The 144,179-nt window shown below is 41.3% G+C and overlaps 5 protein-coding genes across 10 annotated transcripts; 3 read left to right on the top strand and 2 right to left on the bottom strand.

The window, feature by feature from the left end:
• Window positions 1-26,309: 26,309 nt before the first annotated feature.
• ube2l3b (ubiquitin-conjugating enzyme E2L 3b) lies at window positions 26,310-33,067 on the top strand. Its single transcript, XM_038703749.1, has 4 exons — window positions 26,310-26,400; window positions 29,380-29,475; window positions 29,555-29,741; window positions 31,578-33,067. The coding sequence occupies exons 1-4, from the start codon at window positions 26,374-26,376 to the stop codon at window positions 31,730-31,732; spliced, it is 465 nt and encodes a 154-aa protein (XP_038559677.1). The 5' UTR covers window positions 26,310-26,373; the 3' UTR covers window positions 31,733-33,067.
• A 31,101-nt stretch (window positions 33,068-64,168) lies between these two features.
• ydjc (YdjC chitooligosaccharide deacetylase homolog) lies at window positions 64,169-74,170 on the bottom strand. Of its 4 annotated transcripts, none has more exons than XM_038704213.1 (6): window positions 73,845-74,169; window positions 70,879-71,054; window positions 70,028-70,187; window positions 69,085-69,184; window positions 67,001-67,178; window positions 64,169-64,587 (listed from the first exon to the last, which is right to left on the bottom strand). In XM_038704213.1, the coding sequence occupies exons 1-6, from the start codon at window positions 73,845-73,847 to the stop codon at window positions 64,257-64,259; spliced, it is 948 nt and encodes a 315-aa protein (XP_038560141.1). In that variant the 5' UTR covers window positions 73,848-74,169; the 3' UTR covers window positions 64,169-64,256. The 4 variants fall into 4 exon arrangements, with proteins under 4 accessions (XP_038560141.1, XP_038560143.1, XP_038560142.1 ...); XM_038704215.1 differs by lacking the exon at window positions 73,845-74,169 and adding an exon at window positions 73,407-73,614; XM_038704214.1 differs by lacking the exon at window positions 73,845-74,169 and adding an exon at window positions 73,281-73,418.
• A 2,850-nt stretch (window positions 74,171-77,020) lies between these two features.
• Window positions 77,021-82,516, bottom strand: ak6 (adenylate kinase 6). Its single transcript, XM_038703136.1, has 6 exons — window positions 82,382-82,516; window positions 82,218-82,290; window positions 80,727-80,819; window positions 80,529-80,587; window positions 78,495-78,640; window positions 77,021-77,490 (listed from the first exon to the last, which is right to left on the bottom strand). The coding sequence occupies exons 2-6, from the start codon at window positions 82,252-82,254 to the stop codon at window positions 77,301-77,303; spliced, it is 525 nt and encodes a 174-aa protein (XP_038559064.1). The 5' UTR covers window positions 82,255-82,290; window positions 82,382-82,516; the 3' UTR covers window positions 77,021-77,300.
• Window positions 82,517-82,546: 30 nt separating this feature from the next.
• On the top strand, window positions 82,547-97,631 carry rad17 (RAD17 checkpoint clamp loader component). 2 transcript variants are annotated; one of them, XM_038703132.1, is made up of 17 exons: window positions 82,547-82,692; window positions 83,078-83,173; window positions 83,381-83,611; window positions 84,274-84,348; window positions 85,093-85,231; window positions 85,571-85,707; window positions 87,485-87,537; window positions 87,885-88,010; window positions 89,945-90,014; window positions 90,098-90,209; window positions 90,846-91,034; window positions 93,160-93,254; window positions 93,356-93,502; window positions 93,978-94,106; window positions 94,399-94,519; window positions 96,170-96,227; window positions 96,791-97,631. In XM_038703132.1, exons 2-17 carry the CDS (start codon window positions 83,132-83,134, stop codon window positions 96,975-96,977), a joined length of 1,911 nt encoding a protein of 636 aa, XP_038559060.1. In that variant the 5' UTR covers window positions 82,547-82,692; window positions 83,078-83,131; the 3' UTR covers window positions 96,978-97,631. The 2 variants fall into 2 exon arrangements, with proteins under 2 accessions (XP_038559060.1, XP_038559061.1); XM_038703133.1 differs by lacking the exon at window positions 96,170-96,227 and having other exon boundaries at window positions 96,791-96,926.
• A 111-nt stretch (window positions 97,632-97,742) lies between these two features.
• Window positions 97,743-116,710, top strand: ccdc125 (coiled-coil domain containing 125). Of its 2 annotated transcripts, none has more exons than XM_038703135.1 (12): window positions 97,743-98,253; window positions 100,592-100,838; window positions 105,102-105,160; window positions 105,250-105,336; window positions 106,247-106,324; window positions 107,136-107,221; window positions 107,304-107,386; window positions 107,685-107,797; window positions 108,272-108,376; window positions 109,285-109,435; window positions 109,739-109,857; window positions 115,545-116,710. In XM_038703135.1, exons 2-12 carry the CDS (start codon window positions 100,592-100,594, stop codon window positions 115,959-115,961), a joined length of 1,545 nt encoding a protein of 514 aa, XP_038559063.1. In that variant the 5' UTR covers window positions 97,743-98,253; the 3' UTR covers window positions 115,962-116,710. The 2 variants fall into 2 exon arrangements, with proteins under 2 accessions (XP_038559063.1, XP_038559062.1); XM_038703134.1 differs by having other exon boundaries at window positions 105,099-105,160.
• Window positions 116,711-144,179: the final 27,469 nt, after the last annotated feature.

Genomic DNA, 144,179 nt, shown 5'->3' with positions numbered 1-144,179 from the left:
TTTAAGATGAATTCCACATTAGAGTGTTCAAAAAACTCTGGGCACTGTTTCTACCAGTTGGTAAATCAGGTAAAGGGGTTGACAAGTATTTGAAATGTTCTATCAAAAGCAAGATAAGGGTCTATAAGTTGCAATTCTTGTTTTAACCAAGGCCACAGTGTGCATACGTAACACATTCCTTACATAATACAAGGCTAAGAGCACCATGATTTTCAATACAAATAACAAAATATAGAACAGATGTAATACAAATAAGTTTGTTACACATTACAGAACCATAGGAATTGGGTAGTGATAGCGTAATGGATAAGACACATGCCTTTGGTGTGAGAGACCTGGGTTCAATTCCCACTGTGACCCATCCACCATTGTGTCCCTGAGCAAGACACTTAGTTACCCCTAGTTACCCCTAGTTGCTCCAGAGTCGTGCAACCTCTGACATATATGGCAATTGTAAGTCGCTTTGGATAAAAGCGTCAGATAAATGTAAAGGAATCACTTAAGACATATTAACAATGCTATGGCATTTATGAGATTTCAGGACAATTCATGACATTTTAATATTGTTTAGGCCTACATCTACACCAGTAAAACACAACAAACACATTAATGCAGTGATAATATTAATCCTGTTGCATGGTTGTTGCACAAACTGCTCAAAAGTAAGGTTTTGAATACAGGATTTTAACATGTAGTGGACTATTTTCTCTGAAATATTACTACTTTTACTTAAGTATACTCTGTGGGCAGCAACCTGACAACTGAAGAGATCTTCATGCTCACCCGAAACATTGGATCCGTTGATGAACTTGAGTCAGATAAGTTCGACGAAAATGATGAGGAGAGTTGTTTTCAATATTTGTCTGCTTACATGTCTAGCAACTACCTATTGATGTTAGAAGATGAGGGTATTTCATGGTTACTGGACCTTAAAGGTAAAATAGATCAAATTATTAAAAATCATAGTAAGACTCCAGTGACTCCAGTGCTGGTTAACACTGAGCTGCTAGTACTAATTCTGGGTCCACGCTAACTGAAGTGAGTAGTGTAAACACTGACACACAGGGGACACACACACAAGCTAGTAACACCGCTGATAATGCTGACACCCATGAGTTTGATGTGAAGAGGTTACTGTCTAGTTATGAGGAGCTTCACAACAAACTCCTCCAGTTGAATGTTCCACTTACCACACACAGTACAAATAAGCACCTGTTTAGTCCGAGGGACTGTGTCCAGCCCAGCAGAAAAAAAATAGTCCACTCACCTTCATACTTACCACACTCCAATGTAGAGAAAATGTCGACTCACACCAGTAGGCTATTCGCTGATAACCAACCTCACTACTACTACCCATTGCAGAACAGCCCACCTATGCAGGTGAAACTATGATAGCCCTAAAAGAACTTCCACTTCTACAGCGTAGGGAATTTAAAATACATGGAGGGCAGATAGGGGATACTGCATCAGATATGAGCTATAACAGCATCTATAAACAAACAGACGAGGGACTGAGAGAGAGAGACACACACATAGTGAGATTATCAGAGGAGTTCTGCACATAATTAAACCTTCAGAAATTCAGGGATATGCTGACTAACAAAGAAGAAATGACACATGTCACAGAGCTGAAAAGTTTCCTCCAATCTCATCTTGGTGAAAAGAGTAGCACAGAGCTATTTCAAGAACTAATGTGTGCGAGGCAACATGAATATGAGACACCCAAGTAGTTCTTATACAGGATGATTGGGCTAAAGCAGAAGATAGCATTCACATCCAGACAAAGCAACTCTGTGGTTAAGTATGACACATCCACAGTACAATGTGTGTTCTCCCATGTGTGAACACCATCTACCAAAGGCTGTGTGAGAAACATGAAGATGTGCGACGAGAACTAAAACCTCCTGTCTGACCCTACCTTGTCTGATGAGTCATTACTAAGACAAGTAATTAAGACGACCAGTGAAGAAAGTGAAAGGAAGCGCAGACTAGGTCGCAGCTCCGTCCGTAAAGTGATTCAGGCTCACAGCACTCAAGCAGAACCTGAAAATCTAGACAAAGGCAATAAAAATGCTGAAACTGACTGTAAAGACATGACAATTCAAAGACTAACTGCAGGTGGAGGCTTTAACCCAGACCACAGACTCGTTGAAACAAGAAAGGACACTATTTCAAGTGCCTGAACAGCCATACTCACCTGTGTGTAAATACCCCAGCGACAAAGCTAGAGCACAGAGGAAGCAATGGCCCTATGGATGCCCTCAGTGTGTAGAGCAGGGTCTGCCTAACTGTAGCCACTGTTTCGCTTGTGGAGGAGAAGGTCACCGTGCTGTGGGTTGCCTGAAAAAGTCAAAACAGCTGGGAAACGGGCATCGGTCATGGCAGAGGGACAACATTGTGACCGCATGCAAGAGAAAGAACCACTACAGTGATGTTCTGGAGTCCAAGTCGACGTTGGTGAGGGGCTAATGGAGATCCGTCAGGCTGACAGGCCCTATGTTGAGGTGCCTATAGGGAACCACACAGAGCAGGACGTGATATTACCTAGCAGACCAGTTATAGGAAGTATCGAGTCTGTCGAGAAAATAATTGAAGTAGACAAGTCAGAGTGTCAGAGGAAACATCAAGCTCCAGTACATGGTGTTGACTCTCCACTCACCCCTAAGTAAAAAAATGGCATCTCACCTACAATGTGGCACAATCCTGTTGATATAAGCCACCTAAACGAGGAACAACAGAAGAAGGTGAAACAAATGCTGTATGAAGAGTCTCAAGCTTTTGCTCAGGATGATGATGACATAGGATGCATCCCCAGTCTCCAAATGAGCATCAACCTCAAGCACAATATATCTGTCCAGCGGATCTATACATCTGTTCCGAAGCCACTCTACAAGGAGGTCAAGGAATATGTCCAGGATCTGGCCGCTAAGGGATGGATTGTAAAGTCAAAATCACCATTTGCTGCTCCAGTGGTCTGTGTTAGAAAAAAAGATGGAACACTCAGACTGTGTATTGACTACAGACTACTCAATCAAAAGACTGTGCCCCTACCTCGCATTTAAGACCTAATAGACACTCTTGGAAGTCACAGCTGGTTCACCATTTTAGACCAAGGAAAGGCCTACCACGAGCGCTACATTTCTGAGGGGTCTCGTCACTGGGGCCTATATGAATGGGTGAGGATACCATTTGGCCTAGCTAATGCTCCTGCTGCTTTTCAGAGAAGCATGGAGGAAATGCTTGACAACCTGCGGGATGAATGCTGTATTCCCTACTTAGATGTCCTTTGTTATGGAAAGTCCTTTGAAGATCACATTGAGGGGGTAAGATGGGTCCTGAGAGCTCTACAGCGGCATGATGTGAAGCTCAGACCAACAAAATGTGAGCTGTTTAAACAAGAAGTGAGATATGTTGGGAGGCTGGTCTCTGTAGAAGGAGTGAGGATCGACCCAAAGGACCTGGATGCTGTACTAGCCCTGCGGGAGAAGACGCCCAATACGGTGGGAGATGTTAGAAAACTACTGGGATTCCTCAATTATTACAGAACATACATCCAAGACTTTTCCCGCATCGCCAAACCCATCTATGAATTACTGCAGATAAAAAGAAGTCCAACAGAAAAACTACCAGGGAGACTGAAGTGAGGTGTGCAGCTGTCATCAAGAGCCCCAGTCCAGTGGACGGTGGAACACCAGAGCATCCTCTACAAGCTCACTGATACCCTGACCAACCCACCTGTACTAGCATACCCCGACTTTGACCTGCCCTTTGTAGTACACACTGATGCCTCAGAGCAAGGGCTAGGTGCTGTGCTGTACCAGCGACAAAACGGAAGACTAAGAGTCATCGACTATGGTTCTCGGACTTTGTCTCCTGCTGAAAAGAACTACAGGTTTCATTCTGGCAAACTCGAGTTCTTTGCTTTGAAGTGGGCTGTCTGTGAGAATTTCAGGGACTATCTGTTTTATGCATCCCACTTCACAGTCTAAACAGACAATAACCCGTTAACGTACATCATGAGCACAGCCAAACTGAATGCTGTTGGTCACAGATTGGTAGGTGAACTTGCACACTTCAGGTTTGACAACAGGTATATACCAGGAAAAAACAATGTTGATGCAGACACTCTCTCTCGTCTACCACTGGACAGGTATATATGGCGGAATGCACCCAAGAATTGTCCAAAGAAACTGTCTGTGCAATGTGGGAAGGTAGTCAGGCCGCAAAGAACCAAGATATTGCTTACGTGGCAGTTCTTAATCTGACACAAGATCCAAAACCACATGTGATGGGGCCACTGCCCACTATTGACCATGATGAGCTGGTCAAAGCCCAGAGAGAAGACCCAGCAACCGGGGCACTAATAAAACTGAAGGAAACAAAAGGAGTCTTGTCAAATGAAGACAGACAAGGAGCAAATGATCCCCTGCGTAAACTCATACATGAATGGGGTAAACTCAACATGAGGAACGAACTGTTGTACAGACAGACCACACAATGAAAACAACTTGTCCTACCAACAAAGTACCAGGCTGTGGCTTTAATGCACCTCCATGATGACATGGGTCATGTAGGAACGGAGAGAGTCCTTATCTTGGTAAGAGATAGATTCTACTGGCCCTTTATGAAAAGACACATCGAAGTATATGTCACCAGAAGATGCTGTTGTATCAAGAAAAAGAAACCAGTCACCCATATCAGAGCACCAATGGGAAGTATCACCAGCACTTTGCCACTGGAACATGTCTCCATTGACTACATGCACTTAGAGACTAGCAAGGGTGGTTACGAATACATCTTGGTTGTCATAGACCATTTCACCAGATTTGCCCAAGCTTATCCAACTAGAAACAAGTCTGGACGAACAGATGCTGAAAGAATCTTCAATGACTTCATTCCTCGCTTCGGATACCCAGCAAAGTTACACCATGACCAGGGCAGAGAGTTTGAAAACGAACTGTTCAAAACAGTACAACAACTAACCGCAGTAAGCCACTCCAGGACAACATCCTCACCATCCTCAGGGTAATCCAGCAGAACGGCTAAATCGAACCCTGCTTCAGATGCTGAGAACTCTAGAAGAAAAAGAGAAAGGTAATTGGAAAGAAAACTTACCTCAGATCGTGCATGCATATAATTGCACCAAACATGAAGCTACAGGCTTTTCACCATACTACTTAAAGTGAATGAGAGAAGCCTATCGAGTGGCCTCTGAAAATAGTCAACAATCCAGTGCAAGAGGCAAGAAATATTATGATCGTCACCTGAAAGGGGTTGTCCTTCAGCCTGGTGATAGGGTCTTGGTCCGGAACCTGGGTGAGAGGGGAGGTCCAGGGAAGTTAAAGTCTTACTGGGAACAAACAGTGTATGTTGTTCGAGAACAAGTGAACGATTGTCCCGTCTACAAGGTGTCCCCAGAGACTGGTGAGTACGGACTCTTCACAGAAATCTCCTGCACGTTGTCAGTGACCTACCTGTTGACCCACCCCCATAGAAAACACCACACCAGCTAGGGAGAGTAGAAGGCAACGCAGACATGTAAAAACACAAAACCAGAGGGAGCTTTCCCAGAACAGTGATTCGACGGACACAGACGAGGAAACTCCAGGAATACAGTACTGGTTTAGAGTGCCGAGACAAACAGAGACTGAACCGGGAATTGTGAAATGTTCCTCTCAGCCTGAGGAAAATGCAGCTCACTTTCCAATTTCAGAGGGGCCCAAGTAGCCCAGACTCATCTTACCTGCAAGGTTGCCTAGAGTAGCCCGACCTATGCGAGAGAACAGACGAGAAAACCACAGTGTTAACACACATGAAAGAAAACAAAGACAAGATGATCCACAAGTACAAAGCAACAAGGAGTAATTTCCTGTAGACCAAGCACAGTTTGAAGAGTATGAGCCTGAGGGAACAAGACCCAGCACAGATGAAGATAATGTACCTGTAGCAACTGTTGTAGTTGACACACATAATGAGCTGGTCAGGAGGTCCACACGAAACAGAAGGCCCACACAGCTTCTGACATATTAGTCCTTAGGTCAGCTCACATACCAAACACACAGCTCTGTAAACCCTGTTGGGGCACAGCCAATGCCTGTTTGGGGAATGCAGCCATGCCCCATGCCACAACAGGAAAGTTATCCCACATTTTACCAAGGACTTTACCAGGTACCTCAGCAGCCACTGATGTACCAGGCAATGCCGTACACTACGGTAGTGCCTTATTCTGTTCCTGTAAACCTACACTGAAGGACAAAAACAAACACTTACCTGATCTTGTCTAGACAAACACTAGAATCAAATTGGTTGAAAACAACTCAAGGTTTTTATGATAATGGTTGAATATGATTTTTGAGATGTCGGGAGCCATTTTATTTTTGTCCAGGAGCATGTGACGCACACAAAATCTATGGTCACATTTTATTTTTGGTTTAATTTAACAAATATCTTTTGTTTTGTAACACTGTATAAATTTGATGTTGAGTCACCAAAGTCCTCCAGTGTTTTAGCATTACAAAAATGTACTCCACTAAGACAGTAGGGGACAGCAGCTTTCCCACTGCAGGTTGGCGACTGCTTTGATGACTGCCATTCTGGTAAGACCGTCAAGACCAACAGCAGCAAGTTTCCAATGTTGTTCATTTCTCCTGTTTTACAAGTCAGTGAGAAACAAGTCAGTCACAAAAATGATAATTAGGCATAGTATATCATTATCTCTTGTGTTTAAGTTGTTTTTCGTATTCACTGTGTTATTTGATTATCAGAATCAGAATCAGAATCAGCTTTATTGCCAGGTATGTGTACACATACGAGGAATTTGACTCAGGATTGTACATTGCTCACGATGTGCTTACTTATACCATAATAAAATAATAATACAATAAAATCAGACACAAACTACAGAGTAGACAACACTAATATACACACTATGAACAAAACAATATAGACATATTGACAGGTACACATACACATACCTGTATATCATATCCACCTTCAACATGTACATAATGAGAATAGTTTACTCCTGCATCCTTTGCACTCTGATTACTGCACTATTTGTCAATATGTCTATATTGTTTTGTTCATAGTGTGTATATTAGTGTTGTAAGTGTGTTATAAGTTACTTACACTCTGCTATGTGGATGGCCGTTAAGAATGGCAGTAACGGTAAAACAAACAAAAATGTTAGATAGCACTCCCGCTGCTTAGTCAATGTAAATGTCCACCGTTATTGTTAACAGCTCCTGGGCATTTTCTGAGTTTTATATTCAGTGTTTTATTTGTATTTTGTTTATAAAAATAGGTTTTGTGTTGCTTAAAGGTCATCCATATTTATTAAATGTCATTATCTTGCCTGGAACGTTGTAAACCGTTGGTAATTTCAGGAAAGCAATGTCTTTTTATTGTAATAAATGGTTTATTTAGCCTGATAATATAAAAAAAAGGATTTACATTCCCTGTCAGTATGTTAAAGGTTTACATTCCCTGATAATATAGGAAAGGTTTCTTTTCCTATTAATACGTGATAGGTTCACATTCACCTTCTATGGGTCGAACAAGGTATGATAAGTGGATTATTTATCATATTCGTGTATGAAACTGTGTTTTTTTTTTGATAGATACATGTTGTTAACTTATTGTAATTTAGTAACTTAGCTGGAAAATGAGTGACTTGAAAAAAAGACTTGATCGACTTAAATAACTGCATTTATTTAAATAAATTCTGGTAAGACCATCAAGACCAACGGCAGCAAGTTTCCAGTGTTTTATTATCTGTCCACACGCCCTGCGCCTGGGGCGTGTAACACATGGTGTTTTCTTAAAAATCCCCACCACTGTTCAATCCTTTGGTTATGATTACTTGAGCCAGTGATGTAGCATCTCTCAGAAAACTCGTCTTCATGGTTACCTCTTAAAAATATCTGCATCTGCTCCACTGAACAGTTCTCTGTACCCAGGTATGACCTGATACGCAGCCCCATTAATACAGATTCCATATGGTTTTAGTTTGTCATATGAATCGACATGCCACATGAAGTTGGGACCTGGGTTTCTGCAGAGACATCGTCTTAGACAATTCCGTAGCCTCAGCTGTACTCCTCGCGGATCTAGGATTTACAGCAGGTACCTGATAGTTCTTTGGGACACCACCAAGCCAGCCTGGGTGCATTTCAGATACATTAATTTATAGCAATGAAACATCCCGTACTGATTTAATTGTTCCTGCAGGTAGAGAGCGACTTCCAGTAGGTCAGAGTGGGCTTTTCGCCCAAGGACTTAAGATACCTTCGCAATGCTGACATACTAATATTAATGCCATCCACATTAAGTAACCTCAATATTTCCCAGTGTCTCATACCTAAGAAGAAATAAAAGCATATCAAATGGCAGTCATTGTCCACTTTTCATGTTGGTCAGCAATGACTGTCCTTAACTTTTCTCAGAATTACAAGATTTTTTCTTATAATAACGAAACCCGATCTCATAATTATGACATCTTATCATAATTTTGACATCGTTTCTCGTAATTATGACATCTTATCTCGTAATTATGACATCCTTTCTCATAATTACAAGATCCTGATCTCATAATTATGAGATAAGGCTTCCAATTTTTTTTCTTTGGTGAATGCAATGTGCTTCCGTAAAATACAACCAGACGTGACTGCTTTTACAGTCAGCCAGAGTCAGTATTCAATCGCGGGAAATGTAAAGGGCTGCAGCGGCAGAGCCGTAGCGCAAGACTTTGACAGGCGGAAGGAAAAGTAGTTCCTATGAACAGAGTATAATTAGACCATCCTGGTGACAGTAAGATACTTATGATAAAACACACTCACTCGATACTTTAGGATTGATCCGCACATCACTACTGTTGAAATCTTACACAGTCTATGATTAACACTCAGTTAAAAACCAGGGTAATTTCCCGGACGGCTCCAGAGGGGACAGGCCACCAAAACCTGGGGCTGTCCCCAGCAAACGGGGACGTCTGGTCACCCTAACTTAAACACCTTTATAATGTTACAGTCTGTGGTAAACACAAACACTCCCCCGGTGCGCCAATCTCCCAGTACAGGCAGAGTAAGCTAATTTGACCAGTGGTTGCACAGCTAACTGAGCTAATAACAGCAGCTAGTTAGCTGTTAACTAACTTCAGCAACAAGTAATCTGTCCATCAGGAAACTCTATGAATCACAGAGTTGAGGCAGAGCAGCAGGGGTACATTAGAGAGAAAACTAGAAAAATATTTTCTCCATATGTCTAATATTTCTCCATCACATATGATCCAGTTTCACCAGAATCAGTGAAGAAAGTTGTGTTTTTGTACAGTAATCATTGGAGCCGGTCCCAGAAACACTATGCTTCAGCAGCTTCATATTGTTTTCTTTGGATGCTAAATTAATAAAACATGTGCAGAATGAGTAATCAAAATTGTAATCATATCTTATAAAAACATTTAAACAGGGATTTTGGGAATGGGAGATTTTCTTATTCTCTAAAAATACACTGAGCAGAAAACTCATCATTGATACTTGCCTATTTGGCATTGAAGTAATCCAAAAGTAACTAAAACTAATCAGATTACATTACATTAGTAATTGTACCAGATTACATTTTTAAAGTAACCCCCCCAACCCTGCTAGTAAATTACTTGTAACTAATAAATAAGTACTAGTAGCATTTAAATAGCGACTAAGGAATAAATGCCCTTTCATGCATGAATTATGACAGCCTCTGTCAGGATGTGTTTTTATTGCTCTGTAGGCATGAAAAATAAAAATAGAATTTAATTTTTTTAAACACACATTTTTCAAGGAGTTTCTTACACGTCCACACGTAAGGTGGACGGCGTGCGTGTAAGGTTTTAACTGAAGAAATATTTATTTAACAAACCAGTAAATAAAATGGTGATTGATTTTTAATGCTGTTAAACTAATGTGGTCACATATTTTAACATATTCTAATACTGTCTGTTGCAATGCAAAAATGCTGAACCTCACTTCTGACTCCTGAGCCTCTCTCTTTCTCAGCATCCTCAGCTCCACTAACACTGCTGCTAGCATTTGGGAATTCTCCTATTACTGGCAGCCATTCATCATCACTGCCACTACTATTATCCTTACTTGATCCTGATGGAATTGGCTGCACTGTCCTGAATGCCTTTTGTATTACTTGCTGCAACATAGTAAATGTTACTCACATAATGGAACTAATCTGCACAAAATGTGTAACATAAATCCATTGATTTACATCCAAAACTAGCTCCTCTCCTGTGGAACCAGGTTCCAGTTTGGGTTCAGGAGGCAGACACCATCTCCACATTTAAGAGTAGGCTTAAGACTTTCCTCTTTGATAAAGCTTATAGTTAGGGCTGGCTCAGGTAGTCCTGAACCATCCCTTAGTTATGCTGCTATAGGCCTAGACTGCCGGGGGATTTCCCATGATGCACTGAGCTCCTCTCTCCTCTACTTTCTCTCCCTCTGTATGCAACCTCATCCCATTATTGCATGTTACTAACACAACTTCTCCCCTTTCTGGTAGTCTTGTGCTTTCTCGTCTCTCTCCTCTCTCCTATCACTTCCTGCAGGTTTTCTGGCTCTGGAGCTGTGGAGTCTGGATCTGTGGCTGCGGGTCACCTGCTGCCCCCGTGTTCCTGCTCGACACCCTCTGCTGCAACGACTATTGTTGCTAGTCTTATTGTTATTATTGTTATTATAATCATTAACATTACGATGGTTACCATTAACACTATTACAAATATCTGTACCATTTTTCATTTAGTCTATAGCAACATCACCTTCACTGTGTGTACCTCTGTGTGTATATTGTGTAGGCTGCTCTCTCCCTCTCTCTCTCTCTCCTTACATCTCTCTCTCTCTCTCTCTCTCTCTCTCTCTCTCTCTCTCTCTCACCCCAACCGGTCGAGGCAGATGGCCGCCCACCCTGAGCCATGGTTCTGCTCGAGGTTTCTGCCTCTTAAAAGGAAGTTTTTCCTTGCCTCTGTCTCCTAGTGCTGCTCTTGGTGGGAACTGTTGGGCTTCTGTAAATAGCATCACAGAGTACGGTCTAGACCTGCTCTTTTATGAAAAGCGCTGTGAGATAACTGTTGTTGTGATTTGGCGCTATATAAATAAAATTGAATTGAATTGAATTGAAAACAGTTAGTGCACATGAAGTATTTTCAAGAAAAACAAAGTCTCAGTAATAGTTGACTGTTGCTGAAATATAGCCAGCGATGCATAATGTCCAATTTAGTGGACAGATTATTCGTAATTTCCTCCCAACATAAAATCAATACTTGGAAAGTTTAACAATTGTATTACTCCTTAGTTGTTACTAGATGTTACCAAATTTTATTTACCTGCAGGGGTCTCCTATAATTGGAGGAATTGCAAGATTTACCTGAGCTGAAGAGTGTTTAAAGAAGTTTGTATTTTAGTCTTTTCAATGTTTTCTTGCTTTTATCTTGTATTGTTTTTGTATTATTGTCTTTTGGGTATTATTGTCTTTACACTTGTTAAAGCAACTTGTTTTTGAAACGTGCTCTATAAATAAAGATTATTATTATTATTATTCCAATCAGCCATCTTGGTTTTGATGAATTTAAGTTGCACTTACAACGGCTTGCCAGAGGTTGGCAGTGTATGGTGTGACACACTAGTGTCCACTGTAGTGGCTGATGTGCAATTAGACAGTGTTGGGCAAGCTACTTGGAAAATGTAGTGACCTAAGCTACAAGCTACTCTACATTAAATGAAGCTTCAGTACACAGAGGCTACCCCCCAGTGAAATGTAGCATGCTAAGGTCGCATATACACACACACACACACACACACACACACACACACACACACACACACACACACACACACAGTAAAGGCCTAGTTTATATTGAACTAACTTCATTCCACAGTAGCAGCAGAAGTGTGTGTGAGAGCTAAATCACACACACAGAAACTCTCCTTTAGTGCCATATCATTGCAGCTAAATGTATTTCCTCATGCAACAAACGGAGAACCATTGTTGTTTGTATAAAGTAACTTAATTATCACATTATTAATTACTTGTATATTTTATATTGTTTATATAAGTGAATTTTTGCTCTGGCAACACTGCAACCTAAACCCTCATGGCAATGGGAGAGAGAGAGAGAGAGAGAGATATCTCTCATCTCATGGAAACAAGTTTCTGCCACTACATATCAAAGTTTCCTCCGAGAGGTGTCCAGGCTGGACCCTGATCCTTCGTACAAGAGGTGTTACAATAACCATCACAATAGAGAGTAAAGTCAGTCGCGCGTCTTTATTCCACTGCATCTTTATTCCACTGCATCTTTATTCCACTGCATCTCCTGACACAAAACCACAGTTAAATTTTCAGCCTGACTGTAGGTTTTGTTGAAACAGCAGCTGATGGTAGCAGAGAAGCATGCTCCCTGTCAGAATATTTACCATAAAGGCTCGAATATGAGTGCACTCCAGATTTAGCTGCAGCTAGCTGACCATAGTTCATACAAACAACGGCTCACATCCCGCAGTTCTGGATCCGTGCATGTTGCCAACTGAAAACACTGTAGGTCAGAGGGGCTACACGAAAAAGAAGAAAAACATGGCTGGAAGTACTGTGTTCAATTAGGCCCCATCCACACTACTAAGTTTTCGAATTAAAACGGAGACCTTTTGCTACATCTGCACTTCCCGTCCAGACTAAAACAGCGAAAACAAAGGGGGAAATTCAGAAAGGCTGAGAACCCCGTTTTGTGTTTTGAAACTCCGGAGGGGTTTTAGTGAAGACGGGCAAAAACAGAGGACTTTAGAAACGATGACGCAGACGCTCACACTCGGCTCTCTGATTGGGTCTTATAAGTCATGCAAAGCAGAAACACGATGCTGCTGACAGAGTTGTTGACATGGTATTTTTATTAAAATATTCTGTACTGTGCAAATAACACTTATCTGCCTACACTTGTACTGTACATGTCACCGTTCACTTTGCAACGACTCCCTGTCTGTTTTCTGCCACCACAGTCCCGTGTTACATTCAGTAACAGTCCCAGCTCGTTCGTGGTGCATGCAAAAAAAAAAGGTCTGATTCTTTGTCAGCATTTATTTATTTATATATCTTTCGCCAAATCTTCTGTAACTAGGAAGAGACCATCTGCTTCATGTTTCTACTGGCACGCGCATACCCAGTGTACCTGAACGGCCACTAGCCATGCGTTTTAATATAGACAGAGATCATCAATATATTAATAACCAGTGTCTCTATTCAACACAGACCAGAAAATTTTTGTGTAATCCCTGGCTAGAAAACTTGGCTCTCTTATGGCTAAATTAGTACACCCAGATCAGACAGGGTTTATCACAGACACTCGTTTCACAAAGTCAGGCGCCTACTCAACATTTTGTTTTCTCCTAGAAACCCCAAGGAGGACTTGTTGATCTTGAGCTTAGATGCAGAGAAGGCGTTTGACTGCATGGCATGACCAGAGGCGGATTGGGCATATGCCAGAGGGCCGGACCATTTGTTTTGGGGTGGGCCAATAATAATATCAGTTTCCCACACATAGGCTTTACTTGAGCAGGTCACTCACCTACATTAATGGCCGCCCAAGAATATTTAGTGACCCATTTAAGCATTTTGCAGAGAAATGCTGAGAGAGATTCTATCTATTATGTTATAAGACTCAGACACTAATACTGCTACTACACTACTGATGTGAAATTATGACACAGAGTTCTTATCAACAGATTATATAATTATAATAACCTTACAACACATTAGTTCAAGTCTACAAAACTACTTTTACATTTGTAACCTTTTAAGTCTTATTTATTGATGTTTTCATGAATGCAAGACAAGAGTTTAATTTGTTAAACTATTGCTTGTGCATTAGAAATACTTTGTTATAAAAATTGATGAGACTAATTATACATATAATAAAATCACATTCTTTCATCATCAGTTTCCTATGTTAATTGTAAATAGTGTGATCTAAGCTCAACAATATATTATAGTATAGCTGTAAATGGAAATATTAAGACGGTATTTATAGGCTAACATTTTGCATATGTGTTAGTAGAAAGTAAAAAATGAAAGGTTGCTGTTGTATACTGTTTTATTTTGACATTTCTTAAAGAGACAAATGTCATATTGACTGAGAAGTTACTCTGCTGTGAAAAACAAAGAATTATCTGCACACGGAATAGTTTTGAAGCCCTGTAGGTGGTGTAATTTATTGCGACCTCGGAGAAGGTCTTGTGTGGCTTACATTGTATAGAATGCAAAAGTGCATTCAATCAGCTCTGAGACCTCAGAGTTTGCAAAGTCACAATAAATACCACTTAGTGGGATTCATAATTACTCAGTGCAGATCCTTCTTTGTTTAAGCACTTACCCACAGGATGGTTTGGATATTCTGTGTTTAAACTAGACTTATATCAGAGCAGCAAACAAGGCGCTCTACAGGAACTTCAGGCTCTGTTACTGGGTGTATGGCTCCTTATTTATCTTAAAGTATAAGGTAGAAAGTAAAAATACTCCTACACACACAGAAATACACTGCATAATTACTTTTCAACATTTCATGTGAAACATGTTTGGGAGTATTTTCACTTTTTAACTTATACTAGACTGATGTTCTTTAGCAAGAGTTCAGCTTTAATGTTTCATGTTTTATCTGTGATATATGATTAGCTTTTCAGTAAGTAATAAATATATATTTAGAATTTACAACAATGTGAACCATAAACAATTTTTTTTAAATGAAACTATAACACAAATATGGACAATATTTAAAAAAGTAAACAGAAGGAGAGAATGTCTTTCCACGTCTGTCCACCCCATCAGCACAATGAGGACTCCCAGGTCTCTGCAGCTCTTGGCACCACGTGGGACATCTGATCCACAGTGTGACTCTGGGAGGAAAATGTGTAATAAATTCTTCAGGTGATAAAAAATATAAAGTAAACAATACAGATTAACGTAACGTGATTTCATTCAAAAAGTGAATCTTTGATATATTCTAGATTCATTACACAAAGTGAAGTATTTCAAACCCTTTTGGTTTTCATCTTTATCATTACGGTTTACAGCTCATGGAAATAAAAACCCCTGTATCTTAAAATGTTAAAACAATTTTAGAATAAATAGATTTCTGTATTATACATTATATAAAAATGTCAACTGGAGAAGAGCTCTCTAATCAGCTAATTAACTCAAAACACCTGCAAAGGTTTCTGAAGCCTTTAATCTCTCAGTCTGGTTCTGGTGCTCACAATGAACTTTTCCATGGTATATGTGGGAGAAAATGGAACAAGGGAAACGTCTTTAAATGTTTTTGTGTTGTCCTTTTAAAGGGGCTGTATGTAAGTTTTTGATTTTATTAAATCAAATTTTCATTGCCTTATTGTCAGTGGGCTCAAAACTCACTCAGAAATGAAGCACACGTCTGTTTTCTCCGTTGCTTGCATCAGCCACTATTCTGCTTTTAATGTGAGGTCTCCGGGTCAGATTCAGCCCTGTGCGCTCTCCCGAGCCTCTCTCTGACTACAGCAACAACACGGCAGCTCACTACATGCAGTCCATTAACACCATAAAACAACCGGCTCACAGCAAAACACAGGCTCCACGTAAGGATACAAAACAACAACAAAGGTTTAAGTGCTGAAGCCCATCAGACCAAACAGGTTCAGATGATGTTGAGTAAGAACTCAGGTACACAGCTTCTCCACCTCTCAGTCGCTGTAACTAACATGACCCCCATAATATACAACCCAGAGGAAGAGCCATCCACTGACACTACAGTAAAGTTACTTACTGCAGTCTAACTGTAATAAAGTGTGACACAGTCTCGTTATAATATTCAGTCCAGCTCACTGCCCGTTTCATTATCATCCAGTACATGTAGCTGTGCTGACATTGCTGAGCCTGCGGAGAAAGATTCACAGATAGTAAAGATAGTTACTGAAAGCAGCATACGAGCTAACAATGTAGTACATAGGCTAAATGCAGTAAATGTACCATGATCATGTAACGAGCATGGATTAGTTCAACCTGCAACTGATAAAACTATTACTGTAACGTTGCAGTGGGAGTTTACCTGAGTTTCCAGTTCTGTCTGTTCTCCCTGTCTGTTCTATAGCCACTGTCATTCTGCCTTTTTTCCGGGAGGATTGTGCCGATATGTGGCCCGCTGGAAACTCCATAATGGCCTTTTAAGACAATTTGCTGTCAAATGTCCAGTTGCCAAGACCAGTAACGTTATTTATATAGACTCTATAGATTTATATTTATTTATTTATATGATTACATGATGGCACCACAGACGGCAGCCTCTGGATTATGCTCCGTAGTGCTTGTTGTGTTTTTGTTTATTAACGCTGTTTTCTGCCGTCTGGTAACATTTACCAGAGAAGAGCTCTTAAATATTGGACTTCTGGACCTCTGTTTCACCGAATCCTGGCTCACCGAGCACATCCCGGACAGCGCACTTCATCTACCGGGATTTAATCTTATCCACACGGATCGCGAAAGGGAGCTCACGAGAAAAACAAGGGGAGGCGGACTCTGTTTCTATAAATATAAAGGTTGGTGCACAGATATCACAGGCCTGTGTTAGTGAGGCATTACTACACCTGGCCGACCAGATAACTAATGTGGAGAAAAAACATCCTCCCTGCTCATTGTTCTTGGGGACTTCAACAGAGCAAACCTCAGCCACGAACTCCCAAAGTACAGACAGCATATTAAGTGTCCCACAAGGGACACTAACACACTGGACCACTGAAAAGCTAAATAACAGCTTTGCAGCCAACGATCCTGCGTCGGTGTGGAGAGGCCTGTGGACACTCACTAACTACAGGAGACCATCCCCCAACACTGCTGGTACTCAACAACTGGCAGACAAGCTGAATGGCTTTTAATGTAGGTTTAAAAAGCCCTCAGTCACACCTCTCCCCCGCTCCAACTCCATCTTCAAACAGTCACCTTCCCCCTCTGACACACTGCCATCCCTACTCTCTGACCCCTCACCTGCACTCAAGATCTGTGAAGAGGACGTGAGCCACCTCTTCCAAAGGCAGAAGATCAGGAAGGCTCCTGGTCCAGATGGTGTGTCTCCATCCTGCCTGAAAATCTGTGCAGACCAGCTGGCCCCCATCTTCACTCAGATCTTCAATAGATCACTGGAGCTGTGTGAAGTTCCCTCCTGCTTCAAACGCTCCACAGTCATCCGGTCCCAAAAAAAACCCCTCCATCTCTGGACTAAATGACTACAGGCCCGTCGCCCTGACATCTGTAGTCATGAAGTCCTTTGAAAGACTGGTGTTGGCCCACCTGAAGGACATTAGGGCCCTTGCTGGACCCCCTGCAGTTTGCCTACAGGGCTAACAGGTCAGTGGATGATGCTGTCAACTTGGGTCTGCATCACATCCTGCAACACCTCGACTCTCCAGGGACATATGCAAGGATGCTGTTTGTGGACTTCAGCTCGGCGTTAAATACCATCATCCCGGACATCCTCAGCACCAAACTCACCCAGCTCACTGTGCCAGCCTCCACCTGTCAGTGGATCACAGACTTCCTGATGTTTTTCGAGTTAAATAGCTTCCATCATGTAACTAAGGACGTCCACATAAACGGGTTAATTGATTTGCATCAAATTGTTTGTTTGAGATGTAAACGTTAACATAATTAAAAACTGATTCATAGTTAACTGTTAACGTGGTCTCAACAAAATCTAACGTTAGTGTTGCAAAACACGTTACCACATTTATATATTAAAAAGCATTTAAAACCTTGTTAAGTATAATGTCAATAACAGAGTTGTGAGTTATTTTAATATTTTCAGGTGTCTTACCTTGACTGTGAGCTGGTAACAACCATAAACTGGTAAATACACGGCCACAGGTTCCAACCTCCACCACACAGCAGTGTAGCATATAGCATTAGCTCCTTAGCTTGAGCTAACTCAGTCATGTCGAGCTAGGCGGGAGTGGTTTCAGCAACACGGCACCTCAGCTCCACCCACGCCTCTTTGCCCATTTTAGGTTATCCAGGAGTGACGCGCTGCCAATTTTGAGCTTCGAAACGGTTCTTCAGGAGGCAGGCAAGATGGCAGACTGAGTGGACGGCCTGAGCTCGTGCTTAAAAGTGTTAAATACGGAATAGTCCCCCTCACAGAAGTGATAGGATATTTGTCAGAATTCCAAGTAAAGTGAAGGAAAAAGTTTAGAGTGATGAATGTAATGAAATGACGGCAAAGACCAATGCTAACCAAAACTCTAAGGTACCAGAAGCGCTGTTACAACAAGCCATGGAAACAACGAACGCCGGGCCGGATAAAAGACACTTCGACGAGCTGGAGGACCCTCAGGTTAACTCATTAACGGACAAATTTCCCGGCTCGGAAATGGGTGAGGCCAAACGAGGGACCTTTAGGGTTGGCAGTTCTGGCTGCAATAAACACTTTGGGCACCAGATTTGACAAACAGGAAACACAGGTGGAACTTATTAATGCTCAGATAAGAGAGAACAGCACAATGACAGGTAGCCTTGCTAAAGCTCTGGAGTTCAATGCAGCAGAACTCAAAGAATGCAAGAGTAACGTTTCGACCTTGGAAGAGAAAGTGGCTGCGCAGGAAAAAGAAAACTCAGATCTCAAAAAAAGAACGGGGGAGCATGAAAGGTACAGCAGAAGGTGGAACCTCAGGATAAAAGGCATTAAAGAAACGATGAATGAAAACACAAGAGAGGAAGGGATCACTCTATTTAAGAAGGTAGCACAGAAGATGGAGGAGATAGTAGACACGGCTCATCGGGTCAGGAGAAAGGAGGAGAAGAGAACACGCCAGGTCATTGTGCAGTTTGTGAAACGTCAACACCGAGATGAGATCTGGAGAATGATGAAGGAGTCGAAAATGTGCAGGGAGCTGGATGTTCGCTTCACTAAAGATTTAACCAGGGCAGACAGACAGGCGAGAGAAGCGCTCTTGCCTCAGACACGAGGCGAGGAAGGCTGGGAAGAAGGCTTATTTTAGAGGTCCCTTTGGATTCATCAACTGGCAGAAGATTTAGTGTGAATCATCCTACAGGTGTGTTGAAGAGAAGGTATTATGCTTTTTGGCTTTTTCCCTCTCCTTTAATGAGTTGTATATCTTTTTGTGCATGTAATATGTTTGCGAAGTGAAAAAGCCCAAAGTCCAGCCCAAAGGGAGTTCCCATCTCCCACAGAAAACTCTGCTCTGAACTCTGAAAACAGCTCGTTTGTAGTCCAGCCACTTCCCTTTGATCCCTGTGACGACACAGGGATGAAAGCAAATTGCACCTTATATAACGTTCGCTAAGCGGCTACTCCGACCCGCCCTCAAAAACACCAGTGGAAAAACACTGAGCTGCGGCACAAACCTCTCCCCTCCCTTCCAAACACTAGCTACCCTCCAGGCAGTCAGTGCACAGGGAGTTGTTCCTGTGATGTAGAGACAGAGCTCAGTTAAAACTTTATGGATGAAAGATACTTTTGTTACAGATTAATAACTCACCACTCTGAAACTTGAAATTGAAATTGAAACTCTCGCTCCAGTCCATGTTACTAAGCCGGTCGGCAACATGTATAGCTGAACCGAAGCTGTTTACCGGCTTCTCACTGACCCGCCCTTCTCTGCTTCTGATTGGCTAGTAGTCCTTAACTAGGAACTGATGTGTCACTCCATAGCTAAAATGAAGCCTTCAACACAGGGTGAAAAGAGGAGCTGCAGCAATTTGCAGTATGACAAAAAATATGGTGTTTTTTGAAAATGAAACCATGTAAACCTGTTCTGGTACAACCCCTAAATAAGACTATGAACCTGAAAATGAGCATAATACCACCTCTTTAAAGACTTTGGAAAATGACAGAGGGGGAAAGACATTTTCGTTTCTTGACAGTGGAGCTCGCACTTAAAGAGGTTGGTTTGGCTATTCCTAGTTCATCACAAAGAGTTGTGTGTTAACAGTCAAAAATTTGTTGTGGGTTATTTTTTCTTTAGTTTATATGTTTTTGTTAAAGTCAAAACTTTCTTTCTTATCTTTAAATGCAAGAGGTCTAATGTAAACCACAAGGCAATTTTGTTGTTTTGTAAAGGACTTAAAGCAACTTGCATATTGTTGCAATAGACTCATTCGAACCAGTGATGAGACGAGATATTTTTTCCCAATGGTAGTACTAGATCTGGGGACATGGCAATTTGTCTCAGGGGATTCCCTGGTGAGGTAGTAACATTCAAAGTTGATAAAGACAGTCACTGGATTGTTATGGTAGTGAATTTAGAGGGGTTGTTTGCAATTTTGATTAATATCTATGGATATAAGAGTAATGTTCAAAACAGAATATTATTGGGAATTCGTACTGAAATTATTGCTGATTATAAGAAAATGTATGGTATAAGGTTTACTTTGATAGGTGAAGATTTTAATATGGCACCAGACGATAGATGGCCTTCTATTCATACCAATCACCACAGCAACATTGCATTGAAGTAATTCTTAAATGGAAATTCACTTATTGATATTTGGAGAGGGAAAAACCCATATAGGAGAGAATTCTCGTGGATAAAACCTAATGGGAGATCAAGGTCTAGACTAGATCTGTGGTTGGTGACTCCAGAAGTAACAAATGCTGTGAGAGATGTTTCAATATTTGCTGCTCCCTTAACAAAAATTATTGGAAGTTTAATGCAGACCTGTTAAATGATGAAGCATATGTTGAAGAAGTGATGGCATTATGGAAAAGTAAGAGTGATGTGGAGATAGATCCATATTGTAGAAAATGGGAGTATCTGGATGATATGGAAAATGGATAGAACAGGAGGAAAGGAATACCTCATTTTTTTGGACTTGAAAGGAGGAGACAGGAGAGAAATAAAATAAATGTCTCGATGGTGAATAATACAGAATGCTCTGACACAAAAGCAATTTCTGAAGAAATATATAAATTCTTTTCAAAATTATACTCTTCATCCTATAAAGAGCAACATTCATTGTCATTTCTTGAAAGAATTAAGTAATATATTCCTCAAATTGAGACAGATTTTAAAGAAAGATGTGACTGTGATTAATATGAAGAAGTTGGATTTAGCTTTAAAGCAAATGTCAATAGGCAAATCTCCGGGTAAGATGGTTTAAACTCAAACTTTTATAAATTTTTTTGGGAAGATTTATTATTTAGTTCCCTAAAAGAATGTATTGAAAATAATAATTTAATGACGACCATGAAACATGGTATCACTTTGTTACCAAAAGTGGTATCACTTTGTTACCAAAAAATATCTCTTGTCCAAAGGACAATTTATTAAATGTGGATTACAAATTATTTACACTTTGCTTCAATTTTCAATCTATTTTTGCTAATCGGTTGAAAGAGGGCATGGGACAGATAATTAGTGAAACTCAGTCAGGGTTTTTTAAAGACAGATCTATACACAACAACATTAGGCTGGTTCTTGATGTACTAGATTACAAGGACAAGAAGACAATGGTTTCATATCGTTTTTAGAATTTTACAAAGCCTTTGTATGAAAACTTTAGAGCATTTTGGTTTGGGCTCAAAATTTATTAAAGTAGTTAATATGATGTATAAAGATATCAATAGTTTGCTTTCTCTCCCGCAAGGAACGTCTAGAAGATTTGAGGTTAAACGAGGGATTCGGCAGGGTTGTCCTTTCTCCCCTTTATTATTTATTGTAGTTGCAGACTTATCTATGATATAGAGCCTTTACACGTGCTAGGTAATTATCTATGTATAACTCCCGCTGGCAATTGAGAAGATGAAGAGGTTCTCTACAGCGTCTGGGTTACAAGTAAAATTTAAAGAAATGTGAACTAATGGCTATACATGCACAGCCTCTAATGGATATGTATGGTATTCCAGTTAAAATGGAAGTGAAATATTTAGGGGTGGTTATAACAAGAAGGGAAAACCAGAGAAGAACAAAATATTGAGGTTGGTATAAAGATAGGTAAATCTATACTTAATTCTTGGTTACAGAGGGATTTATCTATTTTTGGAAGGGTTTTGATTACTTGAATCGTCATCTAGAGTTATGTACAGTGGATAGAAAAAGTCTACACACCCCTGTTAAAATGCCAGGTTCTTATGATGTAAAATAATGAGACAAAGATAAATCATGTCAGAACTTTTTCCACCTTTAATGTGACCTATAATGTGTACAATTCAGTAGAAAAACAAACTGAAATCTTCGACGGGGAAAAATGAAAAATAAAAACCTTACAATAACCTGGTTGCATAAGTGTGCACACCCTCTTATAACTGGGGATATGGCTGTGTTCAGAATCAACCAATCACATTCAAACTCAGGTTAACTAGAAGTCATTACATCCCTGCCATCATTTAAGACTCTGATTAATCACAAATAAAGCTCAGCTGTTCTAGTAGGATTTTCCTGATATTTTCTTAGTTGCATCTCTGAGCAAAAGCCAAAAACAAAAGAATTTCCAAAGCATTAGATATACCATGGAACACAGTGAAGACTGTCATCATCAAGTGGAGAAAATATGGCACAACTGTGACTTTACCAAGAACTGGACGTCCCCACAAATTGATGAAAAGACGAAAAGAAAAGTGGTCAGGGAGGCTTCCAAGAGGCCTACAGCAACATTAAAGGGACTGCAGGAATTTCTGGCAAGTACTGGCTGTGTAGTACATGTGACAACTATCTCCCGTATTCTTCATATGAATGGGCTATAGGGTATGGTGGCAAGACGGAAGCCTCCAAGCACGGCTAAAGTTTGCAAAAACAAACATCAAGTCCCCCAAAAGCATGTGGGAAAATGTGTTATGGTCTGATGAAACCAAGGTAGAACTTTTTGGCCATAATTCCAAAAGGTATGTTTGGCACAAAAACAACACTGCACATAACCCAAGGAACAGCATACCCACAGTGAAGCATGGTGGTGGCAGCATCATGCTTTGGGGCTGTCTTTCTTCAGCTGGAACCGGGGCCTTAGTCAGGGTGCAGGGAATTAAACAGTTCCAAATACCAGGCAATTTTGACACAAAAACTTCAGGCGTCAGTTAGAAAGCTGAAGATGAAGAGGAAGTTCACCTTTCAGCACGACAACGACCCAAAGCACACATCCAAATCCACAAAAGCACGGCTTCACCAGAAGAAGATTAATGTTTTGGAATGGCCCAGCCAGAGCCCAGACCTGAATCCAATTGAATATCTGTAGGGTGATCTGAAGAGGGCTGTGCACAGGCAATGTCCTCGCAATCTGACAGATTTGGAGCGCTTTTGCAAAGAAGAGTGGGCAAATATTGCCACGTCAAGATGTGCCATGCTAACAGACTCCTACCCAAAAAGACTGACTGCTGAAATAAAATCAAAAGGTACTTTTGGTACAACAAAGCATTAGTCTAAGGGTGTGCACACTTATGCAACCAGGTTATTTGAGGGGTTTTATTTTTCATTTTTCCCCCTCAAAGATTTCAATTTGTTTTTCAATTGAATTGTTCACATTATAGGTCACATTAAAGGTGGAAAAAGTTCTGACATGATTTATCTTTGTCTCATTATTTTACATCATAACAACCTGGCATTTTAACAGGGGTGTGTAGACTTTTTCTATCCACTGTACACTGCGTTTTCTCTAGCCATCCCTGATAATTTAATTAAATCAATGAATCAAGGCTATGAATAGAGTGATAAAACTTAAATGGTTACAGAAATTCATACAAAATGGTGATGGCTTCTGGTTTAATATTCCTTCTAAAATATTTGATAAATGTGGGGGGATTGATTTTTTTTATTAAGATGTGATTTCTGTGTTGCTAAACTTCCTGTTAAGCTGTATAAATTTCATGAGCAGGTCGTCCTTTATTGGAAAATGATTTATAAGCACAACTTCACTCCACATGGTAGTCCTTTGTGGAATAATAGGTGTATCTTGGTTAAAGGAAAATCTTTATGTCAATGTGAATGGGTGGAGACAGGTGTCTGTTCTATTTTACATTTGATGGATTCAAGTGGGACGTTTTTGGAGTACAATGTATTCATTGAGCCTTGCGATGGACTGGCGTCCTGTCCAGGGTGTACCCAGCCTTTCGCCCGATGTCAGCTGGGATTGGCTCCAGCCCCCTGCGACCCTGTACGCAGGATAGGATGGATGGATGGATGGATGGATGGATGTATTCATTGACACATATAATGTGATGTGTACAAAGAATCAGTTTTCCAGGATTATTTGGGAAATTCCACAGGCAACAGTGAACTTGGTTAGAGGCATGCTGTCTTATGAGGTAGTTGTACCACGGATGCCGTCACTTTATATAGGTTAACTGGACTTTAAGGAGAGAATATAGGCAAACAAAATTATAATTTGGGTTTCGGTTCAAAAGTGGATATCTGAAAAGGACTCTCAAGCACTAGTGTTAGAGTTTTGTGATATTAGATTTGGAGTTATATTGAAGGTTAAAAAAAGAGACCTCATGTATAACAGTTTAATTATTTTGGCTAAGCAGTTTATACATAAGTGTAGATTTATGAAGGTAAAACCTCTGTTTTTGTTTTTTATGAAGGAGTTAATTCTTTATAAGAAAGCTTTGAAAGGTATAAAAACAAGAAAAGCCTTGGATATTTTCAAAATGATACACATTTTGATTAATGATTAGACCTCTGTGTTATTTTGTGTTATTTTATGTTTTATTTATTTATTTTGTCTTCTGAAATTTTATTTTTGGTTGGGTATGTATGTAGTGTTATGTGTGTGTTTAAATTGTTTTGATATTGTAGGTATTTATTGTTAATATGAATTTGTAACTGCCTGATTTTGATTGTTTAATAATGGTTCAGAATGCTATGGGTGACGTCACAGACACTACGTCCATTTTTATATACAGTCTATGGGTACACCCTGGACAGGTTGCCAGTCCATCCCAGGGCCACACACAACCAGTCACACTCACACTCACACCTAAGGACAAGTTTAGAATCACCAATCAACCTAGCCTGCATGTCTTTGGATGGTGGGAGGAAGCCGGAGCACCTGGAGAGAACCCATGCAGACACAGGGAGAACATGCAAACTCCACACAGAAAGGCCTGGAACACTTCCAACTTCATTAAAAGGCAGAGTGAATGCAGTTAAGATGATCAGTCTCCCACAATTGTTACACCTCTTTCAGAACTTACCTATATTCCTTTCTAAAATGACTTTAAAAATTTGGATTCTATAATTCTCCTATTCATCTGGAACTATAAATCGCATTGCATTAGAAAAGGTCATCTTTGCAAATGCAAAGAGGGTGGGGTTTTGGGCTTGATGAGACAACTGTGTTTGCCAACTGGCTAGATATAGAGCGGGGGCACTGTTTACCCTACACCCTTGACGCCATCGTAATGTATCCCACTTGTCTCAAGAAATCATGATTTAACTATAATCCTACTATTCATAGTACTATTCAGATTTGGAGGCAAATAACAAAACAATTTAAGAGACATAGACTAGTTATGTTTCCTGAACTGTGAACTCCATGGTGTGTAGGCTACTTGTTTGTTGATGTTTTGTTATATGTGATGGCTCATTTGGCCCTAACCCCCTAACCCTAACCCTTTTGTCTCACTGTTAACTTCTGGAAAGAGGCAGGATATCCATTACAGGAACTCTATACTATCTTGACTATGCTTGTCAGCATAGTTGCTGTCAGAGGTAACCGAGAAAGGTGGCGAATTGGTAAATTTTTACGTGTGTTACAATCAATTCACAAATAGGCAATTAAAAAAGATTAATATCACAACAAAACTACATATAGCCCCTTTAAGTGTTGCATGGAAGCATTCAAGGCAATTCATATAGTGTAATTCAAAGTAGTAAATTCACTGACAAAGCACTGAGATATGGAATCAACTTGTGTAATATTTACAATTATCCTAGTGATTATTTCGCTGACAAATCTATAACCCTTGCCTTGCCCCTAAATTAAAAAAGAAGGAAAAGACCAAAGCCATAACATCAGCCTCACCAACTTTTTATTCACGTTAGGAAGTCTGAACATTTATATTAGCAGGTTATGTCAAATCCTGTTTAAATAAAAATATATATAGGCTATGCTGTTTAACATACTTTAAGAAGCATACTTTAATTAACACATAGCCTAAACCAGCCTAGGAAGTAGCCTAGGATTAAAATCATCCCGTTATAAAAGAGGTTTAAGTTTTCTTCTTTACCGGGGCCCTATACATAGGAAAATTAATGATTTCCCTGACATTTCGATTTAGATCTAGTTAACGGGTAGACGGGTAATCCTCAACCCCAGGACCAGATCAGAGCAGACCCATATTCATCGCGCTGTGCATTCTGGGAACACAGTAGTTTCAAGATGGCGGCGAGCAGGAGGCTGGCCAAGGTAAATCTCCCTTTCTCGTTATTTTCATATAATTTGTAATGTGTAAACACGCATTGGCGGCTAGTGGACGCATTCTTTGTTCACCTAAAGTCATAAGACAATGTTGTTGTTGTGTGAAGACACATTTAGTGGTTGTTTTTATGCTGTAAACGTAATAAAAAGCGAGAGGTCACCAGTGGCCACCTAACGTTAGCCGACCAAATATTACCGTAGGCAGCAAAGCACCGGCAAATGAACGTTAGGCCAGAGAGTCGAGAATCAGCCTTCCGATGACGACAAAGGGGCTGACGTTTCGTTGACTAGCCAGCGTTTGCTTCCATGCAGCTATTAGTTGGATGGCCGAGGGAGCTAATTTAGACGTGACCAACACCGGGAGAGAATTTCCACGGCGTACGGCGTTTGCCAAAGCGCTAACTTGCTAGCCTCAGCCCTTAGCTGCGTTTCAGCTAGCTAGCCAGCAAGCGTCAGCTAAAGTCCCGGTTAGCCAGGTTTCGGAGATCGTCATTAAGGGATGGGTGGGGAGGAACTTGGTGTAAATCCATAACAAATATGTCTCATTGCTGTTACGTGAAAGCAATAAAACGGTTTAAATGTCTACTAGTCAGTGTTCTTTTAAAAGTTATGATAGCACATTAACGTTACGCAAGGTCTGTGTTATCTGATTAAACGTGATTAACGTAGTCAGGTTGTGTCTCTTCCCCTGTTCCAGCCAAATGGCCATGCTAGTAAATTAGCCAGTTATTACTCGAATCTCTTTATGACGGAGTTACGTTGTCTGTCTGAAAAACAATAAGCAGAAAAACTGAAGCATCAACATGCACATGTATCATGCGGTTTTGAACAGATCTCAACTCAGATTTTCAGTGTATGAGCTCTTTAGATTGTAGACTACAGTCACTAGCTGCCATTCGCGGAACGAGGAAGTGTTTATGTGAAAGTAAAAGTAATGAGAAATGTCACTGCTGTTAGCCCATAAAAAGTTATGATTTAATTTATTAACAGCCCTCTTTCGTTTTCAGTTCGGTGGTCTGACATTGCATAAAAAAAGTATAAATGGACTAAGTAAAGTTTCATGTACTTGTATGTGTATGTATCGGTGTGCCTATTTTAATGCTGTTGGGATCTTAACAACAAGATGTGCAAGTCATTGAGCCTTTGTACATGAGCTAGTTTGAAGCAGAAAATAAACACAACAATATTTTGCTTTATGGCCTGAAAAGGGTGTGTACTGATTATTCCCTAGCCCGTCAGAGGCTTCCTCAGCACACTAAAATGATTAACCCAACTGTCAGGCTGGAAGTTTGCTAAACAATAACACAATCCTCTTCTCACAATGTAATTAATCCATGTTGATTTTCACCAAGCTTTAGAAATCAACCTGATGAGACTGTTGTATGTTTTGTTTAATTCTACATGCTATTAGAAGTAACTAGTATTTAACTATTATACTCGGTATATAAAATGTGTAGGGAGTGATATTGTTTCTGATTCTGCTTATCTATTTCAGACATTATAGAGAGAATCACAAAGTCTGTTCACATTAACTTGCTTCACAGTTTAATGGCAGCAACATGTTGAATTTTTTTTTTGATATTTCAAATTGTATACGTCCCGTTCATCTAAAATGCATGTTTTATGTTTTCTTTTTTTGTTTGTTTTCTTATGCCAATTACTAGTGTTAGTTTGGACACCAAATTTACCTCTGGGGCCACAGAAAATGAAAGCTTGAGCTTACCCAAAACTAGTCTGACCGGCTGTGAGATGTGGCTGTTGGGTAGATTTGTTTGATCAAAGACGCTAACAAAGAAGCACATAAAATAAGCACAGACAGGTTGGACCACTGTTTTTAAACTATCTGAACTGTTATGACTGAAAATTACAACAGCAATAAACACCTTTCTATCCAGTTGCCAGCAGCAGTCTACCTGGAAGTGACCGTTATTGTTAGCTAGGCTTGGGTGATCTTCTCTGTTTTCATATCGTCTGATCATGGCTACTTGAGATCACTGATTGGCGATCTGATCGCAGTACATTGTTTTCCACTGAATTACTGTTATTTATTTTAATTATCAGCGTGCTAACCTCGACAAGCCAGCTGTATTCTAGGCAGATAGATTAACTTCTCATAGTTAACTTCAATGCATTAGTTTTTCTATAACGTTATAAACACGACTGTAGAGAGTGAGCAAGCAAGCGGAGGTGCTGAGTGAATCGATGCCACTCGCGCAGCTCCATATTAAATAGTATATAGTATCTGGCGGTCAGCGTTGATATTGTGGCGTGTTGTGTTTCCAAACCAATCGCTGATCATCCCTTTAATTATCGGTAGGCGATCCAATCGGAACAAGCCTGTTGTTAGTGCAGTGTCACTGTGATGCAGTTTATTATGTGGCTCTGATTTGTGGGCTCATTATTTACAAGAAGAAAGAACAACTTTATACTGAGCAGACTGAGACTGCATGAAAAGCCAGTTGCTGTAAATGAATAAACATCTTCAGCCATGTTTAATTAGCATTCTTTGCCCCATTTTCTTCCAAAATAGAAGGCACGATTCTGAACACTGCGTCTACTTGTGACACAGGGAAGAGTGTAGACAGACACATACAAGGTTAACACAGTCACCTCAGTTTCACTCCCTGTTGTGCAATACACCCTGACAAACCACTAAAAGTCACTAGTGCAGCACAAATGATAGGAAGTCTTACCGGCTTCCTACCTGCAAGCAGAATTGTTGCAAGGCAAGCTGGAGGCAGCACTCTCAGCAACTGGACCAGGGATGTGGGAGGCCTGGCCTGCTCTGTGAGACAGTGCCCTGAGATACTGTCTGTTAGAAATACATAGAAGTGAGTAACCAGGAAGGTGCAGTAAGAACTTAAGGAATCAGGAACTCAAAATCAAAAGCAATGAAGCATTTTCTAAAACAGCAGTAAACATTTATGTTTCATTTGTATAATAAACACTGTCTGCTTGTTCTGTCAGGAACTCGATGAGATCCGCAAGTCTGGAATGAAAAACTTCCGAAACATTCAGGTTGAGGAATCAAACCTATTGTCATGGCAAGGGCTCATTGTTCCTGTAAGTAGCTGTTCCTGCTCCACTGCTCTGCCATCTGTTGGCCTGAACTTCCCTCACTAACCTCTGTGCTCACTTCCAGGACAACCCACCTTATGACAAAGGTGCGTTCAGGATCGAAATCATTTTCCCCACCGAGTACCCTTTCAAGCCTCCCAAGATCACATTCAAGACAAAGATCTATCACCCCAACATTGACGAGAAAGGCCAGGTGTGCTTACCTGTGATCAGCGCAGAGAACTGGAAGCCAGCCACCAAAACTGACCAAGGTGGGTGCCCTTGTTACACAGGGCCTCTGGAGGCCAGCTGACACTCCAGAGCGACTGTTTGCTCTAATCTTGCATTACTACGTGGCCATGACTAAAGACTACTACCTTACTTTATGGCATAAAGCCATTTTGTCAACAAGCTATGCCAAACTTAGCTAATGTGTTGTTATAAAATCCTTACCTAAGTACATATGACATTAACACAATCAGGACTTAAATCAGGAAATATCTGAACAGTTATACTCTCTGAATACTGACAAAGCACATACGCACACATACACACAGACCGGTGTTTCTCCTATGATGGAGTTGTAGCAGTGGAGGTGAAGCGAAATAATTTTGTGCGCGTGGTGCACCCTTCTGTATGTCTGAAGATAAAACAGTTATACAATATGTGTCCGCAGTAGTGCTGTGGTGTTCATGAGCATCATAACGGCCAGGAGACCCTGTTAATATGACAGCGAATCATTGTAGATGTGATTGTTCATGTTGCATTTTGTGTCTGTTTACAGCTTTTGATATTTATCTGTAGAAATGAACATGAGAAAACTATCTCCCTTAATTGCCAAGCATTTTATTTGTACAATAAAAACCAAAAGAAACGTCTCCTCATTAGCTTAAAAGGGGCTAGTTTGCATCCGTAACAGCCAGTCTGAAAACTGAAAAATAGTTAACTAACTATTAGGATGTACAGAACAGAAGCTCCACTCGCATTCACCTTTACTTTCTGAAGTGCACCGCTGCTCCTGAATGAATATAGGGGAAACACTGCGTGCGCGCACACACACACACACACACACACACTATAAAGCCACTGCTTAGTAGCTACAGCAGAAAGTATGTTACAATAAAAACAAGATAGAAGTGGTCAAAGCCATGACAGGGTCTTCAAAATACAAATATGAAGATTGTGTCTCCAGAAAGTCAAGAGGACAAGGTGGCCTGTGTGTCATGGGTTTATTCCACTGAGAAGGTATTGTAGGAATATTACACGGTGCTTGGAATATTTTCTACTCGAACTGAAAGGTAGAGAGAGGGGGGGAGGACACAGTGAAGCTAAACAGAGGCAGAAATGGAAATGAAAACATTACTGATCCAGCTCGGGCTCAGACTATAGCAGTTTGAAAACCTGAACCCATTTTGAAATCAGGAAACTTCTCAGATTCATGCACGCACTACAGGATTTGAAAATAATTATGCACCTCAGTGGTGCAGTGAAATTTGACAAAGCTGTTCCACTGTGATGAGGTGCATGAGACGGCTGGCAGAGGGACCCCAGCAGCACCGTCTCCGGACACCATCTGCATGGGCCGTTCATCTCATGAAGCACGCAGCCAGATTCTCTCTTCTAGGATATTTTACAGAGTTTACATTTTCAGCGTAACAGGCGGTACACCTGCCTGATTACCCACTGTAATTATGATGTGCTTGTTTATCCTGGAGCTGATTTTCATGGCTGAGATATACATTCCTTCTGTGTAGTTCCTTGCATGGCCGATGTCCCACCTATGAGTAGTTGTGATTGGACAGACTGCTCGGTAAAGCTCACCACGTTTCTGACAAAGCGTTGTAGCTAGGAGGCTTCACAGCTCTGACTGCAGACTCTTTCTTCATGATGCATCAGTGTCATGTCTGCTTTTTGACAGTGAAGGAAAACCACAGCAGCTCTTTGTTGTAACTTGCTAAATATTGTCAGTACTGTAAGCTGCAGGCACACATGATTCACTGGTCACATGGTCCTTTTATTAGCTGCTGCTCTTTGTGCCAGCACATGCTGCTTGTTAGGAAAGCATTGTCATGTCTAACAGCATCTCTTTGGCTGTGTGTATCTTGCAGTAATTCAGTCCCTCATTGCGCTGGTGAATGACCCCCAGCCGGAGCACCCCCTGAGGGCAGACCTAGCAGAAGAATACTCAAAGGACCGTAAAAAATTCTTGAAGAACGCTGAAGAGTTTACAAAGAAACACGGCGAAAAGCGGCCAATGGACTGATCAGCTGACGAGCGTGTAGCCCTCTCTCTCTATCTCCCTCTGCTCCTATCTTACCTGCCCGACCAAATGCCTCCCTTCTGTCCCCCACACTCCTCATCACCTCCTTCGCTCACTCTGCTCCGCCCTCCTCCCCCCTACCAGTCCTCCCTGCAGCCCAGGAGCCGCCCTGCTGAAGCCAGGCAGCGGCAGCTACTGCCTCAGCCTCCTTCCCCATCCAGGACTCTCTGTGGATCAGACAGCTTCCTCCTCCTCCTTCTCAGCCATAAATCTCCAGACCATTTCTAACTTTCTACTCTTTTCTTAATGTGAAAACTGGGGAAAGAAATACTAAGGGAACATAATGTTCAGATGCAGAGTTAGATGGAAATACTCAGTAATGTGTTCATTTTCTGTTGGCATTTCCTCTATATAAACTCCTGTGTAAAATAGATCTCACTTAGACATGATTTTTCCTAAGTATTTTATTTTTTGCAGAGCAGAAAAACTGATTGATTACTCATTTTGTCTTTTGCCCCATCGTCAATACTTTTTTAAGCTAAAACACAAATGTGATGGACAGAAGAGAAGCTGTAGCTGAGACTGGGAGGTGATGGCTGAGATGTTTCTGCTTCTAGACTTGCACTGTGCTCACTGTCCTTCCCCACAGTCTGTAACCCACTGAGCAGAAACAAACTATGGCAGGCCATACATGAATTGAATTTTTGTTGCTGAAAATGCTAAACAAGATTCGTGAGTGTTAAAAACACTCCAGACATGCAGTTATCATCAGCAGGCCCTGAAAGACCAATTGAACAGCACTATCTCTCACATGTTCTATGATGGGTTTTCTCAACACTCTGACCATGCTGTAAACACTGTTCTGCATTGTGATTCTCTTTTTCTTATTAATAATACTTGGCTTTCTCCACTTTGAATTGTTTTGATCTGGATCTGATATATAAAATTGGTAATGTGGGAAGAACCTGTTTTGTTCATTTGAAACTTCCACACACGTCTCCTCTCCCACTGTCGGGCACCTCAGTGAATGCACCTGCCATACTAGAAAAAGCCTTCACCACACTGAGACATACTCCGGCGGCAGATGGACTGTCCGCTGCCCAGCTGGGCGGGCGGGTGGGGGGGCGGCTGGAGAAGGGCAGCCGGAAGGAAGCTCAGCTCCTGGAGATGGTCCCAGAAACGAGCACCTTGAAGCAGCTAAGAGAGGGCTGGCTGTCCGGGGATGTGTCAGGACATGGAGAGGGACTGCAGTGGCCAAAAAGCACCATGTAACAGCTGTTTGATCTGGTCCCAATATTGTTTCATAATAAAGATGGCTAACCATTTGGCCTCACTGTCTGCCTGCTAGTCAAGTGGATGTTGCACGCATTTGGCTTTTGAAGAGTAGATTGAGGCCAGAACCAATCCAAACCCAGCAATTTGGTGGAAAACAGCTTTAAGTGAATTACAAACTGTTACATAGTTAGGGTTTTGTTTAGGTCAGTCTGAACTAAAAGTATAGTAGCTGTAGGATAACTAAACTAATGCATTGAAGGCAACTGAGGATTATGGATGACTATTTGCAGTGCTAGAAAAAGTATTCAGTTCCTTAAATTAAAGTAGCAATGTAAAATACACCATTGCTGGTACAAGTCCTGTATTCAAAATGTTGTTCAAGTAAAAGTACAGAAGTATTTTAAGAAAAATGTACTTTGATAAGATTGACTTTCTTTGAGTCCCTCTGAGTTTTATATTGTTGGATAGTTAATAAGAAGATGCGATTGACGATTGGCGGTTAATTGAATCTGATCTACATTCTTTATATTCTCCCTGTAAAAAGTAACATGTAAAGTTCAACTACCTCAGATCTATCCTTTCAAAAATGTACTACAAATAAAAAGATGTGTTACAATGCTGGCTAGTCCAGTTGCAACATTTAATGCAAAATCTGAATCACAGCGGAAGGATCCTCTATTTAAGTTAAAGGATTTTCACCACAAGTAAAAATACTCCAATGAATTTAGAGTATCAAAAGTTAAATGATATACCTTAAAATTTCAATTTAAAGAGTTCTATACACTTGTCCTTGTACTCGCCCGGTGTTGCTACATGTTTTGACAAATAAAGGCAGGTGTGTATATGTATGTATGTATATATATATATATATATATATATATATATATATATACCCTTATTTAAACAGGAAAAGTCCCATTGAGACGCAGTCTCTATTAGAAGCCTGGTATCATTTTTACGGAAGTTCTCTGGATGTATCCACAGGTTTCCTACATCCCATGATGCTTTGCATCGAAAGTGGGAGTGACTTCCGGTTCCAAGTAAACAAGCGGGACGTGTCACTCGTTCATTCAAAACATCGATCTAAACTTGCTAACGACGTGGGAAAAACCTCAACGAGCTGAAAAAGGGTGAAATAGCAGTGCCTTTACTTTCCGCAGTAGATGGTTGGGAACATGAACGTATATTAGCATTTGTAGCTATTTTGTTGATTCAGTGGCATGTGATGGTAACGCAATGAGCAATTTGAAAATCTCAGAAGCTTATCAGTATCTATACTGTGATAAAGTCGGATGGGTGTTATGTAAGGATGTCGGAAACGACCTTTTTTATCAAAAAGCAGACATTGAGCCCAGCCAGAGCCTACATGTATGACATCATAAGGCTTGGATGCTAGCATCAGTGACAGGTGAAGTACAGACAGCTGGTTGCTCAGCATTGCAGGACCAGGAAGCTCTTGTAGTCATGCAGCAGCACTTTTGTGGAAGGTCAGTAAAGTAAGGACAATTAAGGGCACAAAAATTGTTTATTGTATTGTGATATTACTAATAAATGTACTAAACTGAAATGTGTTCTGTATGTCATTCACATTCTGCATATGTTGTTTTACATTAGCCTTCATTATCTAGCCTAGAGTGATGGATGACAAAATTTAATTTCATTCAATTAAAGTTGAGAATGCAGTCAGGCAGGGTAAGACAGCAAAATCATCAGTAGCGTGTAAAAAGTAGAATTTCTGCAGCTGTTGCAAGTTTGTGCATCTGTGTAGTTTAATGGAATGTCACCTTCAATGTCCTCACTTGATGTCCAGATGACCAGCTTGCAGCTCTGTAGGCCCAGTCATCATGGAAGAAACATTTTTCTATTCACTTGAATACTGAAACAATTTCAGAGTAACTTGCTAACAACGTGTAGCATGTGCATACTGAAACCTCTTAAAGCCCACCAGGTCGCCTGCTTACCCACCAAGAGCTAGTTCTAAGCTGCTTAGATTGCACATAGAAATATAACTTCTGCCAGTGTTGGGCAAATTACTCTGAAATTGTAAAAACTTAGTAGTTACTTACTACTCCTTTAAAAAAGTAATAATATTCTTTACCTGTTACTAGGTGATAAAAGTAACTAGTTCCGGTAATCATTACGTTACTATATTACTAAACATATAATATTTCTTAACGCCACCCACTTAAAAAAAAAAAATTCTATTCAATTCAATTAAATTTTATTTATATAGCGCCAAATCACAACAACAGTTATCTCAGCGCTTTTCATCAAAGAGCAGGTCTAGACCGTACTCTGTGATGTTATTTACAGAAGCCCAACAATTCCCTGTACACACAGAGGTACAGACAGTAAAGGTGATGTTGCTATAGACTAAATGAAAAATGGTACAGATATTTATAGTAGTGTTAATGATAACAATCGTAATGTTAATGATTATACTAACAATAATAACAATAGGACTAGTAACAATAGTTGTTGTAGCAGAGGGTGTCGAGCAGGAACACGGGGGCAGCAGGTGACCCGCAACCACAGATCCAGACTCCACAGCTCCAGAGACAGAAACACCTGCAGGAAGTGATAGGAGGAGAGAGGAGAGGGACGAGAAAGCACAAGACTACCGGAAAGGGGAGAAGTCGAGTTAGTAACATGCAATAATGGGATGAGGTTGCATACAGAGGGAGAGGAAGTAGAGGAGAGAGGAGCTCAGTGCATCATAGGAAATCCCCCGGCAGTCTAGGCCTATAGCAGCATAACTAAGGGATGGTTCAGGACTCACCTGAGCTACTATGAGCTCTTTAAGATAAGATGGCTCTTTAAGATAAGATGGTGCCTGACCATTAAGAGCTTTGTAGGTAAGAAGAATGATTTTAAATTCTATTCTGGATTTTACAGGAAGCCAATGCAGAGAAGCTAAGACAGGAGAAATATGATCTCTTTTCCTGGTTCCTGTCAGAACACGTGCTGCAGCAATCTGGATCATTTGAAGAGTCTTAATGGACTTTTTCGAGCAGCCTGATAATAAGGAATTGCAGTAATCCAGCCTAGAAGTAACAAATGCATGGACTAGTTTTTCTGCATCATTTTTAGACAGGATGTTCCTGATTTTCGCAATATTACGCAGGAGAAAAAAGGCGGTCCTTGAAATTTGCTTAATTTGAGACTTAAACGACATGTCCTGAAGATAACTCAGTGGTGCTGGAGGCCAGGGCGATGCCATCAAGGGAAACTATATCTTTAGATAATGCGTCACGGAGGTGCTTAGGCCCCAGAACAATAACGTCAGTTTTATCTGAGTTTAACATTAGAAAATTACAGGTCATCCAGGTTTTAACATCCTGAAGGCACATTTGAAGTTTAGCTAACTGATGAGTTTCATCTGGCTTGATCGATAGATATAAGTGAGTATCATCTGCATAACAATGAAAGCTTATGGAGTGTTTCCTGATAATAGTGCCTAAAGGAAGCATAAATATGAACAGGATTGGTCCGAGGACAGATCCTTGAGGAACTCCATGATTAACTTTGGCATGCATGGAGGACTCATCATTAACATGTACAAACTGAAATCGATCTGATAAATAGGACTTAAACCAGCTTAGATTGGTTCCTTTAATGCCAATGAAATGTTCCAGTCTCTGCAATAGGATCTGATTGTCAGTGGTATCAAATGCAGCACTAAGATCTAATAAAACCAGTACAGAGACAAGTCCTTTGTCTGATGCAATAAGGAGGTCGTTAGTAATTTTCACCAGTGCTGTCTCTGTGCTATGATGAGCTCTAAATCCTGACTGAAAATCCTCAAATAAACTATTGCTCTGTAGAAAGTCAAACAGCTGTTTAGCAACTGCTTTCTCCAGAACCTTAGAGAGAAATGGAAGGTTAGATATAGGTCTATAGTTGGCTAAAACATCTGGATCAAGTTTGGGCTTTTTCAGAAGAGGTTTAATTATAGCTACTTTAAAGTACTGTGATCATATCTAGTCGGGATGGGGTTTAAGAGGCAGGTTGATGGTTTAGATGAAGAAATTATTGAAGTTAGTTGGTAAAGATTGAGGGAAGCAAAACAGTCTAAACATATATCTGGTTTTACAGCTGTTTCTAAGGTTCCTGAGTTTAGAGATTGTGTTGGTGCCAGTTGAGGGCATGTCTTGGTGAATTTTGTTTCTAATAGTTATAATTTTATCATTAAAGAAGCTCATGAAGTCGTAACTACTGAGAGCTATGGGAATACTTGGCTCAATAGAGCTGTGACTCTCTGTCAGCCTGGCTACAGTGCTGAAAAGAAACCTGGGGTTGTTCCTATTTTCCTCTATTAATGACGAGTAGTACGCTGCTCTGGCATTACGGAGGGCCTTCCTATAAGTTTTAAGACTATCTTGCCAAATTAAACGAGAATTTTCCACTTTGGTGGAACGCCAGTTCCTCTCAAGTTTCCGCGATATTTGCTTTAATTTGCGAGTTTCAGTATTATACCATGGAGCTAACCGTCTTTGTTTTAGTATTTTCTTTTTTAGAGGGGCTACAGAGTCGAGTGTCATTCGCAGCGAGCCTGCAGCACTATCAACAAGATGATCGATTTGGGAGGGACTGAAATTAGCATAGGAGTCCTCCGTTACTTTGTGACTAGATAATGAATTTAGAGCTGATGGAATCGCATCCTTAAATTTAGCTACAGCAGTAGATCAGCAATACAAACTCAAAAGTTATCAAACAGTGGTCGGACAAAGAGGGATTCTGTGGGAACACTATTAAATGTTCAATTTCAATACCATACACCAAAACAGTAACTAGTACTTTTACAAAATGTAAAACGTTGCTTAACGGCGCTCTCTCCCGAAGCATCAGCGGCACTAGCTGAGTTACGTGTTACTGCCCAACGCTGGTGGTTAGATCGGTTAGATTCTCCACAATTCAATCACAATTCAGTTCATTTCATGGAAACTATTTACAGATTTACCGGTATGGTAAACAAGAGGAGGAAAAAACACAGCATTATTTATACTTGTTGAAATAAACAATTTGATAGTTGCCGGTTTCCCACCTTTGCTGAGCGAGTTTAGTGTGAAAGGACAAACTGTTGGAGCTTTGTCACGGCGCTGCCACTGTCTATCACTGCACTCCCTGGAGAAATATTGTCTATTTGTTGGGAAAAAGTGATCTCAGAAAGAAGCAGACAGTTGCATTGTGCATTTGAAGGTTTTATTCAGGCTCAAACTGACATGAAAAAAATAAAGACAGAAGCTACTGATCACAGAGTAAAAGTGAACCACCGCATTATTATTGACTATTGAGAAAGAGGACAACGATATTAAGGATCAACACTGTTCCTGTACAGCTGGGTAGGTCTCTGTTCACTATTACAATCATTAAAAAGCAGAACAGTACTGCTGTTTAACGTTACATTCAGTAGTAAGTAGCTAGCGTTAGCCAGAGCCCTGTAAAGAGAGAGTCGTGTCAGCAGGGGTCCAAAATGCTTGACCGTCACTTGGTTCATGGAGACCGCAGATAGTTTCCGGAAGTCCTAGGCGGGCAATTGAAAATGAGCGAGAGAAACGACAAAACGGCGATTTTAAGCGATGTTTGGTAATTTATACAATAAATGCGTTGATTTACAATATTTGCACAGCACACTGACACGTGTATGTAGTTACATTACTATTTTTTAAAAGGAGGACATATAGTTTTGACAATAACAGCTACAATCACCTACCTTGTAGACATTTTTTAGGCCAACCTTACATTGGAAAGTGTGTTCCTCTTGAAAACATGTTTAAAATTCAGATCAGATTTACCTTTCTGACATTCCTTTTAGTGATCCCACGGTACCAGGGTTAATTGATCTTCATGACTAATGTAATCTTTATGACTTCAGATAGAACAAACAGGTGACTATCAATGATTGTCATGTATTCATTCAATAAACTCAGAAATCAGCATGTTAAGTGGTTTGTCTCTCTGAACTGTCTTACAATAGTCTACAGCACGGTTTATTGTGCTGTGTGGAGATGCTGCTGCAGTCGTTCAGAAAGGAGTATGAATGTTTGGTTTCCCAGATGACATGGAGAGGAGGCAAAAATGGTTGACTCAGGTCAACAGGAGCAACTTTACCATCACTAAAACAAAAAATATGTGAGGTACTTTTTCCACAAAGAAAGAACACATCACTGGCTAAATGTTTGGCTTATTAAAAACATTACTGCAGATCATCTTCAGGCTCCACTGAACTCCCTTTGATTTTTGTGCTGAGAGGAAGAACAAGAGGAAAAGGGTTAGACAAACCTACACATCTGTAAAGATTCATCCAGGCCAAGAAAAGTTGAATCGGGAGCAACTGGACAACGCCCTCAATTCAACCTTTCTTGTAAAAGGCTACAGGTTTGATTGAGAATGTTATGTATTGTTAACTTTTGGAACTTCATTAACAGCTTTTGCTGCTGATGTTGGCATCAGTTACTAGATAGTTTGTTAGTTAGTGAAAGCTTTTATTTTTTCAAACAGTTGTCACACACAGGAACTTTGATGATGATGTGGTATCCCCCCCAAATAAATAAATAACATTTTGAAATCATATTTTAAAATAAATTAATAAGCTGCCCCTGTTTATGTAGCTTGCTGCTAACTTTATCCATTGCTAGTATCATAATTTGTTTGTTAATTTGTTTTAGGTTTAGAAAGTGAATAAGTCGTACTTCTCCTTTCAACCTTTCTGGGTAGCAACTGTAACCACGGGCGTAAATCTCATCTTACAGTTGGGGGAAACAATGAACATAAAATTTAGTTAAAGCTAAATTTTTGAAAGGGACACAAATAATCCAGCCAAAATTGTACTTCTATTGGATACGTGCACACAGAAGGAAGTCTTACCACTATTATTAGTGTAACATGGAGGCAGTGATGTTACCAAATTGCCATGATTTTTTGTACTTACTCTTTTCTCTGTCTTTTTATCTGGCCAACAACACTCAGCAATAGTTGTTTAAACATACTTTAGGTTCACCATCCTAATTATCTGACATCCTCCACATAGTATTTTAGGTTTCGTCTGGGACAGAGGACGTCTCTTGCAGCTGCAGCTGATCTGCCACTTATCATACTGAGTAAAACCCAACACAACGGTAGATCTACAGTATTAACCTAATATCAGTTCACACACAGGCTTATCGCCATGTTAGTTGCAGTAAGAGATGTACTGATTGCATTTTCCTGGCTGTTTACAATGACCGATTATTTAAAGGTCTGACCTGCTGATTCCGATACTTTCTGTTTAAGAATTATAACTGACAGCATACATAAACATCTTTGTAACTTTTCTTAGTCATTTTTATTAGGATCACCATCAGCACCAGCACAAACATTGGCTATTCTCACTGGGGTTCATTCAGTTGTATGGTCATAATGAAACATTGATTATTAGATAACATTTGCATTTTCATTTTTGCAAAAAAGCTACAAATAAAATCCAGCAAAAAAATTATTTTAATTGAAAAAATACAAGAATACATTACCCTATATCTAGCATTTTATTTTTAATCTCACTATTTTTATTCTACTTAATTATCCACCTTATTTTAGCATTTACTCACAAACTACAGTAATCAGATCACCTTGCTTTTCCCTTCAGACACACCTAAACCTCTATCTCTGCCTGTATCTATCTGCTCTGACTTTGTCAGCAGTTTTCTAAAAGACAACTTGCATGTGGTATTTTTTCACCTGCGATTCTGTTTTCACAGCAGCAGGTGAGCTCCGTGTGGAGGAGGCTTTTCACTAAACCCCATTCTCAGAACCAAATGCTCAATGGCCTAAATCCATTTGTCGAATCAATCACTCTTTTGGCAAAACCTTAAACAAGTTCAGGTAGTTAAGACACTTTTGGCAAATCGTCGACGTCAGTATTATGCAAATATGAAAATCAACGTCACTACATGATGAGTAAGTCCAAGAATGCACGCTCCTGAATAAAACTGTAAACAGAACCCTGGTAAAAGACATTAGTTGTACATGTGAGTAAAGCATTAGCTAGAAACTTTAAGATGCAGAGACATTGACCGCAGTTCAGAATGAGTGTTGCCAGGATCCGGTGATTAAAATGGCGGATGCCGATTAAAACAATAGCTGGTTAAATTAAAAGGTTGTCCGGTACTTTGTGTGATCAATATGCATTTTAGAGATTTATGTTTGTATTACATTTTGAGAAGTAACTACAGCTGTGTTGAGAGAATAGTTACCGCAACAAGTGCCTTATGCGGCCCGAGAGCTAATAGTTACATGTGTTGATAAGCTAATGCTAATCGTGGTTAGCATGCTAATGTTACAGAGTCCATGTTATTTTGGCGCTATCTCACACGCTGGCACTGATTCAAAAATGTGTTTATGGTGACGGTTGCAAGAGTTCACTCAATATTTACTGTTATCACTGTTGATTTTCATTTATTTCTTTGAGTACATTGAAGACATGAATTGCAGTGACTGAAGCTTATGGTATTCATAGGTAATGTTAGTTTATGCATAATTCATTAGGGTGTAAAAAGATGTAGTTAAAAGGACGAGAGAATTTCATGCTTGGGTACATACTGGAACAATGTTACATAAATGTCCATGTGTTGAATGTGTATATTGAGGTTGCCCTTTGTTTGCCTGTCTAAAACCTGAAAGTAGAGTTATGCTACAGCTTAAATTACTTGTAGTTTTTGGTAAGGGAGAGAATTGTGCTTGAGCAACAACAACCGTGATATCAAGGAGAAAACACACGTGAAAGGAACAGTCAGATGATACAGGAATTTGTGTGCAGGGTATTTTCTGAGTTATCTATGTCATTTAAATGTTTATTAAGATGTTGTATTTGGTTATGGTGTAAACAGTAAGGTAGTGAGTATAGAGCAGTGAAATAGAATGAGATGTCAGTACGTGATGAGTAAGTCCAAGAAAGCAGGCTACAGAGAGCGCTCCTGATTAAAACTGTATTTTCATATTTCCAACAGAAATTTAATGCGTTGCACCAGAGTGGGCGTCACATCATTCCTACGTGTCATGTGTATATACGTGTATCACGTGTAACAGACTCATGGAAAAACACATCTGTTATTATAGTTTGTTGTCATAATTACTTGTATAGGTGCACGTCAGGCTAGGGTAGGGGGCTACGCAGAGGCTACACCGTCAGTTCGACGCAGAAGTATAAATTGCACTTTACAAGTGCCCCAGGAACAGCGTTTGACCATATCTTGGAAAAATACAGCAATAAAGCTAGAAAACGACCCCTTTCGCATACGAGTCAATGGACTGCAGCCACGAAAGTGTCGGACCTCAGTTAGAGCGAGTCATACTCACCTTATTTTCCACGACAACCATAGACAGTATAGGCTATTAGTGGATAAAGCCAGCCCACGGATTTGAATGGAGAGCAGTGGAGCCAGTTTTGGGCTGCGGTCGAAAAGTCAAAAAAAATCTCCTTTCCTAACCACTTTTCCTTAGCCTCGATGGAAAACGTCATGAGGTAAGGAAAGATGTGAAGTAGAATTCAAAAGGAATTAGGAAAAGATGATCCGACTGCGAATGTTACTGACGTGGCCTGTCGAGGTGAAACTACAATGTTCTGAAGATGGACTGCAAAAAGCACATCTAAAACACGTCCAGTGCGTTCTTAACATGTTGTTTTATACATCTAAGTGGACAATATGGCATGCCAAAAAGACATATAGGGACACCAAATAGCCTAATCGAATGGAATGCTTGCTCACTCACCCTCCTGCCCAGCCATATTTATCAACATGAAAGTGTAGGCCTATGTAAATAATACATTAATTTATGCAAGATAGGCATATGCTAGGCCCATAAGTCTGCATGTTATTCTTTAGTTTCAGACATGTTGAAAAAAAACATTCATATCCATTTTCTAGTGTCATGTTGAATATATTATCTGTCTGTTAACCTATGCATATAGCTTAAGAACCATGACAACAGAGACAGAGCTTGCAAATCAGCCTTGGCTAGAAACCCTATATGCACATTTGTTTCATGTTATCGTAACCTGCTACAATGTGTTTTTCTTGCATTGTCCCTAACAAACAAACAAACAAATAAATATATCAGTAAACAACTTGGAAGTTCTTAAGGCAGATATGGGCTGTGGATGTGTGAAAAAATAATTGATTTCCCAAAGATAATTAGGCTACTACCAGATATTGCACACAGTGACTGGCCAATAACCCAACTCACCAGCTTAGTATATGTCCCGATGAGGCCCCCTTCAGTTACTGACCTATAAAAGGGCTGCTGGGGAGTAGTAGAGTTAGACAGCAAAACGGGAGCTACGGAGCTTGCTGTTGCTGTGTGGCTCACCTTTCAGCAAAACCGACAATCAATCCAAAGGAGGAGGGTACGGCTACGGAGGCTCATGGAGTTGTGCTCAAAATGGTAAGAGGATGCTAAAATGGGTTTTCAACATAGATCAGAGGGCATGCTTAAAATTAACATATCATCAAAGCACAACTGAAATAGCTCCAGCATATGTAATGTGTTCCCTATACAGGTATTATTTATTTCCAACACAACGACAATGTTTCAGGTTTAAAAAATGAAAACAAGACAGGACAAAATCAGCACACTATTGATGTATTTTCGATTAATTTTGTGGTTTACAGGAAAGGAGCCAAATATATGCCACCCCCAACGTCTACAGTCCTATCCAAAAGTATTGGAACAGTAAGGCTAATTCCTTTGTTTTTGTTGTTCACTGAAAACATTTGGGTTTAAGATCAAAGGATGAGTATGAGACAAGAGTTCAGAATTTCAGCTTTCATTTCCTGGTATTCACATCTAGATGTGTTAAACAACTCAGGACAAACCACCCTTTGTTTAAACACACCCATTTTTCAAGTGAGCAAAACTATTGGAACATGTGACTGACAGATGTTTCTTGTTGCCCAGGTGTTGTCTTTTAGGGTGATTGTCCAAACATTAAATAGCTCTGCATGACTAGTCTAAGTTTTCATCTTTGGTTCAAACCATTAAAGACTGCATTTCCTGTTCAAGAGGATAAACCAACATGAAGACCAGAGAGTTGTCTATGGGAGAAAAGCAAGCCACTGTCAAGCTGACAAAAGAAGGACAATCGACCAGAGCCATTGGACAAACATTGGGCAAAGCAAGCACAACAATGTGGAACGTCCTGAAAAAGAAGAAACACATCAGGAAGTGACATCACCAACGACCTCCACAGTGCAGGGTGAAGGTATCACAATCCGCTGTTGGAAGAAGTTGGAAGAAATCTAGAGGCCACACCACAAGATGCAAACCACTCATCAGCAGCAAGAATCGGAAGGCCAGATTGAAATTTGCAAAGAAGTACAGAGATGAGCTGCAAAAGTTCTGGAACACAATCTGATGGACTGATGAGACCAAGATTAATCTCTAGCAAAGTGATGGAAAGGCCAAAGTGTGGAGAAAGAAAGGAACTGCTTATGATCTGAAGCATCCAAGCTCATCTGTGAAGCATGCTGGAGGTCATGTCATGGCTCGGGCGTCATGGCTGCTTCTGGAACAGGCTCATTAATATTTATCGATGATGTAACTGATGATGGTAGCATTAATTCAGAAGTGGACAGAAACATTTTGTCTGCAAGTTTACAGAGAAATGCATTGAAACTAATGGGGAGGAAGTTTATCATGCAGCAGGACAATGAGCCAAAGCACACTGCCAACAAAACAAAGGACTGCATCAGGGGGAAAAGTGGAACAAGTCAATCAGCTGACCTTAACCCAATAGAGCTGCATTCACCTCCTTAAGAGGAGACTGAAGGGAGAAACACCCCGAAACAAACAAGAACTGGAAGAAGCTGCAGTAAAATCCTGGAATAGCATCACAAATGAAGAATGCAACAGTTTGGTGATGTTGATGGGTCGCAGGCTTGAGGCAGTTATTGCAAGCAAGGGTTCTGCCACCAAATATTAAATGTTATTTACTTATTTAGATTATTTGTTCCATTAATTTTTGCTCACCTAAGAATGCTGTGGTCTAATACAAACAGTGATATGTCCTAAATTGTTGAAATTCTGAACTCTTGTCTCATACTCATCTTTTTGACCCAAATGTCTTCAGTGAACAACAAAAACAAAGGAATCTGCCTTACTGTTCCAATACTTGGACTGTACGTCCCAATGGTGCAAATCGATTTAGATCCATCCAAAGACCTCTCCTTTGACTACTGGCTGTCTAGGGCATCTATTGAGTCACTTAAAGCCCTTCTGAGGGAGAGGACCCATGGCTGGGGACTGTCTTACAGTTTTGTCTCCCGGGTCTTTGATGTGCCAAAGACAACCGTATTTGATTTTGTTCATCGCATCTCTGACACAATGCTATCCCTGTTAAATAAAGTGGTCCACTTCCCCACACTGGCACAGTGTGCTGAAGTTGGGAAAGGCCAACAGCCCAGCTTTCAGCCACTGTGGGAGCCATCGATGGGTGCCGGCTAGATTCCTACTTTCATCTGTGCTCATTCTAGCTTGCATGGTGTATTTCACATGAGCAGGTTGGTTATTTTGCATTCGGGGAAGGAACATACAATATGGTGCATGTACAGAAATCTTGTGTTTGAGGTGACACCTCTGAAAAGGGGATCCTGATATGTATTGCTATTGGCCATCTTATATGAGGTGGGGAAATGAGGTTAGGCAGTGATCAGGGACAGCTCTGACAGGTGGGCTAGGTTTTTATTTGTGTATTTAAGCAATGTGTTGTTGAAAACTATTCCTTTCATTCAGTAACTGAAAAGGCTTGGATTTCAGTCCCTACAAGAGTAATATTAATAGCTTGCATATGGATTTCAATTATTGTTGACATCAAAACATATGCATATTACCAAGTTACATAGAGAGAAAAGGCTTAGCCAATGGTAACTTACATGGAAATCCTTTATCTGTCATTGTCGTTTTTCATCGTTTGAGTTTGAGAACTGCGTTTCTTTAATGCCGCAATGAATTATGGGACAGCATTATCTCCTTTCCTTTCGTAAAGGATAGTCCGGTGTACCCTATGCTAAAAGGGATAAGAAAGGAAGCACTGAGGCTCCTTTCCTTAGCTTTTAGAGAATTCAACCAGCTCTTGTCATGGCTGCCACTGAAATACTTCAGGGTCTTTTCACTCAGTAAGGAAAAAAGACTTTTTGACCGCAGCCCAGGTCCTATGAAAGACTACTACAGGGCTACATCCTGTTGGCACCAGTGTCTACTGCACATGATTGCACAGCATAAGCGTGGTTTAATGACATAGAGCAATGGCAGATGAGAAGAGCATGTAAGGTAAGAGTAATGGGCTTCGGTGGGCAGCTAGCTAGCCAGCCAGCTAGCTGGCAGTATCAAAGTAAACAAGGCTTCTACAAATGCAGTTCTGGTCCTAGGATTGCGGTCCTGAAACTGCAGCCTCCGGTACTGCAGCTACATACTACTCTGTTTTACAGAGCCTGCATTGGTGGTGAATTGTGTGGACTTTGGACAGCCAAGTATCCCAGAATGCATTTTGCGGTCTCACAACCATAAGTTATAATACTGCTGTTATTGTGTCACAGAATGCAGTTTTAGGATTTTTTTAATGCAGAAATGTAGTTGTTTAAATTCCAAATATGTATATATAATGTATGTAATGAAATATAAATTTGAGATGTGAGGTCCCGCCTGCTAACAGGTCCGGCTGTAATCAAGTCCGCTGCTGTTCCAATTGCTGAATGACTGACTGCGTGCTTCTGTTCATGGGAGTTTGTGCTTCTGAGCCGAACTTGCCAAGTCCGAGCTTTAAAGTACAGAAGTCCGAACTTGGTGAACACGGCATTGAGAAACAGCTTCTGGTAGCTGCATGGCTGCACAAACAAAAGTCTTTTGGCTCAGTGTGTTTGTCTGACTCATCATCACTGTTTAATCCGCCCACCTACAAGGCTCACCTGCCAAACACCAACAGAGAGTCACCAAAAAGTTTTTTTCGATTTGCCTACAGTTTATTATTTAATGCTGCGTTCCATGCAGCTCCGAGCTTGGAAATTTCCAACCTCCAACTAGAAAAAGTACCGTGGAACGCCACTTGAAGTCGGATTTCCTACTTGTGAACTTGGAGTAAAAATATGCACCCCGACTTCACGAGTAGCAGCTGAATTACGTCACACAACAATGGCAGTGGCCATGGAAAAACATATTGTAAATGGTAAACCATAAATTAAAAGTCAACAAAGTATATTTGCATGTATTTAAATTAAAATCATACATACGATCATATAGTAAAACCTGTTCTGCATGTAAAATGATGTAGAAACATGTTGCTAGCTAGTTGGTTACAATAAGGAATCTCATAAAGTCATCTTCTCTGTATAAAAGTATCGTTAAAAACGGCAAAACATTTGAAAACATTAGGAAGTATAACCTACAACATTGACTGACTCGTGAGGATTACCAACTGATGTAGCTAGACGGGTACACACTAATAACGTATAGGCTATTCATGTCAGTTGTTTGCATTTAAACAGCCGTCCTTTTAATTAACACCAAAGGCACTGCTGAGGGTGTACACTTTGTCATGGTCAGCCATGTTTTTCGTTCACGTTCGGCATCATGCACCACCATGCAGCTGGAACACTTTGAGGTTGGAAGTTGGATATTTCAACTTGAAAATTTCCCAGTTCCAAGCAGTCCTCGAAAATGGCATAACCAATACGATTACATTGCTAAGTCGCAGGTTTTTGACATCATTTTTGGGCCTCCATGCGGACTTTGGTCGGCTTTACTGTTCTATCTCTGGCTTAGCCCTTTGACAAAAACAAGGGTGACGCCATTGCGTTCATTTTGTCATCATACTTCCGGTTGAGCGGGACCAAAAGCTGCGTTTCGACTTAACAAGTCCCCAGATCTCTTTTCAAGAAACTAAAAGTATCCTTCAGTCCATTGTTGTGTACGTTTTCACCATGGTCTAAAGACCTGCGAAGATTAGGCAAATTAACCAGCTGACAAAGGCCGTAGGCCTATACTGTGTACAAAACAAAGCGCAGGCATTATTATTTGTAAAAACTATCCAAAATTTATAAAAGAACATCAGATTTGATTGGAATATAATTAAAATCTATAGGCTATGCTTGACCATTAAAAACTGTTTAAAAATTTAAATTTATAACACCCTGGATAAAGCCATCAAGTTTTTACATTCTGGCGGCTATTTCCGAGCAACACATTTAATGCCGATGTACTGTCTCAGGCTGACATTGATGAGATTTAGTTGGCTATCTGACTATTGATTGTGATTTATTGGTTTGCAAATAACAGTGGAAAAGAGGAGCAGTTGTAGAAAAACACCCGACATGCTCAATTTAAAGAGGTGGTATTCTGCTCATTTTCAGGTTCAAAATCTTATTTAGGGGTTGTACCAGAACAGATTTACATGGTTTAATTTTCAAAAAACACCATATTTTTCTCATACTGCACATTGCTGCAGCTCCTCTTTTCACCCTGTGTGTTGTACGCTCCTTGAGCTACAGAGTGATGCATCTTACTTGTACAAAATCTTTGTTGGGAGTTGCATATGCGCAGTTCCCAGGTAAGGACTACTAGCCAATCAATTCAATTCAATTAAATTTTATTTATATAGCGCCAAATCACAACAACAGTTATCTCACAGCGCTTTTCATAAAAGAGCAGGTCTAGACCGTACTCTGTGATGATATTTACAGAAGCCCAACAGTTCCCACCAAGAGCAGCACTAGGAGACAGAGGCAAGGAAAAACTTCCTTTTAAGAGGCAGAAACCTCGAGCAGAACCATGGCTCAGGGTGGGCGGCCATCGGCCTCGACCGCTTGGGGGTGAAGGAGAGAGAGGGGGAGAGGGAGAGAGAGAGGGCAGGAGAGGAACAGAGAGAAAAAGAGAGGGATGGAAGGAGAGAGAGGGGAGGGAGGCAGCCTACACAATATACACACAGAGGTACAGACAGTAAAGGTGATCTTGCTATAGACTAAATGAAAAAATGGTACAGATATTTATAGTAGTGGTAACGGTAACACCACAAGTAACCCTGCATTCTGGGAGCGCAGTGCTCTGGTGGGGTAGTAAGGTACTATGAGCTCTTTAAGATAAGATGGTGGCTGACCATTAAGAGCTTTGTAGGTAAGAAGAATGATTTTAAATTCTATTCTGGATTTTACTGGAAGCCAATGCAAAGAAGCTAAAACAGGAGAAATATGATCTCTTTTCCTGGTTCCTGTCAGAACACGTGCTGCAGCATTCTGGATCAGCTGAAGACTCTTAACGGACTTTTTCAAGCAGCCTGATAATAAAGAATTGCAGTAATCCAGCCTAGAAGTAACAAATGCATGGACTAGTTTTTCTGCATCATTTTTAGACAGGATGTTCCTGATTTTCGCAATATTACGTAGGTGAAAAAAGGCGGTCCTTGAAATTTGCGACATGTCCTGATCAAAGATAACTCCAAGATTCCTCACAGTGGTGCTGGAGGCCAGGGCGTTCCCATCAAGGGAAACTATATCTTTAGATAATGCGTCACGGAGGTGCTTAGGCCCCAGAACAATAACTTCAGTTTTATCTGAGTTTAACATTAGAAAATTACAGGTCATCCAGGTTTTAACATCCTGAAGGCACATTTGAAGTTTAGCTAACTGATGAGTTTCATCTGGTTTGATCGATAGATATAACTGAGTATCATCTGCATAACAATGAAAGCTTATGGAATGTTTCCTGATAATATTGCCTAAAGGAAGCATATATAAAGTGAACAGGATTGGTCCGAGGACAGATCCTTGAGGAACTCCATGAGTAACTTTGGCATGCATGGAGGACTCATCATTAACATGTACAAACTGAAATCGATCTGATAAATAGGACTTAAACCAGCTTAGAGCGGTTCCTTTAATGCCAATGAAATGTTCCAGTCTCTGCAATAGGATCTGATGGTCAATGGTATCAAATGCAGCACTAAGATCTAATAAAACCAGTACAGAGACAAGTCCTTAGTCTGATGCAATAAGGAGGTCATTAGTAATTTTCACCAGTGTTGTCTCTGTGCTATGATGAGCTCTAAATCCTGACTGAAAATCCTCAAATAAACTATTGCTCTGTAGAAAGTCAGACAGCTGTTTAGCAACTGCTTTCTCCAGAACCTTAGAGAGAAATGGAAGGTTAGATATAGGTCTATAGGTGGCTAAAACATCCGGATCAAGTTTGGGCTTTTTCAGAAGAGGTTTAATTATAGCTACTTTAAAGTACTGTGGTACATAGCCTGTTGATAGAGATAGATTGATCATATCTAGTATAGAAGTGCTGACTAAGGGTAAAACATCTTTAAGCAACTTAGTCGGGATGGGGTCTAAGAAGCAGGTTGATGGTTTAGATGAAGAAATTATTGAAGTTAGTTGGTAAAGATTGAGGGAAGCAAAACAGTCTAAACATATATCTGGTTCTACAGCTGTTTCTAAGGTTCCTGAGTTTAGAGATAAGTTGGTGCCAGTTGAGGGCAGGTCTTGGTGAATTTTGTTTCTAATAGTTAGAATTTTATTATTAAAGAAGCTCATGAAGTCGTAACTACTGAGAGCTATGGGAATACTTGGCTCAATAGAGCTGTGACTCTCTGTCAGCCTGGCTACAGTGCTGAAAAGAAACCTGGAGTTGTTCCTATTTTCCTCTATTAATGACGAGTAGTACGCTGCTCTGGCATTACGGAGGGCCTTCCTATAAGTTTTAAGACTATCTTGCCAATTCCTCTCAAGTTTCCGTGATATTTGCTTTAATTTGCGAGTTTCAGTATTATACCATGGAGCTAACCGTCTTTGTTTTATTATTATCTTTTTTAGAGGGGCTACAGAGTCGAGTGTCATTCGCAGCGAGCCTGCAGCACTATCAACAAGATGAGCGATTTGGGAGGGACTGAAACTAGCATAGGAGTCCTCCGTTACTTTGTGACTTGATAATGAATTTAGAGCTGATGGAATCGCATCCTTAAATTTAGCTATAGCACTATCAGACAGACATCTTGTATAGAAATTTTTGCCCAATGGCGTGTAGATCAGCAATACAAACTCAAAAGTTATCAAACAGTGGTCGGACAAAGAGGGATTCTGTGGGAACACCATTAAATGTTCAATTTCAATACCATACACCAAACAAGGTCGAGGGTGTGGTTAAAACAGTGAGTCGGTTCATGAACACTCTGAGAGAAGCCAATGGAATCTAACAGAGAGATAAACGCAGTACTGTCAGTAAGCTGTCATTCTCAACGTCCACATGAATATTAAAATCCCCTACAATAATAACTTTGTCCGTTTTAAGGACTAAAGTTGACAAAAACTCTGCAAATTCAGATAAGAATTCAGAGTACGGACCAGGTGCTCGGTACACTATAACGAAGAGAATTGGTTGCATTGAGTTTCAACTTGGGTGCAAAAGACTAAGAACAAGACTTTCAAATGAGTTATAGTTTAGTTTAGGTTTAGAGCTGATTAGTAGGCTAGAGTCGAAGATAGCTGCAACTCCACCTCCTCGGCCTGTGCCTCGAGGAATGTGAGTATTAATATGACTGAGGGGTGGATTCATTTAGGCTAACATATTCTCCATCACCCAGCCAGGTTTCAGTAAGACAAAATAAATCAATATCATAATCTGATATTAGTTCATTTACTAGTACACCTTTAGAGGAGAGAGATCTGATGTTTAAGAGTCCACATTTAACTCTCCTATTCGTTTGCACTATTGCTCTTGTGGTTTTAATTTTTATGAGGTTTTTATGCACAGCTCCTCTTCTGTTTACCTTTGATTTAAATAATTTTGATGGTCGGGGGGCAGACACCGTCACTATAGGATTTTAAGTAACTCCTGAAATGGAGGAGCAGAGAAGTGTGTTAGACTGCGACTCTGCGTAGGGTTTTGGGTGGGTAACTGCTGAAATAGAAAGGCAGAGAAGTGTGTTAGACTGCAACTCTGCCTCCTGGTCTCAATCAGAAGCAGAGAAGGGGGGTCGTAAGAAACAAGGTAGTGTGATCCAAATCAAAGCCGCTTCAGACTGTGACCGTAACCTAACAGATGGTATAAGTTACTCTCAAGTCCACAACCACACAACATCATTGTTCCACATCTTACCAGAAACCACTACAAAAATCACCATATTTCAACTCAATTTTACATAAAAATCGGCCAAACAATTTGAATGTTTGCTCAGTAGCTTTCAAATAACGGGTGTAACATTAGCATTCTAGCTATAACTTTAGCTGTGTTAGCCAACGTTTACAACAACTCTGCACTTGAACAGTCTGTGAAGTTACATTGCCGTGTTTATTTAAAATATAATTCACAACCAATAAAGCATACTTACAGGTTGTGATTGTGAATTTCCAGAGTTGCATCATCTTTTAGGACTAAACGTTGAACTGTGTTCTGACGATCTAACGTTATGCTGACTTGCCGAAAAATGCTACCATAGCGCAAATCGATAGACTGGACTCTACTCGGCCCTGCTCCGTTTTCCATTGCAGATAGTACCCAGAGATAGTACGTAGCTTGTCGTCATAGCGACGCCACACACAACTGCTGCGACGTAATGTTCAATGCGACACACACACCAGCGATCTACACAGCTTTCTCTTTTTTAAGTTAAAACGTTTCTCATTCCTCAGAATGTAAAGACAGATAAGCGGTATGAAAACCTTCAAGCTGTGTTTTCCTCTGCCGTTGTTGCTGCAGCGGTCTGTGTGACGGCGGGAGCAGAGGGCTCTGTGAGCGGGCGGCTGGCCGGCCTCACGCGCTCCTCCCGCGGGTTGGCACAGGCTTCCCCCGCAGCCACTTGCGGAGCTCCTCAACTCTGAAAATATTCATGCACATTTTTGTTCCGCCATCACTTCTCGTAAAACTGTCAATATTTGAAATCTACACAGCTGAATTCTCACCTCAAAACTTCTCAGAAGTGGATTTAGTGATGAAATTCTATAAGAAACCTGTGAAATATAAAACTTTCTGTTGCTGGCCTCTGTCTGGTGCAGCAATGATGATGCAGTGAATAGTGAATATTCTCTCTGACCAATCAGCAGTCTGTCTGTTTTCACGTTACATTTTAGTATCCCTCAGCTCGCTTGGAACCTCGACGGAGGTGAAATGATACGAAAAAAAGTACCTGGAGGCAGGTACAGGTACAACATTTCTACAATGGAAAACCAAACAAAGGACAAAGCCAAAGGACCTCCGCTCAGACTAGCTTGGTTTGAGGGCGTGTCTGACTAGCAGCTTAAGCTAGCTGCTAGGTGTAGAAGAATATCATATTTTCCCTTGACAAAATATATGTAACAATAAATCAGAAACGCAGAAATTTGCTTGAATATCCTTCACAGTATTTTTTATATATCATTGCATATAGTAACTGACTTGAAATATAAAACGTTAAAACAAAAACTAATTCCTGAAATGTCAGTGCTGCAGTACAGTTTTCTCACTTGTTTCCACAGTAACACTGGTACTTGAGACACAATGATCTCAAACTGTAATTAATGTACCAACCCCCGGAACAAAGTCTGCTAAAATTTCCTGCTTTACACTCAGATTGCTGTTCTAAACCACACTTAGTTCAAAACACTACACAGTTCTCCACACACATAGACGTAAGCCATGTAAACATAAAATGTACGTAAATATTCTGCTAAGATTTTCTATATATTTCAGTCTGGTTACTTCAGAAATGCAGGACATTTGCCATCACATTTGTTTTGAATGTGTTTTGGACAAAGTGTATTGTGGCAAAATGTGCTGCATATATACAGTGTTTTGCAGGTGGTGAAGTAGTAATGAGAAAAGAGTTCATAGATTTTGGAGAAAGTGGTCATTGAATGCATTTTGTGTGAAAGCAATGAAAAATGATTCACAGTTTGGTCCACATACACTTCTGTTTCGCTGACTGTGTGAAGAGTTTTGACAGTGTGACTTCAGTTTTGACCAGTGCAGGTTAGATTCAGTAATAATAATAATTATATACCATAAAACTTAAATGAATAGCTCAGACTTTTATTTATTTCAGTCACTGAACTCATCCGGCCTATGTTTTGGTCAGGCCAAAAGAAGCAACAACAGCCCTGTGCACTGAGCATGGGAAAAAAAAGGTTACATGCTTATATATACTGTATTTTCTTTTTAGTTTGTGTCTTTTTTTAATTTCTTTTTATTGCTTATTATTTATAATATGTGTATTATTAATAGGATGTTGAACAACCTGGTGGAGCTGCTGCCCACGCGACCCGACGCCAGATAAGCGGTTTAAGATGAAGATAAGAGAAGACTTTTTGCTTTGGCAACATGTTAGAACTAACAGAGTGAAAAAACGTTGAATTTCCCCTTGTGGGATTAATAAAGTATATCTTCTTCTTCTAAGACTCATGCAAATAAACCAACTGAATTGTAACTTAGTAACTAGTACATTTATTCATCTATTGTAATTTAGTGCAGTGTTGAGGTATCTTCACTTAATTTGAATAATCCTATTTGATGCTACTTTATACTTCCATTCCACTACAACTGGGGGGATTCAAATACAAAATATAAAACCTATGAGCTTATAAAATGTGGTGCATAGTTTTAAAATATTCCACTCTAAAAATCAAATTCATATTGACAAACCACAACATTGAAAAGGCCCCAAAAGCCCCACGCTCACGAGACGGGTATGGCTGCAGCCTGGAGCCTCCCGTCTCATGCCCTCCCGCCTGGTGCCTTCTGCTAGTTTCTACATATCAAAATAAAAGCTTGCGTCTTGTTCCCTATTTCTACCTTGTTCTTTGGTGTTAATGATAGTGCTATTATAATGCTATTCCAGCAATCTGGTAGAAAGATTGTTTTAAACGTAGTTTCAAGTGTCGCGAATTCGCGAATTATGTTACACACTCCTGTACAGTAGATGGCGGTATGCACCTAAACGTTGTTTGCTATCCGGTCTTAATCAAGAGAAGAAGCAGCAGCAGCAGCAGATGGAAAAAGTGTCAGAGTCACGGGTGAGTTCATTCATGCAATCAATAAAAAACGTATAAACTCTTAAATTACGATTTTTGGCCATAGATATACTTTGCAGATTTCTGCGTGTTATTGTTGTGTCCCTGACGTTAACGTATTTGATGAAACCTGCAATGACTTTAACACTTTAAACTGCAATAGCGTTTATATTAGACGTTTGTTAGCGAATATTAGCTCAACACTAACTTACCTATAGCTATTTATGAGAGAGAATTTAGTGGTTTCTTTCTTTGATTTTACCTAAGGAACACATCAGTGTCTTTTTTTTAAATAACACATGCATAGGGCACAGCCTACTGTGCTGAGCAAGTCACTTGTTGCTAACAAAAAAGACTGTCTGAAACAAAAACAAATCTAAACACTGTATGAGAGCAGATCAAGAGTATGATTTTGTTCTGTTTTTCTTATAAACACAGGGTACGTTGGAAGAGGTGAGCTGCAGGGGATATCTTCTGAAGATCCCCTCCCTGCAGCAATTTCTGCCAATGTGCGGGACCACAGTGATAATGAAGAACAAAATAATAAACATGTTATACTCTCTCCAAGACTCTTTTTAAAATTTATATATTCTATATTGTTTCCACACTACATAGGGATGTCGCTGCAAATACAATTGCTTATTCTATTCTATTCTATCTGCGTGTGTGTGTCAATGTATCGTTGGGTTGGCACATACACAGGATAAGCAGCAGTGGCAGGCAGATGTCCACAGAATTATCACAGAATTATATTTGTATAGCGGAATAAGGATAATGTCGTGTAAAAATTCAAGACTTGGGCCAGATAAGAAAGCTTGAACTTTTACCAACATTTTTATTATCAACAAAAACAGACACCAATTAGAATACAAAAGTTCCACCGGAGTGTGAGATTGGTGCAAAATAGAGCCCCATTCTGTTACCAGAACAGAGACCCGAGTCGACATGAAAACCATGTAACAACTTTCACCTCCTTTTGGACCTCCTTTTATAGCTCTGTTTCTTGGCTTCACATCATCTCTTGGCTCTCTTTCCTACTGCACCTGAATCTGGGAAAGTCCAAGATTTTCACGTGCCTAAGCATTTGGTGGGAAAGTCCCTGACTGCCTGCTCCTCCTCTCTGTGTCTTTTGCATGCACTCCGCTTGATCATGCCATTTCTTCCATAACCTGACTTTGTGGAATAAACTGGTGTTGTTTGTGCTCTGTGCTAGAAACAGGACATTCTTACTGTGATGGACTATATTGATGTCTGTTTTGTAATACAATTTTCAGAAATTCTATATTTTCCTTTGCAGGTGTTTTTGATGCTGCTTTGCTATCCCACTGTGCTTGCTCACTCACACACAGTGCTACTGCTGAGCCTGGGCAGTTAGATACAGAAAGAAGCACACACTCAGAGCTATAGAGTTTTAACACTGTGATCCTAACTTTACACTATGAAATAACACTTTAAATGATGACAATGTAGACCACCATTGCTCTAGTAATTAATGATAAAAATTTAGGCTATAATGCTGCAAAATAATTCACAACAATAACAAGTATACTCTTTTTTTTATTTCAGGCTTATTTGACAGGGACAATGCACATAAATAATCAACACATTCTCATCTCAATGCGTTATAACTGATGCTTTCAGACAGCGTGACAAAGCAACTCAATATAGCTCTGCTTGGCACGGGATATACAGCCCCAGGACAAGACCAGTTATGTTATGCCATGTTCCGACAGCTGCCAGTAGGGTCAATTAAGCTAGTGTTAAGACTGTTCAATAAAATATTGAAGGATGGAATAATACTGAGAAGTTGGAAAAGGGCAGTTATAGTACCGTTTAGCAAACCTGGTAAAGACCCAACCAATCCTGGTAATTATAGACCCATAGCTCTGACATCTCACTTATGCAAATAGATGGAGAGGATAATAGTTCGTAGGTTATCACATGTAATGGAACAGAGAGGACTACTGAGTAATATACAAAATGGATTTCGGAAAGGGCGCTCCACAACAGATGCTCTCGTTAGAGTAAGTAATGAGGTAGAAACGGCACTGAAAATGAAACAGCTGATAATAATAGTGTATTTTGACATTGGCATATGATACTATGTGGAGGGAAGGACTACTTATTAAACTAATTAGAATGGGGTTTGAAGGAAGGATTTATAACTGGATACTAGACTTTTTAACAGATAGGAGTAAAGGTCAGATCAGAAATTTCTACAGAGTTTAAGGTAAATAATGGCATTCCCCTGGGGAGCGCAATTAGCCCTATATTATTCAACATTATGATTAATGATATATTTTCAGATTTAGATGGACACATCAAATCAGCGTTATATGCAGATGATGGGGCCATATGGATGAGAGGAAAAAATGTAAATGCTCCGTACTTGTATAGCGCCTTTCTAGTCTTTTCGACCACTCAAAGCGCTTTTACACTACATCTGCATTCACCAGTCACACACTGAGCCTAAGTGCTCAAACAGAAACTAACATTCACACACATTCATACACTGGCGGAACAGCCGCCAGGGGCAATTCGGGGTTCAGTATCTTTCCCAAGGACACTTCGACACGCAACCGCCGATTGAACTGCCGACCTTCCGATTAACGGCCAACCTGCTCTACCTCCTGAGCCACAGCCGCCCAAATATGAAATGAGACATATGTGTTAGAGAACATTAGGAAAGCAATAGGGAAAGTAGAGAAGTGGTCATTCAAGTGGGGATTTAAAATATCAACAAGCAAATCCTGTTATATGGTGTTCACAAACAAGCGTAAGTGTCATGTAGAAAAGCTTTTTCTATATCAGCAGCCAATGGAAAAAGTAAATGAATTTAAGTATTTGGGATTGTGGTTTGATAGTAAGTACACATGGAAAACACACATAAAGCAATTGTCTGATACTGTAACAGCAGTGGATAGGAATTTCCCCAGTCCAGCGGGATTTAAAACAATCTTTCTGCCGGATTGCTGGAGTACCATATAATAATGACCACAAAATGGATCTTTAGTTAATCTAACGTCTGTATTTATCTTATAGACGGACATATTTTTATTCATTAGCATCAAAGTCTGCATTTATCTTACTGACAGATATTTTATTAAGTATTTTATTCATTTGCATGATTGCCATAACTATTCAGTTCAAAAACACCAAAGTATGAGGAAGACAGAACGAACCAGGCACCATGCGGGAGGGCATGAGATGGGAGGCTCCAGGCTGCAGCCATACAGCCTTGACGCTCACTGCACGTCAATCAGTTTTGGTAATTTGATTAATTACACACATTTGCATTATTAGCTAATTATGGGGCCAGTGTCAAAATCTAGTTTCAAGAGCTCTGTTATTTTAGTTAACATCATGCTCACATGACATGAACAAAGCTGTGTTTTACTTTTTGGTGTACTAGGACTTTTTCTTGCCTCCCGCCACTTCTCCCATGCTGGCGTTCTCTGCCCTCTCCATATCAGGTTATCTAGGCGCTACATAGTGTTGTAGTCAAGACTACCCAAACCGAGACCAAGTCAAGACCAAGACCAGAGTTTAACGAGGCAGAGACAAGACCAAGACTTTTACGGGCTAAGACCGAATCAAGACCAAGACCGGTTCTCCACATTACATGACACACAATAAAATGTGGAACAAGATCATAGGTACTCAAAGTGAAGATCCACATTCCCATTGAAACACCAACATACAAACACGAAGAGCTGAAATCAACGTAAGCACCTTTATTCAACACTCTTTTTGCATGCTGACCATCGCGGGGAGGCGGTACAGTGGTTAACGGGAACAACACATTTTTAATTAGGGTTATTGGTTGCAATCAAAGTAGAGAGCTGCATTGGGATTGGGATCCCGCGCCACCCAACACAAATCGCGCGGGAGCGGGCGGTTAAAAAATCCTGCGGTCCCGCAGTAGCGCTGATAAGATGGAGTCAACAAACAAAGTTGAAAAGAAGATAAAAGTGAGTGTCTGCGGCTGCTTCTGAGGATGTACTGCACAGGCCTGATTCTAACTGGCGACTTTGGGTACGGGAGGCGGACACGCTGACGAGGAGGCTAAACCCCACGGGTACTAGCGGTCGCCAGTGCGTCTCTTAATGTGTCAGGGAGTGAAGTTTACTCACTGCACGGCCTCGCTGGCTTCCATCACACGGGCTCATACAAGACCAATGCAAGAATGTCTGAAATTTGGAAACTTCTCAGTTTTTAATGACAAAAATAAATACAGTGATTTATGTCGGTTATTCTGAACGTTGAGCATAGCCCAAACATTTGTGTCCTTTTTTTACTCTGCATGTCACAATGTTTGCGGGTGCAGGCAGGAGCAGATACAAATGTTGCGGGAAAATCAGCGGGATCAAGAAAACAGTCCCTCGCAGGTCTCTAGATTGAGCCACAGCCTTATCATGCTGTGGGAGGCGGAGCTTCATGCTGTAACTACCCTCACATTACTTTGCTCCTGGTGATAAAGTCCCCAAAGTGGCAGCAGATTGGCGTTGCTCCAGAAGTCTATTCTCAGTGCAAAAACATTGCACTGCCTCATTTGAAAGGACCTCCCACCAAAACACCACAGAGATTTTCAAGGTTAGGACCACCAGACTGGCAAGGCTGCGCGAACTGGTTGTTGATACATATCAATGTTTAGCCATCTTCATTCAGCTGTATGTCTTACTACCCCCCTGGAAATGTTTCTTGGAACTGTGCACAACACTGACAGCCACTAGAAACTGGAGTCAAATCCCTTGTGTGCACACACATGGCTAATAATGCTCTTTTCTTTAGTTACATATACTTGCAACATCCCTGCTGTGATTCCTTGTCATACATCACACCCATAGACTATATGTAAAAACCGTCTGTCTCCCATTTCCTTTCTGCCTCTCCACTATAACTGGTTTGGCTTTATTAGGGCAAAAAAAGTAAAACTTACAAGACACAGAACAAAAACATCCTGCATGTGTTTTGAACATTATCACAGCGTTACAATACATCAGTCTACTGCACACAAACTTCTCCAGTGCATACTACAGCAAAGAATGTGAACCAACATGGGTTCCACCACAGGAAACAGGTGTCAGGCTGGCAGGAGATTAGGGTACATTAGGGTACATAAAACATTAAACAAGACACATTCCACCAGGATGGATGCAGCACATTTCTTCAGAACAGCAGAGCTCCATCATGTTCTGTCCTGTCGTTTCTCGCTCCTTGGATTGGACATCAGCCTATTTTCAATTAGAAAGAGAAAGTGAGGCTTTCCCACTCTTGAGTTGATGATTATACTAACTGGATCTAATATGGCCCACCTGGACATTAAAGATAGAGGAAGATGTTGCATTCGGTATTGGTGATTGTGCTATGAAGCTGTGTTTATGTTGCTTTCAGATTCCAGAAAGAGAAACATCGGAGATCACTTTGACATCATTTATTAGTTCACTGTTGGATCTGCAAGCTGTCCAGTTGTGATTGTTGTCACTTCAAATATTGCAAGGCAAAAAAGTTTCTACAGAATACCCAGACAACTGCTATAAATATTACAACCCTACAGTACTGTTACAGGTGATTCACAACACATTACCACATAACAGACACACTGATTAGTGCTCAAGTAGCACTAATCAGTGCTACGCAGACCTGAGATCATTGGAAGTCATCCCTCCACCCTCTTACATAAAGACCACAAAGACTATGGCTTTATTTGCCCACCCTCCACTATTTTACACTGTGCAGAGTTTTTCTAGGATTGAAAACTAGCCCACCCCAGATTGCTGTGTGGTCATTTAATGAAACAGATGTACATGTGGAACATGTAAGCAAATCTGAAATAATGAAATTCTTACAACTATGACTAAAGACAGAGCCTCAGGATCTGATAAGAAAGGCAAACTAAAGGTGATTACAGCAATAACATTCATTCATCAGCAATAACAAGACTGCACTCACCAAGTTGAAGCTGAGATCTGGGAGCAAACTCACATCTAAACCACTTTCCGAAATGTTGTCCAAGAAAACTGTGCGCACAACTTCAGCAAGTCAACGTTAAAGCAGGAGGCGGGTCATTTTACTGTTCACTGTACTGTCTGTGAAGATTCTCAGTCATCCAGGGTGAGTTCAAATCAAGAGAAACTTGTTGAAGATAGAATTTGCTTCTTGGATGAGATGCTTCCAACACCCGATTCCAGTGGCCCTTTTTGAACCCACCTTTGGATCCTGCTGGTTGGTTTCCAAATTGTCTGATCGTTGCACCTTCAGTGATCTTTAGTAATGTCACCGTATTCTCTGATCTCTTGGGGAGTACAGTCTATAATGCTGGCCAACCCAAGTTATATGACCATGTGCAATAAAGGGCAGCAGCCCATATGGCTTACATAAACATTTCTGACAAATTTAACAAACACGTCTCCACACACTTTAAAGGAAACTTCCCAAGGAGAACATAACGTTCCAGTCTGTAGCTTCCTGTATATTTTATTTTATTTTATTTACTTAATAAATGCAAGGCTCTAGAGAGCTGAACCCTCTGATGCCACTTCCTGACTAGCCTCCTTAACTCAGTACAATCTCACTGAAGATTTCTTCATCCTTTTTTCTGAAAACATGTTCTGGTTTTAAATCCTTCGTGAGGCGAATGCTTTATTAGTTAGCATTCAAACAGCTACAGCTTTCATAAAGTTGTAACAGCGTGGCAGTGCACTGCTGTCTATAAAATAGATAGAAGTGTACTATAGTTTCAGTCCTGTGTGGTCTCAAGAGAAACTCCATTCTCACAGCCCTGTTGAGCTGGTAACCTGTGAATGCCTAGGGTTTATGGGAAATTTTGTTTATTAAAGGCTGCCAAAAACTGAAAATTGAAATAAACATCAATATTACAAGTTGTTTTACGAAAATGTTCCCATCCTTTTTTAGACCCACAACACATACTGTTCATCAGTTCATATGTTGTAGGGATTGTGTTACAGTCATTTGTGTTTATTACTAACGTGACTATAAGCGATGGAGTTTTCCTCTCTACAGTATCTCACAAAAGTGAGTACACCCCTCACATTGTTGTAAATATCTGATTCTATCTTCTCATGTGACTGAAGAAATGACACTGCTCCGATGTAAAGTAGTGAGCGTACAGCTTGTATAAGAGTGTAAAGTAGTGAGCGTACAGCTTGTATAACACTCACTACTTTACGCTGTTATACAAGCTGTACACTCACTACTTTACGCTGTTATACAAGCTGTACACTCACTACTTTACGCTGTTATACAAGCTGTACGCTCACTACTTTACGCTGTTATACAAGCTGTACGCTCACTACTTTACGCTGTTATACAAGCTGTACGCTCACTACTTTACACTGTTATACAAGCTGTACGCTCACTACTTTACACTGTTATACAAGTTGTACCCTCACTACTTTAAACTGTTATACAAGTTGTACCCTCACTACTTTACGCTGTTATACAAGCTGTACCCTCACTACTTTACAAGTTGTACCCTCACTACTTTACGCTGTTATACAAGCTGCACCCTCACTACTTTACGCTGTTATACAAGCTGCACCCTCACTACTTTACACTGTTATACAAGCTGCACGCTCACTACTTTACAAGTTGTACCCTCACTACTTTACGCTGTTATACAAGCTGCACCCTCACTACTTTACGCTGTTATACAAGCTGTACACTCACTACTTTACACTGTTATACAAGCTGCACCCTCACTACTTTACACTGTTATACAAGCTGCACCCTCACTACTTTACGCTGTTATACAAGCTGCACCCTCACTACTTTACGCTGTTATACAAGCTGCACCCTCACTACTTTACGCTGTTATACAAGCTGCACCCTCACTACTTTACGCTGTTATACAAGCTGTACGCTCACTACCTTACGCTGTTATACAAGCTGCACCCTCACTACTTTACGCTGTTATACAAGCTGCACCCTCACTACTTTACGCTGTTATACAAGCTGCACCCTCACTACTTTACGCTGTTATACAAGCTGTACGCTCACTACCTTACGCTGTTATACAAGCTGCACCCTCACTACTTTACGCTGTTATACAAGCTGTACCCTCACTACTTTACGCTGTTATACAAGCTGCACCCTCACTACTTTACGCTGTTATACAAGCTGCACCCTCACTACTTTACGCTGTTATACAAGCTGTACGCTCACTACCTTACGCTGTTATACAAGCTGCACCCTCACTACTTTACGCTGTTATACAAGCTGCACCCTCACTACTTTACGCTGTTATACAAGCTGTACCCTCACTACTTTACGCTGTTATACAAGCTGTACGCTCACTACTTTACGCTGTTATACAAGTTGTACCCTCACTACTTTACGCTGTTATACACGCTGTACGCTCACTACTTTACGCTGTTATACAAGTTGTACGCTCACTACTTTACGCTGTTATACAAGCTGTACGCTCACTACTTTACGCTGTTATACAAGTTGTACGCTCACTACTTTACGCTGTTATACAAGCTGTACGCTCACTACTTTACACTGTTATACAAGCTGTACGCTCACTACTTTACGCTGTTATACAAGCTGTACGCTCACTACTTTAAGCTGTTATACAAGCTGTACGCTCACTACTTTAAGCTGTTATACAAGCTGTACGCTCACTACTTTACACTGTTATACAAGCTGCACGCTCACTACTTTACGCTGTTATACAAGCTGTACGCTCACTACTTTAAGCTGTTATACAAGTTGTACGCTCACTACTTTACGCTGTTATACAAGTTGTACGCTCACTACTTTACGCTGTTATACAAGTTTTACGCTCACTACTTTACGCTGTTATACAAGTTGTACGCTCACTACTTTACGCTGTTATACAAGTTGTACGCTCACTACTTTATGCTGTTATACAAGTTGTACGCTCACTACTTTACACTGTTATACAAGCTGTACGCTCACTACTTTAAGCTGTTATACAAGTTGTACGCTCACTACTTTACACTGTTATACAAGCTGTACGCTCACTACTTTAACCTGTTATACAAGTTGTACGCTCACTACTTTACGCTGTTATACAAGTTGTACGCTCACTACTTTACACTGTTATACAAGCTGTACGCTCACTACTTTACACTGTTATACAAGCTGTACGCTCACTACTTTACATTGGAGCAGTGTCATTTCTTCAGTCACATGAGAAGATAGAATCAGATATTTACAACAATGTGAGGGGTGCACTTTTGTGACATACATGTGTGTCATGTTCAGAGATCTTTGAAGGCACAGAGCTGCACTCTCTCCTGGCTGTAGAGGGCCAGCAGGGACGGGTCTCTGAGTACGCTCAGCTCATGCTGTCTGTCAGCTGACTTGGAGAAGTCATCGGGGCCGTCTCCACAGCCTCCTTCTTGGGGGTGACTGGGGTAACCCGGGTGGACCATGAGCTCTACCGTGACCGCAGGCGGATTAGAGTCTGATGCACTGCTGGAGGTAGTCCCTGAAGGCCCCGCAGCCAAGGCATGGCTGAGGGCCCTCTGAATGTTAGGGACGGACATGTTCTGGCCCATGGTGGTCAGTCCCAGGTATATGTCTGGCCACCTGTGGACATGGAAAAGGTTTAATCCCTGACTAGTGTTTGTCATAGACCATGACAGACTCTACAGCAGCTGCCGTTTCATAAATCACACACCAACATAACAAAAAGGTTTAGATCCGGTACACACCAAACTAATCAAACAGCGGTCGTCTTATGTGCATGTGTTACCTTGCACAGACTTTACTCGGTTAAAAAACAATTCGCGGTGGAAATTTTACAAGTACGCAGCAGGTAAAGCAGCAGTGAACACAGGGTGCAGGTGTTGGTTTCGGTTGTTTGACAGGCTGCGTTATTAACAAGCCTACTTTGCGGCTCACCTGCTGCTGTGATAACGGATCACGGGTGGGAAAAAACGGAAAAAAGACGGGTTCGTTGTCTTTTAAGTGACTTTATAAAACGTAGCCTACTGCTGATGGAGAAAGTGGAGTGGAAGGGCGAGACAGAGAGGCAGGGCACGCCGGTGTTTTTACCTGAGGTGTAGGTCTCTCGTGTGTGGGGAGAAGAGAATTCCGAGTAGGTGCGAAGCATATTTATAATATTACTATGCCTGTGGTGATTAAAACCTGCTTTCACATGGCAGTATTATGTGAAAAACATCCCAGCCTAAAACACGCTGACAAAGGAGGTCAGAGAACAGCAAACAGAGGGCATAATCTGAAAAGCTAAAACCACCTGCGTCGGTCTGGAGAGGCACATCATCACCAGCTAAAGGAGACAGCAGACGAGCTGAATGTGCTTTACTGTAAGTCTGATTAGTCAGTTTCTACCCAAAGGCCACCAGTTAACATCAGTCAGACAGTGTCAGGAACAATTCCTGTGCAACATCCAGTGTTGGGCAGTACTATAATAATATTACTTACTCCTCGCTCGCTCTTTCTCTCTCTCCTGAACACCGCTGCACAAACCTGCCCAAAGTTAGAATAATTTTTTAAGGAAGTAACTAGTAATATATTACAATTTCTGAGTAACACTGGTAACGACCCTGTAACACAAACATCCACTCAGGCCCCATCCACACTGCTATGTTTGAAACGAACACGATCTCCATCCACAGAAGCGTTTTAGCTGCGTATCAGAGTTGATCTTTGTCTACATTAAAACGAATGAAAACGCACATCTAGTGGCCGTACACGTAAACTGGGCATGTGTGTGCCAGTGTAAACGTGAAGCAGGTGGTCTCTTCCGTAGTACTACAGACGAAGAATCAGATCAGATTTTTAAAAAAATTTTTTTGCATGGACCAATAACGAGCTGGGACTGTTATGAATGTAAAACGGGAAAACAGACCGGGAGTCGCCACAAAGTGAACGGCGACATGGACAGTACAAGTGTAGGCAGATAAGTGTTATTTTCACGGTACAGAATATTTTAATAAAAATACCATGTCAAAAACTCTGTCAGCAGCATCGTGTTTCTGCTTTGCATGACTTATAAGAACATATCTGAAATGTGTGTGTGCATACTAAATGTGTCTTTGGGAGTGATGCTGACAGACAATATTACCCCACAATGCAATTCACACTACTTCTGAATAATTTTTCTTCTGCTTTTTGCATTTACACATGTAGATATACAGAACTCTATGTAGGTTTAGACAAGGAATCACATGAGAAGAACTTTAACATGGGATTAAAAAGATGGCCACAATGTAAATAAGAACAATGACAAAATAAAGGACACAAAAGTAATTACATAAATGTGTGCTGATTGCCACACTGTCACTGTTGGCCCATTTATACTCCTATGTAGGTGTATGTGCGTAGCTACGCCATAGCCATTCATTTACTTGTGTGTAGGTGTGTCCGTCATTCTACAATTACACCCCCAAACGCTAGTCGTCAGTAGCACCACAGCGTCCACTGTGTTGACTTTACCGGCCGAGCAGGCTAACTTCCAGTTTAGCCCTCATTTTGCTCGGGTTGTGACGGTCAAATATGTAGATCCACCGTCTTACAGCCGCTGTTTTGGCCAATAGTAAAAGTTACTTCAAAGCACGGGTACTTCCTGTCGGGTCAGAAGCACTGCGAGGCTACCCAGCCGACCAATCACAAAGCTTACGGTCCACGTCGCCTAGACGTGTAGTTACATTTTTGAGGAGGTGCACGTCAGGCTACGGCGTAGGTGACGCCGTAGGGTAGGGGGCTACGCAGAGGCTACGGCGTCGATTTGACGAAGAAGTATAAATTGCACCTAAGCTGGAAAAAACACAACCAGTGAGATTAGCTATCAACAAAAAACAGGTTTAAGATTCTGTCCTCATTTTGTTCATCGACCTCAGCTGGCTCTACAAAACATTGTGTATGCTAGTCTGAGGTATGTTTGAGGTGCCACTTCATTAGATTAACATACAGAGACTCCTCTAAATCTTATTTCAGACTACTGACACCAAAAGATGAATCACACGCACTGACAGACCTGATTCCATAGCGTGCGAAGACAGGGATGGAGTCCAGAGCGTCCTTCTCCACCTGTGTGTAGAAGCTTTGGAGGTGTGCTGGCAGCCACGGGCAGTCATGTAGACCTGGCTCCACTGGAACACGAGTATATGGAATCCTGAGATCAGACAGGACCTGTGCAAACACCTCACGTACCTCTGCAACACATCGTACAACAACATCAATACTCTCACCCCACCTGTCTTTTGAGCCCAGGCTTGTATTGGTTAATAGACATTACTTCATCGAAAACTATGAATGCAAAACTAGTAGTAAATTTGAACGTGTGCACAGTACATGGTGTTGTTTTCCAACAATATAGTGAATTTTGAACAGTAACATTTTACACAAGTTGATCACAAACTCCTTTTTATGCAGCTAGCATACATTACTCAGGAGGTAGAGCAGGTAATCCACTAATCAGAAGGTATTTGGACAAGATGCTGAACCCCAAATTGTGTGTGTGAATGTATTAGTTTCAATGAATGAGCACGGTAGGTAAATAGTATTCCAGCTGTTGCTTGCAACAAGGCTAAGAAGCCTTTTACTTGATGACAGAGGCCAACTCTAGCAGGTGGTGTTTGTATTTTGCACAATACACTTAATATAATGGGAGTGTTTGGTGGAGGCCCCTGTGCGTGGGATCTTCAACTCCCACCTCCGGCAGAATTTCTTGCACATCCCAGGGGAGGCACAGCTCTCTGCCATCCTTTGCATGGCTTCATATCCCACAGGCAGCATTTCAAAAGCAGAGCATTTTTGCCTGCCTGATTTTGCTGACTTGTTTTATTGATTTGGTAATAAGTCCTTCATTTTTGTGCTTCTACCATGGGTAAGAGTCTGCACAGGATGTTTTATATATATTTTATTATTTCTGTCTGACTTCCTGCTTGGTTCATCTGCTCTGTTCAGCTTTACTTCTTGTATTCTCTGCAGAGCAGAGGGCCACTTCTGGGAACTTATAACACGCGCTGCAGCGAGTCTGCTAGAATCACAAGTATTGTCTAGAATGACCGTGATCAGCTCCAGCAGCCGGGTCACAGCCTGAACGCGATGCAGCTGTGCCCGGTGGAATCTAGCCGTTTCAAACTTTCTGGCTGAAGTTATACAGTCTTCAGGAAACACACCAAATAAAACTTGGTTTTTAGAGTCGTAACACGTTATCTTGTGTGTGGAGGAGCTGCCTGAGCCCCGCCTCCGACTCAGAGAGCAGACGAGAGAGAAGCAGCACGACTGGCTCAAATGTCGCGACGTTCATTCTCATGTAAACAAAAACGCATGTCAACACAATAAGAAATATCGAGGTCATGTTGATGTATCGTACGATAAGTTGACAATGTAATTAACGTAACAGGCCCAGATGGGATGAGGGTCAGCAAATCTGAGACCATGATTTTCTGATGGAGATCGGTGGATTGCTGCCTCAGGGTTGGGCACATGACGGAGTGTAAGGTTTTGATCTCGGGATCTTGTTCACGAGTGATGACAAAATAGTGTGTGAGACGGACAGGCAGATGCGTTCAGTGTCAGTAGTAATGCGGGCGTTGTAGCGGACCAGTGTGGTGAAGTTGATCTATGTTCCAACCCTCAACTAAGGTCATCAGCTGTGGGTAGAGACAGAAACAATGAGATCGCAGATACAAGCGGCTGAAATGAGCTTCCTCTGTATTGTGGCTGGGAGACAGAATGAGGAGCTCTGACATCTGGAGGGAAATCCACGTAGAGCTGCTGCTCTTTTGCATCGAACGTAGTCAGCTGAGGTGTTTCGGGCATCTGATAAGGATGCCTCCTGGGCACCTTCTTTTGGAGGTTTTCTGGGCATGCTCAACTGGGAGGAGACCCTGTGGTAAACCCAGAACTTGCATTTTACCATCTCGTCCTCTGTGACTTTTAAAACCTGCAACTGGAGTAAGGTTATTTACGTAATAAATGTAAATATCTAATAAACTTTGCCGTTATTTTATTTGCAACTTATGTTAGTCACTGAGAAATGTGTGGCTTGTTGAGTCATCTGTGGTTTAGTGTACAATAGCAGTTAAGAGTTTGCGGGGTACTTTGCATTACTTGGCAGTACATGGACGTGTTGGTGTCCGTCCATGTGGTGGGGCAGATGACCTGTCAGCTCCCTGAACAGCCGGACCTGGGCTCGCAGCTCCAGCTCCACCTGGGAAGGAAAAAACACAACTGGAGGTTACAGTAATGGGGAAACACAACTTCCTCTTCTTCTCTCGGTAGTTGAATATTAACAAAAGTGACTTGGCTAAATGAGCCGGCTGTTTGTTAGCTAGCAGTATGTCAACAAAATACTGTCCATGACTTCAACTTCAATAAAATATGCAACACAGCAGTAATCATGTGACAATCCTGCTCTTATGCAAACTTCCTCAACATAAACAAGACCTCACTACCTCCACATGTCTAAAAAATGAACTAAGGTTATTACCAGCAAGTGTACAATAAATATATCATCATTTCTTATTCTTGGGGTGGTCAAGGGTTCACATCTGAACCAAAATATCCATGTTTTGTGAACAGGCTTGTGAACCACAGACTAACTTGGGATGTCTCAACAGACAGACCTGTGTCAGTGTTTGCAGGTTCTATAAATGACTTATGTGTGCATGCTTTTTCATTCTTATGGTTTGACATTTTGCAACCTTCTGTCTTTTCTTCCTTTTGGTAAACTAACTGCTGAAGAGTTTAACCTTTTAATTTGTTTTACAGATGTATATTGCCCCTCTTCTCTATGGACAGTTTATGGTGTATTTGCAGAATCTCCTGAATTTACGGTTTTGTATTTATTATATTAATTCTGTTGGATTTCTTTACAAATAAACATACACATATATTACACACACACACACACATTATATATATATTTATTTTTTTCACTCACATCTGGATGAATCATGTCCATTTAAACTATTAACAGGTCTATGGGCTCACTAATACATGCATACAACATTACTAAATGAGATCAAGCTAGTCTGGCCTTTGGAGACTGTACCTGTTTCATGCTAAGCTGACCTCTTTCCAGGGCCTGACGGAAGCCCATCTTCCCGTGGAAGAAGCCGTGCTGGTTGATCAGTGTGGAGGCCTGCTGTAGGCTCTGACACACTGGAATCCCCTCTGATAGGTTGGCATGGAGGCCGATGGGGATGTTGTGCCTGACAAAAAAGAGGACCTTCTGTAAAACGTTTATAACTGAAGTTCCATTAAGTAATTCTGCTCTTTATCACATTTACACTGGAAGCAGCAGCAACTGTAAAACCTCAAGCCTCAACAACCACTCGATATTCTTGTGTGTGTAATTTATATTAGGACTTTCAAACTCAAAATTGCAATAAATATACAATCCATTAGTGAAAACCTCAGGTTGGGGTAGCAGCAGACTAAATGCTAATCCTAAAACAAGTCTGGACTCCAAAACTTTTTTTGGGCCTAAGAAAAAATTTCTAAATGTGAGAAAATTCTAATAAATCACTCGAGCCACACGGACTGGTACAAGTGGTTTTTGCATGAACGTAAATGCTCCGTATTTGTATAGCGCCTTTCTAGTCTTTTCGACCACTCAAAGTGCTTTTACACTACATCTGCATTCACCAGTCACACACAGAGCCTAAGTGCTCAAACGGAAACTAATATACACAGCCGCCAGGGGCAATTCGGGGTATCTTGCCCTAGGACACTTCAACATGCAGCCTGGGGGAGCCAGGGATTGAACCGCCAACCTTCCGATTAAGGCCAACCCGCTCTACCCCCTGAGCCACAAGGTCCAAGAACAATTGCAACCAGGTGCACAGGGGCAGGGGCCTGGGGCTCACATGCACCTGTACAGTACATCAGCACCAACTCTACCTTTTCGCCAGATCTGCTGCCTCTTTGGCAGCAGAGGCGTTAACCAGCAGTGACACATTGGAAATGCCTCCAGCCTGGAAGCAGTCCACAATCCCCTGGTTCCTCCTGGGACAGTAGCCAAAATCATCTCCCGTCACCACCAGCATTATTCTGGGCTGTGGCATTATTGCTGGTCTCTGTGAAGGACAAACAGGAGACAGATTAACACTCATCACGAGGGCGGCCACGACTCATTAAACAATTCATTAATAAGTGGTTCGATCCCCAGCTCCTCCTGTGCACGTCGAATACACTGAAACTGAATTCCACCCGAATGGTCAGGCCGGCACCAAATTTGATGATAAAAAGCAGCTAACTTTCATTTTTCATGTGTGTTTCTTACTTGCACATGAACATAAACAGACTTTTTATATCACAACCCACCGCCAACTGGATTACTACAATAAAATAAAACCATGCGTCATGTTTTATGGTGACACATTTTAGTTAGACCTGACAGATGCACCAATAAAAGCTCAGGAACTGTTTCTACCCAAAGTAATTCATTGAACAGACATGGTCCAGGGGCTGGATTGTAAAGTAGCTTGTCCATACCTTCACTTTGATTTGATGAGTATTTGTGTCAGATGGATACATTTCATGCGTAAATTTAATGAACACATAAAAACCAAATAGTAACACCTTAGCAACCATGTCGGCTAAATCTCAAAACTTTTCCTCTTGGCCCTATGTAATTGTTTTTCATAATCCTTTTGAAAGTAAAAAGGAAACTAGATATTAAGTTTAACGTAATGTGTAAAAATAGTCTTAGCAACCACCAAGCAACACACAAGTCTTGTATGTAGCAATGATTAACTGCAAATCTGAAAAAATAAGAAATAATAATAATTACTTGGCAATAACCGTGACTTTGACTCAGTGGTGGACTGTAACTAAATACATTTACTTAAGCACAGTACTCAAAGTACAATTTGAAGTACTTGTTACTTGAGTTTTAGGTTACATCTCAGAGGGACGATTAGCCGATGAATCAATTAGTCGACTACCAGAACATTTGAACTATTATGATGGTTGAAGTCATCTTTCCTGCAGAAACATCTGATGGTTCAGCTTCTCCTCTTCCTCTGAATGACTGTAGAAACTGTAAAGCTTGTTAATAATGTTGAGCTTTGGACAGTTGGTTGGACACAATAAGCATTGTAAAGGTGTTACTTTGGGATCTGGATAACTGTGATGGCATTTCTCACTATTTTCAGAATCTTTACAAATCAAACAATCAATCAATCGATGGAGAAAATAATCAATAGATTAATCCAGAGTTGCTCTCAGATACAAATAGTTCACAAGCTGAGCTCCAGCTCCAGCAGTAAATCCTGCTTTACATTAATGCGACAGTCACAGAGACATTTTACTGCTTTAATACTTTAACTACATTTTCCTGATTATTCTTAAGATAAATTTACTGAAGTAACATTTAAATGCAGGATTTCTCCTGGCCACAGAGTCTTTTACAGTGTGGTATTAGAACTTTTACTGTACAGAATCTGAACACTTTCTTTGACTGAGTCAACACATGCAAGGACATCCATCCGTCCGTCTTCATCCGCTTATCCAGGGTCGGGTCGCGGGGCATACAAGGACATTGTTGTCAAAATATCTAATCTCCTCTTGTTCTTGTTTTGCTGTGGTCTAAATGTAAACTGTGGTACAGGATCTACATCTACTGTATGCTGGAAAAGAACAGGTATTTACAGTGTAGATTAATAACATCTCAGATTAAGTACAGCCTAATACCATCAGCATGTCACAAATAAATTACACATACAGATGATGCAGTCTAGGCTCATCTGGCCTAAGTGACTATGGTATGACTCATTGTCATAACTAGATAATATGTATTAAATAATCTAAAGTGACTAAGTAATCTAAAGGAAATCACTGCCTTATCAAGCTTTTGGTTACCAGAAATAAGGCAATTTAAGGACCAAATATCCGTGTCTGTCTCTGATGGGACAGAAACACAGCAGCAGTGGAACCAAATGTAACGTTAACAAAGCTGTGATGCTGCCTCTGACAGCACAATGCTACTGTTTTTAAATAGACAATATTCATTCAACTCTATGGCAATTTTAAAGCTGTCGTTTGAGGTGCGGAGTAGTAACTTTAGCGCTGATCTGTGCTATATTTTGGTCACAGTAACGTTAACTGTTAAGTTAATGTTAATGCAGGACAAAATAGTAAAAACACCCCTCTAACAAACATCCACGAAACTAAATATAGTCTCAGCAGTTATTACAGACTTTTATCAACTCCTCTCCCCCAATTCAAACAAAACTGAATATTTGAAGACGACACTATCTTTATTTATTCGCCAGTAAGCTGTTGTTATGTGCTAATGTTACCGGCTATATGTCCTCTCTGCCTTCAGTCCCCGTGGAGCGACCCACTGGAGTTACCGCCACAGACAGGTTCGCATGGTGCCTCGGGCTACAAGAACAATATCGTCACGTAACAGACCTTCATCTTACCCATTGTTTTAGGCACGTTTGTCCATATATGCGCAAAGCCACACAGGTACGCTGAAAGGAAACTGTACTTCCGACTAGCAAGCCGCATTGGTGTAGGGTGGAGTTGACTTTCCTAGAACACGCCGCCCTCTGCTGGAGGCAACATGGCGTCTCCAAAGGATGCACCCAGCGAGCAGGAAAAACTTCAAAATAAGACGTCCGTAGCACTTTTACATGGACGCCTTTATCTAAAAGGAATAAAACTGCACAACTATATATTTTTATGCCAAAACATATTTTAGGTTAGTCTTCTCTTGTATATATGAATATATTTTATAACATATATTTATTTTGCACTTGGTAATCCTATTTGTAAACACAGTTATTCTGTTAGTAAGCCTATTTACCAACGCAACTAACGTTATGCTTGATTCTAAATCATGTAAAAATGAAACTTACCATTTTATTTAATTCTGTAAATCTGGTGAAACGACCGTAAAGGAACCTCTGTTTTTCCAAAAATGCACGCCATCGTCTTAGTTCACAAAAGTTATCGCCTAACGTTACTCTCCAAAAACGTTCTTCTTTCCAGGAAAACGTAGTGAAACGAGTAACGTTAACCACGATAAGTGGTCTAAGTCGAACTGTTAACAGGAACCTTAACCTCTCCAGTAAACTTTAGCCTACTTAAACATACATACACGTCAGAGAGCATTCATTTTCAATAGCACCACCTCGTCATCGTAATGTCTCTTTCACCATGCGACAGTGACTGTGCAGTCACTGACCGCCTACTGGCTGCTGTTACCGTGGTGGATATATTAATGGATATCGTGTGCAGGTACAGGCTACCCGTCCAGGACGGAAGATGGAAACAGGACGCGCAGCCTTATCAGTCTGTAATTTAGACCATAGCATTTCTGGTGATACAGTTGCTCTTTAGAGAAAAAGTGTCAGGTTCCAGTACTTCACAAAATGAGAAAATCTTCATAACATTTAGGAATATACGCAGTAGGCTATGTAGGCTCTGACCCACAGCCCCTCTATAAGGCAGGCCAGGCAAGTGATGCTGGCCCCTCTTAAGTTTATTGTATGTTCACACAGAAAACGTGAGAAAATTTTGTAAAGTTGTATGCTGTTATGCTGTTATATACTACTGTCCAACAAAGCAGTTACATTACATACATTTTTTAAAACACATTTAAATGAATGGTGGCGAACAAACAAACAAAAAATGCTTTAAAAACACAATTTTTCTTTTTGTTAAAGTTAATCGGCACTGGCATTCTAAAGACACAGTTTGAATAATTTCCTGTTAGTATAAAACATTCAAGTATATATATCCTGTATATTTACTGCAGCTTCAGTTCAGTCTGCTCACAGTAGCAGGGAGTCGGGCAATAAACAGAATTACAGTTGTACACAATTGCTAAGACACATTTCTTGAAACCGTCACCCATATTCTCAAAACTTAAACACAAAACGCAGTCTTTAAACTACATTCACAAAACCCCGACTCTTCTGGCAAAATCAAACACTTGCCTCAAAACCATTTGATCTGTGCTCAAAATCAAACAATGTTTTCAAAACACAAAGTCAGTCAACAGGTAAAACACTACAGAGCATTCTTTAGACACCACAGCAAACAGCTGAGAACACGGCGTCCAGGGCGTGTAGTTACAGAAAAATTGTTTTTGCTTGGAGGAAACACATTTTCCAATTTCAAAAATACTGTAATCACAACTTAGTACAGTAAATATATAGTATACTGCAAATACTGCAAGTAATACAGTATTGAATATCTGTATATGCAAATACGCCAATAAGCCAAAAGAACAAAGAAAACTATAAATGAAAAGCACATTACACTCAAAAATGTTGTACAACTGCAAAATCAGTGTCAGTACAGTAAGAGAGTTCATCCTCATCACATGCAACCTTGTCCCTCGTCAAGCAAAGCAGGAAACCCCTCAGAAGTGCTGGACGCAGCCTGACTGTAACACCACTCCACACCTATCACACCACAGGCCAATTCCATTGCCCGTAAGGGATTTGCTGTAGTAAATGAGTTTCGGTCATGGACCTTCTACCATCAGGCAGAGAAACATTCTTCTGTTGGATTGAAGTAAGGGCTGTAGGTTGAAGGGAATCATTTATGAACCACTTGCTTAGCGGGACACCAAAGTGAAAGCTGACATTGTCCCATAGACAGGATGTACTGCCGGCTGGTGATCCTGCTGCTCACGCTCAAACACAAAATTCCAACGTCCACCCAGAAAAGTAAGAAGATGTTCAGTGTTACTGCATATGGTCCAATGTTGAATGACCTGGAAGCGATGACCTGTCCCTTACTTGTAGCTTGGTCAGAGGATGACATTGCCACTACGCTGGCCAGGGACTTGACCACATTTTTGTTTGATCACATTAGAAACAAGCACACCACATCCTAGACTATACTTACTGGTGTCAGAGGTCCCACAGAATTCTGAAACATGGATCAGAACACATTATGTGTAACTGAAATATTATTACAGATGTTTATTTTCAATTAAGAGCCAACATCTTCAAAACTGAATTCTGTCATTATTAGGGTAGTGTGTAGACTAAAAACACACTAAAAAATGTTGGTCAATATGTTGAAGTACTCTGTGACGCCACTGTATATGCTGTAATGTTGTATTTACACAATTCAAAATAGTGACAATATAGCATGAAAGAAAAAAATGAACACTAATAATCTATACAACAGTTAGGTGTTGTTTTAAATGTTTTTATACTAGTACTAACATCAAAACAATGTCTTGATATCTTACTTTGAAGAATCAAAATGTATTCTTCTTCTACCAAACCCAACATTCATAAATGTATAAACACAATGATTTAAAACTGGAATTTCTGTTTAACTTAAATTGGGATCTCTCTGAGGAAAGTCCAAAAAACACCACACATTTGGTGCCAGCTGTTGTGACAGATATCCTTATTTTTGACCCACAGCATTTCTGAATAGGTGCTAGCTGAAAATCTTGGAGTGATGTTCAATGCAGATTCACATTTTAATCACATCAGTAAGGTAGTTCAGTCATTTATCAACTTAGGAATGCTGGAAAGATTCAACAGATGTTTACTTTGATACTGAAATATCTTTTGGACCCACTTCCATCAAAGTGGAACTCCACCCTCAGCCGCTGTCTTTAACTACAACTCCAAAGACATGGATCATGTCACACCTGTTGCTGCCTCTTTACACTGGCTGCCTGAGCATTTTAGAATTGACATTGACAGAATAGTTGATTACTCACTTGCAAAGTACTGTGTGACTTGGCACCTTGTTACATCACTGAAGTCCACAGGAGCCAACACAAAGCCTAAGGCTCAATCTTAATGTCCCCCCTAAATCTTCAGACTTAATGGGAACGCACCTCAAATCTGAGTATGGACATTGGGACTGAGTATGGACATTGGGCCCAAGATCCTAAAACATGGGGCTCTTATCTACCCTGAGTCAAGGCCACAGACCAGGGCTGATCGTTTCTTTTAGGGCCCCAGCATCTGGAATGATCTGCCTTTTGAATGACTTCTCAAATCACTGTTAGTCAATTCTACTTCCCCTAATTATCACTAGGACATGGTGAGAATGCGGTTTCCCAGTGATTTTTTATTTATAAAAAAATGACATGAATGCAGCAGTTTATGAGTGATTTGACGTGACACTAGTTTGTACTAGTTAAAAATCATGCTATGGGTAATCAGAAAGTCCTGGTGTTTGGTACTGTGTTTAAAAGGACATCTTTGAACATATCACCAGTGTTAAAGAAATGCAGATTGGAAAATAACTACAATTCAATCGTTTTTAATTGTCCAAATAACTTTGGTTGGCAGTTCTCCTAGTGGACCCAAGCAGGCAGAGTTCAGCTTCTAGTTATGGTCCTTCATCCACTGCTCAGTCCACTGCACTATCTGCTCCAAGTTGCGCTCTAGGTCTTCTGGAGTGTTGCTGGGCAGCTGGTGGACAATCTCCTCACGGTAGGCCTCCATGGCCTCCTCGTAGATGGTCTGGAAGATCTCACACTGCACGTTGTCCTGCAGCTTCTTTCCTGCGTAGCCCCTGTCAGTCACACAGAAGACACAGTCCAGCTCAGACAAGGGGAGGGAGACAGCTTTGTAGTGATTTGCAGTGCTGTCTGCCAGTGAAGCACAAGTGGCACATCATTTTTAATAATAATATAAAAATTGTTTATTGAAGGAATGTAAGAATTAAAGGGTAGGAGTACATAAGTTTTACTTCTCCCTACTCGGGGTGGGAATCACCAGAGGCCCCACGATACGATATTATAACGATATTTATGTTGTGATTTGATTTTAAATATATTGAGATATATTGCAATTTATTACCTTTTTCCAACTTCTAATTAGGTCCCTAAAGTCAAACTTTGTCAACATCTGTTTATCTAAAGATACATTTCTCGGTTTGTTCATATCACTTTTTCAGTCCTCTATATGGTCCTGTTAAGTTTTCTAGTGGACTAAAAAAAGCAATAGATTTTATTATTCTAGTACCAAAAAGTTAAAACTCCCATCTGCAATTTATATAATAAAATATCGATACTTGATGTCCGTGTATCAATACAGTATTGCTAGGGCAAATATCACGATACTATGCTGTATCGATTTTTTCCCCACCCCTACTTCCTACTCCTTTTCACAGATGTGATGCAGAAGTATGTTAACAGAGGAAAGAAGGGTACTTTTGCTGCTCATCTGTTGTTTTTTCCTCCTATTTTTTTATACTATCTCTTGCATGTTCGAAATAAAGATTTAAATTCAAAGTGTCATATACAAGTAGACCACCAGCTGTATACCAATTGTCCATAGTGTCCGAACAGTGACATACCACTCAGAATCTGCATATACCACTAAAACAAAAGCTGTATACCATTAGCCACTTTTTTTGGTCTTAGCTGCTGTAAAAGGTTTGAATCATTCAAAGATGTAAACCAACATCTGAAATCATACAGGCACGAGCTTGATCGTCCACAGGCTTAAAGTCAGACAGTCACATTCTTACTTGTATTAATGTACAGTTTACCCAAGAAAGGAAGCGGAGGTTACCTGCTCTCTAGCCGTGTGTACAACTGCGTGTTGTCTGTGCGGAGGACAAAGACCATGTGGAACCAGCGTTCAGGGAATAGGTCACAGCCATGATAGTCAACAATCACACCACCTTCTACCATCTTTTCATCCAGCTCATCCACCACCTGCAGGATCACAGCAAGTCACAATATTTATATTTATTCTGATGTCCACCCAACCTAATTCAGTTGTAATCATTTATCATTATCTTCAACAATTTAATTAAACACATTTAAGCTCACAGAGAGACATTTGGAGTAGACAGTACAGGAAGGAAACATGAACACAGCTTAAAGTGCAACAAGTTATATTTTACGGAAGCACTGCGAGGGCTCCAAACCCAATATCACACTTTTACAGCATTACACAATAATTACTATCATCAGGTTCAAAAGGGGTAAAAACAGAATGGTTTTTTTGGTTGGACAAACACTTGTACTCACACACATAAAACTTGATATTACAGTGCATCTGGAAAGTATTCTTTAAAATATTACTATTAACATTAAAAGCCCTCCACAATCCGTCTCCTACTTATCTTACTGGCCTCATTCATACTTACACTCCATCTTGTTCCCTGCGGTCTTCCACAACAAGTCTTTTGGCACTCCCAACAATCAACCTCAGTACAATGGATGCTACAACCTTCTATGCTGTACTCTTGAACTCTCTGCCCCCCCCACCCCCCATCTGTATACTGGACTATTACAAAATTCAAAACTGCGCTCAAAACTTTCTTTCAAAATCTTTTCAAACTAGCATACTCACAGTAATAATGTGCAACACTGATTCCCATTAGATTGTTGATGTTTTAATTTTATTTACCTTTTGTTTTTATGCTGTTTTAGAGATGCTATGTACTATTGCTTGTCATATTTTATGATGTAAGGTGACCTTGAGTGTCAAAAGGCACCATCAAATAAAATGTATTATTATTATTTTAACAACTAACTGTGGAAAAAGTGAAGCACTGGGAAAACTTTCTGTATGCAATGTAACTTCAAAATGTTTTAAAGAGGTGGTATTATGCTCATTTTCAGGTTCTTATTTAGAGGTTGTACCAGAACAGCTTTACATGGTTTCATTTTCAAAAAACACCATGTGTGTCATGCTGCACATTGCTGCAGCTCCTCTTTTCCCCCCCGTGCTGAAGGCTTCGTTTTAGCTATGGAGTGATGCATCTTGTCTCTAAATGATTTTTTTCTTTGTTGGGAGCTGCACATGCACAGTTCCTAGTTAAGGACTACTAGCCAATCAGAAGCAGAGAAGGGCGGGTCAGTGAGAAGCCGGTAAACAGCTTGGGTTCAGCTGTACATGTTGCCGACCAGCTTGGCAACATGGACTGGAGCGAGAGTTTCAGAGTGGTGAGTTATTAATCTGTAACAAAAGTATCTTTCATCCATAAAGTTTTAACTGAGCTCTGTCTCTACATCACAGGAACAACTTCCTGTCCACTGACTGCCTGGAGGGGAGCTAGTGTTTGGAAGGGAGAGGAGAGCTGTGTGCTGCAGCTCACTGTTTTTCCACCGCTGTTTTTGAGGGCGTGTCGGACTAGATATAAGATATAAACTCAATAAAAGGAGAGGGGAAAGCCAAAAAGCACAATACCATCTCTTTAATAACACACCATACATGCCATTCCATATGCTGCCCCCAATTTTATTGAAGTGCAATATTAATACGTACACCTGTCTTTGTGCAATACAAGTTAATCTAAGACTCATTAACTGTCAGGAGTGGCTGGCCTGGTTTAGAAGACGGAGGCAGCAGGAATGAGATTCCAACTCTAACTTTAATATGACATAATGGGCTGTGAAGTCTGTTGGTGAGCCAGGTAGGAAAGAGCACTAAAAATCCAAGCTCTGAGTTTAACTAAGATGTACAATAAGGGGGCCGAGTGGTGCAGTGGTACCTGATCATGTCCAATGGAACACTTAGCCGTTTCTATTTTTGTGCAGTACAGATGAGCATTTCAGAACCAGGTTCAAAGCTTCGATGTTGAATTCAACTTACTCTATCTTCATCCAAAACCGGGCACTGGTACTCTTCGTCATAGCCATCATAAAGTTGTCCTGGGGAAAGAGGATCAGGATCATGAGGATGACTCATCTGCATAGTAAGTCTAATTACCTGAGTGAAAACTCAAAGCAGGGCCAGCTACGGCAAGCCCGGTGAGGCTTTAATCTGATTCAAGATGCTCCTCATCTTTACCTTCCTGGGCCAGGTCTCCTATGTTAACATAGGTCAGCCCTGTCCGCTGGGCCAGCTCCTTTCCTAAAGTGGTCTTTCCAACACCAGGGGTTCCTGTAGGACAGATTTGAGATTTCATTCAAGAATGTATATGTTACCTTATTTCAAAAGGTGAAGTAATGCACACATCATCTCATGAGATCCAAACAGACAGATGAGCAGTACAAAATCCTCGCAGAATTTACTGCTTGATTTATGGTTAGAAATGGGGGGATGCTAGAGGTAATGGAGGAAACAAGGGACTGTGTTCTACTTCCAGGTTATGTCTCTGTTGCTAGATGTGTCTAAAATGTAGCATTGCTGCTGTTTTATGTATTAATATTCTGACTTTTTTCTCAGAGATTAAACTCAAATAAAATTTTCACGTAAAAATAAAGTCAGAATTCTGACTTATTGATTAAACTGCCATATATTTTGGCAATCAATCCATTAAATGTTTGGTCAATAATGTGTCCAAAGATAGTGAAAAAAAAGCCTGTAACAGTGTCTCAGAACAGACATGTCGGTCCAAAAGCTAAACATTCAGTTTACACTGACATTAGACAGCAGCCCCTCACAGTGGAGAAGCTGCAACAATGTTTGGCACTTCAGCTTCATAACTGACTTAAAAGATGAATCAATTTTTAAAACTGCTGCTTGTTAATTTTATGTGTTTTTTTTTTCATGGTTTATTTTAGTAAGGACTGATGCAGCTTGCACAGATAAACTGAAAACAGAAATCCAATGTGTGTATCATAGTGTTTTTAGTGGTTGCTTATTTGAAACAACCGTCCCTAGAAAGGCTTTTAAAGAAATAAAACATTAAAATGGAAAGGGAAAAAGAGGTACATTGAGTGACAGTAGAACACAAGATAAAAGGAGATAAAATGAGTATATCAAGATTCAATAAAACACTAGACATGAGTACAAGGACTTGGCCTCTCTTAAAGGTTGTGACGTTTGCAGCAGTTCTCAAGTCTTTAGGTAGCAAGTTCCAAGACTTTCACAGGAAAGGCCATCAGAGCAAAATAAGTTGTTTTTTTAAATTAAACTTCACAGTCGCCACTTGAAGCTGCTCTTGGTGTACTTAGGGAGAGACTGGGGAGCAAGTCCATTTAAAAATTTAAATACAAGCTTTACATAGTGAAAAATCAAGAACGTCTGCATTGATCACCCGATTAATCAGTAGAACAGTATAGTAAGTTATGCTTGACATTAATAGACAGTAAATGAGTATTATGTAACTATTACATGTATAAGATACGTTAGTTCCACGATCGTGATGCAAATCAAAATGACTGAAATGTGCCCTCATTACAAACACAGCTACTTGTCAAACTGGCAAGCTAACGTCACAACAAAGTTAAAGACCTGCAAACTAAGGCTAATGGAGAAAGTGAATTTATCAGCCGCGGGTTTTGTTTGAATGGTCGTGGCTCATTAACTTCACCGTTCAAGGTAACGTTACATCACCTGTTAACAGAATGTTTGGTCGCTTCTTCATCTTCATAGCGTGCTAGCTGCCAACACGTGTTTCGATGACAACCTGAAAGAGAGAATACTTCTATTATGTGTTCGTGCCATTCTAGACAGTCACTTCAATCCCCAACGCTAACGTTAAATGTCAAGAAACAAACCCGAAAAGCGGACGCTGACAAGATGGAAGACTTCGGCAGCTAGCTAGATGTTTGCTTTCACACCAGGCTGAGCAGACTTCCACAAACGAGCACTGCAGTAAACTGGGGCTTCACGTCAGTTTTACGTCAACAAATAGTCAGTTTGCTGCACTCCGAGTACCGGAGTTTAAACCAACGAACGTTATCAGACCTCTTTTAACTCCTTCGTCACACACTCACTAACTCACTAATTAGTCCTCGTCTCACCCAACAAGATTTTAAAGTGTCGGAACACCGAGGTCTGCTTCAGACACCTCAAATGGTCAAACAAGGTAGGTTAACACAGATAAGTTAGAAAGTTATCATATTAGCTTAACATAAACACACCAATAACATGAGTTCATCCATCCCACCATCCTGCAGTCAAAGCTGATGACGCTAGTTAAACAACACTAACAGACAATTCAAATAGACAAAACTTTACTTTTAGGAAGTATTCGACTCTTCAAACCTATCGGGTAACGTTAAGTGCAGCTCAATAAGAAGGGGAACCGAGTAAAAGTAAAGTTAATGCAATATTAAACCTCAAAAATCCACCCACAATTTCTTTGCGCTGTTTACTAAGGGAACTCTGCCCTGGCTGCTGTTTTTGTTGCATTGTGTTAACTAACGTTAGATCTAACAGAATCACCACCAACTCTTTCCACTGCTTTTCAGGTTCCCAGTTCTCCATTGAACTGCTACCCTCAATGTGAAGCACCTAGGTGAAGGATGAGCAAGCTTTCTCAGGGAGAGGGAGCTGCTTCCAGCAGGGTATGCTCTTTAACATGCCTACCGGACCATTACATGACCATTACATTACAGGGTGTGTGTTTAGAGTCGTGGCCCATTCCCTCAGGAACACCTTTTGTTTCTGCCCACCTCATTTTCCAGTAATGGACCAGCTCTAATCTTTACACTTTGACTTCACTTGTTCCTTATGAATCTTAAACCCTTTTTGTTTGATTGTATTTATTATAGTTGAACCACTGGGTGGATCCGTCCTTCACTGATTTTCCAGATGATAGTTTTTCTCTGCGTGGAGGGAGAAAGGGCAGCCAGGTTTTGTGCTCCAAGGCTGAGCCCAAGAGGCCCAGGAAGAGGAAAGGAGAGGCCGGCGGCTCAGACCCTCACACGTCCTACCTGCTGAAAGCGTCAGCCCAGAGGGACCAAGATGAGCCCTGGGTGGACAGATACTCGCCCTGTTCACAGGTCAGCATCATCGCTGATAACGTTTGAGTCTTTTTCTTTTCTCAACAGTTGCAAGCAGAATTCAATGTATTTGCAATATCAAGCCTCAATATATAAATAAGTATAAATATATATAATGTCTTCAAAATGAGGGGTGGCCCCTGGTCAATATTATTTTGTCATGTTATAGTAAAAGTTCTGGACACTCAATATCACAATAAGTGGGCATCCTCCAAAGTTTCACTGGAAGTGAGGAGGAATGATAGCAGCCACCACTCACTCTTTCAGTGTACATATGGGCATGTGAGGAGTGTTTGAAGACAGACTTGGAAAAATATGAACCTTTCCTTTCATGCATGGCATCCATCTATGCAGTGGCCACATAAAGGGGAAGGAATTTTTACACAGTCCTTAAAGTTTGGTTACTGCCCGTTCATCATGGAATCACACTCACACTAACTTTTTTTTTGAGCCTATTTAAAGTTGCAGGACAGATGTGAGCATGTCTTCACAGCTGATATCCATTAATACCCCCCAGCATCAGCGGTCAAGGGCTTGATTTATTTGATTTGATAGTATGGAGGATGAAGGTTCTTATCATGTTTTTTTTTTAGCTGTGATAAACGTTCGACACTGAACTCTCTAGTAGTCTCTAGTAATGGGTGCTATGTGGATTTGTGTAGGGTGAGCTTGCTGTGCACAAGAAGAAGATCGAGGAAGTGGAGAACTGGATGAGAGTTCACACAAACACATCACAGGTAACTGAAGTCTTATTTTTTATTCAGATAATTAATGATTTCAGCAATTGGACCTTGGCTGCCAGACTAGCAGTGGCCCAATTCTGACCTTTTTATTTAGTGATGTGAATACTGTAGCAACTCATCCACATTCTTCTTGGTAAACGAAACCATCAAATGATTCCAATTACTAGTGTAAAAAACTAAGCTTTACTGTGTCAGGGAAACAATTCCTTCCCAAAGAATACGAAGTCTAATTAGATGTGTTGAATCATTTCTTTATGTATCGTGGCCACAGAGAGAACGCACTGTTACTCTCCTGAACTAGTAAGTACAAAGCAAACAACAGCCAAACAAATGGCAGAGTATTAGCATACACTCAAAAACTCTTCCTGAGCTAAGAAAGGAAATGCAAATGTATGTGGCATCAGATGTTTCTCTGTCTCTTGATTGGTCTATGTTAAAACTCTCACCTACATGCCAGCAGATGTTTATTGTAAATCAGACAACCCTTTGCTTAGGAATAAAAACCCTGTGACCAATGCTAATTTCTCACAAGTTAATTACAGTGAAATCCTAAAAATCAGCAACTTATAAATGTATTTCTCACAACTGTCAGGGGTGTCAGTCATGGAATGGGTCCTGTCTGTAGACCAAGATATGTCAAGAGCTAATCTTGAAGTCTGAGCTATTATGATCTTATGTTGTCTGTGGAGGTCTTAAGTTGAGCTGAAGGTTCAGGTTTAGTTTGGCTGTCATCTACAGGGTGGCATCTTGCTGCTGATGGGACCATCAGGCTGTGGAAAGACTGCCACAGTCCAGGTTTTGTCTCAGGAATTGGGCCTCAGGGTTCAGGAGTGGACCAACCCCACCAACCTGGAGCCATACAGCAGCAGTCAGCATGGTGAGCAAAAAGCCTCCCCAGCCTCATACCCAACAGTGTCACTGTCAAAATAAGAACTGGCATTACGATAAATTAAAACAATCTTTTTGGATGAAAATTGAAACAAGAAAATGCTTTAGCTGAGACCGACTTGGTGCTGATGTATTTGCTTGATTTCTTTTAAAAGGTGTTTCTGATATTTTATTCACAGTGTTTGTAAATGTTTTTCTGGTCAATGCAGGCTAACCGTTGCAATGGGATAGATCATCTTGGGTACCTACACTGCTATCCCGTGTCAGTATAGTATAGTATATAAATAGGCCCTGCTTTTTTGAGGTCTTTAAATCTGTCTTTTGTCAGAATGGAGGACGAACGGCTTGTCCTGCAGCTCCCAGTTAGCTCAGTTCCAGGACTTCCTCCTCAGAGCCAACAAGTACAACTGCCTGAAGATGGCGGGTGATGGAGGAGCTACAGACAGGAAGCTCATACTGGTGGAGGTATGTACTACACTTCACCTGAAGCCACTGTTCCTGTAATTACACCATGCGTCATTCCTATTTATTTTATGCTCTCTTGTTCCTGAGTAAGATTTGGCTTAGGCTGAGCAATATCACTTGAAATCAGCGTCACGATTAAAATTCCATTTCCTTCTGTAACGATAAATGAATCCGTGTGAAATACACCTGCACATACGATTCTTTGTCCTCACCGTGGACATCTTATTAAATGTTTGTATTGCATTAGAAACCAAAATAAATGATTGATAATTACTCTTTTTTTTTCTTAGTGCGCTCAGTGTGCAGAAAGGTGAGGTATGGGTCATACACGTGTCATGTTCAGGTCACTTGCAGACATAGAAACAGAATGACTTCTGTCTCTCTAAAAAATAGTTCAGCTGCTGATTTCCCTCTGAGTGCATGACGTCGTCTGGGTAGATAGGAACGAGTCGTTGTCTAAACAGCCAAGGACGAAAGATATGGTGTCCTACTTTAGTCAGTTAGATCTACAGACGGTCTCCTCTTAGATTGTAATACATGTCTCCTCCCAATTCCAAAGTGACTACGGGAAGCATAGTATCTTGTTGTGAACCAATATCCAATAGAATCTTCACACATGTATAGATGGCTGAATAATAACCTTATTGGGACACACAGTGAGTCTGTGTGTGTTGAGATGCATCCTTCAGATTTGGCACTCACTGTGTTCACACTGTGTACCGATGATACCATTGTCTCCTCGACCGAGCTTCACTAAATAATGCTGTGTAAGGCATCCTGAGACTTTTTTCTTCAGTAAGAGTCGACTTGCTCACAAGAATTTCCATCACATTTACTTAACATATCCAGTGGTTAAGAACCTGCTGTATGTAGGCGTTTGTTAGAAAATCAGAGTCTGTAAACGATTATGATAACTAATGTTATATTTGAGGAACACCTTTATGGTTTCTGTAATCTCTTTCTGCCAGCTCATGCAGGAGAGCTTAAACATATTTCTTCTTAAAGTTAATGATTTACACACAACCTGTGACATAACTCCATACAACCATAGACCACTAAATGTTTTCTATTGCTTTAGGATAGACCCTTAACCAAAACAGAAAGTGGTGTCCTGCTCATCCAAATTAGATCAGAGCGTTAGAAAGTCGAGTCCAGGCACTGTCCAGTTCAGAGTAGATGGATAGGTAAAAAATGTCACAAAAAGAAATTGGAACTTGGCTTGAACTGCATGTAGACACAGTGTTCGGTAACTCGTTCAAACGTTGCTACACCTTTGTTTTCCTGTCATTGGCAAAGGAACCTGGGGTTTCGGATTATAGAGCAGTGGACCTTTGGTGAACCGGGACAGGAGCTATGTTTGCTCAGCTAGGATTTAAAACTCCGGCAGGATGATGTTTCCATCAGTGATGCTTGGTGACTCCCAGTGGACTCCCAAATGTCAGATTTTCAGACGTCATATTATCATCTTGTTGCTGCTGTTTCCATTCACCCCAGACACTAACTCAAATAATACACTGCAGAATGTTCTCGGTGTGTATAATAACTGCATGGGGTGTTTTTTATTTTTTTGTTGTCATATTTTAACATACATTTAATTATCTGTTAAGTGTGTAGCATGAAGGGACTACAAACTTTCTGTCCATTATCCAGCCTTGTAATGTGTAATGATAAATAAATGACCACGAATATTACCAAAGTGAAACATTGGTTTAAAGCTGCTTTGTTTAGATTGATTGCATACACAGTTGACAAGTGTTCATCACTTGTCCCTCCTCAGGATTTCCCAAACCAGTTCTACAGGCAGCCTGGCAGCCTGCATGATATCCTGAGGTGAGATCAGATTGGTTTCTGCCTACATTTCCTTTCATACTTTCACACAGGACACCAGGAGAAGTTACTGTGACGACACACAGCTTGGAAACCAATGTGTAAAAGCAAAGACGGGTGCATTGTGACCAGGAGCAGCTTTCAGTGGCTCCATTTTATGTAAAGGGAATGAATGTTGCCATGAAGCCACGTTTTGACCCTTTCTATAGGACAGAGTAGTCCTAGTATACAGGGTGTGTTATTGTATTCAGCAGGCCAGCTGTATGCATCCATGAATCAATGCTGTCTAATCTGTGCCACCTGTGTGTCCCTGCTCTGTGTGAGATTGTATTCTGCTGTGTGTCTTCCAGGCACTTTGTGAAGACCAGTCGACGTCCCCTGGTGTTTATAGTGTCCGACAGTCTGAGTGGAGACAGCAGCTCACGCTTTCTCTTTCCCAGAGAGATCCAGGAGGAGCTGGGCATCAGCAGCATCAGGTTCAAAACCCACTAAAATGAATCATTTTCATCCCTGTGACGTCACAGGGATGAAAACTAGTGCCGCGTTCGAGACCGGTTGGAACTGGGATATTTCCCTGTTGAAACTTCCGACCTCCGACCTCAAAGCGTTCCAGGTGCATGGTGGTGCATGACGCCGAAAGTGAACGAACACCATGGCTAACCGTGACAGAGTGTACACACAGTTGCACCCTCAGCAGTGTTTTAGGTGTTAATTAAAAGGATGGCAGTTTAACTACTACAACTGACATAAATAGCCTATACGTTACTCTGTGTACCCCTCTAGCTACATCAGTTGGTAACCCTCAAGTCAGTCAGTGTTGAAGGTTATACTTCCTAATGTTTTGGCATTTTTAACAATAACTTTTATGCAGAGAAGATGACTTTATGAGATTCTTTACTGTAGCCAGCTATCTAATAGGCCTAACATATTTCTACATCAGTGTACATGCAGAACAGGTTTTACAATATGACCGTATGTATTATTTAAATTTAAATACATGCAAATATACTTGTTGTTGCTTTTTAGTTTATGGTTTACCATTTACAATGTGTGCTTCCATGGACGCTGACAGTGTTTTGTGACGTAATTCAGCTGCTACTCGTGAAGTCGGGGGTACATATTTGTTCACAAGTTCACAAGTAGGAAATCCAACTTCAGGTGGCGTTCCAGGGCTTTATGGATGAAAGATTCTTTTGTTACAGATTAATAACTCACCACTCTGAAACCCTTGCTCCAGTCCATGTTGCCAAGCTGGTCGGCAACATGTACAGCTGAACTGAAGCCGTGTTTGCTTCTCACTGTCCCGCCCTTCTCTGCTTCTGACTTGCTAGTAGTCCTTAACTAGGAACTGCGCATGTGCAACTCCCAACAAAGATCATTTAGAGGCAAGATGTATCACTCCATAGCTAAAACGAAGCCTTCAACACAGGGGGGAAAAGAGGAGCTGCAGCAATGTGCAGTATGACATGAAACCATGTAAACCTGTTCTGGTACAACCCCTAAATAAGAACCTGAAAATGAGCAGAATACCACCTCTTTAAAACATTTCATCAGTGCGATGTCTGTCACATCTGTCTGCACAACGTGCATGTCAGATATCTCCTCTGTGGCTGCTTGCAGCTGCACTTCCTCTGTCCTCGCGACTGCAGCTTCCATCATTTTCATCTACACTAGAAAACAAAAAGGACAAAAGAACACACATGCATATTTGTGACTCTGCTGTAGCAAATGGAAGGTCAGAGCAGTGCCCATCTGTGGGCATCACCTAAAGAACGTTTGGTCACCCTAGTTGAGTCCCAGCTGTGAACTGATGGGGGACAATTGTTGTTGTGCATTCATGACCAGATTACTAAAACAGTGATATATAAATGCAAATGTGTGCTGCAGTTTTAATTTAGTTTCTGGTTGCAACCTGCATGTAAGTAGCACCGGATTTACTAAGACAGCCGAACATTATTAATCAGCTCCTGGACTGAACCTGGTACTGACCAATCCCCTTGAACACTGTGAGTAGAACTCATAGGGACAGTTCAGAGGTGGGATTTGAGAGAGAGAGAGAGAGAGAGAGAGAGAGAGACTCTCCCATTTTATCCAGCATGGCTCCGGTTGTTTGGGCCGGGTGGATCGTGGTCTGCTGCTCTTTAATCCAAAAATCCCGTCTTCATCTTCCATCTTTCAGAGAGCTTTTCAAATGGCATAAGTGCTCTTCATGTGTTCATGCTATAATTTGTGTCTTGGGCATTATTTGAATACTTTATTTGCCTTTATTTGAGACTTGATTTGCTGATCAAATGTGGATTAACAGGATATTGAATAAAACTGTTCCTCATGATGATGGTGGCCATCGTCTGTAGATCCTCTGAAGGCCACTGGATTCCCCTGAACATTGCTTTGTATCTTCTGTTTGCAGTTTTAATCCAGTGGCTCCTACCACCATGATGAAAGTCCTGACTCGAATTTCCACCCTGGAGACAGAAAAGGTGAAAGGAAGCCTTGCAGTTGATTACACATTTTGGTATGAGTGTCTGTTTTTTACCGTACATTTTCCCATAATTCTGAGCAGAGCTGTGGGAGGATGTGCGCCCTAGACCAGGAAGTGTTGGAGACACTGTGTTCAGGAAGCTCAGGAGATATTCGCAGTGCCATCAACAGCCTCCAGTTTTCTTCCCTCCCAGGTTAGGAGTAAATCCACACATCACAGCAGAGGGGTCTTGTGCGATAGAAGATGGGGGTGCTGCCACCGAATATGCAAAAACTGTTAAAGGCAATAAATTCAGTAATTATTGTTGCCAGTGTTAATTTAGCTCAACTTTACCCAACATAATGAACACACCCCTCTCACAGTATTCTCAATCCGCCCCCATTAATTTCATCCAGTCATGACACTGAATAGTCAGACCAGATCTATTTGAATAGACTACACACTGCGGATTAGGGCCCAGATACTTTAGTGTTCTATTCCAGCAGTCATTTGCTGCAGAAGTTGTCGGATTGATGGACATTTTAATATTGTTAATTAAGTATTTGATCAGAACAGAAATGTTGTGTGATTTGGAATGTATTGAACGTGATTAAAATGTTAAGAATTTATTTTTATTTTATTTTTTTAAACTCCAATACTCATATCGTCCACAGTCCAGCAGGGGGTGCTGCAGCACCCCCACAAACGCCTAGGAGAGGGGTAGTCAGGAGTGTCCACATCATAAATCCCTTTTGATATTAAAAGCCCTATGACCTTTCCTCAGAACAAATATTGTTGCCCTGTCCAACTGACCGACCTCAAAGACCTTGTATTATCATTGAAATTTCAGACACATCGTTGGGAAAGGGGTTGTGGAGGATGAGGAAAGACAGACCTTTGGGGAAGGCTATTTCCAAGGTGAACCAGAGGAGGAAGAAGTCCAAACAGACCAAGGAGCAGGAAGGAGAGCAGGCTATTGGGGGGAAAGATGCTTCTCTGTTCCTGTTCAGAGCACTGGGAAAGATCCTGCACTGCAAACGTGAGTCAGATCTCCCAGTTCCTATACAAGCCTTTCCTCTGTAAGTAACGTGTGTGTGTGTGTGTGTGTGTGTGTGTGTGTCCAAAGCCTGATGTGTCGTATAGAGATCAGAAACTCATCAGTGAGCCTCCCTGTTGCACTGGGTGACATGTTCCTTCACATACTGTTGTTTGTTGCTGCCCCAACTGCTCACTAGAGCTGTGTGTGGATTCATCCACTGCTGAAAATGGTTTCCTCCTGTTTGAGTAGCACTGGTTAAAAAGTGCAGTGAGCAGCTGTTTTAGGAAATTACTGAGCTATATTTTAAAGATGAAAATATAGCTGCAAGCGGCGATTTGCGGGTACATACCTTTTTTCCCAAAATCGCCATCAAAATTATTTCACAAAGACGGTTCAACATTGTTATGAAAGATATCCTGCAAGTTTTGTAACAACTGGACAACCATTTTCTGATCTATAGCTTGATTTGTATCATTCCACGTCTAGTTACGATGCATTTATAGCGCCCCCTAGTGGTGGACTTGAATGAGACTTTCAGTGTATGTGTGAGGTCCTTATCTAGACATATCCTGCAAGTTTTGTGTTGATTGGACAAACAATTTGTATTCTGTAGCCTGATTTGCGTTTTATCCCCTGCAGTTTGTTTGAATTTATAGCGCCCCCGGGTGTTCGATTTGAATGAAACTTTCAGGGCATGGGTTACTTATGAGGACATCCTGAGAGATTTGTGATGATTGGAGAATGAATATGGGATTTATAGTGTAATTTGTGTAATGCTAAGCACCTGCCTTGTGCTTGTAGCGCCCCCTAAGGACGTATGTACATCAAACAGTCCAGGTATATCTGAGGCACCTATCTGAACATAAGATAGTGAGTCTGTGAGTTTTGTGATGATTGGCTCTACGGTTGCTGATTTGTGGTCATTTATGTCCAGAGCCACGCCCCTTTCAAAGTTCATTGTTCCATATCTTGAAAAGTAATTGAGATATCGACATGCTGTTAACTTTCAATAGGCTTGAACCAATGATGATTCACTGAAAACTTGGTGCCAATCGGAGCTACGGGCTAGGAGGTGATGTCAAAAATTCAAAATGGCGGAAAAAAAACTCGGGCGGACCTTAATGGTCCTTGAGGCTTTTTTGTAGAGCACATTGAGCTGCACCTGTGTGAGAAATTTTAAGTCAATCTGACTTACGGCGTGAGGGGCGTGGCATTTCAAAATTTGCATTTTTAAGCCTTAATTATAGCGCCACCATGTGGCTGATTGGGTTCATATTTCTATGGAAGCTGATGCACACCATTTCCAGTTATTCCTGCAAGTTTCATGTTTCTAGCTCATTCCAGCTCACGGGAATTTGAGCCGGTGCGGCAGACAACAAATAATAATAATAATAATAACTAAAACCCACAAAAACAATAGCATATGTGAGTTGTTTAAGATTTACATCTTCAGTAGGAACCACTGGGCCTGGGGCTGACTTCAAAGGAGCGTTCACCTTAAATTGTCTAAACAGGAAATCAAGTTGATTCAGACTCATGCAGAACGTCATTCCTTAAACACAAGTGTGTGTGATAAACCACAAAGTCACTCTCTATAACTGCTCCCAAGCTTTTCTTCTGATACAGACTGATGTTTGACCAGGATTTATTTGTTCCTTTTTTACAAATGATCTTCCTTTGACCAGCAAACACCGTGAAAAACACAATCACTGTCAGTATGAATTATGATATATAGATATATATTCTTCTGGAACTCTTTTCTTCCTTTTAGCTTGTGATGGCAGCTTTACAAGCAATTTGTTGTACTTGATCATGTGAGCCCAGCATGCGCTTCATTTAGCCAGGAGGTCACAATCATTCAAGAGAAACCAAATTACACTTGAAAACCACAATTTAGAACATAATTCCACTGCAAGCAAGTACCTTTCTGTGCAAAGCAGCACATTTTACTGCGACAGCTACCCTCCCCATCAGTGCTCATTGCTGATTTTTCTTTGCGGCTGGAAGCATCTGATCCCTGCAGAGGATGGCTGGTGCACAGCGGCTTTGGTTGATCAAATACTTCAGGAACTGTAACTGACACCGAGGCAAGTAGTTTGTATGCTTGGTTGTTTGTCATCAACAGGAGGGAATCATGAAGGTGCTGAATGTGCCCCTGGACTTGGTCTACCGTCTCACCTGTCTCATCATCATAGAGAAACACTACTAGTGGACCCTGAGGTACAAACATGCTTTTTAACAGGTGACAAACAGCATGCCTAAACGTCCTTTTATTCTCTGAGAACACTCAGAACTCGTCTGTCTGTCCCTTTTTTGTTCAGGTGGTTGTTGAGCGTTCACACATGTCTGGAGAGTTCTTCAACCTGTACCTCCACCAGAATTACCTGGACTTCTTCTCTGAGGTGGAGGATGTGGAACGGGCCAGCGAGTATCTGTCTGATGCTGACCTCCTTACTGCTGATTGGACGGTCAGTCTTTCCCTAGACACTAAAGGAAACTAAGGAAAACTTTGATCAGCAGAATCTGAACAGCAGTTTTCCAGTTGTCGGTGTACGTTATTTAAAGAGTTGCTTGCACTATGACATACCACCATTTTAGTCACTCAGCTTGACAATAGCACTATGATGATGCAGATGCGAAGAGAGCCCATTTAAAAAAAATGAAAATACATTTAGGAGGGGTAAGGCTTGTTAGCCACACCAGAGTGGTATGTAATACTGCTGAGAGTACTATCAAATACTATGCAGCTCTGGAAAGTTCAGCAGTCCTTTTACCCCCAGGTAGTAGGCCGTACAACCGGACAGTCGCGTAGTGGCAGAGTAGAGAGTGACAACATGAATGTATTTGTGTCCTAACAATATGGTTCATGGTGGACTGACGGTTAACTATAACTTGTGTCGTCTGAATAAAGGTGTGTGCTGTGCTGTGTTGTACTGTTTTCAGTGTCGCAGCACCATGGGGGATTATGGGTCGTCAGTGGCCACCAGGGGGCTCCTTCACTCCAATGCTCAACATGTTTCTGTTGGCTTCAGACCGCTGCACAAACCCAACTGGCTGCTGGTCAACAAGAAGGTAAGACACACATTTGCTCTGTCATTAGCTTCCCTTTGGTTTAAACCCTTTGGTCTTTTAAACTTAAAACCAGAACAAGGGTGACTTCGACAAACTTAAGTTATTTTAGTTATGGTTGTAGTTTGTCAGTGCTCCCTGGTGGTCAACTAGGACAATCCTCCCCCTTACGAACAACATTTCTCTGATCAGAAAGATGGGTCACCAAAAACAACTGGACTTTGTGGGTGTTCTACTGTGTCTCATGTGTGGCGGGTAGAAGTAGACTGTAATGAGACCGATCTGTTCCTGTCAGCACCGGGAGAACTGCCTGGCTGCCCAGTCCCTGTTCAGGAGCTTCTGTCTAACACCAGTCAGCCTGCAGACTGAGCTGCTGCCATACCTGGCCAAACTCACCAACCCAATGAGGAATCAAGGTAGCACACACACACACTTTTGCTCACCAGCCACTGTGGCTAGTGGTTTTTCAAAGTTACTAGCCACACAGCATTTCACTAGCCACATTTTTGATGTTAGGGAAATATTGATTGGAGTGTTTACTTTACTTGAATTTAGATTTACAACCCTTTTTAAATGTAAATAACCACTGTACACATGCAATTCAAGACCACAAAAAGTTTATAACACTACATGTCATTATCATTGGCTCTGATAGACTAAGGTTGTGCGTAAAGCTCCTTTTATATTAAAACATGTAGTCTATTAAGATAAAGACCTATAAAGAGTAGCTTCTTATGTACCTCTGTGAAAATAAAACCCTTACATCTCTCAGTTCATGACTTTTCCTAAAATGGGTTTATTAATCATTTATTAGTGCATTTTAGGGGTGTGGGATAAATAGAAATAAAAATATGATCCTTTATACCTAGAACCACCAGAGGTCATTTTTACCCCCTCATAGAAACTGCTGTAATGCTGCGCTCAACATTCGCACCATACCCGGTTGCCTAGCAACGCCTATTGTTTGGACATCTTTTAATGAGCAGGCTACTAAATCATGAGCTAGAGCTATATATTTGATAGATAGATGGGACCAGAAGAGGGATGAATACCCAAGATGTTCTGGGAATGACTTGAGTGAGGGTGAAGGATGGGGGAGAGATGATGGCGGTCGTTTGTGTGTTACAGTGTTGTCGATCACTCGCACAAGTGCAAGGCACTAGGCTTCACAAATGGACCAATGAGCAAACACTGTAAGCAGGTAGTACTCATGGGAATTGTAGTGTCACCTTGCAATTCATTTGTTATTGCAGAAGCCTTTTGAAGAGAATACAAATATTCAACCCTCCAAAGTGGCTTGTGGGAGTGACTGTGTAACCTGCCACAGCTGAAATCCACCCGAACGAAACTGCTGTGACGTAATCTTTAATGCTCCACCCACCTCAACAATGGAGGAAAACGCGGGGATGCTATTTACAGACAGTATCGTTACAGTTACTATCTCACCAATCTCTACTATTTAAAAATGGCGGGTTTGATTGGGATACCCCGTCTCGCGTACGCAATGATGATGCAGCGAATAATAACAATTCTGTGGGATCAATCAAGAGTCTGTAGCATTTTCACGTCACCTTTTGGTACTGCCTCAGCTATTTTGGGACCTCGATAGATTTACCCAATGGAAAGCCAGAAGAGGCGAGTAGAGTCTAGGCGAGGTGAACTGGTACCATCCAGTGGAAAATCACAACCAGTGTCCTGGCTGGCATGCTGTTCAGCGGACAGCTGAGCAGCATGTCAAAGCCTAGATTGCCTAGCTTTAAAATGCTTTCAGATCATTGCTGCACTGTACGACACTTTGTGTTGCTTCATATTAGTTTTGTCATTTGGTGCTGCCAGTACTTTAAAACACTGCCGACGCACAATGTGTTGCTAAATAATGTCATTTTAACTTGACAAAGTTAATTAATGTGCATATGATCCTTAAATCCTTTTTGCTGTGATAGACTTACTTACTGTGATGCATCTTACCATAATCAGCAGAGTGTTGTAAACTGTTTAGGTGTTTCTGTTGATAAAGCTTATGAGGATTCATTACTAGAAGTGTTCTGTGCTGCACTGTCTTCCAGTTCAGATAGCTTTTATCCAGGACGTGGGTCAGATGTCACTGAGGAAATTCCCTGGCAGGTACAGCACACATTTTAATATTCCCATAATGCAACTAGATTCAAGTGTGTCCGTGAGTCACAATGACCCAGAGTCAGCAATCCAAAATATGCACCCAGCCTCTACAGCATCAGGCTGTACTGTCCCACTGACACAAGACAATGGTGGAAAATATATGAGAATAAGTGAGAGATGACATAAGTTAAGGACCAAAGCTGGATTTTATTCTGGCTAAAACCGCTCAGGGTTTCTGACAGAAGGACAAGAACACCACTAATAGTTAATTACAGTAGTAATAATAGTGCACAATAAATCAATCACATTATATTTGTGACAGAATTGTACAGTAATCAGTAGTTAAGTTTTGAAGTACCCTCAAAAAAGGTAAAGCATTTGTTTTCTTTGGTTGGAGAAGCCATGACTTCATTGTGTTCTCTGAAACCAAACCTATGCCACAGATTGTTGCTGTCAGTCATGATGTACATCTGTTCCATTTCAAACAGCAACAGTGTAAACTGTATTAGACCTTACAGTTGTGCTCTGTCTTTGTGTGTGTGTGTGTGTGTGTGTGTGTGTGTGTGTAGGTTAAGACTGGAGGCTCTGACAGACAAAGAGCCGGGCCAGCTGGAGATAGATAGTGGGGAGGAAGAGGAGGAAAAAGAGGAAGGTTGTGTTGAGGACAGTCTGCCTGCCAGTCAGCCCCAACCTACTACAAGCCAGGTCCTTTTGGAGGCGGAGGACCTGATCATAGAGGAATATACCAGCGAATAACACGTGGCTCTGTCATACCGTGACGCTGTTTCATTGTCAGGTTTTTTTATTGTATGAGTTTTGGGTTAGTATGGAGGAAGATTAGTGTCACACGAACCAACACAATGAGATTAGAGACTCTTTTTTTGACATGTAAGAAAAAAGAAAAAAGAAAAAAACTGTTAAAAAGATGATATACTTTCTGAAATTCTGACTTTAATCTTGAACTCCAATGATCCTCCACGTGGTGCTAACCAAAGGTGGGTTAATGTGTTGCTGACTGTGTGATGCTTCAGGTATTACCAGTATTGTTGCCTCATCTTGTGTTGTCTGTACAAGATATGATCATTTCTCAAGCAAGCTTGTTGCCTCGTGGAACCTGAACAGAGTTTGATTCTGTAGCTCGACAGGCCCAGAGTACCAGGAGCATGTGGATTCGTTGTGGGGAAATTGTCAGTATTTATTAGTTGAAAGTGCATGTTCAGCACTTGTTTTTGCACTTGGCATCTTTTTGGTTTTGCTGAGTGACTGCTGAGCCTGGATGAACCTGTCATGGAGGACTTTGCAGGAACAAGCCAGGCCTGTCGCTATCTTTTTTACAGTTTCCCATGGCTGGAAAATAAGAAATATTATGAGAATGTATGTATGTGAATAAAATAGTGTGTGAAAAGTTCAGATGGCTCTTTACTTTTCTTACGCTCTGCCCTCACACACCCCTTCATCCAATATTTACTCAACAGTTTCACATGAAGCTCTTTACATTTGCCTTCTGGGACTGACTCTGTCTGCCTGCTGCTGGAGCTCACTAACTACTTCAACGTAAATTCAGAAGAAGAAAAGAATAATATAAAATATAAATAAGCGATACTCATTTTGACCGGAAATTGTATGTTATTGCTAAAAACTTACGCGTTTTAAATAACACATTTGCTGTTAGGTTAAAAGTGAGAACATGTAAGGTCGTTGCAGTTTTTTTGATGGGGAAAAAAAGAGTTTGTTTTTTTACGGTAGTAAATAGTTCCATCGTCGCGCTTAGTTTTTGTATTAAAAAGATTTATTTTGAAGGTAATAACCGGAAGCAGCTCGTAGTAGCGCCTTGCAGGTGTCAGACAACGGCAGGTGGAGGGAGGAGTCACCTGGCAGTGTATGGAAGCGGCACGGAACCGGTTCGAGTGTCGGACGTGTACGGAACCCCGAGACAGCAGCTATAAACTCTGTGTGGGAGTGTGAGAGTGTGTGTGAGAGAGAGACTGTACGCACCGAGGACTGCATCTGTGACGTTGCTTCAGAGTTACAGGTAAGAGGAAGTAATTCATAAAATAAACGAATAATCATTACCGTTAAAGGGCAATCCCACTTTGTGGGTATTTCTGGATCAAACACTGTAGGTTTTCTTTGTGTTTGATCAAGTCTTCCATAAATGAAGCAGCAGCAGTGTAGTGATGATGCCATCTGGACACAAAGCTTATGATACTACTGGAACACTGGAACACAGAGCTGGGTGATAAATCATATCTGGAATCAACATCACTCTGTGAATAAGACGTTTTGATAGGATATGGCAAGATAATTACTGTAAGTAGGCTTCATTTGCTCAAATAGCCTACTGTAATTTAGTACAAATTTGAAGTAGCCTACTTTTACTTTGAGTATTTTCTTTTCATGCCATTTTCTGCTCCACCACATCTCAGAGGGAGTTATTGTACTTTTTGCTTTACTACATTTATCTGACAGCTTTAGTTACTAGTTTCCAAGGACATTATTTTTACACACAAAATATATGAAGACTCAATAAAATATGTTTTGTTATAAATGAAACTACAGCTTGACATTGACATGGTAACAACTTTTAAGGTTTAAGACATGTCTCCTGTAAACAGTTGATGGTTTCAGCTTTACAAATGTGAAGATTTGCTGCTTTTCCTTCCTTTTAGGTATTTTAATTTATTTGAACTTTGTACTGTTGGTTAGGTGTCACTTTCTCACTATTTTCATAATTTCAAAAATCAATTAATGGAGAAAATAATCCATAATGAAAATAATCAGTAGTTGCACTGTAAAATCCTGCTTTTACATGAATGCAAGAACAATCTAATATTTAATAGTTTAACAGTCACAGGACAATTATCTTTCTGCAACGAGTCCTTTTAATACTTACATTTTCAGATCATACTAACATACTTTTACTATATTAATAATGCAGGACTTTTACTGGATTATTTTTACAGTGTATTAGTACTTTTACTTAAAGGATCTGAATCAGACACACACACACATATAACTGAGTAAGTTGAATTAGTACTGAAGCCTGTTTCTAATGAATGTCACTGTTTAATAGGAGACTTTGCTGTATTTTAAATTCTGTTTGACAAACACAACCATACTAACTACTTTTTACTTTTGATGCTTAAGTATTTTTAAAAGCGGGTACTTTTGTATTTTGACGCAAGTAGAATTTAAATAGAAGACGTTTAGTGGAGTAATATTTGCTTTTGCTCAAGGACAGGATTTGTGTATGTCTTCCACCACTGCAAATTAATAATCAGTGCATTTACCTGTCCCACTGAAGCTTTATGTCATATAAAAAGCAACCTGAGTGAGAAAAAGGGTTTGGTTGTGTAGACTAAATGTATAGACATGTATCCTCTTTAAAGAGTTCACAACCAAACAGGTTGGAAAACACTGGCTTGGGGCATAGATTGGAATACAAAATAATACCTCTATACTGTAGCCTAGTATAACATGAACAATGTGATAGACACATTACAGTCAGTCAGACTTTTTACAAACATTTTGTATTCAAATATGTAATCTGGTTTTAAGATTTGAAATCTGCAGTGAAAACATATCATCCACATGACTGCTTCAAGTACTGTTCTGTAGTTTCATACAGAATGAAGTTTGGGGACACAATATCATGACCTAATCTATGAACATATTTCACTTGGAAATTTGAATGAGATGCTCTCTTCCCAACTTCTGACCTCATACCACATGGTAAAAAATAACTGTGGTTAACAGAACACGCGGGCTTCCAAGGAGAAATGGCATCTAAGCAGGTAGTCATAACCTGGAACATAGCAATAAGTTAGTTCTTGTTGGTGTTAAGTAACAGTGTCCCAGAGCATAAAGATACTGTTTATAGATCAAATGACCAGACAGGAATGTCTGTTTTGTTTCTGTAATTAATACAAAATATGGTGGGTTCTTTTTTAAGGCTTTGTCTTTGTTGTTGTTTTAGCTACATTATGAGATATATCCAAATGTGGAGCGGACGCTGAAAACAAAATGGAGTTTTTAATTGTAAAAGTGCTGTGATTGATTTAGATTTTGTGCCATGTAAAGCATAAGGTGGGACTTATGGACAATAAAGACAAGGAATTTCATTCCATTGATACAAAAACATGTTTGTATTCAGTATGAGAAAGCAGTCCTGTCCACACTGGCCCAATACACCCGGTAATATTTAAGGTCCAGGTGTCTGGGTGCAAATGGTGTCTTATTGTTTCAAATAGCTGACAGTTGATCATTTATATCATCTTATGGGATGCAGTAGCACTAGAGGTAAAAAAGAATATTTAGGTTGAAGAGATCCATACTGTGTTGAATGTAACGTAAGGTTCGACCTGGTGCAGATGCAGGAGGTCAGTGCGGCCTGCAGCCTGGATGATGACATGGTGGATGGAGATCTGGGTGACGGAATGGGAGTCAGAGCAGCACCGAGCTGTACGAGGAAGAAAAGCCCAAGCTTCGCTGGCATCACAGAGACCCCGCTGCCCAGAGCAGAGATGCGCAGCAGCCAGGCAGGAGAGGCAGCCTGGATCCCTGGACTGAAGACGGCAGAGACGCAGCAGAGAGCCCGCTGGAAGCTGCCATGTTCTGGTAAGAATGTGAACTGGCCCTTTACTGTAACAAAGGAGCTAACAATCCTTGGATTGTCTTTCGTTTCACATAAATCATAACATAAATTTGTTAATGGAGAGTCCACGATACTATGAAGCCGTAGAATTTAGTATTTTGGTCTTAAACCAGGAAATTATATTGATTGTATTTCTTTAGAAAATAAGCCTTTAAACTGACTCTAGTCCAAACTGCACAGATTGTTATCTGTGCAGTTTGGGCAAGGTAAGGTTTGAGGTAAGTTCAGTAAGACTGGGAGTAGGGCTGCACGACTGGAGGAAAAGTCCTATTGCGATTATTGTGGACAACATTGCGATTTTAGATTGCGATTCGATTATAATAGAACAGATGGTACTATGAGTCACCTTGCTTGATTATCAAGAATACTGACATTTTTAAGTGTGTATTTCTCCACTTGAACAAAGTGAAACGATAAACAATATTTATAACAATAACTAAACAGATTTAAACAAGGGGAGCGTGCAGCTCTACGGAGGAGGCGGCTAGAAGGAGCAAATATTGGCACAGCGACTTCCTGGTTCTGGCTAAATCTACATCTGTCCACTGCAGAGGCTCTATCCACAACCTGGTGGTCGAAACTAGTAGTGATGCGGAGTGGGTGTGTTACGGATCCGTGGTGTCACAACGCATTTATTTTAGCCTGTTCCGATTCAACACCTTCTCTATTCCTCTTCCAAAAGCTCCGACCTGCTGATGGAGCTACAGTTATGCTACATTCACATATTGGGCGATGAGACCATGGATAGGGCCCTTTGGAATCTGTTAAAATTGTTTACCAGATTCTGTTTAATTTTCCTGAATTCTGTGTTTTACAATTTTATCATCAGAGTGTGTAATCATGTGGTGGTGAATAAAATTGCAACAATTTAATAGGAAAATATTACAAATTGAATCAACATTAAAAACAATTATGTATCGTATATATTCAAATGCATGTGCAATTATTTATGGGGACAAATCACAATAAATGTAGGTTATTGCAACAGTAGGATGTTAAAACAGGCAGTTACAATAATATAATAAAACATTCATATAAAGACATTGTTGCCGTACATGCATTGTCCCCAATCAAACAGCAAATCCTGTGTGTGTGTGTGTGTGTGTGTGTGTGCGTGCGTGCGTGTGCGCGAAAACAGCTTTATCTCATGTGTCCGCTTTTTAATTAATTTTTTTTTTTTTTTTGGAATATAACCTATTTAGACATTTTTTAATCATTCTTTCCGAAAACAGTAGCAGGGAAATATTATATATAGAGAGTTATGTGTATTTTTTGTGCATGTAACAGGTTTGCAAAGTGAAAAATGCCAAAGGGAGTTCCCATCTCCCACAGAAAACACTGCTCTGAACTGAAAACAGCTCGTTTGTAGTCCAGCCTTTACTTCCTTTTCTTGTGACGTCACAATGAAAATACATGTCATAATGTTCGCTGAGCGGCTAGTCCGACACGCCCTCAAAAACAGCGGTGGAAACACAATGAGCTGCAGCACACAGCTCTCCTCTCCCTTCCAAACACTAGCTACCCTCCAGGCAGTCAGTGCACAGGAAGTTGTTCCTGTGATGTAGAGACAGAGCTCAGTTAAAACTTTATGGATGAAAGATACTTTTGTTACAGATTAATAACTCACCGCTCTGAAACTCTCGCTCCAGTCCATGTTGCCGACCAGCTCGGCAACATGGACTACATGGAGTACAGCTGAACCCAAGCTGTTTACCGGCTTCTCGCTGACCTGCCGTTCTCTGCTTCTGACTTGCTAGTAGTCCTTAACTAGGAACTGAGCATGTGCAACTCCCAACAAAGATCATTTAGAGACAAGATGCATCACTCCATAGCTAAAACGAAGCCTTCAGCACAGGGTGAAAAGAGGAGCTGTAGCAATGTGCAGTATGACAAAAATATGGTGTTTTTTGAAAATGAAACCATGTAAAGCTGTTCTGGTACAACCCCTAAATAAGAACCTGAAAATGAGCAGAACCACCTGTTTAAATCCTGTGGGTTGTTTATTTTATTCATTAAATCCTTGTGCAAGAAAATGCCTCTACATTGGTAGGTTAACGAAAAGTGACACTGACAGGCACTTCGGCTTTATGAAAAGTGGAACATGTTGAACAACAAAAGGCAGCGATTCGGCTAACGTTAAATGACCAGCGAGCCAAACCCAAACCTTCCTTATGTTCTCCCTGTTTTCTTCTGTCTGACTGCTTCAGCAGCCAACCACATCTCTCTGTCACAGACTGACACACACCGGCATTTCTCACGGTGCTCCGGTGGCCAGTCCAACTATGTTTGAACGATTAGCGGTGGGGCGGGGAGCGGGGTTAGGGTAGGTTGTTGTCTTAAACGTCACTCGCACACTGCTCATAAATTCTTTTTCTGATTGCACGTATCTGTTTTATGTTATGTTTTATGTTGTGTTATCTCCAACTAGGGCTGGACGATATGGCCAAAAATGTTATCATGATAAAAAGTTTCATATCTTTCGATATCGATAATTATCACGATAAGTATCAAATTGTTTTTTCTTTCGAGTTTAAAGGGTGATTTTTGCTTCTGAGTGAGTTAGTTGAAGAAACCTGATGGTTAATTGTGGTTTAAACTCTTCTTTAATTGAATTGAATTGAATTGAATTTATGGGCAACACTTGAGGTCAAACAGTAGATAACTTCACAAATCTGAGGTACAACATTCAAAACAATTATGATAAAATCTTTGTCAATAAATACACGAGTAAATATAAGTAAAAAACACAAGTAGAAGCTTTTTCCAGTCCTTTTTCCTCAACAAAATGAACATCTTAATTAAAAATAATTCCTAATTTGTGTATGTTTCAAGTGAATAAAATCCAACATTTATTGAATATTTATTGAACATTTGTTATATTGTTATTGAAAAAAAAAATATCGTGATAATTATTGTTATTCTTTTATTGTCCAGCCACATCTCCAACGTACAAATCATAACCATGGCGTTTTTATACTGTCATAGTGTTTGGCTGACGGAACGTTCTGTGTTGCCGTCAAGATGGGATTTACGTTGTTGCAAGAGCATCATCAAAGTCTTTTGCACAAAAATGTAAATAAGAGTAACTTTAATGCTGAGGTTTTAATGGCCACATTACAAGTACTGTCAGAGATTGCCGTGTGCTCAGGCTGAAACAGGTAGCAGGGCCCAAAGACAGAAATATTCAAGCTTACATGCAAGGAAGGAGTGGAGGTGAGACACATCAACACAGACAGTATGTTACACACAAAACATTGAATTTCTTCTTCTTCTTCTTCTTCTGATCGCGCAGCATAAGTGTGGTTTAATGATGTAGAACAACAGCAGAAACACTGTAATCCTGGTAGCTGCGTAGCTGCATAGCTGCACTGTGCTGCGCCAACAAAAAGTCTCTTGGCTCAGTGTGTTTGTCTGAGTCAGACCGTCACTGTTTAATCAGCCCACCTGCCAAACACCAACGCAGCGTCACTGGTGGCCGAAAAGTTTTTTAGATTCACAGAGAGCTTACAATCTAAGCAATACGGTTACATCTCTCATGTGCGACGGGATGTCACAGGGTTTTGACGTCATTTTTGGGCCTTGGACGGCTTCACTGTTTCAACTGTGGCTTACCTCCTTGCACATCCAGTAATCAGGACAACAGGAAGCAAAACTAGACACTGACACCAGAAACAGATGATTACAAAATATAACAGGCAGCAAGCAGCAGCAGACCAGGACAAAAGTAACAGAATACAACCTACATGAGAACACAGAATAGAACACAGATGCAGGGAGTAAATGAACAAGAGTAAACAGGAAAAATACAGAACACAGAACCCTAACAAATACCTTGCGTGCATAAACTGGTTTAGCAAGAAAGTCTAATTGAAAAATATTGGGAATCTTGCATAAGGATCATAATGTCAACATTTTCAGCCTCTCACACAATTAAGATCAACTAATTCATCAGTCTATGCATATCTGAAAATGTATCAGTGCTGGGCCAACACACCACATACACAATAATGGAGGAGGGAACAAATAACTTGTTCCAATAGTATGTTTTACCTCAAACCCACATGCTGACCCCATAACAGCTTTTTGAAGCTTTTTGAAGATGTCACTTTGCAAATGTGTCCTTGCTCTGAATATTTAAAGTTTTCTTCACATACAAAACTACAAGAAAACACACAAACATTTTCTATGACCTTTATTGCATGAGTATACTTTTTGTGAATCAGCAGACTCTCTGGTTGACCTGTCCAAAGATGAGCTGAAAGACAGACTACAGGAAGCAACTGAGGTAGGAACAGTGAAGACAGAACGCTTTGATTGATATAACTTTGACTCCAGCCTGGCAAAGTGTAACTGATGGTTCCGCTGTGTTGACAGGTTATAGACGTGTTGTGCTGTGAACTGGATGTGGCACATCGTTATCTTGAAGGCAAATATGAAGCTCTGAAAATCTTACAGGGGAAGGTATGCACTGATGTACTGCATTTTACAACTCACTGTTCTGTAGGTCAGTCACAATCACTAGAGCACCCAGACAGCAGATGAAGCGAGTATCCATCAGGAATGCTGCTTAGCAGGCGTCCTTGCACCCCATCAAAGTACGCCCAGTAAAGTGCTGTTTTTGCCACTGACTTGTTATCAGTGTCTGCAACATTATGGAAAGGATCCTCGAAAATGAAAGTGATTGAGACAATACATAAATGTGTGTATTTTGGAAGCATACAGCTTTTGACCATCATTATCAGCCACCACGCTTAGTTTATTCTGGAAACAAAAAAGTATCCGTTGTTAATGCAAAACTTTGATGAAGGATGTTGTAATCGCTCAGTAAAGTCCCCTGGATGATTGATGAAAAGAACCTTAAAAATAAAATGACATCACTGTTATTCCTTGAGTTCTGTGAACAGTCTGAGGCTGAACTTAGTCGTGGATCAAGAAGTCAGCTCATGATACTAGTCAGAAAGCTTCCTGCTGCCCACATTTAGAAAAGGTGGTCCAACTACAACAAATGGCTGCCTCTACAGATATTAAAGGGACCTGAGGTTACATTAGTTAATGAAAGATGAGAGCACTATAATCCCCTTCACCTTAGGAACAAGTCTGGTTTATCTGCTTGTAGTTGCTACACATCATTTGGCTTCCAACCCATGCAGTCCAAGAAGAGTCACAACTCTATACGATTGCATTGACTGATTATACAGTATGTGACCATTATACTGTGACAAAAGCAAAGGAAGACTGATCGTCCTTATGCTTGAAACACCTTGGAGCAGTTGCAGGAAGCAACTCGCTTCTGTGATGAATATTGAGATTAAACCCTGCAGTGTCATGGCTTTGTTCAGCCAATAACTAAAAACTGCTCTTCTTAACTCAGGCCATTCTCGACAAAGCCACGACTCACACTAAAAGTCTGCTGCAGAAAAGTGAGGAGAGGGCCAAGGCTCTGGAGAAGGTACGTGTTAGGCTGCTCAAATAAGGGCTTGGTATGTTTGCCTTAACATTCCACAGCAAGTTTCCTCTCAGCAGTCAGGAGCTAACACAGACAAAAGTAGTCACACGTGTAATGCCACAGGAAGTGGTGCAATAAAAAAGATATTTGCTTGTTTACACTTACTTCTGACTGATTTTAGATGAGATGTGTGAATTAAGGAGAAATGTTTCAGCTCTTGAAGTGTACCTGTTGATAAAGTAGGCAAAGACATACAATTTAGAAAAAGTTAGGGATCCTCTGAGTAGAACCAAAATGTATCTAACAGTATGTGATCTGTAAGGTGTTTCGTCATTTAATATGACATTTAGAAATTTACTTGAGTCATATATACAGTGGACACATACAGCCGTTTGAATTAAACTTGACTCATGAGTTTGATAAATTATGGGTAATTTATTTAAGCAAGTTTGATTACTAAACTCTTCCATATATGTACACAGTACTTATATGGAAGAGTTTAGTTCTCTGTTTCCTTGTGAAGATCCAAGTTAGCTGCATGAAAAAGAGGATACCTTCAGCTGGATAACATAATGTTAGTCTGGATTAATTAAGCCATGTTTGAGGCCAGGGGCCGGGAAGGAAGAACATAGTGTATACGGCCATGAAAATATTTTATCATGGGGTTTTACACTGGGGCTTATAACATTATTATGTACAGTATATGTAAAACTACATTCATGTGGCTTGGTGTTGTGTGATTAATGGCTTTTAAAGCAGTTATGAAGCTAATTAGAATACACTAATCATGATCTGTTGCTTCCATCTCTTGCAGGAGGTGAACAGCTTGCAGTGGGAAATCAGCCTCAGCCAGGTCCAGATGAAGAAGTCTCAGCAGGCGTGGGAGGAGAAATACAACCGGTCAGATTCACTCCACATACACTCAAGTCTGTGGTATTTTCGTTGGTATGTGTCGTAACTGTAATGTTGTTGTTGTAATCAGAATTTTGAGTGAGAACAAGACTCTGACTGACAACCTGGAGGAAAGAGAGCGTGACATCCAGCAGCTCCGAGCAGAAAACTCTGGTAATGCTAAATAATTTAGAATCAGTTTTGAGGTGACCTAGACATGTCTGCACATATTATCTCCATCTGTGAAGTGAAGTGGGTCTGTCTGGACGGCGGTGTGTGGAGTTGACTCACCAAACTTCATGTTGTGTCTAACCTTCAGCGTGTGACTCCAAGCCAGTCAAAGTTGGCATCTTGACTAAACAGTCTAAACCCCAGAGCTTTCAGACGTATCTCGTTGTCTTTATCTGAAAATGGAATTGATTTAGTCATCATCACGGGAATAATGTGTGTGTGTGTGTGTGTGTGTTTGCAGCTCTAAGTCGGCAGTGCTTGGAGCTTCTCTCCATGTTGAATGTAAAGGAGCAGAGAGCTTACCAAGGAACCAAACCTCAATACAGCCCAGAGAGGGATGCAAGTGTTCTGGAGGTGAGAGTACCAAAGAGGATGTTTATACACTTACCTCACACACTGTGTAATGTCCAAAGCACTAAGCATCTTCTTTTCAGAGTAACTGTCATCAGCACATTTAGCTGGATACATTCACATACCCAGAGCGACCCGCCAGGGGGCCACAGGGCCAAAAAAAGCTGTACTCTATTGAGCCCCCTAATTTCTTCCACTCTGTATTGTCTGTGTATTTGGTAGTAATTCATTTTTAGTATTTTGACCACACACAAAATGTATTTAGGAAAATATCCCATGTATATAAACTGAAATAATAAAACCTTTAAAACTAGGTTGTAACCCCTCTCTCTACAAGACAGGACCAAGAGATCTGGTAAAGACCATTTTAGTTGGATGTAACCATTCATTTTTCACTAATGTGTTGGGAGGTTTGGCCACGGGTTAAGGAAGACTAGATTCTTTTAGATATTTTCTTATGAAGTTTTTGTTTTCCAGCTGGCAGTGTTAGGGGCCTGCCGGTGTCTTGGTGTTGCTGAGGCTTGTTCATGCAGTCAGACTGCTGCTGCCAGCAGGAAGCAGCTTATCCAGCTACAACAGGAGGTAAACTACATCTAACCACGTCACCTGTGCTAAGCTCCACTTTTTTCCTAGTTTTGCTCACAACCCTTACAGCAGTCCTTGTTGTTTTCTGACCTGCTCTTCTTCACCAGAATTCTGACTTTAATCTCAGAACTCAGATAAGTGTTTCACATGTGGCCCTAATCTAATTCTGTTCTAGGCATTAGTGTTAAGGTCATAGTCAACAGACAATAGCACAAACTAGCCAGTCGAGGCAGCGGTAGACAGCATAGACAAATTACTATTTTTGTTTAGGGAGTCTGGTGACTTTGACAAGAGCAATATAAAATATAAAAATATAACAATAAATCTTACTCTTTATAAAAATGTCTACGTGCACATACTTTTATGTGGCGCAAATGGATTAGGTTGGTTGGTCGTTCAGGTTGGAAAACACCACTGTTACCCTTTTATAATCTTCCTTTGGTAACTCCCTCATGAGTTTGCAAAATTGCAGACTCAGACTGTTAAAATTCAAAAGAAATACAGTACGTATATATATATAATATAGAGATATATAGCATACAGTGGCTGTGGCTCAGGAGGTAGAGCGGGTTGGCCGTTAATCGGAAGGTCGGCGGTTCGATCCCTGGCTGCGTGTCGAAGTGTCCTTGAGCAAGATACTGAACCCCGATTTGCCCCTGGCGGCTGTTCCGCCAATGTGTGAATGTTAGTTTCCATTTGAGCACTTAGGCTCAGTGTGTGAATGTGGATGTAGTGTAAAAGTGCTTTGAGTGGTCAAAAAGACTAGAAAGGCACTCTACAAGTACGGAGCATATATGTATTTGTTCAATTTTTAGCTTTGGCATGGCTGTGTAAATTCATGTTAAGACATTGTAAAGTAAGTGTGTGTGTGTGTGTGTCTGTGTGTGTGTGTGTGTGTTTTCCAGCTGGATGCTCAGCGTTTGAGGAGAGAGGAGGCGGTGATGGTTGCAGATGCTTTTCGCATCGCCTTTGAACAACAGCTGAGGAAACGAAACGAGCACTTCCTGCTGTTGGCTGAGGCCAACATCCTGAAATCTCATCACTGCAAGGCTGAAGGCAAGTCTGCCATAGGACACACACTTGGATCTCTAGTTGTTAAAATCAAATGGAATTTGTTCATTAATTCTGGGGTACAGAAAATCAATTTCTTTAGCCCCCAAATGTGAATCAATCACAGAAATCACTAAAAGATTCCTGGATTGGGGTGTTTCTCAAACAGGTCCAGACTGTGTCTGTCAAAGCGAGGGATTTACTGTTATTTTGTTGAACCAGTCACTGATGTCCCCATGAAGCTATGAATGATCCTTGATTCCAGTGCCTCACACATATTGGAACCTTTCGAATGTCTTTTCCTTCCAGGTGCTAACAGGAGTCCTCTTATCAGTGTAAGCCAGAGGTTGAGAGGATTACTGCCTTCTAGTTTGGAGGTAAAGATGCCTGATGATCTTTTAGAGACTCTCTACAGGCTGCTGGACTTGGTTAGTATCTCCTTCAACAATATTGAACCTCTGCAATTTAATTCTTTTCATTGTGCTATCTCCATGAACTAGAAAAAAATGCAACGTCCTCCCCTTCCCTGCTTCAAACAAACTAGTTCATACCACATGTTGTCTGTCTAAGTCAGAAGTGCTTCGGCCTTTCTGAATCACCACACTTGAAGCTTACTGTCGCACTGCACACCTGGACAACACTGCTCTTTTTGGAAAAAAAATTTCAGATGCTGTTAAACAACCGACAAGCACATGGAAGCGTACTGACGCCTGCTTGTGGTTGTCAGTATTGCTATCTGAATTATCTGTATTTTTGTGAAGAGTTATTTATTAATTTGTGATATACCATAACAGTGTAAAGTAGTGAGTGTACACGTAGTGAGCGTACAGCTTGTATAACAGTGTAAAGTAGTGAGCGTACAGCTCGTATAACAGTGTAAAGTAGTGAGCGTACAGCTTGTATAACAGTGTAAAGTAGTGAGCGTACAGCTTGTATAACAGTGTAAAGTAGTGAGTGTACAGCTTGTATAACAGCGTAAAGTAGTGAGTGTACACATAGTGAGCGTACAGCTTGTACAACAGCGTAAAGTAGTGAGTGTACAGGTTGTGTAACAGTGTAAAGTAGTGAGCGTACAGCTTGTATAACAGCGTAAAGTAGTGAGTGTACCTGTAGTGAGCGTACGGCTTGTATAACAGTGTAAAGTAGTGAGCGTACAGCTTGTATAACAGCATAAAGTAGTGAGCGTACAGCTTGTATAACAGCGTAAAGTAGTGAGCGTACAGCTTGTATAACAGTGTAAAGTAGTGAGCGTACACGTAGTGAGCGTACACGTAGTGAGCGTACACGTAGTGAGCGTACACGTAGTGAGCGTACACGTAGTGAGCGTACACGTAGTGAGCGTACAGCTTGTATAACAGTGTAAAGTAGTGAGCGTACAGCTTGTATAACAGCGTAAAGTAGTGAGCGTACAGCTTTTATAACAGTGTAAAGTAGTGAGCGTACAGCTTTTATAACAGCGTAAAGTAGTGAGTGTACAGCTTGTATAACAACGTAAAGTAGTGAGCGTACAGCTTGTATAACAGCGTAAAGTAGTGAGCGTACAGCTTGTATAACAGTGTAAAGTAGTGAGCGTACACGTAGTGAGCGTACATAACAGCGTAAAGTAGTGAGAGTACAGCTTGTATAACAGTGTAAAGTAGTGAGCGTACAGCTTGTACAACAGCGTAAAGTAGTGAGTGTACAGGTTGTGTAACAGTGTAAAGTAGTGAGCGTACAGCTTGTATAACAGCGTAAAGTAGTGAGTGTACCTGTAGTGAGCGTACAGCTTGTATAACAGCGTAAAGTAGTGAGCGTACAGCTTGTATAACAGCATAAAGTAGTGAGCGTACAGCTTGTATAACAGCGTAAAGTAGTGAGCGTACAGCTTGTATAACAGTGTAAAGTAGTGAGCGTACACGTAGTGAGCGTACACGTAGTGAGCGTACACGTAGTGAGCGTACACGTAGTGAGCGTACAGCTTGTATAACAGTGTAAAGTAGTGAGCGTACAGCTTGTATAACAGCGTAAAGTAGTGAGCGTACAGCTTTTATAACAGTGTAAAGTAGTGAGCGTACAGCTTTTATAACAGCGTAAAGTAGTGAGTGTACAGCTTGTATAACAACGTAAAGTAGTGAGCGTACAGCTTGTATAACAGCGTAAAGTAGTGAGTGTACAGCTTGTATAACAGTGTAAAGTAGTGAGCGTAAAGTAGTGAGCGTACATAACAGCGTAAAGTAGTGAGTGTACAGCTTGTATAACAGTGTAAAGTAGTGAGCGTACAGCTCGTATAACAGTGTAAAGTAGTGAGTGTAAAGTAGTGAGCGTACAGCTTGTATAACAGCGTAAAGTAGTGAGCGTACAGCTTGTATAACAGTGTAAAGTAGTGAGCGTACACGTAGTGAGCGTACACGTAGTGAGCGTACACGTAGTGAGCGTACACGTAGTGAGCGTACACGTAGTGAGCGTACAGCTTGTATAACAGTGTAAAGTAGTGAGCGTACAGCTTGTATAACAGTGTAAAGTAGTGAGCGTACAGCTTTTATAACAGTGTAAAGTAGTGAGTGTACAGCTTGTATAACAGCGTAAAGTAGTGAGCGTACAGCTTGTATAACAGTGTAAAGTAGTGAGCGTACACGTAGTGAGCGTACAGCTTGTATAACAGTGTAAAGTAGTGAGCGTACAGCTTGTATAACAGTGTAAAGTAGTGAGCGTACAGCTCGTATAACAGTGTAAAGTAGTGAGTGTACACGTAGTGAGCGTACAGCTTGTATAACAGTGTAAAGTAGTGAGCGTACAGCTCGTATAACAGTGTAAAGTAGTGAGCGTACAGCTCGTATAACAGTGTAAAGTAGTGAGCATACAGCTTGTATAACAGTGTAAAGTAGTGAGCGTACAGCTCGTATAACAGTGTAAAGTAGTGAGCGTACAGCGTAAAGTAGTGAGCGTACAGCTTGTATAACAGTGTAAAGTAGTGAGCGTACAGCTCGTATAACAGTGTAAAGTAGTGAGTGTACACGTAGTGAGCGTACAGCTTGTATAACAGTGTAAAGTAGTGAGCGTACAGCTCGTATAACAGTGTAAAGTAGTGAGCGTACAGCTCGTATAACAGTGTAAAGTAGTGAGCGTACAGCTTGTATAACAGTGTAAAGTAGTGAGCGTACAGCTCATATAACAGTGTAAAGTAGTGAGCGTACAGCGTAAAGTAGTGAGCGTACAGCTTGTATAACAGTGTAAAGTAGTGAGCGTACAGCTCGTATAACAGTGTAAAGTAGTGAGTGTACACGTAGTGAGCGTACAGCTTGTATAACAGTGTAAAGTAGTGAGCGTACAGCTTTTATAACAGCGTAAAGTAGTGAGCGTACAGCTTGTATAACAGTGTAAAGTAGTGAGTGTACACGTAGTGAGCGTACAGCTTGTATAACAGTGTAAAGTAGTGAGCGTACAGCTTGTATAACAGCGTAAGTAGTGAGCGTACAGCTTGTATAACAGTGTAAAGTAGTGAGCGTACAGCTTGTATAACAGCGTAAAGTAGTGAGTAAGTCATCCACTATTAGCCAAGCTTGCATGCTGTGGACAGAGCAAATTAAAATATCGCTTTCTACATTAAGTATTGGGGTTTTTCCCCGCAAAGGTTTTATTGCACTTCCTTAAGGTAAACAATGACAATTGTAGTCAACTCAGGTAGTTTGGAGTTATCTTGCTTCACCTGGTTCACTTCTTCACCACGACCTCTCTGCTCCGCTGACTTTGCTCTTTGTATGTGTGTAGGAGCTCTCAGAGAGCATTATTTCTATGATTTCAACATGGAATTGTTCAATCATCGTTATCAATATTATCACAGTGTTGTTTAAATGTGCCCAAAAGTGCTGTTACACACACAGAAACCAAGTTTCATATTGAAAACAAAAAATCTAATTGCAGCACTTTTTGTTTGCATAAACATTAAAATGATAATATATATCTTATGTAAACTATGAAAACCATATCAAATATGCATTAAAATAAATGTTATAACATTGACCCCATGCATAATTTACATAAATGCAAATTAGTCTTAAGAAGACAGTGATGGTAATTGCAATGAGCCCAACATTTGACATAAACACAGAGGAGACTTGTACTTTCTCCTGAAAATTCTTCCAACATTTATTCATTTCACATTACATTTAGCCGACTCTTTAGCAACTTACAATTGCTGTTTATGTCAGAGCCTCTGGAGCAACTAGGGGTTAAGCATCTTGTCAGGAACACATTGGTGGTCTCTCGCACCAAAGGCATGTGTCTTATTCACTACGCCATCACCACCCCCAGATTTTACGACTGCAAGATTTTAAATGAACTAAATATTTTGGATGGGTGACTTTAATGAGTGAATGAAGTCTGCAGACCCAACGCATACAGCAGCATAACAATGTGTTGTGTTTTTATCAGTAAAAGTTAACTGACCTCGCATTCGCCATAAAGTAAAGTTAGTGGGTTGTAGTATGACGTGTTGCCCCCTTTCACAGCGATTCAAGGTTCCCTCACACTTATAACCTATAAAAAAACAAAATACAACCACACTTTAAACGTAGTCCCCTGAAGACTAGGCTGAAAAATCATGCTACGCATGCGCTCCTGCGTCTGGGAGACTAGCTAAATTTGGTTGATGCTTGACAATATTTACCGTGAGCTTTTCAAATCACGGTAATCAAACACGTTATCTATAACGTTTTTTTCGGGTAAGTGGGCTTGGCGTGGTGGAGTCGCTGTTTTAATTATACTTTTTATCTACCTTATTTAAGTCTCACTAATTGAATCTGTCTCCTTTCCCTTCAGTTTCTTATTTGCCCACACTCACAGATCTAACGTCTAACGCGAACACGTCAGTGTGCTCGCCTTCTATCCATCTCTCTCTCCCTGTGGGTCTGCTCTGGTGACTTTCTCCATCAGAAGTAGGCTGCGTTATATAAAGTTACTGAAAAAATCCATAACTTCCACCCACGACTCCGTTCACAGCAGCAGTTGCGCCGCAAATTGAGGCGGCGTGTTGATGACTTAGTCTATCAGAACAAAACCAATGTGATAGCTAACGAATGACATCTGCACTGGTGTGTTCACTGTAGCTTTACCTGGTCCGCTCTTATAAAATATCCACCAAAGTCGCGACTTGTAATGTAATAACTCTTCTAACTTTTCTGGAAAATGCTACAATGTGGCACCAAATATACATGGGCGGCCCGCCGAAGTAAAGTGTATACAGGAAACACTGACTGAACCGTTGTTTTACTTTTTACAAGCCAGGTCTTTAAAGGAGTCTGTTCTCATGCTCAGGTGTCACATATACACGCTTTGGAAAAGCTGTGTCTATTGTACGCAAAACGGCGATTTTGCGTGTATAGTAGACGCCCCCAGGTACGTGTGTATGAGACGCATCCAGGCCGCGTGTGTATGTGATGCCCCGGGGTGAACTAGCTAGCTAGCTTGCAATGTTTTTGTTTAAGGAGTTGACAGCTCATGGGCGATGTACTAGCAGATAGGGTTAGCCTCCTTTGTGTTGCAACGCTATTGCAAGCTGCAGCGTATCATATACACGCAAAATCGCCGTTTTGCTACAATAGACACAGCTTTTCCAAAGCGTGTATGACGCACGCTTGCAGGTATACCTCGTTATACTGCCCTGCCCTAATGAGAATTGAAATTTGTAGTGTAATACTAACCTTCAGGAATTTTACCGTGGTTTATCATTATACAGGTAACCGTTTCATCCCTATTCACAATGTAACGTTAGTATAATAACATCGATAGTGAGTCCTTTCGGATTTTAAGGAGGAGGTACCGGGCAACAACACTGCAGCTTCCAGCATACCTGTTTCCGGTAGCCATGATAACGCTGGCACAGAACTGCTACTTAGGGGACTAGTTCCAGGGACCCTGCAATGTCACGCCATCCCATTGGTTGTATGGATAGTAGCTGGATTTGTGGTGCCTTCAATACAAAAGCACAATCAATTATATTCGTTTCATGAACACACTTTAGAAACAGTGTAAAACAGCTAGAGATTCAAGAGATTCCCCCTATAAAAAACATTAAATAGATTTTCCAAATCCGAGGAGATCCTCTCCTTAATTATTGATGATGTGTTTCCTGCTGTAGCTGAATGACAAGGACGAAGCCCTGGCCCACCAGAGGAAGGTGAGCATCATGTTAGCCCACAGTGCCGAGGAGCTGCAGAGACAGTTGCATCTAGATTCATATAGCCGGCCAACAGAGTTCAGGATCCCATCAAACCAACCACAAGACTCATCGGGGAACCAGAGCCAGTCTCAGCAAACATCTGATACATCAGAGTCTAAAATACAACCACAAGTCTCATCAGAGTCCAACATCCAAACACAGCAACAGCTAGAACTGCCAGATTCCCAGCTTCAGCCAGGACAACCACCACTTCTGTCAGAGTCTAGGACTGAACCACAGGAGCTGTCAGACCCATCAAAGACCAAGATCCAGCCACTGTCTAACCACAAGTGCCATATATCTGAAATTCAACAATTAGACCAGTCAGAGTCCTGACCCAGCAACAGGATCCCCTTTCCTCAGGCACAAGACACAGCAGTCAGGATTCGATTCTTAAAAAACATAGGAAGATGTGGATGTAGCATCTGTGATGTCCCACAGTGGTATGAAGGAATGGTATGAAAGTGTCTCATAAGGCAGAGTGCCCACTGCTGTCCCAGAAGCTACTGAAGACAGAACACCCAATGTGGTCCTCAGAGAGGAATGCATTCCGGGATCTTTACATGTTGAACATATTGTGTTATCACAAGCAACTTCTCTAATAATGAAGCCAGTTAATATCTGTATCCTGCTAGGAAGCTGATAAGATCTCCCAACTTTGTTTTTGATAAACTAAATATGTTCAGTTTTGATGATTTCCTGAAATGTATGAAAAGTAAACTTATACATAAATGCCTATATAACCAAATTCAATTGGAAAACTCTGAGCAGCTCAGGTTTGGCATTTTCACTCATTTGACAAATCGTGTTAATTGTAGTTGAAGATCATTAGATAATTATTTTGTAGTCATAAGAAAGTAAAACTGTTTTAAATTCAAAAGCATAATCAACCAGTTTGTGTAAACAAAACTTAATTACAACAGAATTAACACATAATCATCAGCGTGCAAACACTAATTGATCAAACTGAATTATTAGTGTGGCTAAATAATGATAATTTGTACATGGAGGTTCTTCCACAACATGTGTGCTGATAAAGGACAGTAACCTACAACATGTTCAGAAAATAAAATAGTGACACCTGACGTGTGTTCTTTGACTTGTACACTTCTATTATGTATGTAGTTTACTGTAACATGCTGTTGCCTAGTGCAGGGGTTCTTAACCTTTCTGGTAGTCCGACCCCTTTTTGAGGTTGAAAATATTTCGAGGCCCCCTCCCAAGTTTAACATTGTATTGTTTTAATTCTTATTCTTCTTTGGTGTTTTATAGCAGTTGGCATTACGCCACCTACTGGATTAAACAGTGCAAAATATTTACAGTGTCCACCCAAAGTGATTCCATTCACAACTGTAGTCTGTCTAGTTATTTTTAAGTTATTTTTTTCTATTTCTCCCATGGGACCAGGTCGATGGCCCCCAGGGGGTCCCAACCGCCATGTTAAGAACCACTGGCCTAGTGCAACATGTAGAGAGGCTGTTCTAAAATGAGATGCTGATTTGTATTAAATTTGTATCTACCTAAAGGCATTAGTGAGTCTTCTGAAGTTAAAGTTGATCACAAATTAAATATGTTTGCAAGGGTAGTGTTACTGTTATTTTTAAATGATTTTAATGATGATACAGATGAGTGACAATGAAAGGAAAACTAACACATGTGCGTTAGTATGTAGTCCCACTCTAGCACTGTGGGTTGCACTTGCCCTGGACATGAAAATGTGAGTAGACTAAGATTTTACTGGGGTAAAACAAAATTTTATAGATTCTGTCATTGCTTTTACACAGCCTATTAGTCTAGACAAAGGTCTGCGTTGACAGCAACTGACAGGTGCAGATTCCCTGCTGGAGAGCTGCCCAGAAGTGGTTGACTTCTCCACTCTCTGGTGTATACAGTTCAGGTAGAAGCAGTTCTGGGTCACAGAAAGGAATGCTTCTTTTACAAAGAGGTACCTTTCAGACTCTTGAGCATTCCATACACCAAGTACAAAGTTCTATAACAAGCAAAGTTAACTTACTGTTCACTGGTAGTGTCAATCAATTCAGACATGCTGGGGAGGTAGGTGGAGTCATCAATCTGCAAAGGTGGAACCAATATCAGATTCCTGAAAAAAGGGAAACATACTGTATGCTTTCAGGAGGTGCTGCTTTCTGCTTAAGTGGAGTTGCAGAACAGAGCGAAAGAAACTGGGATGTGTTGTTGCCCACAGCAACACTCCTTGTGGCTACCATAACTTGTGAACCTGAAAAATATTTATTACAATAAGGGATAGTAATGAGAGTCCTTTATGTATAGTGTTTATTTGTGGAAGAGAGGTGGAGCTAGGCTATGTTAATTCTTTGACTGGACTTCGACCATTAAAGTTGCAAGATTTCAACTGGAAGTCTGAAATGTAAGGATACATTTACTCATTTGGCAGGATAACCTGTTTATCTTACTGTCTGTATTCAATGACTGCTGAATAGGTTGCAGGTTCTTACCACAGCAACCTCCAGCCTAAACAACAACTTACAACAACAACTTGGTTTTAACCAACCTCCAAAAATGACTCATAAGAGTGACTCAATTGGACCTACGTTTTGGAAATCACGTGACCTACGTCACATGACATAAATATGTGGAGACCACAGCAATACAAAGGAGGTAAACGCCAGAGCAGATGTACAGGTTGACAGGCATACAGTCACTGCTTTAGGTTTAGGCACACACCCCTGTGAAGGTTAGGGTTAGGGTTAGGGGCTACGGGGGGGGGGGCTCTCAATGGCATCAAGACTAATATAGTTAGCTAGCTAGATTACGCTAACTCTATGAAGCTAACGTAGCTAACGCTACTTAACTTTATTTAAAGAAACGATTCCTTTACTTTAAAAAAACAAATAAATCTTGTATGGTAATCTCACACGGGAACCGAATGCTGATCTCCCTTGTGAAAGGCGGCTAAGTTGCAATCCTTCCAATCCAACCCACCACCACAGGAGTACAACTTTATGGCTGTTTATAATATGTGACGGTCTTTCATGTGTTTGCGTTGTACAGCCACTAGAGGTCGCTACCACAATAAATGTAAACATGAGTCGTAATTTTGTGTGGCTAAAATGACCTATATGGTCAATTTTTCTGTGGAGGACAGGCTTTACCACAGCAAGTAACATCAGTAGCCATGTTTCCATCCAATTGTCAAGTGAGTTTTAAGCGAGATTTTGAAATAATGCAATAAAGAAAATGTGATATAGGTGTGTCCAGGCAAATAAACCAGGCTACGGCAAGCGTAGTTACGTCAGTAGTTGAGATTACACATGACTGTAATAAACAAGAAGAATGGGTTGCAAACCAGAAACAAAACCAGTCACATGGACCTGAGGACCTCTACATTTTTCTCGGATCCATGGTCTTCAGGTCCATGTGACTGGTTTTGTTTTGGAATGTGTTTCAAGCAGGCAAGTTGCTACCAGCCATGTCGCTGAAAATGTACATGTTCGCTAAGCTGGGGGAGGATAGACAGAGACTGGGAAGATGGGCTCCCGTGGCTAATGTTAGCTGCACGAGAGGCTGTACAGGAAAGTACAGGCTTTAGCCCAAATGACCTGGTTTTTGGGCATACAGTACGGGGTCCTTTGGCTGTGTTGAAAAGTGGCTTTGTTGATACTGAGACACCGAAAAATCAGATTGACTTTGTGAATGGGTTCAGAGACCGTTTGTTTAAAGCTGGGTGTATCACAAAGTAAAATGAAAAAGTTCTATGACAGACGAACCATGAGACAGAAGTTCAGTCCAGGTGACCAGGTCCTTGCACTGATGCCTACATTATTGTGGGTTCACCATTTCAGGCTAAGTATATAGGTCCATACACTGTGAGTGAGAAGATTTCGGATTTGAACTATACTGTGGAAATGCCAGGACATAAGAAAGCTAGACGACTGTATCATGTGAATCTCCTTAAACCTTACTACAAGCGTGTAGTTGAAATGGATTCAGATCAGGTTGTTGTGTGTGACTTCAGAGGTTTTGGCGCATGAGTCAGATGGGGTGCCCGGAGCCACACGACTAAAAAAATCTCTCTTTTTAATTTGGAAAAGTTGTTGGCTCTGGCCTTTGATCTTGTGAAATTGCTGTGGTGTTTTTCTCCTGTTCTAGCAGCTCTTTGTTTGATCAAGCTTTTATGCTTCAAGTGGATGCCAGCCAGGTGGGAGCAGGTACCGTTTTGCTCCAGGAGAAGGACCAGGTGAGGCTAGTTAGTGTTTTCTCCAGGAAATGTAATCGTTACCAGAGTAACTACTCTGTTGTTGAGAAACGTGGTCACTTATTTGGCATTTTGGCAATCCTCCCTGTCCTCTCCGTATTTGTCATGACCTTTGAGCCGGGTTATGACAACATACTAACAGAAGCCAATTGAATCTAATAAACCCAGTACTAAGGCTATCATTGTCGACGTCCACATGAATATTAAAATCCCCTACAATAATAACTCTGTTTTAAGGATTAAACTTGATTAAACTCTGAGAATTCAGACAAACAACATACATACGGTAGCTCCACTTTAATCTTGGGAAGCTGCAGAGCTGCAGTCTCTATTCATTCAACTTACACTGCAAATTTCCAGCTAAACAGAGGCTTTTTGAAGACCCTTTTCACTCTCTCGCCTGTCATTCACCAGTCTTGTGCAGAGTTTTACGTGCATTCTGTGCTGCCGACAACTGCATGCACGTCCTAGGGTCTATTTCAAGTAGCCAGCTATTTAAATACGATAAAATATTCTTTGTGTGGTTCATGAACGGTGATAAATTATCTGAAAGTCCTGCAAGCTGCGGACAACTCTGCACAACACTAGTGAAGCTGGAGCTGCGTCTCAGCAAGTGTTCCTCCTGCCACTACACAGATTCACGCTATGCTTACACATGCGCAGTGACGACCCAGGGTTAGGGTTACAATTTTGGATTTATTCACGCACTTTAAAAACATTTATTGGAATTATTATTTATTTTTTTATATGTTTATTCACAGCATTAAACATTGAAATGTATATTGTAATAGGCTGTATATTAAGTTAGTAAGAGAAAACTGGTGGTTCTATGTAAAATCAGACGTTGAGCACCCCTATATCGCCAAAATGGCATGATCCTTGTTTCACTGCGAAGCTTCGACTGTGAGATTGACAGTCGAATCAGGCTCCGCCCATAGAAGCATCAAATCTTTGACTATTAGTGGTCAGCCCTAATATCAAGTAAATAAATCATTATAATAATCTGATATTAATGTTCCAGTTTGGTTTAGGGTGGATCCAGGAGCAGACACAGGCAGGAGGATTCAGTTCAACAAAACATTTATTTAAACAAAAACTTAACTGCACGGGCTTCCATAGAGCACAAGGCAAAGAGTCCAAACAAAGCTGAATCCAGAACAGAGGTAAATACAAGGATAACAGTGTAATCCTAAAACTAGGAACAAGGCACAGCTGAACGCTCAGACAAGGACATCACAAAGACTGAGAACAACTGAGGCCAATATATACACAGGCAAATGAGCAGGGAGGGAGTGCACAGGTGAATGACATGAGGAGCTAATTAGGCACAGCAGACAATGAAACAGCAAGGCAACCAGGCAGGAAACTAATAAAGAACCAAAAAGAATGAACCAAAATGACTAAAAACACAAGCAGACACAGATCCATAAACAAAAGTACAAAAACACAGGCAGGGGTAACAAACTAATAAGACAAAAAATACACTGAACTAACAGGAACAGGATGTTAAACAAGAACACCAGGCACAGAAGATTACAAAATAAAACAGGAAGTAAAGTACACGGGAACACACAAGGACAGATCTACCAAAGTAAAAATCAGGGTATGGAACGGAAACAGGACCACACAAGAGACAGGACTACACTAAGACACAGACCAAAATAATAAAGGTACAAAGATCAGGAAAACCACTAAACATGAACTAAAACACAGGACTAAGAACTAAGACAAGACAGATACTAAGCAAAGTAAAACATGTGAATAAATAAAATAATAAACAAGACTACACAGAAACACAGAACCAAAAACAGACTAAACAGAAAAAAAAAACACAAACCACACTCCTAACACAATCATGATCAAAAAAGCACAAGAAGTGTAACTAGATATCTGTGAAGATTCCCGATTATCCAGGTCATAGTTATCCAAGAAAAGTTAAGATCAAGGGCAACTGGACTTGGTTGAAGATACTAATAGACGTTTTACCTCTCACCCAGGAGGCTTCTCAGTTCTGGTGTAATTAGAGACTAGTTTGGCCGAGACTAATAATAATAATAATAATAAATTGAATTTGTATAGCGCTTGTATAGCAGATAAAGAAGCATGACAACAAATGGTTACGGATAGGCAGAGGTGAAGAGATGGGTCTTAAGGCAGGACTGGAAAATGGTGAGGGACTCAGAGGTGCTGATCTCATGGGGGAGGGAGTTCCTCAGAGCCTGGGAGCTGCCCTGGAAAAGACTCTGTGGATCTGAGGGACCATGAGGGTTGGTAGGGGGAGAGGAGGACAGTGAGGTACGAAGGGGCCAGGTAGTGAATGGCTTTGTAGATAAGGACCAGGATTTTGTATGTGATCTGGTGAGAAATGGGAAGCCAGTGTAGTTGTTTTAGGACTGGAGTGATGTGGTGCCAGGATTTGGAGTGGGTGATGAGTTGTGCGGCTGAGTTCTGCAACAGTTGGAGTCTTTTTATGTAGGTTGAGCTGATACCAAGGATTAGTGAGTTGCAGTAGTCCAGCCGTGAGGAGATGAAGGCGTGAATGAGTCTTTCAGCAGCAGAGGGTGTGAGTGAGGGTCTGATTTTGGCAATGTTGCAAAGGTGAAAGAAGGAGGTTTTAATGACATGACGGATGTGGGGCTCAAGGGAGAGGGTTGAATCAAAAATCACACTGAGGTTGAGGGCCTGGGGAGATGGGGAGACAATGGTGCCGTCGATGGTGAGAGTGGGGTTATTGGCTTTGCTGAGAGTGGATTTGGAGCCCATGTGGAGGAATTCTGTTTTATTGCTGTTTAGTTTGAGGAAGTTGTGTTGCATCCAGGTTTTAATGGCTGACAGACAGGAGTTGATGTGGGAGAGGGGGGGATTGTGGGGGGATTTGGTACTGAGGTAGATCTGGGTGTCATCGACATAACAGTAGAAGTTCAGGTTGAAGTGGCGGAGTAGCTGACCAAGGGGGAGGATGTAGATGATGAAGAGAAGGGGGCCAAGTACGGAGCCTTGGGGAACACCTTGGGTGACTGTGACTGTAGCAGAGGTATGGTTATGAAGAGAGATGAAGTGGGATCTGTTGGAAAGGTAGGAACGGAGCCAGGTGAGTGCAGTACCTTCGATACCAAGGTCTTTGAGTCTGGTGAGCAGGATGTTATGGCTCACAGTATCGAAGGCTGCACTCACGTCGAGAAGAATAAGGATGTTAAGGGAATCGGTGTCAGCGGAAGTTAGGAGGTCGTTGAAGACTCTGAGGAGAGCAGTTTCTGTGCTGTGGAGGGGGCGAAAACCAGATTGGAAAGGTTCAGATTGGTTATTGGCATGAAGATGAGTTTGTAATTGTGAGGCAACTATACGTTCAAGGGTTTTAGACAGAAAGGGGAGGTTGGATATTGGGCGGTAGTTGTTAAGGAAGAGGGATCCAGACCAGGTTTTTTAAGGACTGGGGTGACAGTGGCGGTTTTGAAAGCAGAGGGGACAGTTCCAAGGGACAGTGAGGAGTTGAAGAGGTTAGTGATGTAGGAGGAAAGGACGGGGAGGCATGACTTCAAGAGTGGAGTAGGGAGGGATTCAAGTGAGCAGGTAGTGGGTTTGGAAGAGCTGATGAGTTTAGAGATTTCAGGAGTGGAGGCAGTGTGGAGGAGGAGGAGGGAGGTCAGGCGGGATAAGGGGAAGAGGGTCCGTGGTAAGTGCTGGAGTAGATACTGGGAGGTCAGATGCAGGGGATAGAGATTGATAAATAGTGTTGATTTTATCAGCGAAAAAGTGATGGAATGAGTTGCAGAGATCCAGAGTAGAGGTAGGGAGGGTGTTGGTCTGAGGTTGTTCATTGTGGAGAAGAGGGTTCTGGGTTTATGACAGGGTTTGGTGAAGTTGGAGGAGAGGTAGGCAGATTTGGCAACAGACATTCAAGTTGGCGGCCAGTTTGTTTTATTTTCCGGAGTGCAGGTATGTACCAGGGTGACGAGATGTTAAAGGTGACGGTTTTTGTTTTGAGGGGGGCCAGAGCGTTAAGGGAGGTACACAAAGCGGAGTTGAGGTGGTTTGTGAGATCATCAGGTAAGGTTGAGTCCAGGTGGAGAGTGGTATGTGGATCAATGGATTTAAGGTTGCGGAAGGTGATTTCTCTGAGGAGGCGGTGGCTTGCGGTTGGAGAAGGAATGGTGAACCGTATCAGTTTGTGATCAGAGAGGGGAAATGGATGGAGGTCGAGCACTGGTAGGTTAGTGGAGCAGACCAGGTCGAGGATGTGTCCTTTGTCATGGGTGGGGAATGTGACATGTTGGATGAGAGTGAAGTTGTCCAGTAAAATGGTGAATTCTGATGACAGCTTGCAGGTGGGGGAGTCTATATGGATGTTTAAGTCACCGAGTAGCAGCAGGCGTGAAGAGAGAGATGAGGCTAGTTTGAGGAGTTCTGTAAAATCAGAGAGGAAGGAAGGGTGTGGTTTAGGTGGCTGGTAGATGAGCATAACTGTCGTGGAGGAAAGAGCTTTGAAGGCGAGATATTCAAATGAAGATACTGAGGGGAGGGGGAGTTCAGTGATCCGGAAGTTCTGATTGTAAATAACTGCGAGGCCGCCTCCACGACGGGAGGGGCGGGGTTTGCAGATGTAATTGTAGCCAGTGGGGGATGCTTGGTTGAGAGAGAAGAAGTCATTGGGTTGTTGCCAGGTTTCAGTGAGCCGAAGGAAATCCAGCGTGATGTCAAGGATTGGTTCAAGGAGGGCAGGGGCTTTATTGTTAATAGATTGGGTGTTGAGGAGGGCAAAGTTGACATGGTGAGAGGTTGGTGAGACGGGGGCAGGCTGGAAAGATCTGAGGTTGTCCCAGTTAACAGTGCGTGTGTGTGTGTGTGTGTGGGGGGGGGGGGGGGGGGGGGGGGGGGGGGGGGTAATGCAGTTGAGGAGGGACAGCGAGTGAATTTGCAAATGATTGGAGAATAGGAATATGTGAAGTGTGAATAGCACTGTAGTCCAGTCCGGGTTTTTTGTGCAACCTGACGGTGAGCTCAGCTCTATGTGATGCAGCGGGGGCGTTCCGATGACATGGGAGAGGTGTGACAGAGCGTGCAGGGGACCAGATGGATTGTCCGTGGTGAAGATAAACAAACTTGCGGCGAAAGCTTCTGTGGATGTAACGGGGATCCTCAAAGAAGTCCAAGCTGTTTGATGACTGGGATGCAGGATGGAATGGAGTAGTTGATTAATTCGACCGGTTGCAGAATTGAGTATTTGAACATGATGCTGAGCGGAGGGACTGAGACCTCCGTGATAGCAGTTAGCAATGGACTAGGGACACAGAGATGGATGACTGATGTAAGTGCCAAAATGATCCACAGCATGACAGGAGGAGATGAAAGTCTCGGTCACGGCTCGCAGCTGGTGGAGGTTGCCTGTGAGAAAGGGCTAGGAAATCGGGTTAGCCGCTAATGCAGCTAGAGTTAGCCACCACGCGATGGATGAGCACGGGCAGCCAGCTAGCGGCTAACCGACGAGACAGCAGTTCGGTCGAGGTGCCCAAGCAGCTTCAGGAACCAGCTGAAAGGCTGTCCAGAGGTAAGGGTACAGTGAACACAAACACTAACAAAACAGGAGCAAAGGAAGGAATAGCAGACAGAAAAGCAGCAAATAAACAGCGCCAGCGTCCTCTCACGTCCAACGACTGATACAGATACGAAAATCCAATCAGAAGAAAAATATTGTTTCTAAAGCAATTTAAAAAAAAAAAAAAAAAAATATTGACTAACTGTACCGAAAGTGAGATGGATCAACCTGCCAATGAGTAGGGATATTTAACTTGAGTCTGATGATTGGAGTCAGGTGTGCGACGCCGCTCCCACCACACACACACTTAGACAGACAAACAAGGAGGAGGGAGAAAACAAAGGAAACACAAAAGGCACTTTCACACTGCCTTTTTTCCCAGAATTATTATGCCAATATGCCGGCTCGCTGCGCTGTATGAAAGGTATGGAGCCGGAAAGGGGGTCCAATTTGATCCGCCTCTGAGCCGGGAATATTGGTAGTTAACACTGTCACTGTTTTTTTTTTCACGGCCAAACCCAGAAAGTTTGATTGCGTGTGAAAGCACACGTAGTTGCAGGATTATGCCACAATATTTTGTTCAGTGTGAGTTAATGCCTCTACCAGGCTTGGCTGGATGTGTAACATAAAATACTCTAATTGATGTGTCATCTAGTATAATTCTGCGAGGAATCCATGAGCATTCCTCAGGCCCATAACCCTCCCAATCAACCAGGAATTGTAATCTCCTGCCTTGGTGGTAGACGTCCAGAATCCGCCAGACACTCAGAGGACAGGATGAGACAGGTGGAATTAGGGACAGCACAGCTGTGCTGTGTGAAGCGATGCTACGGGGATCGAGGTGGGTGTGTTGGCAAGGATTGGCAAAAAGCTCATTATTTCCACATTCTCTTCCTCTCTCATAGCCATGCCGACATCAGCGTTTGCGGGTCCCATCTTGGCCCTGTTTGCTTTTCGCTGTCTGGTACGCAGGTTCTCCACATGACCCGTTTAGCTGAACTTTGTGTTGGTGCGCTGGGTTAACAACAAGTCACTAGCTCTTAGGCTCCTCGCAGCTGGCTGTTCTGTCATGTGTATGCCACGTCTCTCTGGTGTCCCTGTGTGCATGTGTATGGGAGGTTTCTCCTTCTCGGGGCAGTACGTCGGCCTACCTCTGCTACCTGGTAGGTTCCTGTGTGTGTTGTATGCAGTGTTCATTGTTGTTATGGTTTTGATACAGGGGTGACGTAAGCCTGTGTGTGTGTGTGTGTGAAGCAGCGCTAACTACGGTTCATGCTCCCTCCTTAGGTTGAACAAGCCACAGGTGTGGATGTGGGGATTTTCCATCCAGGTGCTCCTTGTAAGGTTGTTGCAAAAAGAGGAAGAGAGCACATAGGGGAGCACAGGGACCAGGAGACCAGAGGTAGGAGGAACAGAAAGTGGAGCGAGGTGAAAGATGCAGGAACTGCCACAGATGGCTGCAGAGACAAGCGTGGAGGAATGCCAGGAGTAGGATGTTGCCTGGGGTCGCTGGCCATGATGCAAGGAGCGGAACTTTAGAGGTAGACGCAGCAGCCGGGGTTAACACAGTAAGAGTTAAAACGGCCACGGCCTGCCTGGAGTGGAAAGTGTGGATTCGTGTGGGGGAGGACACCAACGAGGAACACGAGGAGGGGTACGGATTCCTCCTCCTTTCCAGGACTGTGTTTCCTGTACAACCACTGAAGGTTACCAACTTAGCTACCTCCATAGTTCGAACTAGCGTTTTGGGAAACAGTTACGTCGCAACTGCATAGTTCCAACCAAGGATGTTGCTGCCGTAGTTAGCAACGTTGCTTTTGGGAAATGCACCCCAGATAAGTATCTCTCTTTCGCATTTTCTTCTCCTATCCAGATTAATAGTGTGTTTGGTAGCCAACCTGAAGCCTTTCCCTTGCATGTAGGACAGATGGATACATTTTAGGATAGCTCTCCAAGTCCTGCTTTAGCTTGTGTGTTTCACGCCATAGTTAAAACTTTCAGTTATTTGGCTATGTATTTGTTTGTCTTGTAAGGTTTTGATTTGATAAAGACTAGGTGGCGTAGTTACAGCTTAGAGTAATAATAATAAGAGCCAGTGTGAAACAGCTTATCAGTTAATTCGACCATTCTCTTCCACTTGGTACTGCCACATTTTGGCATAGTTGTAGGACATGCTTGAGTTTACTGATGCTGTGACGTCCTACATCAGTTTCTGTGAGGACAGCTGCATTCCAACACGCAGCAGGGTGAGTTATAACAATGACAAACCCTGGTTCACAGCCAAACTCAGACAGCTGAGGTTGGAAAACATAGAGGCGTTTAGGAGGGGAGACCGAGCCAGGTTTAAGGAATCAAAGTACAGGTTTAGCAAGCCGGTGTGAGATGCTAAACAGCTGTACGCAGAGAGACTACAGCTGTTCTCAAGGAATGACTCTGCTTCTGTCTGGAGAGGCTTCACACAGATCACCAGCTACAAACCAAACGACTCACGCCTTGCCAACGAGTTGAACCAGTTTTACTTTCGCTTTGAAAAGACAATGGGACAAACCTGACACCATCCCCCGTCACACCACTGTTCAGCCACAGTCCTCCATCTCATCCCCCTCTCTTACTATCTTGGAGAGGGATGTCAACAGGCTGTTCCGGAGACAGAAACCCAGCAAAGCAGCTGGACTGTCTCCCCATCCACCCTGAAGCACTGTGCTGATCAGCTGTCTCCAGTGTTGTAGTGTACCAACAGTGTGGATTTGTGCATTTTATATCAAATAAGTTTAGACTACTCCGAATCCTTTTCTCTCCCGGAGAGAAGGAGGAGGGGATTTGGGATATCAACTCAACAGACAGTCGAAGAGACTCCAAAGAAGAGGTGAAAGGTTTCTCTCCCTAAGTGCTGTCTGGGCAGTCTGATCGTAAAACTTGCCACCTCTGATACCGCAGCCAGATAAGCCTCGGTGCCTGTTAAAATGACAAAGGAACACTGACCAAAGATTAGTGTTCTCATGAACAGCCTATCAAAACTCTTCTTAAGAGGGCAGGAAACCCTAAACTGCCCCCACACGCGTAACCACAGCAACTGTCCCTGCTCTTTTTTTAATTACCTCACATCAAAGGATATTCTCCTCTTCACGCCTAGGTGTGAGAAACTCCAGGACACCAGGGACAGCCCTGAACTCCTTTGTGTGGACAAAGGAATACTTTCTCCTCATAACTTGCCATTACCTTGTTTAATTAAATAATCTTTTAGTTACTTGATTACGTTTGCCTCCATTTGAGTAGTTATGTTACCATGTTGGTGTTATTTGTTGTTGAAAAGAATCTAAATAAGTAAATTTTGCAGTGTTTAATTTTCAGCAAGGACCTCTGACCTTTATTCAGTCTATATTGTAATCAATGCTTTGTTCACAACACTTTCTGACACTTCTTTTAGAAATGATGATAAAGAAATGTCATCCTATACTCCATTAATTTTCCAGCTCAAATTTAAGGTTAAAATAGACTAAATTCCCCAGCTCCTGAGAAGATTGTTTTAGGATTAATCAGTGCTATCCTCATGTAACCCGAGCTCCCCCAAGTGGACAAAATAAGTATTACATGCCATCGTCTGAAATGCCGTTAATGTATAAATGTCACTCTGTATTTATCATGTTCAATAATCTGATACCATTCGTGTATCTTGCTTATATTCTCTAAGAACGTGTAACAGCCAATAATAATCCAGAAAGCTAGTTAAGTTCTTCTCCTCTGATGATTCATTCTGAAATGCTAACCTTTTTAAGTTGAACTACTGACAATTGTTTTCATTTTTATCAAGTACTTAAAAGTAAGAACGGCACAACCGTTTGACAATTGAGGTTTGATTGTGGGAAGGTATTTGATTACAATATGTGCAAATAGATTTTTTTGATTAATTTTAATATGTCTAAAGAAAGACGGTCTCTCAGGCAAACCGAAGACAAGCCCTCCCTCTTGGGACAAAGGACAGCCCTCTGGGAACCACGCCCCAACAGACAAAAACAGCAACACACGTTGTCTCGCTCTCTTGTCCTCTGTTTTGTTCCTGGCTCTCCAACTGTGCTTCGGCACGCGCCCAGCGTGCCCCTCTCCCAGCAACGCCCTAAGAGTTTGGCCCAGTACAACAAAGCCCTTTGTTCGTTTTCAAGATCTTTCCCTTGTTTAACAGCAACTTTACTTGCGTTTTATTTTCTTTGGTTTTTGTTTTGTTAAAAGTCCGTTAAGTTACACTAGTTTTAATTCAAGAACGACCAAGTTCTTTTTAAGCCTTATCCATCGAACTAACTTCCACTGATCCCTCCTCGGACCCAGTCACGTGGCCCTGCCAGCAGTAACAAAGGAAGACCAAACTGCTAACCCGAGCCAGGGTTGGCCCCCACTGCAAGTATTCTTCAATAAGCCGACAAAAGACGGACCGCCGGAGCAATTCCCTGGCAGAGAAAACGGCCGGCCGACGGCTTGAAGCTGTCCTAACCGAGAACGCACAGAACTCCGCCAGCGTGAGGCTGTTGACCAGCACCTGGCTGGGAGAAGCGACACGCAGTAAGACCAAAACCCTGCATTCTGTGATCAGTGATGTCCCATAGCTGTTAATAGATTATCTTTAACTCTTAAAACTCATAGCTCGCGTTCATTAGCTGCCGAATGAGTCAAATGCTCCCCACAATAGAACCCCTTCTCATTGTTTAGCCATTGTTTATTGACTGGCTACGGTGGTGCCCCGTGAAACGAGAAGCTTTGTGAATTAATATTTTCTCAATATTAAAATTCATAATTTGGTATTAATTCTCTTACATTTATTAAACATAGTAGTCATGCTACAGTGTTCACAGACATTTTTAACTCATCACTGGAGACATGCCATGTGCCAGCCTGCTTCAAAGCCTCCTCCATCATCCCTGTCCCCAAAAAACAACCACAGGACTTAACGACTACAGACCGGTCGCCCTTAAATCTGTGGTTATGAAGTCCTTTGAGTGCCTTGTGTTGTCCCACCTTAAATCCATCCCAGTCCCACTCTTGGACCCCCTGCAGTTCGCCTACAGAGCCAGCAGGTCTGTAGATGATGCAGTAAACATGGCCCTTGATGAGGGAGTTACTGAGACGTCAGTAGCACCAGGTACAGCACCTTACTCAGGCTATTGCCATGTTACCATGAGCCTCCACCTGCAGGTGGATCACAGACTTCCTGTCCGACAGGAGGCAGCACGTGAAGCTGGGAAAACATGTCTCTGACTCCAAACCATTAGCACCTAGACACTACCTTCATTCAGCTCACCTCTGGTGGGGGTGAGTCCGCCTACAGGTGGGAGATTGACCACTACCTAGAGCTCAACACTCTTAAGACAGTAGAGATGGTAGTGGATTTCAGAAAGAGCCTGGCTCCACCCACCCCCATCACCCTGTGTACCTCCACAGGGCACCATTATCTCCCAGCACCTCAAGTGGGAGCTAAGCATCAGCTAAGTCTCTACGCAGAATACAGTGTCTTTTTGTTGGTCATTCTTGGGGTGGTTTACTATTGAAACCAGGAGTGAAGAGACTGTTTCATTTGATAAGAACACCTGAATTTATTTTTGTTAATGGCAGTGAACTGTATAAGGCTTACCCTTCCGGCCACGTCAACAATCAACTGACATAAACTTCATTGCCCACAGAGGGGGGCCCCACCCAGCCGGGGCCCTGTGTCGCCACCCCCATGCACCCACGCTACCTCCGCTTGTGGCCACTTCTCTCTGGCAGAAGGCTGTGGTCCATCAGGACCAAACCTCACATCACATGAACAGTTTCTTCCCTCCTCTCCCCTTTTTACAGTACATACTGTCAATTTTTGCACAATACAAATCCAATGCACATGTAAATAATGCCATGTTGCACACAATCTATTATTATTTTATAACTTGTTTATCTTGTTGATTTAATATTTTTATTTTTATGTAGGTTAATCTATTTCTGTGCACTTACTACTACTAACTACTTTGCAATGAAGGTGTTTCTGATTCTAAATTCTGATTCTTAAGTTAAACTTGCCTAGACAACAACCACCAAGCCTGACAAGCATTAAGCCTCTAAGCTGAGTGGAGGTAAGAGAGGTATGGTCAGGCCAGACCACAAAAGGGTTCTCGACCCCCTCCAACCAGTCCGCTTTTCGGGAGAAAAAGGCACAAGGAAGTAGTTTATTGTCTTAAAGTGACCGTTGACACAGTACAGCCCCTACTGCATCCAGGATGGATGAGTACCAGTGCAGATAAGAACAGCTGCTTTAATTTCGTGAATGCCATAGGTAACTCCCCAGTCAAAAAGGAGTCCAAAAGGAGCAGCAGGAGAGGTGAGGGGCATAGCTACCCTGCTGTAGTCCCGAATCTCTGAGATATCTTCTCAGTCAAAAATATATAAATTTATTAATGTATTTTTGTTTTCATGGGTATTTGTATAATAAGTGATAATTTCTTGGATCGCAGAACATTTTGAATACCTTCATTTGGGTTATTGTTTGCAAGTTAACAATTTACTTACTCCAACTGGGCTGAGGCAGGGCCACGAGAAGGCACACACACACACACACACACACACAGAGTGTTTAAAGCTGCAATATATTCTGACACTAGAGGGCAGTAAGTCACTTCTGTAAACAATCTGCCTTACCTGGATGTGGCGTGAGACATTGAGGACCGAGTTATAAATAACTATTTTTAATAATATAACGCATTTCAATGAAATCACTTATTTCACTTACAATGGCAGCCAATGTCACTGCAACATCATCGCAATGTATTGTGGGGAGTATCTGCTATATTGTAAGGCCACAAACACAAGCCCAGCACCTCAACTGGGTCGAAGAGTGTAGTTTTATAATTAACCCTAGGTTCCCAGAAGTTGGAGCCTTTCCTTATTGACTTACGGGGCCCTTATTTTAACAATCTAAGCATGGCGTTGTTGCTTTTGGGGCGTGTCCAACTCCAATTTTGCTAGTTTAACCGCAGAAAAAATGGTCATTGCGCCCCCACATGGTTCAAAGGGGTACTTCTGTGAATTAGTCATGGGTGTGTTTTGGGTGTAATATGCAATACACCAATCTGAGTGTCATCTCCCATTCCCTTTAAAACCAGGTGCGCTTGCAGCTTGGCGAATTGCTATTATAATGGCGGAGGACAGACACATTGTTAAAACCATCAACTGACTGGTTGAATTGCAGACTCACAGCAGAGAGGGGGATGTGGACAGAAGTGTGGATGTGACATAAAAACTATTTGATCACAAAGCCTAATGTTACTCTCTGTGGTTTATCAGTGCTTACATTGTTGTTCAACGTTATCACAGCCCAGTGCCATTATGCATTAAGGTACCATTAACACTGCCCAGAAAGTGGCTCAACAACAGCCTGGCCTTTGCTAATTTAGATAACGCTAGCAAAGTTAACTAACGTAACATCATTTAACTTAGGCTATAGCTAGCTACCCAACATGTGTTTACAGCACGTGAACAACAGCACATACAGTTAGCAAGGTAGCTAGCTAGCTGGGGATGCATTGGTGTCGGGACCATCACAGAAATCTCGACCACATCACCGGGAACAAATCGTCACTGTTTCCCCGTAGCATTTATTTATAGCATCGCAAATATGTAATGACAAACTGAACAGAGCAATAACTAGAACAACCCCTCATTCTCACACTGTCATTTAAGTTATTATCATTGGCTGGCAATTCAGCTGGTTAGTCAGGCCCTACCCTGTCTGTATGTGAGTGTAACATTATTTTTTCCATGAAACTGCTTTTGTACACAACAAATCCGTGTCAACAACAACATAGCTAGTTCAGAAGGTTTCTACCCGGAGGCGAATTACCAATGAGGTCGTGTCCTCTCCAAAATAAACAGAGCCGGTCATTAAAACATTAAAAACACTGCATAAAGCAGTTCCATCCTAAAAAAATGAGTGTCTCTTCAATGGGCTGGGCGCCAGCGAGCCAGCTGGAAATGTTCTAATGTCAGTCAGTGCTTAGGTATAACAGGTAGAATGCAACAGAACTTTTACTCTTTATTGATCAATAGAGTGCACTGTTTTATTGCAGCTTTTGTTTGATAAACAACCTGGCAGTGTTTCCGAAAGCAATGTGCTCATGTCTTTTTTCCCTCTGTCTGCGGAATCCGGACCATCTAGTCAATCTAGTCAATATTTGAGAGCTCTTGCCATAGTGATTTTTGATCTGGACCAGGTCTAATGTGTAAATGTAATGTATAAATCCCCCTCTATAGTATTTTCACTAATAGAATAAAGGTTTTACATATCTGAATGTGGGTTTCGAACAACATTATGGCATTTTGAAACCTACTTAAGTAAAAATGTTGTTTGTACCATTTACTGAAAAGTACTCATGATGCAGTAAAATGCAGCAAACCTTTCATTGTTTCACTATTAGGCTACATCAGATGTTTCTGGATTAATATTACTGCTGCATTAATGTGCATGTTGCGTTTCACTGCTGTAGATTTTTAAGGTAAAACTAATTTTAGCTCCATTATATCTTGTTAGTTAATTCATCTACAAAATAAACAAAACAAACAAAAACTCAGCAAAAAGGTTTTCAGCTTTGTGATGATGCATTTTCCATAAAAAATACTTTCACTGGACAGGATGGGTATAAATTTGATGTCAGCTGCCAGACAAATGTAGTAGAATTGTAGCCTAACCCACGTGCTCTGGAAAGATTGTAGCACTGAGTGCAAACCAATTTGTCCCGCAGTCTCTCGTCTTCTGTATAATTGTTGAAATTACTGTCATTAATGTTTGTGTTCCACATTGCTTAATTTGTGAGATTTATTAGAGTTGTTCATTTATGGTAGATTTCCTGCCTTTTATAGAGTGCTTGTTACCAGTGGTAGAAGCCTGTAGGCAATGGGAGTCTCATTGAGGCTTCCTCTGTAGAATATTCAGCGGTGCCTTGATGAGCCCACAACCCACTAAAAGTTAAACATGCCAAGCGTCTTTTCCCTCAGCTGTCACTGTCACACACCCATTGCTGTGCCACATATGCTCATCACTCACTGGTAGCTGACCTGGTTTACCCTTATGTGTTTCATATGTATGTGCTTTTTGCAATAGGCTACTGTAGCCTCCTCAGGATTCCCCATGAGTTATTTTAGTGCTCTTGGTGTAGTGTGCACTTTTGTCCAGCAGGTGGTGTGTGTTTTATGTGATTCAAGGGCACCAGAGCACTTCAGAGAATTGCACTGCAGGAAACAAGTGAGCAAAAGGTTCTCCCTATATTACCTACACATACACAGACATCTATATATAAATGTATTTTGCTGACATAATAGAAACAAATGTGCTCTCAATGTGTTAATACAGGTCTTGTGTGATGGGCAATGCCAACAACCAATAAGATGTGCTGAGATTGACATGTGATGTGTATATGACAATAGTCATTACGTTTTCACCTGATGTGAGAGTTCCAGCACAAGCGCTGATGCCCCACAGTGTTTTCATTCCTCTGTCCTTATTTTAGCCGAGAGTCCTTCAGGTGCCTTTTGGCAAACTACAGGAGGGGGTACAGACAATTCCTTAGATTCCATGTCTTAGTTTGTGTTCTGACATGCACTGTCAACTGTGGGACCTTATATAGACAGGTGTGTGCCTTTCCAAAACATGTCCAATCAGCTGAATTTACCACAGGTGGACTCCAATCAAGTTGTAGAAACATCTCAAGGATGATCAGCAGAAACAGCCTAAATAAATTTTTAAACAGTGGAATGCATTTGCTTTACTCTCTTTTCAAACAAGGGAATCCAAATTACGTACCTGGGTACCTGGGTTTATGTGTCCCCCTCCCCCACGTCACTACAGGAGGGTTATAAAGGGGTGGAGCTCCGGTGTCCCCTTTCCTCTGGTATGTCTGCATTGTACCCACCAAACAACAAGCTTCAGCTTCACCAAAACGTGTGGGTGGAAAAAGGGTTGGACAAGGAGCTTGCTTACATACGCCACATTTCAAGTTGATTGGGATTTATAAAGGGAAATCAGCGTAGGACGTGCGTGTGCACTGTTTTATAAATCCTGACTTGCAGGTGCACCCCATTATCATTAAAAGGATTTATTCATTTTTAACAAATAGAATCCAACAAATCAAGGTAAATGGCTTTCTCTCCACAATGAAATATTGCAACACAGGAGTGCCTCAGGGCTGCGTTAGTTCCCCCCTTTTATTTACACTGTACACTAATGACTGTAGGAGCACACAGCCCAATTGTTATGTCATTTCAGACGACACCATTGTAATAAGTCTGCTGCATGCCAGTGACTGCCCTTCTGCTTGCGGCTGGTGTGACAGCCACTACCTCATGCTTAATATTAACAAAACTAAGGAAATGATCTTTGACTCCAGGAATGTGTGTGTTCATCACCCTATGAACTTGAATAATAGCGTCATTGAACAGGTGTCCTATAAATATCTGGGTATCATGGTGGACAACAATTTGTGTTGGAGTGTCCAGGTAGATTCCTTATGTGTCAAACTGGCCCAAAGACTTCATTTCCTTAGGAGACTCCGATTGTACGGTGTCTGTACTGAGATTATGTTAACCTTTTATAAGGCTGTGATGGAGATCATTGTAATATGTGACATGGCAGCCTGGTTAGGCGCCCTCACTGTACAGTCTACATCAAGACTTATGTACATGATAAAAATCACTATGAAAGTGATGGGCATGAAGAACCTTCACCAGCCACTTTAGTCTGTGTTTGAGATTGCTGTTGTCAAGCATGCTATCAAATCCTAGATGATCCTTGTACTATTGTACTATTCTCTGACTATGAGCTGCCATCAGGAAGACGACTTAGAGCCAGCAGATGCAGAAGTAATCATTTTAAACTTTCTTTCCTCTTGTTGACAGCTTGCTCGTGTTATAGTAGTGTACTATATTATTGCTGGTTTTTGATATTTTTAGCTAACTATTATTGATAGTTATATTTATTTATTATTTTCCTTTTATGGAAGGTGCACTTATTATCACATATTATCTACTTTTGTATACTATTTTACTATGGTCTGTGGTGTTTGTCTGTGTATATATGCTGTTTTATGTGCACTATTGGCCCAAGAAAAATTTCTCCTTGGAGACAATAAAGTTTATCTCTCATCATCTCATCTGTGTGTTGAACATACGCAACCTTTAGGAGTCTTTTCTACCTACAGTTGAGACCAAATGAGACCCCAGAGCAGGGAGGGAAGTGACCAGACAAACCTCAAAACAAAACCCCAAAAACCCATGGACCCAGCATAATACTCTTTTTGGTGAACTGTATGAGCTGATTTTTACTCTCTTGCAAAACAGCAGCAAATGCAGTCATGTGAATGACATGAGCACATGATCTGTTACGTTTTATATGATGTGGACCCAGGTGCGGACACAAAACTCACAAGGCAAGTTAAAGTTTCCAGGTTTTATTCACAAATAAGGTGCAAAGGTGATGCAAGCAGATCCAGGTAAGGCTCAAGTCGGGGCAGGCAGGCCTGAGCAGGAGTGGTCTCAGTTCAAAGACTGTAAGCTCAAAAACTTTAAGTGCAGGAATCTTGAAACAAGGAAAAATATAGAGCAACATCAGTCTAGACACACTAGAGATGCTCTAAATACAACAGAGCAGATTTGCCTGAAAGTACTCAGCCATGTGAAGGTAGTGAATAATCTGATGACAAGTCACAGGAAATCCAGTGTCTAAATGCCAAACTCTGATGAGGAGATTTCAACCCTGTATGCCACTTTGTCAAGTGATCTGCTCTTTGCCATGCCCAAAAACAATGGGTATACAATCACTGTCGGCCCAACACCGGTGACAGTCTGCTAGGCGCTGGTTCCGTGGTCTGAAACAGACTTTTGTTGGTTCTCCCTTGTTTAGCAATTTTCCAACATCCATGACTACATTTTCAGCTTTCTGTCTAAGTCCTTGTGCTAACTTATACTGCTAATAAAAACAACTTATGTTATTATCAGGCAGCAACTGGAGGGGAGGACACATGATGCAGCAGGACTTTGAGGATTGCCAGAGTTTTATGACAGTCCTCCCAAGTGAGTGATAGAAATGTGTGTGTTGCTGGTGTTTGGCTGGTCCAAGGGCTTAGACAGACATTCTGTCATCTTGTTTCTCTTGACCTCTTTGGCTTGGACGAGCATTGATCAATGTTTTTTTGGGCTCTCTGGTCCCACAGTGATCAGCAGTGCCAAGAAAACTGAGCTAAAATCAATCTGTGTCAGCTGCTCAGACTATAGCTAGTAAATATTGCTCAGCAGGGAAGGCCACACTGAAAGAAAAAACATTTTTTTAGCAACAAGGCATTTCAAAGTGCTTTACATAAAAGCAACATAGGGAAATATAAAAAAGACATTTAAATAGAGTTAAATAGAAAATATACACAGTTTAATTTATCCGGTAAACCTATTTGTTCACCCATAATTCTAATGGGTTACGAATAATCAGGCTTACGATATTTAATAACTCTTATGACTAAAAGCAGTCAAAACGGTGGAGAAAATTTAATTGAACTGTGCCCTGACAGTCAAAATGTTCAGTCCTACTCAGCTCTGCCCTGACGAATCGTGACCCAGAGAGCGATTCAACCAGGAACAGGCCACGCTGGCGGACCTGTGGCCGCACTGCAGGACCGGGGGAGCAGGCAGAGGAGCGCTGGGCTCTGAGCACGGTGTGTGTGTGTGTGAGAGATGTCTGCACGAGACAGTGTTGTCGTACTCGTAAGCTCATGTTACGCCATCTGACCATATAGGGACGGGGGCATGGAGAGAGCTCTGCTCGGGGCAAAGAGTGTGCTGCTTATGCAGTGAGTCCAGGCTGCTTGTCAGACGTCTGACTAACGCGCAGCTGGCTCACACATCCTTGTTATGTAAGAGCAGCAACAAGGACACGGTGATGCCGTGATACTGGCACTGCCGGGGGTAACATGCTTGATGTGTGGAGCAGCACAATGATAACACCAGCACACATTGCCCTGCTGATTTTCTTAGGGAAGAAACATTTGTATTATGTTGTTAGCTGCAGCTAATGGCAGCAATGTGGTTACACGTGGTCTCCCTGGTCAGCTGATCCAGGGGCAGACCGCGTGTTAACTTCATGTTGGGCTTGTGTTAGCTTGACATTAGCTTAATGTTAGCTTCTCCTCGCACGGGCTCAGCCACAGTTGTTAACCCCAGACATCAGAGGAGGCCTTCCTACCACTAATAGGAGGCGGAAAGGGGAACCCCAGGGTTCCCTGGGAGCATCCCTCGCAGCTTCAGCTGGGCTCCGGTTCCACTGTAGGTTGGGGGGAGGGATGGGAGAGCCGCATGAAGCCTGACTATGAGAAGAGACGGAGCTGCCCTGCTCCCATACATCCAACGCAGTGGCGGATTGGCCATCTGGCAATTCTGGCAAATGCCAGAGCGGGCAGACCATTTATTTTTAAATATATATAAATAGGCCTACACTCAAATTGGGAGAGAGAGAGTGCAACAGGAGCTGATTGTCAGTAGCTAGGTTACTTTTGTCAGAAAGGAAAATGATAGCTAGATAATGGTCTTTAAAATGAGGGAAAACGCTGCTGTAAAAGTTAGAGAAAGGAAAAAAGACAAAAGTCTGCCGCTGCCAAATGCGTAAAGTGAGCCGAAGGTTTAAATTCTGCTGAAGCTGCAGCAGAGGACAGTAGGCCTATAGTGCCACAAAGGTAGGAAGAAATTACAGGTAGTTCAAGTGTTTTTCACACAATTCATGCTATTCAAGTGTTTTTTTGTTTTTTACAGTAGCCAATTTAAAATGTCCTTGCTTCGTGATAAGTGTTAGCTAGCACCTTACTAAATCGCATGACTGAAATATCAGTAGATAAGGTGGGATTTAGGGTTAACAGTCTGCTAGAGGCTGCTTGCAATATAGTTAACTCATCAAAAATCTATAACAATGGCCATCTACTACTGCAGACATTTGTAGTGAACTGTACTTTGAACACAAGTAGCTAGTCATATATTAAAATGGAATATTGAATACATGCATACACAGACTACAGTATGTTATTAATCCTTATGTAGGGTGGAACATAGGCTTCTATTACAGGCACTCATATGCAAAGTTAGATGAGGTATAATCAGCCACTGGCTTACTTCTGTTCTCTACATCTGTTCAGAACTAGAGTGTTGCTGGACCCAGTGCAGACAGCTCAGCTGCAGCTGAGTCAGTTGCAGTATAGGTAGAAAGACAGCAGTGAGAGAGACACACCGTGACACAGATGCTGCCAGTTTCTTTATTTTGTGGCTCTAATGAACTATTATTAACCCTTAGCATCGGAAGAACCAACCTGCGCACTCACACACATACCTTTACACCACACACACAAATGCACAGAAGCACTTTAGCAAACTTTATTTTAATTCACAAATAATTGTATATTAGAAAGGATTTGGCATGCCGGCTGTGGCTTTTCACACAGACATGTTCAGGCTCTGTTACGTGGGCGTTGACAAAGCTCTTCAGTGCTGCGCAGGCATGCGAGGGATAGACCCTCTAGCGAGACCCTTAGAGGGCGAAGCCTATACAAAATAGAACTGGTTACAGCTACTACAACTGACAATACATACTAGTAAGAGCTCGTAGTACATATCACATCAATGGGGTAAATACCTAGGGAAGGAAGTAAGAGTTAACAAAAAAGTGCAATCAATACAAGATCATTGTAGGGGATAGAAGAAGAAGAGCACAGGAAGTGCATGTTAGAGGTTAGGAGTTAGAGGTGTTATAAGAGGAAGTGTTCTCGGAAGAGATGAGTTTTCAAGAGCTTCTTGAAGTTAGAGAGGGACGCCCCTGCTCTGATGGCGTGTGGTAGCTCGTTCCACCATCGTGGTGTCACAGATGAGAACAGGGACTGGGATTGCTTTGTGTGAAGGGATGGCAGAGCCAGGCGGCGTTCGTTGGAGGAGCGTAGCGGCCGAGAAGGAACGTAAGTTTGTATTATGGAGTTTAGGTAGATGGGTGCAGACCCAGTAGTCACTCTGTATGCAAGCATTAGTGACTTTAATATGATTCTGGAGGCCACGGGGAGCCAGTGGAGGTCACTGAGTGATGGAGTGACATGAGTCCTTTTGGGCTGATCAAAAACCAGACGTGCTGCTGCGTTCTGAACCATTTGTAAGGGTTTCACCGCACAAGCTGGGAGACCTGCTAGGAGGGCATTGCAATAGTTGAGGCGAGAGATAACATGGCCTGTACCAGAAGCTGGGTGGCGTACTGAGTGAGGTAGGGCCTGATTTTCTTTATGTTGTATAGAGCAAAGCGGCATGACAGAGAGACAGCAGCAACATGGTCTGAAAAGAACAGCTGGTCGTCAATCATGACACCCAAGTTTCTCACCATCCTGGTTGGAGTGATGGTTGAGGAGTCAGTCTGTATTTTGATGTTATGGTGGATAGATTGCTTGGCTGGAATGACCAAGATCTGTAAATTAACTAATAACTATAGCTGCCACATAAATGTAGCTGAGTAAGAAGTATACTGTATTTCTGTTTTGAAATGTAGTAGTAAGTAATGCTGCATGAGATTATAATCAAACTTACGTACAAGTAAAGTACTTACAGCAAAAGTACCTTAAAAGTTACTTCCCACAACCTCCTGACACAGTGTCAAAAATATGACAAAATTTGTTTATGAAATATGTTTCATAAAGAGCTGCTGTGTTGGTTTCCATTACATTGCTTGTCCACAGAACTTGTTTTAACTGTGTTTCAATGTGACTTCTGTCTTGTTCTTTGTGTCAAAGGAAATGTGCCTCCCATGCTGAATGGCATGCCACAACCAGACCTGACCTAGCTCTGTGGGTCACAGCCCTTCTCCTCCTTCACACCCAACTACCAGGAACAAAAGAGCAGAGTAGCATGTTGGAGACGCAGGCTGCAGTCAAGGGCTTTTTGGGCCACCTGCATCCCCAGGGCACTTTATTTGGGGCAGCCTGAGCCTCCAGGACTTTCATTTTTTGCACTTTGGAACATATTGACACTCCCTGAGCTCTCGACCTTGCACCATTGATTTGAGTTTAAGCTACATGGCTGGACCATGACCAAAGCTGCTCTAGTATTGGGGTGATTAATTAAAAAGAAAATGGTTTTTAGTATGGCTGGCTGCATGTAGAGTGACAGCAGCAGTGAGATGGGGTTACACATAGCATTCACAATCAAACACACGCACACGCACGCACACACACACACACACACACACACACACACACACACGTTGATTGGCCCACAGCAGTGACTGCTGGGTGAGGGGAGGTGTATGAAAAACATTAACCCACAATGCACTGCTGAGTTTTGACAGATCCCTGCTCCAGGGCTGCTGAACTTATGAGCCATTACTCCTGCCAGCCCAGGATCTAGTTGGTGCATTATGTTCCATGTCATTTGCGATTAGTGGAGCAGTGACTGACATCCATTGAGAAAGCCAGTGCTCTCTGACACTGGCCAGCGTGACATGCTTGGACTAGGATGTAGCCACATTGTTGTTTTGTTTTCAGGCCCCCCTTCTCTTTTTCTTGTGCATCCAGTTGAGTTCATGCCTGCAGTAATAAGGGGACAATACTGCAACCTCCAAGCCCTCACAGCAGTCATTGTGCTCTACAGTAAGCTCCAGCTGGCCTGTTTCCACTATGTTTTATTAGGACACTTTGGACAAGGGTTACCTCCAAGAGAAGGATTTACTTTAGACTGTTGCTGTCATGTTGAGAGGGTAATATGAACCGAATGCAGTTATATTTACATTTTTTAAGAGAATTGATATGACAGAAAGGAAGTTCAGACTCAATAGTCAAGAACATATCTGACTGGGAAGAGCAAGAAATAAAAGAGTAAAGACCACATATAGTGACATATACTTGGATTTTAGATAATTTCAAGGTAATTGCTCTGGAAACTGCAATAAATTAGTTTATACTATGTGTGCTATTTCAGAACATTGTCTCTATTTTTTCTATTATTAGTAGAAAATGACAGTTCTTTCTGGGAAACATCTTAAGGAATTATTAGGAGACCCAATAAAAACTATGTATGCATATGCAGATCCACATAAGTATTTAAGTTTTAAAAAAACGTTATTAAATGTAAGTTAAAAGGGCAATTTGGAAGGAAAATGGAGGTAGATACCACAGAAATAGTAGTTAGAAGAATGAAATCAACAGTCAACACTTCATAATGACAAAGTGAAAACAGAAATTCAGAATTTGAGGAACATGTTCTGAGGTAGGCTTCATTGTCTAACATTAGGTGACAGTAAACAGACCCCAGTTTCTGAGGTTAGACAACCAACCCCCACAACCCACACCCACACTAGCTAGTTGACAAAAGACAGGCTTAATTTTATATTAAACATTTACAAATAATTTTTTAAATTTCATTGACCAAGAACTTGATGGTCACTCTGTGGAGATGGGGGAAACATCCAGAAGGACAAACATAATTGCAAAAAACCACCAATCTGGCCTTCATAGCAGAGTGGCCCGACGAAAGCCTCTCCACGATGAAAGACACATGAAAGTCCTCTTGGAGTTTGCAAAACAGATTGGACAGGTTGAACTGTTTGGCTTCAGTTCTAAGCATGGTGAAGCATGGTGGTGGCAGCATCACGCTGTGGGGTGCCAAGCTGGTTGTTTATATACCTATCCATCTACAATTTTATTTTATTTTATTTATTTTTTGTCTTTGTGTAGATGAAGAGTTCTCAGGCAGTGAATAAACAATGTTGCCAAGAGAAAACATACAAAATAGGAAAAAAGTATTTGCTCTAATACAGCGCAAGGGTGCAATCAGAGAAGCAATTATAATAAAAGATGGACAGATTAGAAAAGGGACATGTAAAAATGTGTATTTTGTGTTCATGATCTCAGGAACAAAACAAACAAACAATCAGACAACCCAGAAACATCAGTTTTTCCCAGTGTCACATCACATCTCAGTAATGGAGCAGCAACGCTTGCAGCCAGTCTGTCCTCATTAGCTTACAGTCGAAATAGCTTTTAAATGTGGTGGCGGAGGTTAATAATGGCATTTAGTCATGTCTGTTGTTGTTTACATACTCCTTAGGAAGGTCAGTGTATTGAACTATCTGGATATGGGGGCATGCATGACAAAATGCTGACCAATAATCTGTGCGGCCTTGATGTTCCATTAAATGATCGATTCAGCTGGTTTGGGGGGTGGGGTGGAGGTGATGATGGGAGGGGGGTGCTCAGGGACTATTAAAAGGTCAGTATCTGTTAGTTCATTGGTGGAGTGATTAAGAAATCAATATGAGCTGGACAGAGACGCAGTGAATCAAACAATTCCACAGACTCCTGACTTCTCTTCAAAGCAGTGAGAGGTGGGTGTGTGGCGGGAGAAGTTGCCACCCCATGTCAGCTCTGCTCCACCAAAACACACTCGCTCTCTCATTCTCTGTATTCCTGCCTTCTTTCAGCCACAAAGATGCAGTCAGTTGTGCTTGTCACATGATGTGTGGATGTGTCCCACGGTAAAAGTACAGTATGCTGTTCAAAATCTATGAATCCAGAATGTAATAGGTGTAGGCAGGTCTGATCAGTTCACAACACCCAGTGTCATTGCATTTGCTTGCCGGAGACAAAAGCTTGTTCAACTTACCCTGTTCTCTCTCACTCTCTCTCCCTCCATGCGTAGTTTGCATAAAAAAGAAGCCTGTGTAGGCCACATGTGACTAAATCCCTTTCTATATCTTTGGCAGCTTTGTTAAAGGGGC

This window comes from Micropterus salmoides, unplaced genomic scaffold (assembly GCF_014851395.1).
Source record: "Micropterus salmoides isolate LMB-PRFRI ecotype aquatic unplaced genomic scaffold, ASM1485139v1 Ms_hic_scaffold_7, whole genome shotgun sequence".
In the NCBI taxonomy this organism is placed as follows: Eukaryota; Metazoa; Chordata; class Actinopteri; order Centrarchiformes; family Centrarchidae; genus Micropterus; species Micropterus salmoides.
Note: the sequence above shows the minus strand (reverse complement) of the source record. Positions and strands in the feature narration are given on the sequence as shown.

Coding starts and splice junctions, on each gene's coding strand:
- ube2l3b (XM_038703749.1), top strand. CDS start 26,374: ATGGCGGCGAGCAGGAGGCTGGCCAAG. Junction 26,401..29,379: donor CGAGCAGGAGGCTGGCCAAG/GTAAATCTCCCT, acceptor TTGTTCTGTCAG/GAACTCGATGAGATCCGCAA. Junction 29,742..31,577: donor AGCCACCAAAACTGACCAAG/GTGGGTGCCCTT, acceptor TGTATCTTGCAG/TAATTCAGTCCCTCATTGCG.
- ydjc (XM_038704213.1), bottom strand. Junction 70,188..70,878: donor GCAGCAGATCTGGCGAAAAG/GTAGAGTTGGTG, acceptor CTTTTTTGTCAG/GCACAACATCCCCATCGGCC. Junction 67,179..69,084: donor ACACGTCCATGTACTGCCAA/GTAATGCAAAGT, acceptor GATGTGTTGCAG/AGGTACGTGAGGTGTTTGCA.
- ak6 (XM_038703136.1), bottom strand. CDS start 82,254: ATGAAGATGAAGAAGCGACCAAACATTCTGTTAACAG. Junction 80,588..80,726: donor AGGAGACCTGGCCCAGGAAG/GTAAAGATGAGG, acceptor CTCTTTCCCCAG/GACAACTTTATGATGGCTAT. Junction 78,641..80,528: donor CGGTTTTGGATGAAGATAGA/GTAAGTTGAATT, acceptor GTGATCCTGCAG/GTGGTGGATGAGCTGGATGA.
- rad17 (XM_038703132.1), top strand. CDS start 83,132: ATGAGCAAGCTTTCTCAGGGAGAGGGAGCTGCTTCCAGCAGG. Junction 83,174..83,380: donor AGGGAGCTGCTTCCAGCAGG/GTATGCTCTTTA, acceptor TATTTATTATAG/TTGAACCACTGGGTGGATCC. Junction 94,520..96,169: donor CAACCCAATGAGGAATCAAG/GTAGCACACACA, acceptor ACTGTCTTCCAG/TTCAGATAGCTTTTATCCAG.
- ccdc125 (XM_038703134.1), top strand. CDS start 100,592: ATGCAGGAGGTCAGTGCGGCCTGCAGCCTGGATGATGACATGGTGGAT. Junction 107,387..107,684: donor GCTCCGAGCAGAAAACTCTG/GTAATGCTAAAT, acceptor GTGTGTTTGCAG/CTCTAAGTCGGCAGTGCTTG. Junction 109,436..109,738: donor TCATCACTGCAAGGCTGAAG/GCAAGTCTGCCA, acceptor TTTTCCTTCCAG/GTGCTAACAGGAGTCCTCTT.